This window comes from Quercus robur, chromosome 8 (genome assembly GCF_932294415.1).
Source record: "Quercus robur chromosome 8, dhQueRobu3.1, whole genome shotgun sequence".
Lineage (NCBI taxonomy): Eukaryota > Viridiplantae > Streptophyta > Magnoliopsida > Fagales > Fagaceae > Quercus > Quercus robur.
This window is the reverse complement of record NC_065541.1, coordinates 18571423-18715601: the sequence shown is the minus strand read 5'-3', so window position 1 is coordinate 18715601 and position 144179 is coordinate 18571423. Positions and strand designations below refer to the sequence as shown.

The following is a 144179-nucleotide window of genomic DNA, read 5'->3' as shown; positions in this document are numbered from 1 at the left end:
CGTTATCAAGTTTTGTGGGAGGTCATATATACATATTTCTATAATTGAGATGGATCACATGATCTAGTGCTAATTGTGTATGCCTTGGTTGAATTGATCATTGAAGCTTCACATTAGACTAAGGACTATCTCATTGTTGATATCCACACACAACACACAAGTCTATGTTCAATAAATGCCATATTCATTTGTGTGATTGTACTTGATGAAATGTGTTTTCACATGCTCAATCTTTGTTGATTCAAGCACAAAAAGATTTTTTAGTGTTTTAGGTGTTTTTGGAAAGTATTTTGATCTTTAAATCTGAAAATTTCAAAATTTCCTTTTTGCCCTGTTTTGGCGACTCAGTCGCGGGTAAATCAAGTCGCGGGCCTCAGTCGCATGTTCGCTGGTCTATTTTGGCGACTTGTTTGTGAGTGGAAGGTCTAATCGCGAGGGTTACTCAGAGATTTTCGCGGCTCAGCTCGCGACTCCCTCGCGGGTAGACCTTCCAGCCGCGAAAAACACTTAGCAAATTTTTCAAAATTTTGTCTTTGAGTGTTTTGGCAGCTTGGCCTGGCAACTTGTTGGCGACTCACTTCAGTTGCGAAAAACGCGTGTTCTGCAAAATGAGCCCATTTTCAACACCTTTCTCAAAAAGGGGTTCTCATTTGCCTGTCTTGAACTAAGGGTTTGTTCATTTTCTAATCTTACTTTCTCTTATGCATCATCACTGTGGTAATCTTCATATTCTTTCAACAACTTATTACCATTCAATCTATCTTCAAGGAAAGGTATGAGTTCTGTTCTCTACTCTTTGTTTTGCCTTTTCCTCATGTTTTTGTGTTCTCCTTGGTGTTCATATTTCTCTTACCTGTGTTTGATCACTTGTGTGTATGATGTTCTCATTTTTGTGTGGTTTTAATCTGACCCACTCTATTGTGTAGCTACATTTGGGTAATTTTTGTCCCACATTGCTAGTTTCTGGTCATTTCCATCTAGCTTTTAAGGTTTCTTCATTATCCCTTAATTGTCACTAACCCACTGCTAATAATGTCTGTTGGATTGTGTTCTTTCTTTTCCTCTATTCATGATTCAGACTGGAAATGTCACAATTCAAGAAAGCAGCTGTGAAAGGAGGCAGTTCCAAAGGGAAGGAACATGTCATTGATGTTGATGACTACTCACCTCAAACAAAAGGGACTCGTTCTTCATAAAAAAGATTCGATCCCAACAAGTTCAGATCCTTTGCTGCCTATCAGTCTCATGAGAATTATTTCCGAAATGCTACACCATTACTAGAAAGACCTGTTGATCAATCATCACTTCATGACACTGACATTCCGAAATGGTTTGCTCACAAGGATTGGAATTACCTTCTCTCTGATCTAGATGACGCGTATGAAGATTTGGTAAAGGAATTTTATGCCTACGCGATTGTGGAAGAAGATGAATTTAAGTGTTGGGCTAGGAAAAAGAGTTTTTCAGTTTCTCCTGCATATTTGGCAGAGATCCTTCACATCAACCGACCAATGCTTCGACACTCACCGGTTTATGATGATCTTTGTCCTGACGAAGAACTTCTCAAGGAGGGTCTTGGACAAGACTTGGAATTCTCATCCAATGGAAACTCTGTCAGTATTTCCTCTCTTCCTCCAAAACTGAGAGTGCTTACAATTGTGATGTTTCACAATTTGTACCCCTTATCAAGCACTGGGTATATGAACCTCGGACGTGCTTTGTTTCTTCATGATCTAATCTCTGATGTAGAAATTGACATCTGTGCTCATTTCTTTCATATTCTGCACAAAACGGTTCTACGAACTGAGTCCCGAATGTGCATTCCGTTCTGCTGTCTCATTTCAAGGATCTTGAAGCTTAAGGGAATTTATCCAATGGCAGATGATCTCCTCACCCAAAATCGAGTCCAATCAACATGCGTACATTAAACGCAAGCATTGGACATAGTCGGAAGAGAGCCAAATCGGAAACTTCCGCATCTCACAGTGGCTCTCATTTCAACACTCTCTCCCTTGATGAAAAACTTGATCACATTGTATCCTCTGTACACGAGTTGAATACAAAGATGTCTGGACTCACATCTACTCTACACCATCACAGCACTCGATGGGATATGAAGTTTACCTCACTTCAAACTTAATTGGATCAGATTCAGAGAAGGCTAGAAGAGAATGTGTGGCCTATTCCATGACAAAAAGGGGGAATGATAGGCTTGATCAGAGGGGGAGGATATTACCTAAGGGGGAGTGGTTCTGCATTCTTCTTCAGTTTAAGTTGTTATATTGTGTTTTGTGCCCATGTTGTTTATATAAGCTTTTAGGGTTATGTTTTATGCATAGTTTGTAGGCTTTATGATTTGTACCATGCTTTATGCAGCCTTTTATGCTTTTGTTAAAATCAGTACTTCTATCTAATGTCTTGCATTTTGTTTTATGTTATGTCACTCTTGTGCCCTTGTAGGATTGTTCCTAGATACATATACTTGATGTATTATACATTGGTTGAGTGTTAGGCATACAAGTAACTTGCTTTGTTCCTGTTAACTTGTATGTTCTAGTGTTCATTCCAAGTGTGAATGAACACTGTGATCACTACCTTGTGAATGAACACTGTGATCACTACCTTATGATGATTACTTGGTTGATGAAGCCATGATTTGAAACTTCACTTCATCCTTGCTTGATCTCTTTAAGCCTGTTTCATATGCATTTCATACTTTTCTGCATACAATGATCATGGTGTATTGTTGTGTTTTCAGGAATTTCATGTTCTTTTGATTCAAGTGCTTCACAGCTTCTAGAGTTAGGTGTGAGTGAGTTTTGTTCAATTGTTCCCAACTCACATGTTAAGTCTAGAGTTTGTTTTAGGGTTTTGTCACGGAATAGCCAAAGGGAGATTGTAAGGTTGAATTTAATCAACCATCTTATTGGCTTTTTTCCGTGCTAAATTTGCTTGTATTTCAGCATTTAGTAACCCTGTATTTAGGTGGGTTTATTGTAAGGGTAGTGAGTGAGATAGAGTGTTGATTGCTTAAGAATGTGCAAGAAAACAGAGACTCGCGGCTTGATCTCGCAGGTGGCTCGCGGCTGCAAGCCGCCAGACACAGCACACGTGCCAAGCATGCCAGAAGGTGAACAGTCATGCTAGCTGGAGCACTACAGGACAAAACAGGACAACTGGCCATACGATTATCTCGTGACTGGGTCTCGCGACTTAGTCAAGTCGCGAGGCCAAGCCGCGAGCCACCCATGTTTTGTAAAACCTGACATTTCACATTCCTCTCTCACTCTAGTATAAATACCCCTTATACCCACAAATGAAAGAGAGCTTCCAGAGAGAATTTTGAGAGAGAAACCCTAAAGAAAAACAAGATTGATTCACCTACAATCTATACATTAGAGTCTCTTCAAATTCCTCAACTCTCTTCCTCTCCATTGTCAAACCCTTGAGAGGCATTTTACCAAAACCTTGTTCTCACCATATTCATCACTGTGAGAGGGCTGTTTGGTGTTCTGGGAAGTAGTTAGGAAGGAACCAATCTACATTGGTTGATGCTATGGTCTAGTAGCGGAATCCGGGAAGCTAGAAAAGAAAAAGGTTCGGCGCAACCTCGTTGGAGCAAGAAGCTTGGAGGGCTTAGGTGCACTGGGTAGATTAGGCTTGGAGGGTCTATTGCTGTCCATGTATCCCAACTACATTTTCTAGTGGATTGTTCACCACTTAGAGGGTGGCGGAGAGGTTTTACGTCGAGGGCTTCGGTTTCCTCTTCGATAACACATCGCGTGTTGTCTTTGTGTTTGCATCTTCCTTCCCTTTATCTTTGCCTTTTATTATCCGCTATGGGTTGTGATTTTAATTTGGCTTAAATAGTTTTTCCAATTCTATATTATAGCTTATGTTCATTTTCTGCACACTAGTTGTTTGATATAAAGCTTGAATTGGTTAATTTGTAAATTGGGGGTCTAAACGTTCAAGGGTGTTTATACACATATTTGAACTTTCAGTTTGAAACTCTCTGAATTCACTAGTTCAATATTTTACTTGTTTCTTTACTTTCAGTGCTTAGTTCTTCTAGATCAAGTAGAAAATTTCTTCTTTTTCTCTTGATTCTTGATTCTTGCACTGTTTTTGTCTCTTCCTTATTTTGTTCTTGAATTTCATTTGCAATTTCTGGCAATTGAGTTCAAAGCCTAGGGATTGTGAGATTGGATTTGGGATTTTCTTCAAATCCTATTCTGTGATAAAATCTTAGGGTTTCTGCAGTTGAATTTTGTTTAGATATTGATTGATTAGTGGGATTCACTATTGATTCTTGAAGAAATCTTGGGATTACTACAATTGCTTGTTTTTTTGTTATCCTGGTTTAGTGTTTATGAATCTTGATTGTAGAATACTCAATCTTGATTGTTTAGTCAAAATCTGAGTTGGTGGATATGGGTGATAGCACATCAAGCACCTCTGTTCCAACTGTTCATCCATGGGAAAACTCTTCAAGTCCCTATTTCTTGTCTAATAGTGACAATCCAGGTGTTTCTCTTGTTGTTCAACACCTCACTGAAGAGAATTATAGTACCTAGAGTAGAGTTATTCTTATTGCCTTGGATGCTAAAACAAAACTGGGTTTCATTGATGGTTCCATACCAAAACCTGAGTCTATTAATCACCCTTGTTATTTTGCTTGGTGTAAGTGTAATAGTACTGTTCTTGCTTGGTTGTTTAATTGTGTTTTGAAGGATTTACAACCTAGTGTGGTTTATTTCAAGACAGCAAGGGAGGTTTGGTTGGATTTGCAACATAGGTTTGCACAAGGGAATGGTCCTCGTATTTTTGAGTTAAAGAGTGAGATTTGTTCTTTGACTCAAGAAGATTTGACTATCAATGTACACCAAGTTCAAGAGTCTATGGCAAGAATTTTCTGAATACAAGACTTGTTCATGTGGACATCAAGCAGAAGAATGTGTCATGTCCTTCCTAATGGGTCTTAATGACATTTATGCTTTAATGATAGGACAGATTCTACTCATGGATCCTGTTCCTTCTTTAAGTAAGGTTTTCTCTCTTTTACTTCAAGATGAGAAACAAAGGAAGTTTGGAAAGAAGATATCCAGTGAATCCTCAACCTTGGCAGTCAAAACCAATACTCCTTTCACTAAAGGATTCAACAAGGGAAGTTAGGCAGACCTCAGTGTACCCATTGTGGGCTTTTGGGCCGTGTGGTTGACAAGTGCTACAAATTACATGATTATCCACCTAGTTATAAGTCTAAAGAACAAAGGTAAACAAGGTGGAAATTCCTTTGCCAACACAATTGTTGTTACTGATGTTTCTGAGGAGAGTATTAGCCTTACTAGAGCAGAATATCAACAATTTCTCAGTTTGTTGAATACCCAAGCTCACTTTGGTACACAAACACCACAGGAGTCTACTTTTGCTACTCATCAGGTTGCTGCTACAATCATTACCCAACCATCCAAGGGTCTTCAAGGGCATGAGATGTTAGGTATTTGGTCTTCTCCTCAGTTTCCAAAGTTACCTTTCCATTCTTTACAGTATTCAATTTTTTCTTCTCATGTCAGTACTTCACACATTACATCCAATGACTGGATTTTAGACAGTGGAGCCACTGATCATATGCTTCACTCACCTCAATTTTTCACATCTATCACATCTGCAGTTCAGATTTCAGTTCAGTTACCTAATGAAGCTGTTAGGTTCTAAAGACTTAGAATTTATGTATTTAGAACTCTAATTTGTATTGTTGGCAAACCATGATCAAAACAATGTGTTTAGAAGTGTTTTAGTCTAGCTCAAAGTTGTGCATCTATGTAAAGTTGGAATCGAGTTAAAGCAGGAAAGGATTGTGCCTTTCGGCCTGGCTCGATCGATCGAAAGACAGGCTCGATCGATCGAAGCTCGGGCAGAATGTTTTTCTGCAGATTTTTCCAACTCAGCCCTAAGTGTTTTAAAACGTTTTTAGGGTTTTTTATTTGTCCTAAGTATAAAAGGCAAACCCTAGCCACGTTTTTAGTGTTGCTTATAATTGCAGTTTGTGTAAATCTCTTGTGAGATCTAGAGGAGTTTTCCTTTACACAAACTTAGGGTTTTCAAGGAGAAGATTTATCTACACCTTGATGATCAACTTAGTCGCTGCGATTGAAGCTTAAAGAAAACACAAGCGGGTGTGCTTGTATCCGGTGGTGAATCCAAGAAAGAAGGAGTCCGTGGATTCGGAGTTTGCACGTGGTCGTGTCAGTAAGTTCTATTGGTTGGTAGCAATAAGAAGTCGAGCATGGGGGCTTGTAAGTCTTATTGTATGAACTTCGATTCTTTCAAGATAGTGGATTCAAGTTTACCTTAAGGATAGCTAGGTCAAATCCTCCCTAGGTTTTTACCGGTTTGGTTTCCTGGGTGATCATATCTTGTGTTATTTTATTTTCCACTGCTTTGCATGATTTGATCTTTTATATTGTGATAACCTAGACTTTTTTAATTGGACTAAGTAACAACTTGGCTAATTACCTAGGTTAAATCAATTGTTTAAGGGGTCTAAAAACCATCAAGTGGTATTAGAGCGGGTAGCTCTTTTGTTGTTGATCTTTTGATCACTGAGTTGATCCTTGACCCCTGTTGTCATGGAACACGGACACTCTCTAGTTATTCCTCCTCACTTCGATGGAAATAATTATGCTTATTGGAAAGTAAGGATGAAAGCATTCCTGAAATCTATTAATGAGAGAGTGTGGAACTCCGTTGAATACGGATGGGAGAAGCCCACTACTCTTGTTAGTGAGTGGCAAACTTCTCAAAAAGAAGCAGCTTCGTTTAATAGCAAGGTTATGAATGCGATCTTTAACGCTGTTTCTATGGAGGAATTTAAGAGAATCTCTAATGTTGAGGTTGCTCATACTGCTTGGAATATCCTCCAGACTGTGCATGAAGGCACAAAAGCTGTCAAAATTAATAAATTGCAGTAATTGACTTCTAAATTTGAAAGCATTAAGATGTCTGATGATGAATCTTTTGATGAATTCTATGCTAAATTGAATGATATTGTTAATTCTGCTTTTAACTTGGGTGAAATCTATGATCAACCTAAAATTGTTAGGAAGATTCTTAGATCTTTAACTGAAGACTTTAGACCCAAGGTGACTGCCATTACTAAAAGCAAGGATGTGGACTCCATCCCTGTTGATAAACTTGTAGGATCTCTTCAATCTTATGAGTTGGATCTACCCAAAACTAACAAATTCAAATCAATGAATCTTAAGTCAGTTGATGATGTTGAAGGTGGTGGATTTGATGATGAGCTCTCTTTTACAGAGATTGCCTACCTTGCCAAGAACTTTAGAAACTTTCTCAGGAATAGTAATAGAAAGGCAAGAGGCACAAACACTGCTGAACCTAGAAATTTTAGGAAGCATGATCCCACTAAAGTTAACAACAATGATAAACCTAGAGAAAAAGAAGGTCAATCTTCCAATAATTCCTTAGGCTCTCAGTGTTTTGGATGTTAAGGGTATGGACACATGAAATCTGAATGTCCAACCTATTTGAAATTTAAGGGTAAGGCTATGGCTGTAACCCTTAGTGATGGTGAAGTTTCTGATAATGAGTCTGATTGTGATGAGGATGGAAACTTCATTGCTTTCACCACTACTGCTGTAGTTGATGAGAGCATATATGTTGAAGAGAACCCTTCTGATGGGGAACTCTCTGAAGATGCAGATCTTTAAAAGGCCTATAATAAACTTTGCAAAGTTGCTGCAAAGGATGCTATGAATGTTGAACTTGGCCTGAAGAAAATTGAATCTCTTGAGCTTGAAAAGAAGAATTTGCTTGTTAAACTGTTTGATGCTAATGAACTTTTGAACAATGTGAAAACTGAAAACATGCTTTTGCTTGATAAAGTTAAATCTTTGGAACTTGATTTATCTGTTGCTAGATCTGCTAGTTTTAAACATGATCAAATATTGAGTGTTCAAAAGTCTTCTTCTAACAAAACTAGATTAGGTTATGTTGAAAGCATCTTTGTGTTCGCTCCCCATTCCACAAAGTTTGTTCCTTCATCTTCTTCTTTTGAACCTTTCGTGAGTGAGATAGTGAGTGAAACTGTCAAACCCCCTGTGAGTGAGATTGTTAAACCCTTAGAAGGTTCATCATCTAGGAAGATTAGGGTTGATCTGAAAGAGTCTAAGTCTAAGAAGCCTACCCTATCTAAGGACAAGACACTGGATAAGCCTGTATGGGTTTGTCACTTTTGTGGTAAGTCAAGACACATTCGTCTAAATTGTTACAAGCTGCAAGCTGCAAAGAGAGCAAACAAACCAAAAGTACCTGTGCCTCAAGCACTTGATCCTATGATACTTATTGGTGATTTGGTAAAGGCTTTAAAGTTTTATTCCAATCCTGGAGTTGGAAATCATTCTCATGTGAATAAGAACTCCAATGCTCATGGTGCATCTAAAAGGTTTTGGATGCAAAAGACTTGAACTAACTGAGTCTTTCTGACATGGTCCTTGTGCTTCATTGCTCTACTCTTTGTGACCATTGTTCTTTGGTTTTGTTTTGTTTTGTTTTTGTTTTTTTGTTTTTGTTTTTTTGTTTTTTTTTTCTAGGATTTGCATTGCATAACATTCATGCATTTCATTCTAGGTGTTTTTTTTTTTTTTTTTTTTTTAATAATAATAATAAAATAAAAAGAAGAAGAAAAATGAAGCAAATTTTGTTTTGTACTATTCTTCTTGGTTTTTGAGAACAAGGTTGGTCAATTTATTTTCACATAACATGTCTTTTGTACCTTGTTTAGCTTTGATGAGCTTACTTATTACACTTTACTAGTTGAAGCTTTGTAGTGCATGTTGTGTGGGAAAAATGTTTATAGTTTTTGATTATTCTGTCTTAATCTTGAAGTCACATGTTTTTAAATGTTTGACTTGAACTTTTAGAGAAAGACATAAATAACCATCTCACCACTGTTCACTAGCCAATCATGAACACCTTAGTGCATATCATAAGATTTTGTGCTCAAGAAAGTGTTTCACATGCACAAAAAGAACATAAAGTGAAGCCTCGGTTTAAATTGCTTAATACTTAAAATCAAAATTGGTGTGTACTATTAGGCTTGATGCCAAACTCACATGACTTAAAATTGGTATGTATATTATGAGGCATAAATACAAGAAACTTACATGATTACAAGCTTATGATCTAGGAGATGTGGGAGTTATATGATGTAACTCTTTAGGTGATAGTCTCTTTTAAATTCTTTGTGATGAATTTTGTAGACTTTGTGATTGATTGCAATTCACATATCTCCTCACATGTATCTCAAATTTTTGCTAGTTGCACACATTACACAAGTTACTCTTTGCTAAACTTTGTACATGTTATTGTGTGTGTTTATGGTCTGACCAACCAAGTTTTGCAAATACTTTGAATTTTGTGCAAAATTAATTTATTGCTTGAAAATTTTTGGAGTATGCAAGAAATTTTGTTTTGAGGAATTTGGGCTTAAAATGATTGTTTTTGAAAATCATATCATCTCATTCTCATGCATTTTGTTCTTAAATTTTAATGCTTTGAGTTGATTCTAAATTTTTTTCAAAAAAACTATGTTTTTCCTCAAATTTGGTGAGCCTCTGCCCATTTCGATCGATCCATTCTGTTTTTCGATCGATCGAAAATTTTTAAATTTGATAGAGAGAGCCTCTGTCTGTTTCGATCGATCGAAACTGATTTTCGATTGATCGAACTTGTTTAAAATTGTTTAAATAGAGTCTCTGTCTATTTCGATCGATCGATGCTGTTTTTCGATCGATCAAAACTCGTGAAACATGTTTTTTAAAAGGTCAGATTGTCTTTTTCAAAAGGACTTTTTCAAAAAGTTTTTCAAATTTTCTCTCTCTCCGAGTTGGCTAAAGGCTCTACCATCAATTTTTTATCGTTTTCCTCCAAGTTTTTTGCAAGGTTTTTGTCCTTGAAGGCTGGTAAGTCTCTTTTGCCCTTCCTTTTGCATTTTATTTCATGTTTTCATGCATTTTTCATGCATTATTGTGGGTATTTTCGGCACTTTCTAAATATTGGGGTTTTTGATGATTCAAACATGTTTTGGTGAAATTGATCAATGGGTTTTTGTTCTATGATGCTATAATGATGATTCTTGTAGTTTAATTTGATCAATTTTGTGGTTTTTGAAAAATTGAAAATTCTAGGGTTTGAAATTGTTTCGAATTGGGGATTTTGTCTAATTGGGTTAAATTGATGAAATTGGCTTGTTACATTGATGAATTTGGTCATTAATTTGTGATTTCTATCATGTGTGATGATCAATTCGTCAATATTTTTCAAATTGATCAAGTGGTTTTTCAAAATTTTGGGGTTTTTGTGTTAATACCTCTATTTTCAAGCCAAATTTTGTGAATTTGAACTTGTTGGACTTAATTGCACTGCATTAGAACATGCATCATGTCATTTAACTTGTTCATGCATCATATAGAATTTTAATCTATATTCTGTTTTTGTGCTAACTTGCAGTCTGCCCTTGGTTTTGTTTTTCGTTTTTTTTTTTTTTTTGTGTTTTTGTTTTTTTTTCTCTGTGTGTTGGTCCTTATCCTAGCACTATTCCTAGGAAAACTAGAGCCCATAGGACCACTTCCACTTCCTCTGAGTCTCCCATTAGGGTTGAGTTGTTTAGGAATGATAAGTGTAGAGAAGCCTTTGAGACCCTGAACAGTAAGCGTAAGATATAGGCTGAGCAAGCTGTTGTGTTAGATGAGCTTGATCCCGCCATTAGGGCCAATTTTGAGTCTAGAGGTTGGTTTCCTCTTTTAGAGATAGATCATCCACCCCCGACCGCCCTGATTAGAGAGTTCTTCTCGAACCTCTCTTGTCACGTCTATGATTCCAACACCCTTGTTAGGAGTTGGATACGAGGTGTAGAGTTCACCATTACCTCTCGGGTAGTGGCTGAGGCTCTTGGGGTGCCGATTGTTCGGGAGCCTATCTATCCCTATGATAAGTCACCCTCTTTAGATGTAGTCATGTCATACATCACTGGGTCATCTATCCAGTGGGGTTCTGATCCTCGGATCACGTCCGCTGAGCTTACCGAGATTGCTTACCTTTTCTTTAAGATAGCGTGTCATTTGTTGTGGCCTATTTCTCACTTCCACACCATCCCTCTAGAGCGATGTGTGTTTTTGTATGCTTTTGCTTCTGATGCTTTGATCAATTTTCCTCATTTGTTCCTTCGTTCTTTGAACAAGTTTCATAGGAGTTCTGCCGTAGGGCATGCACTTATTCATCCTATTTTTATTCATAGGATTTTATTCTTTTTAGGTCTAGATGGTTTTCCGTCTGGTGAGCCTGTGCATGTGATTGCTCCCATAGGTGCCACTTTCCTTCGACAGAGGGCTGCTCACTTGCGAGTTGCTCCTTCTCGTCCTAGGGGTGCATCATCTAGTGCTGTTCCCCCTCCTCCCTCTTTTACAGGTACTGATACGGCTGAGACATCGGGTGCTGCTGCTGCTGCTGATGTTCCTCCATCGACTGCTTCGGATGATTCAGACATTTGTCGCATGTTGGATCATGTCTTAACCGTTCAGGCGGCTCATGGACAGATTTTGGTGGACGTACTCGATGAGATCCGTGCTTTGCGTGCAGAGTTGGCGCAGTTTAGACCACCTCCCTTTTGATGATGGATATCTTGTTTGCCCTTTAGCATTCCGTCACAAAAAGGAGGAGTACTTTGTAGAGTTTTTGCTTTGCTTTCAGGGGGAGTTTTTATTTATTTTGGTTGGAGCTTGTGGAGTTTAGATTGTATCTAGGTGCTTCACTTTGTACTTTACTTTTTTAGCTCTTGCCATGTTTTTGATGGGATATTCATGTTAGGGGGAGTTTTATGTTTTGTTGGTACTTTATATGTTTCTTGTTTCAAATTGCTTATTGATTTATATTTATGAGTTATGCATTGATATATGTCTTTATTTGTGTGTTGTTTGAAATCAAGAAGTTATTTTGTTTACTTGTATTGTTTCCACACATGCGGTTATGCATTTTGTTTAGTGTTTCAGGAAATATACAGGTTGATTCAATTGAGCTGCTGTCTACACTTGCAACTGATGGATAGTAGTTAGGATTGAATTTGTTTTATGAGCATTATTTTGTAAAGGGCTTTTTATTTTGTAAACTTTGAGCTTCTTGTTGTGTTTTGTCACGGATTGCCAAAGGGGGAGTTTGTTAAGTTCTAAAGACTTAGGATTTATGTATTTAGAACTCTAATTTGTATTGTTGGCAAACCATGATCAAAACAATGTGTTTAGAAGTGTTTTAGTCTAGCTTAAAGTTGTGCATCTATGTAAAGTTGGAATCGAGTTAAAGAAGGAAAGGATTGTGCCATTTGGCTTGACTCGATCGATCTAAAAACAGGCTCGATTGATCGAAGCTTGGGTAGAATGTTTTTCTGTAGATTTTTCCAACTCAGCCCTAAGTGTTTTAAAACGTTTTTAGGGTTTCTTATTTGTCCTAAGTATAAAAGGCAAACCCTAGCCATGTTTTTAGTGTTGCTTATAATTGCGGTTTGTGTAAATCTCTTGTGAGATCTAGAGGAGCTTTCCTTTACACAAACTTAGGGTTTTCAAGGAGAAGATTTATCTACACCTTGATGATCAACTCAGTTGTTGCGATTGAAGCTTAAAGAAAACACAAGCGGGTGTGCTTGTATCTGGTGGTGAATCCAAGAAAGAAGGAGTCCGTGGATTCGGAGTTTGCACGTGGCCGTGTCAGTAAGTTCTACTGGTTGGTAGCAATAAGAAGTCGAGCGTGGGGGCTTGTAAGTCTTATTGTATGAATTTCGATTCTTTCAAGATAGTGGATTCAAGTTTACCTTAAAGATAGCTAGGTCAAATCCTCCCTAGGTTTTTACCGGTTTGGTTTCCTGGGTGATCATATCTTGTGTTATTTATTTTCCGCTGCTTTGCATGATTTGATCTTTTATATTGTGATAACCTAGACTTGTTTAATTGGACTAAGTAACAACTTGGCTAATTACCTAGGTTAAATCAATTGTTTAAGGGGTCTAAAAATCATCAGAAGCTATTGCCAAAGTCACTCACATTGGCACAGTTCACTTGTCTTCTAGTCTAATTCTAGAAAATGTGCTTTGCATTCCTACATTTTCTTTTAACCTTTTCTCCATTAGTAAACTAACCCAGTCTCCATCTTGCTGTTGCATTTTCCTTTCACATTTCTGTTTAATTCAGGACTTGCAGCTTTGGAGGATGATTGGGTTGGGTAAAAAGCAAGGAGGTCTCTATACTCTACAACCTATATCTTTTGCCATTCTTCCACAATTTGTCCTAGACATCATTTTCAAGTTCTCTCCTCTTAGCTTAGGTGTTTCTGTACAAACTTGTAATGCTGCTTTTGTCATGAATGATTCTAGTCTTTGGCATTGTAGGTTAGGCCACCCTTCTGCACAAAGACTTGCTTTGTTGCATTCCTTTGTACCTGATGTAATTTCTTGCAGCAATAAAAGTACTTTTGATTGCAATATATGTCCTCTTGCAAAGCAAAGGAGATTACCTTTTCCTACTTCCATTCATACTTCTTCTTCTTGTTTTGAATTGGTACATGTTGATATCTGGGGTCCTTACTCTACTCCTTCTTTAAATGGCTCAAAGTACTTTCTTACCATTGTGGATGATTATAGTAGATGCACCTGGGTGTTTTTGTTATCACAGAAATCTGATGCATCATCTTTACTTCCATCTTTTTACAATTTTGTGTTTACTCAGTTTCATACTCAAATTAAATCAATCAGGTCTGATAATGATCCTGAGTTTGCTTTACAATCTTTTTATAGTTCCAAAGGAATTATACATCAATTGTCTTGTGTAGAAATACCTCAACAAAATTCTACTGTTGAAAGAAAACATCAGCACCTTCTTAATGTGGCTAGGGCTTTGAGGTTTCAAGCTAATTTTCCTTTAAAATTTTGGGGTGATTGTGTTCTTACTGCCACTTATCTCATTAATAGGATTCCAAGTCCCTTGTTAAATAATGTCACACCTTATGAGAAGCTCTTAGGTTATTCACCTACATATGCACATCTAAGGGTGTTTGGTTGTCTTTGTTATGCTTCTTCTTTATGTAGAAACAGATCTAAATTTGATCCTAGAGCAAGGGTTTGCATTTTTCTTGGTTATCCACATGGTATTAAAGGTTACAAGCTATATGATTTGGCCACCAAAACTTGTTTTGTTTCTAGAGATGTCATTTTCAAGGAAACTGTTTTTCCATTCAAATCATGGTTTTCCAAATCTGTCACACCTCCTTCACCAGTCAATGATTCTATGTTTCCTTCCATTCCTTGTGTTTCTGATCAGTCCTCATCATCTCATTCTATCTCATTTGTATGGTCTTAAACAAGCTAGTAGACAATGGTTTGATAAGCTTTCTTCCACCACCATCAACCATGGTTTTGTTCAGTCCAAGTCAGATTATTCAATGTTTACCAGAGTTGACAAGGGCTGTATCATCATCCTCTTGATCTATGTTGATGATATTTTGATAGCTAGTAATGATGTGGATGCTGTTAATGCCTTCAAGAAGTTTTTGGATAACAACTTTAAACTTAAAGACTTAGGTACTCTCAAGTATTTCTTAGGTCTTGAAGTTGCCAGAACGTCTAAGGGTTTTTCTTTATGTCAGAGGAAATTTGCTCTTGAGCTTTTATCAGATACAGACTTATTAACTTGTAAGCCTTCAAATGTTCCTATGGATCAATCTGTCAAACTAAGCAGTGGAGTTGGAGATGCAGTACCTGATCCTTCAATGTATAGAAGACTAATTGGGAAATTGTTATATTTGACTTTGACAAGGCCAAACATCAGTTACTCAGTTCACAAGTTGAGTTAGTTCATGAGTGCTCCTAAGATGCCACATCTACAAGCTGCTTACAAGATCCTTAAATATTTGAAAAAGACACCAGGACAAGGTCTCTTCCTATCTGCTAATTCAAAGCTACAATTGAAGTGTTACTGTGATGCTGATTGGGTAGCATGTGTGGATACCAAAAGGTCTATATCTAGTTTTTGTATATTTTTGGATGAATCCTTGATATCCTAGAAGAGTAAGAAGCAACAAGTGGTTTCCAGGTCTTTTGCTGAATCAAAGTACAGAGCAATGGCTATTGTTACAAGTGAAATTGTTTGGTTGCTTTCATTGCTTGCTACTTTTGTTGTTCAACATAAACAGCCTGCTACACTTTATTGTGACAGTAAAGCAGCCCTTTATATTGCTTCCAATCCAGTATACCATGAGAGGACCAAGCATATTGAAGTTGATTGTCATTTCGTTAGAGAAAAGATTCAAGATGGAGTGATTAAAACTTTTCATGTTCCTACAAGGCATCAGTTGGCAGACCTATTTACGAAGCCTCTAGCACAAAGACAGTTCCTATATCTTCTTTCCAGGATGAACTTCATTAATATATATAGTTCATCTTGAGGGGGAGTATTAAAGCATGACATTTGAGGCTTCAGGTTACAGAGTAGATTGCAGTAGCAGCAGAAAGAAAAGGAAAATAGAGAAACTACAAGTCGTTTTGTATAGATAGTTCTAGAGTTACAAGTAGTTTAACCTTGATATAATTAGTTAGATAGTAATGGACAAGTGTTGGCTTTGTATTGGTAGATTGTTAATTAGTTAGGTTGTGAATAGTTAGTTAGCTTCACCGGCCTATTCTCATTGTATATAAGGAATAGAGTTCACTTTATTTAATACACAGATTCATTCACATACAAACTTTTCCCTCTTTCTCTCATTTTTTTGGTTTCCATGAGTTCCACCATTGTTGAGGGTGTATGTGCTTGAATTCTAACATGAGGTATATTTCATATACCACACGATTAAAAATTCTGTAATCACAAGAGCAGTTGTGAACCAAACTTTGTGCTTGTACAAGCGCTAAATATGGATCAAAGTAGATAAATGAAAATAGAATCATAGAAGTTACTGAGGTTGAAGATGCCCAAAGCTAATGGCTAGTTTTTGTAACGGGTCTATTATTATTAAAGAGTCAAAACGGTAGCGTTTGAATTAATGTGACATGGCGTCGTATTGGATCTAAGTCTTATTCACACGTGTCACATTACACTTAAACTAGGTGACGTCGTTTTGATCTTCAATCATGCTTGAACGTTGGGCGTGCTTCCTCCTTCAATGTTCTGGTATAGCTTTAGGTTTAGATATTTATGAGTGGTGTACAGCTGTAATTTCAGTTAGTTTGTTAGAGTGGGAATCTTCCAGAGTGGTTACCAATCTTGTAATGTATAAATAGAAAGTGTAGGTGATGTATTCATTTTATGCAAGCTTAATAGAATTCTACTTTTGATCTTTCAATTTTTTCTCTCTCTCTCTCTATTTCCACAATCCGCCATTGTTAAAACCTTCGAGCTTGCTTTCTTACAATAAAAAATGGATCCTGTACATGATTCAACCACAAGACAAATGTGACAGTTATTATTTATGTGATGCTTATGGAAATTGTATCATTGGTAAGTCACCTATCGGCTAGAGTATAGAAGGATTTAAGCCTAGGTCAACTGAAATATGGAACCTAGACGACTGGGCTAAGGGATGTGTACGCACTACGGAATTGAGCTGCGAGGATAAAGATAAAATTGGGTTTGTTAAATTTGTTGGGCTTAAGTTGCCAAATACCACAAATTCTTGGGTGAACAAAAGTATGAATCTTAATGAATGCAGAGTCAAATGTTTAAACAACTGTTCTTGTATGGCTTATTCCAACACTGACATTAGAGATGGAGGAAGTGGCTGTGCCATCTGGTATGGAGATCTAATTAATATTAGACAGGTTGCAGCTAACGGGTAGGATTTATATATTCGAATGCCTGCTTCAAAGAAAGGTATTGGCCTATTGTCTTGGTTGCTCTTTAATTCGTATTTTGAAATGCCTTCTTTTCTTTTTTGTTAGATACAACAGAATTTTGACCACAAGAGATTTTACGAATTAAGCTAGTTGAAATCCACAAATCAATTTTTGTTGTACCATTTGTTCTAAAAAAAGAAAAGAAATTTTTGTACCATCATTTTTTCCATTGGTTTTATGGCATTAAAGTCTACTGCATCTAAAATATTTTCGCTTTGCTATTGCTAAGTCAACCAGGAAGACGTGAAAGACAAGCAAAAGATGAAGTAGATAGTTGTAGTTGCCATTGCCATTGCTATAGTTTTTGGGGTGCTCTTGATTGCCTATAGCATTTGCAAAAGAAAAAACTTCAGAGGTAATATTACTTTCTTTGACCAACTTTGGAAAAAATATCAGGGTAAAGTAGAAAAATTGTGTTGGCTCTTGATTGCTTTTGAGCAAGTCAAACATGTCACTAGTCCAAGATTCTGTTTGGTAGTCAAGGTTCAAAAAAAAAAAAAAAAAAAAAAAAAAAAAACAAGAAAATTTGGGATTCCTACAATTTTTTTCTATCTTAAAAATTAAGATATTAAGTTTTTTTTTTTTGTTTTTTTTTTTTTTTTTTTTTCAAATCAAATGTTGACGAGGCATTTTTTTAATGTCAATAATCACTAATGTCACTTTTTCACTTATCAATTACTATTCACCACATCATTAGTTTGTAAAAAGATTTGTAAGATATCTTATAACTTTAGCATTTTCATTTTTTATTATTCAGTAGCATTAACATGCCACCTATGCACTCTATGTGTCACATAGACAATTTCTATTACTAAAATAACGATAGGGACTAATTGAGCACGAGTTAAAAATGTAGGAATTAAAATAGGAGCTCCAAAAATGTAATAACCAAAATGTGTGTAGAAGTGTATAGTACTAATATTATATCAAACTAACACAAATTTTAAGAGTAAAAGATGATGTCCATTTAGGGGGCATAAAGTGTCAAGTCCTTAGCTGAAACACCCTGCTTGAGGTTTGAAACAAAAGATTTCAACTTCCCGATTTATTTAAAACTCCACTACGCTATAAAGGTTAAAATCATAAAATGTAATTTAAACTGTTTGTTGGTGCAAACACAATAATAATAAAAATAGCACGAAGAGAAATTGAATAATACTTCTGAATAATATTAATTTAAAGAGAAAAATTACACAACACTATTTGGACTGATGCGCGGCCTTCAGTCCCCCTTGCACATATATCTAGCCCAATATCTGAGTCAATTCATATTAGCCCATTAATTACCACAATTAAAAAGAATAAAATAGTCTTTCTTATTTTCAATGTGGGATTAAACAATTTCACTAATTTCTCATATTCCATATTCACTCCCACATCTTTACATTTATGTTGTAATATTTATTCATTTTAATTAATTAATATTAAAATGCTCCATCACTGTTTCTTGTCATTATGCAAGTAGCACAGTGAAGAGAACAAGGTTTCCATCTAGTGATGGTTAAAATGGCTTATGATCAATTTATAGTTTAGGTTGGACTAATGTGCATTCAATCCAAACGAATCAGTTGGAGTTGCCATATTCTAATTTCTTATGTATAATGTGAAACTCATCTTGCTCTTATCAGAGAAAATGAAGAAGAAAGGGATGATAGACCAGAGTATTGATGGCCAAAGAGAAGACCTGGAGCTCCCATTCTTTAGCCTAGCTATCATAGCTATTGCCACTAACAAATTTTCAAGCAATTACAAGCTTGGTGAAGGTGGCTTTGGACTCGTATATAAGGTAACTCTGATAGATCAATTCGCATCATATTCAACATCAATATAATCTATTTGCAAATGTGAGTTTTTAGGGTACACTAGTAGATGGACAAGAAATTGCTGTGAAAAGGCTTTTATGAAATTCTAAACAACGATTGAGTGAGTTTAAAAATGAAGTTAAGTTGATTGCCAAATTACAGCACTGAAATCTTGTTAGGCTTTTAGGCTATTGCATTGAAGGAGAGGAGAAAATGTTAATCTATGAATACATGCCCAACGGAAGCTTGGACTCCTTCATTTTTGGTTAGAACTTCTCAAAACTTAATAATTTTTGCCAAACTTCATGACAATTTTTTTTATTGTTATTTAAAGAAATTTCAATTTATTGTTTCATTGTTCAAGTTGGACTTAGCGTTAACATAAACATAAAACTTGACAGATCAAATGAGATCTAATATTTTAGGTTGGTCTATGCACTTCAACATTATTTGTGGGATTCCCCATGGAACTATCTTCCTAAAGACTCTAGATTGAGGATTATACATAGAGATCTAAAAGTAAGTAACATTTTACTTGATAGTAAGATGAACCCAAAAATTTCCGAATTTGGCATGGCAAGGACCTTTGGTGGAGATCAAATTGAAGGAAATACAAATAGAGTGGTTGGAACTTAGTAAGTATTCTTTAGGTGAAGTTATACTATTGATCTCTTAAGTTTGCCTTGTGAGCACAATTGTTACCTTCAATTACAAGCGAGCGTTATTGGTCCCTCAAGTTAAAAAAATGAGCGTTGTCAGTGCTATTGCCTATATGGCTAATTGAACAATGATGTGGCATCTTTAACTAAGTTGGCCCAATAAAAAGCAACCACTTCAATTAAAAAACTATAAAAGCTCCAACTCACCAAAAATAACAAAAAGCTATTTTTCTTTCTCTGTTCACTTCAAAGTTGGTGGAGTGTTGTGGGCTGTACTACCTCCTTTTTGACTTGTTGCCATGTTGATTTCTTCTTACGAAGGCAAGGTACGCAATAATCTATCTCCCTAAAGTGATTTGAACCCAAAGCCAGCGTGAGCTCGAGTGTACGCAAACATCTCTAAGAAAGAGATGGAGGAGTCATCACCTAGTTACAGGTCCAAGAACCAAATAATGACTTCATGAAGGTCTACCTACCAGACTAAGTCGAGAGTTAGGGTGCATTATAGGAAGAGGTGGAACACCCCAAGCTTGCACAACGTAGCTAGCCTTCATATATTGTTACTAAATCTAAGATTAAATAGAGCTCATATAATAAGCTATAATGAATGCACGCTTGTATCTAAGGGCTAGAGTTCAACAATGAGTCATGGGAGGAGCAAGCAAGCATGTGAACAAATAAATATTAAGACATGTAAAAGGCACCTAAGCATGCGATCAATCATGTGAGAATGAATACAAGATCATGATATCATCCAAATAAGTGAACACAAAGTGCAAAGAAGCACTCAAGTGTGTATGTGTATACCCAATCATGTGAATCCATAAATGTACAATAATGTAGATATCAAACAAGATTGGGTATACACAATGTGGTGAGGCCCAGGTGTTTTAAGTTCTTTATAATCTTTTAACATTTTTTAATGCTAAAGTTTCTTAATTATCATTTTCTATATTTTATCATGACTAAATTATAAATTACACTGTTTAATTTTGATTCGTTTTTAAGTTCTTTATAATCTTATAACATTTTTTTAGGAATAATTTGATAGTTGAGAGAGAGGGTATTTAAACCCTAGATGTTTTTATTGGAAACATTAGAAGGTGCAACTAGTTACAAGGTAAGACCATCAGTTTTAATTTCAGTCCTCTAACATTCATTCGTTTTCAATGTAGTCATTTTGTCTAATCAGCATCATTAAGTTCACCAAAACAACATCATTTTAGAATGTGCAAAAAAAAAAAAAAAAAAAAAAAAAAAAAAAAAAAAACCAAAACTAATTGTGAGGAATAAATTGATGTATCATCCCTCCCTGTTTTGTAAATGTCATTACCGTAACCAGTCCTTGTAATCTCTTTTTTTTTTTTTTTTTTTTTTTTTTTTTTATTATGAGTGTAATCTCTCTTCATTCCAATAAAAATTTCTCATTCATCTAAAAAAATATATATATATATATATAACATGATATACTTTCTCAATAAAAAGATCTTGAATGTTGTGTTTTGTGTCTGCTTTCTTTTTATTTGCCATCTGTTTCACTTGGATTCGGCTGACAGCACTTTACTTTGATAAAGTGTTTAACTACAAGGCCTGTTTCTTAGAGTTAGAGCCCAATACAAAAGCTTCACAAAGACTAGTATAGTGGGCTTAGCCTCACAAAATCAAACGCATACCTCTCTATCTCTCTGTATAGTCTCTATTAGCTCTGTTGAAGCGGTCACTGCCCAACCAAATTTAGAGGAGTTGGGTCTTGTTCGGTTCCAACTTCCATCGCCTTCTCCACTGAAATTAATGATGGTAATGACAAAACTTGGATAAAAAGGCTTTTGCAATAACACATTTTGGATAAACCTAAAATGCCAGGTTTTTTTTTTTTTTTTTTTTTTTTTTTTTTTTTGTGCGGATAATAAGTAATAACACATTTTAAGTATATTTTTTGATAAAATAATACTGTATTAAAATAAGGCCAAAATATATGTTTACTTAAAAGTTGATCAAAATTTTTTAAATTTTTATTTACGAATGCCTTAGAAACAATGATTAAGATGCACTTAATGATTTATTTAATCATGTAGTACATTTAAAAAATAAAATAAAGTCAAATTGTACACATATATCTAAAAAAGTACACACAATTATAATGATTTTGTGCGTGTAAACCAATGAATCATTAATGTGTATATTTTATTTTTGAAAAAAGTTTGCATTACAATTCATAATTGAGTGTTTATTAATTTTTAACATGTGCCCATAGGCACTTTTTAAAACGTAAAATGTTTTTTACTTTTAGGATCTGTTTAGTTGAGAGAATGGAAAAATGAGAGGATGGAAAAGTGGGAGAATATAAAAGATTTTAGTTTCTCTCATTTGTGTTTGGTTGGGAGGGTGGAAAAGTGGAAGGATAGAAAACTTTTTTGTTTGGTTGAAAATAAAGTTTATATAAATTTACCAGTATGTCCCTATTAAATAAAAACAAAAAAGCAACACATTATACTTTAAAAAAAATTGTGTATAGAGGGACATTTCATTAAAGTAAAAAAAAAAATAGCATAAAAAATTCAAAACTGTTTTTTTTTTTTTTTTAAGGAACAAAAACAAAAACCAACCAAAATTAATGAGAAAATAAACAAATGAGCAACAAAAAAAGAAAAGAAAAGAAAAATGAAGAAGATGAAGAAAGCAAGAGAAGAAAAAAAAAAAACAAAAAGGAAGCCAAGCACGTTAGTAAATAGAAAAAAAAAAAAAAAAAAAAAAAAAAGCCAAGCACGTTAGTAAACAGAGAAAGAAAAAAATCTAAGGAAAAAAAAAAAAAAAAAGCCAAGCACGTTAGTAAATAGAGAACTAAGTATGTTAGGGAATGGAAAGACCTATCCCAACGCTTTTGAAAGCCCTGGAATAGGGTCAACCTATTCCAGTGTTTCAAAAAGCGCTGGGATAGGTCTCTCTATTCCCTTATGTAGAGAGACCTGTCCTAGCACTTCAAAGGAATAAATGGACCCTATTACAGCGCTTTCAAAAGTGCTGGGACAGTTTCCTCTACATAAGGGAATAGAGAGACCTATCACACAAAAGTGATAGAAATGGAAAATTAGTCTTCACAAAAACATGATAAAGGGAGTTAAAAGTAAAAATTGTGACATTCTAATGATTAATGTTACATACACAAAAAATTACACAATATATGAATTGACAAATTTTTATTAGTTTCATCTAAACTCATCATTGATATTAATTTTTTTATTTTCCTTTAACAATCTATCAGACTAGCTGATGTTAAAATTTTTATGTTTGTACATAGGGGTGAAGGGGAGATGGGCTCCTTGACTTTTCAAAAATCCTCCCCTACTCTTGTATTTTTGGTAAAAAACATATAATTTTGTACATAAATTTAAATAATAGCCCTCTAGATTTTTACGAAAAACATAATGCATTTACAATTTTATATAGTTGACTAATGCATTTTTGTTCTTTTTTTTTTTTTTTTTTTTTTGGAGAGAGAAAGTTTTAACTTATGGCATCGCTCATGATGATAGCTCTTTATCATCAAACTAAGATACCGATTAGTTTTTGGTGTAGGCAGGGATTGAACTCCAGATCTCTTATATAACCATCAGAGACTTTACCAGTTAAGCTAACTGGAACCCAGTTTCTTTATTTTATTTTATTTTATTTTATACAAGATAGAATTCTACTCTAGCCTAATCTAAGTGTATATGTGTGTGAAGCTCTCTCCTGGAGACTTGAACCCCGGCTCTTGCCCTTCACACTCCACAAGTATAGGGAGTGCGGTGGTGGAACCCAGTTTCTCTCTAATTACTCTTATATCATACATAACTTATTAAATCAAAGTATATTTAATGTATACTATACGTAATTTAATTATATTTTAGGGTAAACTAAGTATTTGGTCCCTAACCTTTACACTATTTTTCAATTTGGTCACCAATCTTTCACATGCATCAATTTAGTCTCTAATATTTTGGTATTGTATCAAAATGGTCCCTACTATTAAGTGATGGATGGAGAAATGATGACTTGGCTAATGGTCAAAATAAAATATTTGTTTAATGTCACGTAAGATTGCCACATGAACTGCCATGTCAACGTTACCTAAACTTTTTCTTGAAAAAAATAAAAAGAAAAGAACCAGCCAGCTTAGTGAGTAGCTCACGTCCAAACACCTAAGCCTCAAATTAGGATCAAAATCCCTAACATAGTAGCATGAATCACTAGGAAGCAGCAACTTCAATATCAAAATCCCTAATATAATAGAAGAGATTGGTGATTTAGCTCTCACCGCAGCAATACCCGATGGTGAAGACTAGTGGCAAAACCCAACTTGACGCTGATCTACTGGTGGCGCAAACAACTTTTCAAAAATGATTGTGCATATGAATGACTTTTTGTAGCTGAGAACACAGATGAGATCCAATGGAAAAAATAGAGGACTCCTCTCTTGAGATCCATCTCGATAGGGTATGGTTCATTGGTTTGCATTTGCAGAAAATTTCCAACATTTTTCTTGTAATTAATCAAATTGATGAGGACAAAGAGAAAAAGAGAAAAGAACAAAAAGTGAATGACTGCATTGTCAAAATCTAAACCTGATTGGTGAGCCCTGAGATAATATTTCTAAATTCTAACACGGTAGGCCAAAGTGTGTATCTTTCACACACACAGCAAGAGAGAGTCTAAATTTGGGTGCCAAATTCCAGATTCATGCCATATGAGATTCGTTTTTTATTTAGTTTAATTTAGTCAAGGTGGCATGATAGTTGTATAAAAATTATTTTTTAATTTTAGCAGTTAATCACGTCAGTATTTTTCATCTATCACTTAACGATAGAGACCATTTTGACACACTACTAAAAAATTAGGGACCAAATTGACAAATTTAAAAGATTAGAGACCAAATTGAAATATAACATAAAGGTCTCCAAACATATAATTTACCCTATATTTTATTTTTATTAAATTAACTTGTATATTTTTAGACATATCAAGACTTACTTCTTTTTTTCCCTAAAGATGTAAATTAAGACTTACATTTTTTTTTTAGAGAAAAATTTAAGACTTAATTGATGTGAAAATTTTGTTTATATAATAAAATATCATATGTTAAATCAAAATTACAAACATTCTTTATGTATAAACAATAAATAAATAGGTAACATATATATGTATATGTGTCTGTGATTATTTGGATTTCATTCTTATTATACATTTAGCTTGGCCCTTGAAAAAAAATATCTGGCTGCGTTGCTGTCTATAGACTTTCTATACTCTTCTACTGTATGTTAGTCTTTCATGATATTCACTAAGTGAATTCAAACGCGTAAGTTCCTAACACATCCAAAACTGTGACGTGCTATCTAGAATCCAAACATGCATGCGCACCTTATTAAACAACCTAATTTAAAAAAAAAAAAAAAGCGGCACGGGTTGATGTTGAGACCAAAGGCATGGCAATATCAATACGGCATGCTTTTAGAATTGGACATTAATTACATTATCCTCAGCGTGGCCGAAAGTTTATTTTTATTTTTCGTTTCGCCTCATAAATTCGCCGCCAGGGCATGACTTTGATGTGGAAACAAAGCCGCACCGCACGCAATAACAAACAAAAGTAAAATTTTTTGGCCGGTGGACACCTGAGGTAAGCAAAACGTGTATGAGGATAATTTCTCCAACAAATAGAAAGAGAGAGAGAGAGAGATACATATTTCCTACTTGAAAAGATTTCCTTATTAAATGCAATAAATATATATATTCAAATTTGAATATTCAACAAATTAACGCGTATTCAAATATCTATCGCCGTTTCCAAATAGGAATTGAAAACAGAGAAACGAAAGAAGTTAAAAGGCGGCACGGGTGGGCGGTTCTTGAATCTTTATAAATAAAAGTTGCCTGCCAGTCAACACAAAGTTGTCTCTCTTAGCTAGTTTTTTTTCTAAAAGCGGCTATGGAGTCCCTTAGAATTAAATCCCTCTTTTCTTCTTTGGTTCTTTTTGTTCTTGTTTCTAGTCCTACTTTGAGTTCTGCAGCTTCCCTCGGAATCAACTATGGTCAACTTGGAAACAATCTTCCTCAGCCCACAGATGTTATTCCTCTCATCAACTCCATTGGTGCAACAAAGGCGAAGCTTTACGATGCAAATCCTCAAATTCTTAGTGCATTCGCCAACACCAGCATCGAATTCATGGTTGCAATTGGCAACAATTTATTATCATCGATGGGTGATCCACAGCAAGCCTTGACTTGGGTGAAATCGAATGTCCAAACATACTTGCCGGCTACGAAGATTACAGGCATCATGGTAGGTAACGAAGTGTTAACTTTGAACAATACTGAGTTGAGCAACAGTCTGGTTCCAGCCATGAAAAGCGTGTATGCTGCACTGGTTTCTTTAGGATTAGACAAGAGTATCAACGTAACTACCGCACACTCTCTCAACATCATGGGATCTACTTATCCTCCATCTGCTGGAGCCTTTGAACAAGACTATAAGGTATATATGCAAGCAATCTTGAGCTTTCACGTGCAGACAGGTTCACCTTTCTACATCAATATGTACCCCTTTTTTGCATACACGAGTAGCCCAAGTGAAATTGATCTTAATTATGTTCTTTTTGAGCCAAATAATGGGTTTGTGGATCCAACTACCAAGCTCTCATATGACAACATGTTATTTGCACAAATTGATGCGGTTTATTCTGCAATAACTTTGTTGGGGTATAAGGGGGTCTCAATTTGTGAGTCAGAGACTGGTTGGCCATCGAAGGGAGATGCTGATGAAGTTGGTGCTACACTTGATAATGCAGCCAAGTACAATAGCAATTTGATAAAGATGGTTGCTGAAAACGAAGTGACACCATTGGGGTCGAATTTAGACATATATATTTTTGCATTGTTTAACGAAAACATGAAGCCCGGACCAACATCTGAGAGGAATTTTGGATTGTTCCAACCCGATAAAATGCCAGTGTATTCCGTTCGACTCACTGATGGAGTTTCTGTTAGTTCTTCTGCTGTTAAAAGATATAATAGTCTTATAGTGTTATTCTTCTGCATAGCATCAATTGCAATTCTCTAGAGGCAATTGGATTGATAAAGAACGTAGAAGGTCAAAGTATATGTATACAAACTAAGAATGTAATTTGCCTAATTCATTCCACTAATCCGAAAGTCTTTGTCCTTTCTATACTAGCTTGAACCCTTTTCCATTATTTGACTTGGGCTCACCCGTTACTAACATTCAAATTGATACTATTGACTAATCCTACTTTAAAAAAAATAAACACAAGCGAAAAAGACTAATTCAAGTCTTTTAAAATAAAATCAGCATGCAATGAATATAAACTTCGGAAGTGTTGGAATATACACATGTGAATAGTGTGATTAGGAGATTTGTAGCATTGTAAAATCTCACCTTGGATACTAATGAGAAGAATTACTAGTTATATATAATAAAATTTGGTTCAAGTTCATTGGTTTAAGCCTTTTGATCAAATGATATATTTATATATCACACAGATGGGGTGTTAATCCTCATGTTATTGGCTCTCAACTGCGTTTTAAAAAATAATAATAATAAATTAAAAAAATTAAATAAGTATAAAAATAAATCTCATTCCACTCATCCAAAAGAAATTGTCCATTATAGACTAGTTTGAACCCTTTTCCATTATGTTAAGACTTGGGTTCCACCCGTGACTAACATAAGAATAAAAATAAATCTCATTCCACTCATCCAAAAGGCTTTGTCCTTTTTAGGCTAGTTTGAACCCTTTTTCATTATGTTTAGACTTGGGCTCACTGCGCTCACCCGTGATTAACAATTCAATTTGCCATTATTGACTATCCTACTTAAAAAAAAGACTATTCCAGGACTTTTAAAAGTTCTCAAAAAAAAAAAAAAAAAAAAAAAAAATCCCTTTAAAACAAAATCAACATGCAATGAACAAGAACACAAACTCCTCATCACTTTCTGCAATTCGTCCGCCGATATGACTCCATTTCCATCCATGTCGTAAGCCGAAAACGCGTCTTTCAGATTCTCCATGGCCTCGTCGGAATCCACACCCTTTGTGTTCAGTTCCACGAACTCGTTTAGGTCAATAAACCCATCCCCGTCAGCGTCCACCTCGACAATCATCTTTTCGAGCTCTTCCTCTGTGGCTGGGTGGCCTAAGCTTCCCATGATGGATCCTAATTCAGAGGGCGAGATCTTGCCGTCTCCATTGACATCGAATTTCTTGAAGACTTGTTCGAGTTCCGCCATCTGGGTTGGTGTGTCTAGCGATCCTGAGTTCGTGTTTGAATTTGTAGTTGTGGTTGTTGTCGTCGATGAATTGAGAGAAAGACTGTTGGAGGAATCGGTTTTCTTTTTACGGTGGAAAAGGGATTTGAAACCCATGATTTCTTTTTCTTGTTTTTGCTGTTCTTGTTCAGAGTGAGGGAAAAATATATTTAAAGAATGAGAAATATAGGGTGTTTTGGTTAAAATTGGGAGAGGGTGATCGGAGACAGAGATTTGGGGAAAATTGAAAAAAAAGAAAAACTAAAAGGAAAGAGAGTGAATGAGGGAGATTTCTAAAAGTTTTTGTAACAAACTCAATTTCTCAGTCCCGATGAGCTTTGCACCAAGATCTCGCTCTAATTAAAACCCAGGTCTTTCATCTTGTTAGTTCAATCTCTCTCTTGATGTCTAGTTCGTTCTCTCTCTCTTTTTTTTTTTTTTTTTTTAATCTTTGGATTTGTGTTCTTGGATTTAGGTTTGTGTTCTTGTTAATTTTGTTCAAAACACACTTAAATCTTAATTCATATGATTTTTAGTTTTTAATTCTGTTTTTAATTTTTTTTATTTAGTTAAAATTAATAAATTAATTTTTTTAATTTAAATATTGACGTGACATTTTTTAATGTCAAGAAATATTTTTTATTATTAATTTAGGTCACGTGGATATTAATTTAGTATTATTTATTCTTACGGTTTGCCACGTCAGTTTTTTTCGTTTTTGATGTAACGGTAGGGACCAAAATGGAAAGCGTTTTTCAAGATAGAGACTAAAAGAGGTAAAAATAAAATGTAGAAACTAAAATGGAAATAGCCTAAAAATGTAGGAATTAAAATGTGCTTTCCACCTATAATATATACATGTGAATAGTGTGATAATTATAAAGTCTCTCATCAGATACTAATGAGAAGAATTACTGGTTAAAATTTTGGATCAAGTGTCACTATATGAGTACATCTAACATCTTATAGTATCCTCTTAATTATCTATTGAAGAGAAGTTTAACCACAATTTTTTTTTTTTTTTTGAAAATATTGTTGTTGTTATTATTCTCTTGAAAGGATGATTGTATTGTTTAACACTAAATTTGTCTTTGGATTCAAGATGGTTTCATGAAATCATCTTTTTAAGAGTCAATTTGAGTAGGTTTTTGGCTTAAGTAGGGTGACATGCGCGGTAGGAGTTAAGAAACAATTTTATTTATTAAAGAAGAATCATCAGTTCAAAAAACACTTTGGCAGTCTTTGGTTTGATGGCAGTAAAATATTTTCAGGAGAATAATTTTTAGAAAAGAAATTATTTTCAAGTACATGGTAATGTTCTTGAAAATACTTTAGAATATATTTTTAAGTGTTTGGTTGTGTTCCTGAAAATGTTATGGAAAACATATTTTCTCATCTCCTAAGTCCCAAGCACAAATAAAATAAAAAGTGGAGAATTTTAGATTTAAAAAAAAAAATATATATATATATATATATATATATTCTTGATTAGAGACCTGCAGTGCCAAGCACCAGTGACCACTGGCCACCAGTGGTGGTGGTTGGCCATCAGATACCGAAGATGTTAGTGGTGGGGGAGGGGGGGAGGGGGGGGGGGGGGGGGGGGCGGTGGTGGTGGTAGACAATAGAGGATAGGGGATGGCAGTTCAATTGATAAGTTTTGGATGAGGTGGAAAATTGTTTACAGAAAATGAAATCGTAAACCAATTTTTGTCATAAGTGCTTTTATTTTACGGTCAATCGAAATACCAACATTTTATGTCGCCTCAAACACCTATAAATGTGGAAAATATTTTTCGTGATTTTCCGTCGACCCAAACACAGATTCAACGTGAACTATTTGCTAACTTAGCATTGTCAAGTCAGACACCACAAAATGAGAAATCATCACTTCAAAAGATGATTTTACAAAAGGAGTGTTTACTAAATAATTTGAAAAGAGCGCTGATTTTACCATCGTAGTCACTCATTTTCACGCTATTCGTGTTATCGAAGCACTAGAATGGGGGAGCGATTCTTTTCCTCATTTTTAAACATGATTTTCTGACAATTAAGAGGTTGGAAGAAAGAAAAACAAACAGCAGAATATATTGCCTATGCTCGACAGTTTCTACTTTATTTATATATTTCTGTTTCTTTCCTGCACATCAACCAGTACTCTACATTGCCATCGTGACTGGGAATAGCCTATCCAAAAAAGTATAAACACCCCCTCCTAACAGAAGTGCACCACTGAAAAAACAACCAATTCAAAAGCCATATCAGAAACAACTCGAAACAGCAAGAAATCTGATCAATGAGAAAACAGCTTGCGAAGGATGTGTGATAGTTGCACATCATTTTAATGTGCTGATTACGAAGTGGGTTGAGTGACATTTATGGAGAGATTAAGGGGGTTGTAACAGTGTCTACCACCAGTCTTGTGAACATGTGACTGATGACAGAGGTGAATGAGTATTACCCATTATGAGAAGTAAGACATATAAGATGAACCCAAGAACTACCTGATTGGGTTGATCCATGCTGAGAACTTGCGGAATGAAAGCAGGCTCTGCAAATATCGTAGCATTAATATTTGCTAAAAGAAATTTCGAACAGGACAGTGTCGTAGTATGATTTGAATAATTCAAAAGTGTAGTACAGATGCAACTAGTTACTATAGATATGGTTCAAGGCATTTGCCAGAATTATGACTTCATATGCTGGCATACACGTTTGTGCATGACATCAATGTCTTCTTCTATTATTTATTTATTATTATTTATAATTAAGATATCAATGTCGGAAAACTCAGAATGATGATGGAAGCTTTTGCTTGTCCTTCCACACAAGCACTAGAATTGAAATGACTTATCCAGTGAAGAAAGAATACTACCTGCAATGCTCCAGCGAAAGAAGCAGCAAGAAGCAGAGGAGCAACATAGCCAGTTGTGTATGTCAAAAGTAGGCTGCCTCCTACAACTGGATCCTGTTAATGTAAGTGTCCTGTTATTGAACAAATTTAAAGATAAAACTGGCTAACAGTATACAAATAATCAATGTGCAGTACATTTTGAGTAAAGTCTTTGTTCTTTTTTTTTTTTTTTTTTTTCTTTTTTCTTCTTTGACATATTTGCATGTTAAAGAGAGGGATAAGATTATTAATCTCAAATAGTAACATATTACTTATATCTTCTATTGCCTTGAGTAACATAAGAGGTTCTCGAGAGAATCAAAATGAACTTAAGAATCTCCACCAAATCAAGAGGTTCTTCCAAGGAGTAAAAAGACCTCCAGTAACCCATCCACTAGCATCAGCTTGAAAGTTGGTCTTCCTAAGCAATACCAAAGCAGCGCTTAGACTCATAACTCTTATCACTAGTCTATGAGCTAATGAATCTTAGTTCAGTTACGCTAAACACAGCAATATGGCAAATATGCAAAAAGGACACTTAAGGAATAATCACTAGCTTCCTCAATGTGTGTGTGTGTGTGTGAGAGAGAGAGAGAGAGAGAGAGAGAGAGAGAGAACAAATACTAACCATGCGAGACCACCATAGTATATCTACAGTCTGAAGGATCAAAGCTTTAAAGAAAATTATAGAATAATGAATTTCAAAGTACCTTGGATGTAGCCACATATCCTAGCAGAGTGGCCAACACTGGTGTATTGCAAGGGGAGGCAGCTAAGGCAAACGTAAGCCCAGCTAGATATGCTTGCACACCTAACATGTCAAATTTATTCAACTTTGAAACTTGTAAGAGTATTTAGACATTTAGCAATTACTTGAATAACTAGGGGAAAGTTAAAGGCCGATTACTTGTTGGGAAGTTGGCGGCTGCAGCACGGGGATCAAAATTGTTAAAAAGCGAGGGGAGCTGTAATTCAATTATCTGCAAAATTATACATAGGATGAGCACATAAAAAGAAAAAGGTAGTGTCAGGAAAGAGCTGAGTCAAACAAAGTCTTCTAAGAGGTTAAACTATCAAATTCTGTTATCACATCTCAAAAACATTGAAGCCGTTTTGAAGGATTATTTCCTAAACTTGATCACTTCACTAAAAATTTATATACACAACATAATAATACTATATCTACAAATGCCTTTTCAAAGACTAAAGTGGTTCGACAAGTATTCAAGCTAAGCTAGCAAATATTATGAGGCAGTAGGACCCAAAATACTATAAAAACATTAATCAATACCTCAAGGAGATTTAGACCCATAAGAAAAGCTAAACCAGAGGCTGCCAAAGGTAATCCCTGCCCTATCTGTCCATATGCCTTCCCAGCAAATGAGGCTGCTATGCCTAGGACTGCTAGAGTGGTTGCTAATCCCAATGCAAATGCAATGGAATCCCCAACGATCTGGTTAGGGAGTGGGGAAAAAACACATATTAATGATCAGATGAAATGCAATAGAGTTGCAATCACATAGGTAGGTAAAAAAGATCAATACTAATAAACGTAAATAAAAGAGAACAGCAAAATTTTAATATAAAGAAATTTTTTTTTTTTTTTTTTTTTTTTTGTTTCAATGGTGGTGGGGGGATTTGAACCCTAGATGTCTTCGTTGGAAATAAGGGTCATCAAATAGCCCATGACCCATGGGCTGGCCCAGTAGCCCGCTAGCCCATCAGGCTAATGGGCAGCCCAGCCCGGTAATATTGAAGCCCGTGGGCAGCCCAGTAGCCCAATAGGACAGGCTATGGGTTGGTTTCTTTACCCATGGGCACCCGGTGGGCCGGCCCGTTAGCCCAGCCCAGTAACCCGACCCGTTAGCCTGACTCATTGCCCAAAATTTATAACAAAATAATTTGGGGGTTGGGTGGGTGAGAGATTGAACTTTAGACATTATAAAAACTTTAAGACCACACACCTAACCACTAAATACTTGGAATGATTGTGATACAATATGCATAATAAATATATATTTTGGTATTAGTCTAGTAGCTTTGATTTTTAAAACAAAGTTACTAAGATGATTGTTACCCTATCTCTGTTCCTCTGGAAAGAAAGTCATTCTTTCCTTTGATAAAGTCCAATTCTTTCCTTACAAGTTACAATTATAGAAGAAATTCCTTAAAAAAAAAAAAAAAAAAAAAAAAAAAAAAAAAAGGCTGACCGTTGGTTGAAAGAAATTCTTTCCTTAATGAGTTGATATTTGATTCTTCATATATTTCCTTTAAGAATTGATATTTTATTCTTCAAATATTTCCTTTAAGAGTTGATATTTAATTCAATGTACTTATTTATTCTTATCAATAAAAGTTAATTAATCTTATTTTAGTACCTTTTTAAGAGGTATGTCTTAGTATTTTTTTTTATAGAATCTTTTTAGTAGATTTAATTGTTCAATTTGATAGTTTGTAATAATATATAATTATAATTTTTTTGGTTAAATTTTTATAACCCCATTGAAGACTTGTTAAAAATGCCCATGGGTAGCCCATTAAACCCACCTCACTAGCCTAGCCTGCTAAAGCCCAAATGGGCATTGCCCATGGGCAGGGCCATGGGCTAGGGTTTTTCCATCCAGCCCGGCCCGACCCAGCCCATTGACTAGTTAACAGCCCATTAAGCCCAGCCCATTAGACCCATGGGCCAAGTAAAAACGGGTCGGCCCGGCCCATTGACGAGGCCTATACACTATTTGCCATAGTTGAACCTGTGAGTTTAGTTATAGAGTCATCAACGAGACCAACCACATCCTTATTGAGATATGCTCTAACTTTGACCTCCTGACACAATCAACAAACTCAGTTCCTTCTACAACCCAAACAAGACCTTCTCACTTGGTCCCAAGAGCTCAATAGGTCTAGGAATGGTGAAGGGTCAAAGGTTGATGATGAAGAGAAGGTTGTGATTTATTCGAGATAGAGGAGGGAAAGATATGATGGATGAATGACATAGAGAAGAGATTGTTTCTTTTTTACTTATATGGACTTGACTTGAATTTTTAATTGATTTGCCTTATTTTGGTTGGTCCAAGTATGTAAAAAGATGTCATGTCATTGTTCCGTTACCTGCATAGGCAATAACACGAATAATAGTTAACTAAAGGACTAACAGTGCACATTGGAAACATGAGAGATCAGTAGTGCACATTTAAAACTTGAGGGACCAATTCTTATTAGAAAGTAAAATTTAAAGATCAATAGTGTAATTTAGCTAATTTTTAACATGTTCTATTATTGACAATTTTTCTAATCAAAGATTTCCATTCTTAATGGTGTTCTACAGTGGTTATATGGCACCCGAATATGCCATTAATGGCCTATTTTCAATAAAATCTGATGTCTTCAGCTTTGGAATATTATTGTTGGAGATAATATGTGGAAAGAAAAATCGAGCGTCTTTCCATCCAGAAGATAGTCTAAACCTTGTTGGAAGTTCTCAAAAGATTTGACTATTGTTTTTAATACATATTATGAAACAAACAATGACAAGAAATTTTCAATTTTTTTAGGCATGGAAATCATGGAAAGAAGTTAGGACTTTGGAACTAATTGATACTTGCTTAAAGGACTCTTGCATCCTATCGAAGATTGAACGTTGCCTCCATATTAGTTTCTTATGTTTGCAACAGCATCATGAGGATCGGCCTAACATGTCATTTGTGGTTATGATGTTACATAGTGAGAGTTCACTACTAGAACCAAAAGAGCCGGGTTTCTTTGTTGGAAAAAAATCACCTTCATTGAGGAAGAACCAATCATCCTCAACCAATGAAGTTACTATTACCTTGTTAGATGGTCGATAGTCAAGCATCATATCAATTGCATTATATTACATATTTTATGATTAATATTTTACATTTGTACATTTTACAAATTGTACACACTTGTATTCTCTAAGAATGCAACATGAGTCTTATTTGAATTTTAAAGGCTTAAAATGACTTCTTCAATATTTAAGAGGTTTGAGACTACTTATAATCCATTTAACCAACTTTTTTAAGAAGAAAGAAGTAATTTCATTGAGACTCCAAGTTGTCATTTAAAAATCTCTCTGTAAGCGACTAAATTTCTAGTTTGAAATTAATCAAACAAGTAAAATAGTTTCACAAATGCGAATTTTGTATTGATGATTGTGTGGTACAATTCTCTGGAATTACAAAAGAGTGATCCTCTGATTCGATCTCCTTGCAAAACTTATTGATTAGATTTATGGTAATGTGGATTTGACTTGAACACAAAATATCCTTCAATTTGGTTGAGGGATGGATTGAAGATTACTAAAACGGAATTACAATGGATCTCTGGCTATGAGCTTGTTTAGAAATCCTTTGTTCTTCGCGTTCTTCGTGTTCTTCGTGCGTTCTTTGTCTTTGAAAGTTTGTGGTGGAAGTTCTTCGGAGCTTTAGAGGCTTGAATCCGTTGAGCTTCAATGATTTATGATTTGTTGATGTTTTCGGACACTTTTGGCTTGATTCCCGTGAACTTTAGGATCTAGGCAGATGATCTGGATGATTCTGCTTCGAATGTTCTTCGATTTTTGGGGTTGAAGTTCTTGAAGTTCTTGAAGGCTTTGAGGCTTGATCTTCACAGAGCCTTTTTTACTTCTCAATTCTGGTCCTCCTAAATGTCTCAGGAAGGCTTTTATTTATAGGAGTTTTGGGGTGGGTGAGCGATACGTGGCGGAACTTGATTGGTGACACATGTCACAGCCTGATTGGTTCGCTTGTGTCATCGCTTACACGTGCTGGACTGCTTGAGTCATCGCTTACACGTGTGAGGCTACTTGAGTCATCGCTTACACGTGTGCTGATGCGTGATTGGTTCTTGCATGACACTTGGCAAATTTCTGTTGGCTTCTGAATAGTGATAGCAAAACCTAGCAGCAATACATGGTGCTCTGTAATTGGCTGTATTTTGTGGACTTGGTAATGTGACGTGTCAGCTTGCGATAGGTCGGGAATTTTCCCTCTCTACAAATGCCCCCTCGAGACTCGTTCACGCACACACTCTTGGAGTGTGGTGTGGAAATGAGTTTCGAAAAAAATGGATTTTTGGTACTTGACTCTTTAAGTGAGGTAGTCAAAGGTGGTGGAGCTGTTGAAGGTGGTGGAGCTTTCAGAAGGATGAGATAATTTCCGAAGAGTAGACTCATCCATACGAAAGGCTTTGATGAGACCGAAAAAGGGGTCTGCAAGTATTTGAACGTACTTGCGTGATGGAGCCTTCATTGCAGAGATTAAGTTGAAGTAATTTCAAAAGAATATTTTGGATCGTTGGCGGCGATCACAAGATGTTGAAGATGGGGAAGATGAGGGAATGGTTGCTGGATACAGCATGCAGGGTCATAGAGCTAGCCTCGTGTTCTTAAGAACTTCTGGTGAAGTTATTTCAGAAGATCATGCTTTGGATTACAACGAGGACAGGTGGGAAAGTGGTTGAATACACCTGCATATTTGTATCACTCAAGTTAAGTTGAAGTAATTTCAGAAGCTTATGTATTCTGGGTATGCTGGTAGTGGCAACGAAGAAGATGGAGATGAAGCAAAGCAAATGAGCAAAGCATACACCACCATGGTGCTGGCCCTGTATGCTGGGACCCTTCTGGTGTAGATGTTTATGGGAAGTACAACTTTGAATATGGGACTGACTGTGTGTTGCATGGGGTCCGACAGCAAGTAATCGAATGCACCTGTGTAATGGGACCATGCTGACGGACGTTATGTTGAAGTAATTTCAGAAGAGTACCTTCTGAAATTCTTCAAGCTGATTTTAAGTTGGAGTAATTTCAGAAAATTAGTTTTGAGGTACCAGCAACGATGACCTTTGGGTCCCATAGTAGTGGGGACATGGAATAAAGCTTTGATGACCATTTACCGGCACCAAAGGCTGAATTCTGATGAGCTGGCACCTTGAAGGTTGTTTTAAGTGTTGGATGGAAAACAATTTGTAGGATACCCCAACACTTTTTACCATCTTCATCTACTGCCACTTGTTGGAAAAGCACAGAAAAAATGAAAGATGGAACTAACTTGTGAACCTGGTTTGGAAACCGGACAAGTTGTTGTTTGTTCCGAACCACTGCTGCTGCTGGAAGACCAAGCAATTGGAAAGAGACCACAGGAGCCCTGAGGTTAGGAACAGGTGTGTCCGCTGGACTTGGATTTCCTGGCCAACCAAGTCCACGGAAGCATGGGAGGGCGATGCAGACCTTGTTATGAGTAATTTTATGGACAAAGGTGGTTGTTAAGTGGAGAAACAAAGTTTGTTTGGATCTCAAAACTGCAATGATGTTGTAAATAGGGTTTCGACCGACCCATGGGAGGGTTGATCTCAAACCGATTATGAAGCAAAATTGATTGCTAGGTATTGAGAATGATGAGGTCATAGTGAGAAATGGTTGTGAAAAGGAGGATTTGAAAATCTGAAAGAGGCAAATCTTCATTTCATGATTCAGTGTTTTTTTTTTTTTTTTTTTTTTGGATGAGTTTTTGATGAACCCGGCCCTCCTATTTATAGTAGAGAGATGAAGAATGGTAGGTAGGTAGTTAAGAATGGTAGTTGAGAATTTTTGGTGAGAATGGTAGATGGGAACAGTAGGTGGGAACGATAGGTGAGAATGGTAGGTGGGAACGGTAGGTGGGAATGGTAGGCACTGAATGGGAATAGTAAGTTGGAGACTGGTAGGCACCGAACGGGAATAGCAGATTGAACTAATGACCTAGTGTAATTTCAAGACACACTTGTGAGAGTTCATTTGTACTTTGAAAGGCAAGTCTTGATGAAATCTGGAGAATAACCCTGAGGAGATCCTAATTAAGTGGATGAATCTCAAATTTTGATCTCAGGAGTTTAAGTTTCAGACATCGTCAGTACTTCAAAGATTTGGGTTTGATTGGTGATCACCAAGTCCAAAACCAATAAGTGGATTTCAAAATCAGAATCTTCGTGAAAGTACGAATAGAACAAACGTTGCTCGAATGTCTTGATTCTTGGTCAGAGTTCACTTCAAAGCCAACAGTTGTAGAATCACATTATTTGGGAAATTTTGGGTTCTCAAATGAAGAAATAGACCCCAAATTTGGAATGTACACGAAAAATTGAGAAAGGCAAGTGTGACTTGAAAATTTTGACTTTAGGTTGATTTCAACATCAAAGTCAACTGTCTTGGAATTTGGGCCATTTGTGCAATTTTCGAGTCTCAAATGATGAAACGGACCCCAAAATCGGAATGTACACGAAAAATTGTGCAAGACAGGTCCATCTTAAAAATTTGACGTTTGGTCAACATTTGCACAAAAGTCAATTTTTTGGAAATTGGACGTTTGCACAATTTTCGAGCCTCGAATGAAGGAATGGGTCCCAAAATCGGAATGTACTCGAAAAATTGAGTGGGGCGGGTCCGTTTTGAAATTTCTGACTTTTTGGTCATGGTCAAAGGTCCGCTTGGTCCAAGCACTTTCTTTCTCATTTTTTTTTTTTTTAGGGGGTTCGGATCCGGGTCAAACCGGGTCGGTCCGGGTCTAATCTGGACCAACGGGTCAGCAGCATGGGGGATGACGTCATCCATGACGTCACATTGCTGAGGACGCATGTGGCACGTGCGACACGTGTGGCACGTGCGACACATGTGGCACGTGTGGCCCGTCTACACGCTTGAAGGATGTCCGGCGCGTGAGATCCGATGGAGGCGCGTGTTCGTTGAGGCGAACGATCTGGCGGCGCGTGTAGGCGCGTGAGTGACTTCTGGACCTAAAAATTTCAGGTTTTGTAGGTCTAAGGCCGTAAAAGACCATGGTGCAATCATTTTTCTAAAATAACCGGCAGATTTTCACAGATTTGAAAGACTATGCCGTGGGTCTTCGCGAATCCGGGGCGGCGCGTGGTGGCGCGTGCGGCCATTTCTGGGCTTGAGATTTCTGGGCTTTGTTAATCGTGGGCCGATGGATCTAGTGGTGACACCTGTTTTGTGAAGATTTTCTCAAATTTGTGCAGATTTGAACGAAAAACTTCGCGAAACGTTTGGGAGTTTGTGGCGGCTCGTGGTGGCTCCGCTGCTAAAGATTTTTCTGGGTTTTGTACACCAAAGTCCTTAGAAGATTTCTGTGGGTTGATTTCTTTGTGAAATCTTGTCAGAAACTTTAGAAATCCAAAATGGAGTCCGCACACATTGTTGGATTTGTTGCCACCTTGGTCTACTTTGGCGGGGGCCATTCTGACAACGCTTGACAACCCAGGCAGGGAGTGGTTCCAGAGTAACCACTAAGTATCTCTGTTGTCCTCAAGAAGTCGGTGACACAGTTGAACAAGAAGCTTTCCTTCGTCGGTCTAGGATGGGAGACTAAAAGCATTGCTGGACTTGTTGTCATCTTGGTCTACATTGATGGTGGCCGTTCTGACAACATTTGACAATCTAGGCAGGGAGTGATTCCAGAGTAATCACTGAGTGTCTCTGCTGTTTACAAAGGAGTTGGTGACACAGTAGAACAAGAAGATTCCCTTCGTCGGTCTAGGACTTCATTCACAGTCTAGTGTCATAGTTTCCGAGGTCTAGTGTAATTTTTTTCTTTCTGACAGCATGATACATTTATGGGCTTTGTCATTTCTGATTTTTCAAATGAGTACGTCACCCTTTGAAAATATGGCACTTTTAACTTTTTTACAGGTGTTTTTTTTTTGTTTTGTCTGCTAGCTTCTATGGATCTCTATATAAAGCCACTCAGGACATGCACTAACTCGTACAAACGTAATCTCTAATAACAGAATACTCTATAGTAACATAATACTCTGTATGGAGAAACCATGCCCACCCTTTTTTTATTTTATTTTATTTTATTTTTTAATTAATTTATTTTCTATTATTTGATTTTTTTTTTTTTTTTTTTTTTAGTTCACAGGTATCATGATGCTCTTTTTTAAGGATTCGAAAATTGGTGAAGAACCAGCCTTGTTTATTTATAAGAAGAAAGATGACAAGGATGCGAAGCCTACGACCTTGATTGTTCGTCCGCCCACAATTGGAAAATTTTCAGAGAAATGGGGTCGTAACTCTTATCCTTTCAATTTGCCGAAATGGTCACAGGTTGTTCCTTCTAATGGCGGCTCTAACTTGGAAACAACTATCCTTCTTGCCTCGCATCACAAAAATGTTGCTAAGTCAAAACCGTACAACACTTTGGGACGAGAGATAATTGCCAAACATGCGGATTGGGATTTTTCCTTTAACGTGAATGGAGGATCTTCTTACTTCTTCCTTTATTGGGATTGGCTAGAAGATGTGCTCAGCCGGTGTAAACAGCTCCTTGATGTGACCCACCTCTACAGTGCGGTCTTTGCTTCCTTATTCACATATGATTATGATGAAAACCTCATGAAAGCATTTTGTGAGTGTTGGAGTCCGTCCACTAATACCCTCCATACCTCCGTTGGGGAAATTTCCATCACACCATGGGATCTTTCCATTCTCGGTGGACTTCCTTGTACCGGTGCATTTTATGATGAAGTAGTACCCAATGCGCAAGAGCTAGATGGAATCAATGACCAAGGACGACCCTATCTGCCGTACAGCTGTCGCTACCTCTTCCTGGCGTATCATCATCTTCAAAATCGGTTGAAGAAACAAGGGAAAGTAAGTGTTCGTGACTGGATCACTTTTTGGTATAGAGGAAATAGCAAGTATTCGGCTCCTAGAAAACCAGCGAGACGGACAACCATTCCCAAGTATAGTCAGAATCCCTCGGGTGAGATAAAGGAGCATGGGCCATGGCTTGATAAAGAACACGGGGTCTTTGTGGATCTTCAAGTTGAAGGTGATTTAAAGGAGGAGACTTATTTATCGGCGCTTCTTTCCTGTTGGCTGTGCATATTTGTCTTCCCTATCAAGGATCAGAACAGCATCCGTCCTGGTACTTTCAAAATTGCTAGTTCCATAGCTAATGGTCGTTCATTTGGCCTTGCTTCCCCAGTATTGGCTAGCATTTATCGTGGGCTTAATACCATTTCTTCCTCTTCTACCCCGAGCAAGTCCGGAGCTAGCTTTGCCATCCATTATGTTTATGCCTGGGTAGGTCATTTCTTCCGAAGCAATCGCCTCACCCATGATAAACCATCTGATGCTTTGATGACTAAATATTCTGGTGTGGGCTATGTCTCTCCATTCAACAAATTCTCTGCACGCAAGCATATACGAAACGCCACCAACTTTCTTTGGCATTGAACTGCTTTCAAGAAAAACTATGACCAAACTTTTATTGACAATAATCATTTATCCATTCAGAAGTTCGACTACTTTATAAGCCTTCGCTCGGGGTACTTGTCACTTCGATGTGAAGACCAACATATTGTAGAAGCATACAGTCCTCACAGATTCAGTCGGCGCTTTGGATTTCATCAAGACATCCCAGGTGATTTGAAGGAAGAAATTCATACCGGTTCTTTAAAAGACCTCTACCAATTCTATCAATCCTTCACTTGCTGCAACACAGATTCTAAGATATTCATTCCAGCTTTTGCCACAGACTTTGGAAGTCGAGTCAGACATAGCTACAAACAATGGTGGGAAAGGGTTTGCGGAAATGATTTTACCAAAGGAACAGACCTCCTAGCTGACATCGCCTCCTTCCCTGTTAAGCCACTAACATCCAACAAGCCTCAAAAGGGAAAGAGGGAACTACAAGACCCATACATTCCACAGCCTTTGTCAGAGTTTGCACGACGTCGTCTTGAAGATGATAGTCATTCAAAAGCCTCATCTCGACATATCGAAGTCACCTGCAGTCAAGGCACCAAAGGTCTATTTGTTGTACCAGTTAAGGATGCCAGTAAGATTTCTGAGGAGGAGGTGGGTAACGACCTGGGCTATAATTGGAAACAATCGAAGAGTCCAATGGAGGGTGTTGATGTGGAGATTTCTATTAATCATGCACAGCTTCTTTCAAATAGCGAGTCTTCTATTTCAAAGCCATCTGCGAAGAGTTCGGATCTCGAGAGGTGTGAATTTGCTGATGTTGGTACGTCATCCCAATTTCCGATTGAGACAGAAAGGGCACCTCTACCATCCCTACAACCAGTTAAACCTCCGGAAGTCTCTGTGTTTCAAGCCAAGGCACATATTTCTTCTGTGCGTAGGAAAGGGGCTTCTATGCTAGGAGATGTTCTTCTAAACAGGCTTTCAAATCTTTCCGTAGACACCATCCTCCCAAAAGCTGAAGTACAAGAGATTTATAGTGGGGTTGAAAGTCTTGGAGTGGACCCTCAACACTTGCGCGAGAATGTTGACAAATATTGCGAGGGTATTGTAGACTATTTGAAGATGAAGGAATTTCTGAACCAACGACCAAGTTCTGTCATCTTGTCTCAACGCCAGGCTGAAGTTGAATCCCTCTTTTCTGAAGCATCACAGAAGAAAGCGTTTTTGAAGACTGAACTTGATGCTGTTAGATTGAGGATGGTTGACTTGAAAACTGAGCTTGTCCAGTTAGAGCAATTATTGTCTCAAATTAAAACTCATCAAGTTGAACAAGACGATGTTGTGCAAGACTTAGAAGAACAACTTGAAGAAGTCAAATCTACCCCCGCTCTTGAAGACCAGGATATGGAGGCTTTAGAGAAGATACGAGCCCTTCTGGAAGATAATCGTTCTAGCTTGAAAGATTTGAAATGGATGTCGTAATTTCTTTTGTTTTAATTTCCTTCATATATGTCAACATGCTTTCCTCTTGTACTATATTTCTTTCGTTAATCAATAAAGAAGACTTTATTTTCTGTTCCTTCATCAATTTTTTTTTTTTTTTGAGACTGAACTTAGCAAAGGATACTAAGTTGCCTACGTACCCTTGAGAGGGATCAAGTCATCACGTAGTTCAAAAGATTTTTGTTTTTTTTTTTTTTTAGTGTTTTTTTTTTTTGCAAAAAAAAAAGGTGCGCAGTGTGTAAAGTGGGTATCACCACTGATCGAACCCGAGACCTCGGCCTCAAGGGAGAAATGGGTGTCCAATTGCTACGCCACACTCGCAATTGTTGACATGGAGTGGGATTAATTTCTCCTTATTGGTACACTTTCAAGTATAGAAGCATTTGAGGAACTTCCCATTGATGGGGCCGATCCTTGCACCATCATTATCAATCAACTTGTGAGCTTGGTTAGTGTTTTCCCCCTGCTTGAGAGTCGGAAGTACATCATAAGCAACGGTCACATGGTTTGACCCGACAACTTCATTGAAGTCTAGATCAATCTTGTTTTCTTTGGCAAAAAAGGAGGGCTCACGTGTGTAATCCTCGCCCTACGCCCCACGATATTTCATGGGTACCAATTGCGCATAGTGGGTATCACCACTAATCGAACCTGAGACCTCGGCCTCAAGGGCGACATAGGCATCCAACCACTACGCCACACTCGCAAATGGTGCCATAAAGGGGGATTAATTTTTCTTTATTTGTACGCTTTCAAAGGTAATGGAAAAACATCATGTACCCTTGCAGCGTTATGGTGGGAAGTTTAAGCTCTTACCGAGGAGCAATCCTCGATTTTCAAGCATAGAAGCGTTTGAGGAACTTCCCATTGATGGGGCCGATCCTTACACCATCATTATCAATCAACTTGTAAGCTCCATTGGTGTAGACTTCTTGCACAACATAAGGTCCATCCCATTTTGAAGTGAACTTATTGCCTGTACGATGAGTTGTGATGATAGGTCTTCGAACGGCGAGGACTAAGTCACCAACTTGGAATGATCGTGGTTTGACTCTTTTATTGAATGCGCTTGAAAGACGAGCTTGATAGCATTCAAGGCGTTGTTGGGCCTCGAGCCTTTTTTCATCAAGTGCCTCTAATTCTTGCAACCTGAGCTTGGCATTTTCTTCTCCAGTCAATCCTTCTTGAATGGCAATCTGTAATGATGGGATTTGGCGTTCTAAAGGAAGGACGGCTTCAACTCCGTAGACAAGAGAATATGGCGTTGCTTGAGTAGGCGTTCGAAATGTTGTTCGATATGCCCATAATGCTTCTCCGATTCTTTCATGCCAGTCTCGCTTTGTCTTGGATACCACTTTTTTCAACAAACTGCCAAGTGTTTTGTTAAACGCTTCAGCTAGTCCATTTGCCGGGGCATTGTACATGGAGGAGTTGTATTGTTTAAATTCAAACTTCTCACATAGCTCTGTCATCAGCCTATTGTAGAATGGTTTGCCATTATCAGTTATGATATACCGAGGGACACCATACCGATAGATCAAGTGAGTTCGAATGAAATTGACCACCGTTTCTTTCTTCACTTCCCTAAGGGGTACAGCTTCCGCCCATTTCGAGAAGTAGTCAGTTGCGGCCAAGATGTACAAGTGGCCACCGGATGACTTTGGTAATGGCCCTATTGCATCAAGCCCCCATGCATCAAAAGGCCAAGAAGCTACGGTTGGGTGTAGAGGTTCTGGCGGTTGATGGATGAAGTTTGCGTGATACTGACAAGCTTCGCACTTCTTAGCGCATTCCATAGAATCTTGCACCATTGTAGGCCAATAGTAACCCATTCTTTTGATCCTATAATGTAACTTAGGACCTGACTGATGTGCGCCGCATATTCCAGAATGAGCCTCCTCTAAGGCTTGTTTAGCCTCCTCCTCTCCTAAGCAACGGAGAAACAATCCATCAAATGAACGGCGGAAGAGAGTGTCTTTATAGTAAATGAATCGAGCAGCCCTCCGCCGAATTTCAGTCTTGTGGCGTTTATCATCCGGGAGTCTTCCATGTTGAAGGTATTCAATGATCACTTGTCGCCAATCTTCTTTTTCGACAAGGCATACAGAAATGATGTTGGCTTGCTCTTCTTCTTCTTCTTCAACCACGAGAGGTACCACCCACCTTTGGGAAATAGCGACCTTGGTTGTCTCTTCTTGGGATAATGCTAAGGCAGTAGCCAAATTAGCTAAAGCATCGGCCTGTCTATTCTCCTTCCTCGGTATATGCTCCAATGTGATGGCTTCAAAATTTGCTAGCAATTTCTTCGCATGTTTGCAATAGGGGATGAGGTCTTCTTTCTTGACGTCATATTGCTCCAAGATTTGGTTGATAACTAATTTGGAGTCTCCCAATATCTCAAGTTGCGATATGCCCATCTCAATAGCCATCTCTAGACCAATGATCAATGCTTGATATTCGGCCACGTTGTTAGAGCAGAGTTCGCTTAATGAGAACGAGTAAAGAAGTATATGCCGTTGTGGAGAAACAAACACTACACCTGCCCCCGCTCCTTCTTGACGTGCAGCCCCATCGAAAAACATCACCCATGGTGGCATTACTTCAATGTAAAACACATCTTCATCTGGGAAATCATCAGAGAACTCCCAATCAGACGGAACTGGGTGATCAGCTAAGAAATCTGCCAATACTTGTCCTTTGACAGCTTTTTGTGGAACGTATGCAAGGTCATATTGCTGAAGCAAGACTACCCATCGAGCTATTCGACCCGAAATCACTGGCCTGGAGAGGACATATTTGATTGGGTCTGCCTTTGCTATCAAACGGACCATATATGCTTGCATGTAGTGCTCCAGTTTGTCTATGACAAAGAAAAGAGCGAGACACATCTTTTCAATAGGAGAATAATTTAATTCAGCCCCATTGAGAGTTCGACTTAGATAATAAAGGGCTCTTTCTTTCCCCTCTTTATTTTCTTGCGCCATAAGAGCACCTAGAGACCTTTCTTGGGTTGCAATATACAGCACCAAAGGCTTTCCTGGGATAGGAGCACCTAAAACTGGAGGATTAAGTAAGTATCTTTTGATGCATGCAAAAGCATTGCTGCAAGCCTCATCCCATTCAAAGTGCACATCCTTTTTCATCAATCTATTGAAAGGTTGACATCGACCAGCCAAATTCGAGATAAATCGTCGTATGTAGGCCAGTTTTCCCTGCAAGCCTCTAAGTTCTCGTAAATTCTTGGGCTCTGGCATTTTCTGGATTGCTTCAATTTTGGACTGGTCAATTTCAATACCGCGGTGCCTCACAATGAAACCAAGAAATTTTCCAGATGTTACGCCAAAAGCGCATTTGCGGGGGTTCATCTTAAACTGATACTTTCTTAAGCGGGTGAACACGGATCGTAGATCTGCCAGATGGTCTTCCCTCTTTTTTGTTTTAACCACCAAATCATCGACATAACACTCCACGTATTTATGAAGTACATTATCAAAGATTTTCTGCATGGCCCGTTGATAAGTAGCACCAGCATTCTTTAGTCCAAAAGGCATCACTTTGTAACAGTAAATTCCCTTAGGGGTACGGAAAGCTGTAAGCTGCTCATCCTTAGGATTCATCCGAATTTGGTTGTAACCCGAAGATCCATCCATGAAAGATAAAGCTTCATGACCGGTAGTGGCATCAACCATGACCTCAGTGATGGGTAATGGAAAATCATCTTTGGGACATGCATTGTTCAAATCACGGAAGTCAACGCACACTCGGATTTGTCCATTCTTCTTCTTGACAGGGACGATGTTAGCAATCCATTCCGGTACTGCACTTCACGAATGAAGCCTGCTTCAATGAGCTTATTGACCTCGGTTTCTATTTGAGGGATAAGCTCTGGCCGAAAGCGTCTTTGAGCTTGTTTGACTGGGCGCACGCCTTTCTTTACTGCCAAATGGTGTAGAGCAATACTTGGATTGAGCCCAGGCATTTCCTTGTAAGTCCAAGCGAACACATCTTTGTACTCTACTAGGAGTTTGAGGTATCCTTCTTCTTCTTTAGGGGTAAGAAGCACACTGATGAAAGTTGGCCGGGGTTCTTCAACAGTTCCTAAATTGATCTCTTTAAGTTCATCAACTGTAGCTTGTCCTCCATCTTCCAAGGCTGGAGGAGCTTCATCGACCTCTTCATTGGTTGCTTCAGCATCTGACAGTGTACCCTCTTCTATTGTAATATGAAACGAGGGTGATACCTCTTCAATTTCCTCATCATGGACGGGTGACTGACTTGTATGTACAATCGTTCGTCTTTTGACTTTGAGCGATCCTTCAATGTTGATCTCCAAGGTAAAGTTACGTTTCATGCGTGAAGGAATGCTACTGCGGATCTCATCATTGGCTTTCTTCTCCCCTTGAACGTCAAAGTTTATTGAACTCTGAGAATGACTATCAATAGGCCTTTTCGTTGCCCCCAGTCGATCAAAGACTGATTTACAAGCAAGAGTGTCCCGATTTGGTGTTAAACAAGTTGTATTTAACCTGTCGAACACTGTGATTCGTGATGACGAGGCCTCGATTCGATCAAACACTGAGACATGGGGTGAAGAATGGTCTTTTCTTTGATTTGAACTTTCGCCGACCTCCACCGTTATGTATTGAGAACTCGAAGGATCGCTTCTTTTCTTGATCCATATCTGAGCTGGTTGTTCGGGAGTATAACCTAGTCCGGTCTTTGGGATAGGAATTTTATGCCCTTCAAGCCGCATTTTCCTTTGTGTTCTGCTAAGGCCATGCATCTTTTCTCCGGTGGCTTCTGGAATTAGCTTCCTTAAGTCTTCTTGTTTTGAGAAATCGTAGCCTGCTTTGGCTAACATCCTATATGCCTTTGGGTCGAACCATTCTTTCGTCCGCTCACTTGGTAGAATACCATGCTCTATCGGACTTTGCGAAGACCTCACGAATCCATTTAACGGCTTCGAGGGCAAAGGATTTGTGGATGAAGTTAAAGGCATGACATGATTTTCTTTCAATATGGCTACATCCTTCATCGTGAGCTTTGCAGGTCTCGACATGTCTTTTGTAGGTTGAAGGCATTCCGCGAATGGTGATTGTCCATTCTTGCGATGTGATAATGGTATATACCGGAGGAATGGTTCTGGACCTTTCTTTGGGGAAGAGATGTCCTTTTTGGCGATGAATTTAACATGCTCCTTTTCATCTTGTTTACCTTTCATAGACGGGATCTCAACTGGAAGAACCTCATTAGAAATGTCTTCTTTTGCATAAAATTTTGCATCAGCAAAATGAGCTTCGGTTTCTGCAAAAGGCTTTAAATTGGCATCGACCTTTTTTATTCCATTTTGAAAGAACTTGAAGCATTGATGCAAGGTTGATGGCACTATTCCATTTTCATGGATCCAAGGACGTCCTAACAACATGTTGTAGGTCGTCTTAGTGTCAATGACGTGGAACAAGACGTTGCTTTTCAATTCTCCAATGGATAATTCTAGGTGGATTAGGCCGATTGCACGTTGTCCTCCTTGATTAAAACCTTGGATGACCAAACGACTGTGTGATAATTCTTCCATAGTAAAACCCAGTCGTTTCATGGTCATTTTTGGAAGTATGTTAACGGCTAAACCTCCATCAACAAGGATACGCTCGATCCTTTGTTTACGAGCATAACCAGAGACATAGAGTGGGCGATTGTGGGGCTTATAGCCTAACAATAGATCCTCATCAGTGAAAGTCAAATCTGGAGAGCATGCGTAACATCCCTGTGTTTGTTGAAGCGTATTGGTATGAGGGGCGTATATCTCTGGCTCCTCAAGAGCTCGGGTGAGCACTTCTTTTGGTGATGTGGAGGATTGCAAGGGTTCAACTTCATCGACCTGAGATTGGAGTTCCTCCAAAGATGATAAGGTCTCTTTTGGATCATCATGGTCAACGTCCTCCTTTTCGTCCTGGATTTCACAACGAGAAACTGTGTGGACAGCCTCGGCTGAGTTATTTTGAAAGAATTTTCTGGGGAAGAATTCTTCCAATGTGATGAGATTTCGAGATTTTTGGGTTTGTGCTGAATCTTCATATACTTTTGTTCCCAGTCTCCTTTGCCTCTTATCACTCATTCTTTTTGACCAAGGCTGAATCTGGTTTTGTGCTCTTTTGGACTCTTGGGTGATCAAATGAAGAGGGAATGCTCGTTTCTTCTTCCATCTCTTGCGAACAACCATTGTCCAACCCTCTTCCTCGTCCGTCGTTGACCTTTTATCATCGTTTGAATTATAATGAGGTGCTTTTTGTGAGAGCTGAACTTGAACCGGTTCTAGAGAACCAAAATGGATGAGCGTGGTATTTGCCCCTTGCTTAGTATTTGGAGACAGGGAACTAGGTAACTCACAAGAAAACGTGACCCGGTTTGACTGAGCAACATCATTAAAATCCAAGTCGATTTTCCTTTCCTTGGCTAGCTTCATGATGAGTTCTTTAAGAACAAAGCATTTTTGGATTGGATGACTTATGATGCGATGATACCTACAATAGTTCAGGTCATCAACTTTTCTCATCTCTTCCGGTCGTTTGCATTCTGGCAATTCAATTAATTTCAACTTGAGCAGTTGTTCTAGCATTTCAGGCATATCGGCATCTAGGAAAGGATAGACCTTTTGTTCCCATTCCTTAAGTGATGAGCGACGCGTCTCACGTTGTTGACCTCCTTCAGGCCTCTTTTCATTGGTCTTCACATTTTTTGTTGAAATTTTGATTGGGGCAGGATTGACATTCATTGAGTCTTTGATATTACTTTTTGCATTCCTGTCATTTTTCCTTATTTCCCGTCTTTCTTTCCTTTCTTCAGGTACGGGAGGTTTCGTATTTCCATGGCTAGAAATACTTAATTCCATGTCATGCGCACAAGTTGCCAACTCTTCAAATGTTCGAGGCTTTACTCCTTGAAGGATGTAAAGGAGTCCCCTATGCATGCCTTGGATGCACATCTCTATAGCAGATATTTTAGTAAGTCTATCTTTGCAGTCTAGACTCAAAGAACGCCACCAATTGATATAATCAACGACGGGCTCATCCTTCCACTGTTTAGTATTGGTAAGCTCCATCATGCTTACTATGCGTCGTGTGCTGTAGAATCGATTGAGAAACTCCCTTTCAAGTTGTTCCCAGCTATCGATTGATTCAGGCTCTAAGTCTGTATACCAATCAAAGGCATTCCCTTTTAGTGAACGGACAAACTGCTTTACAAAGAGGCCTCCTTGAGTCCCTGCATTCTCGCAAGTTTCCACAAAGTGAGCAATGTGTTGCTTAGGGTTTCCTTTGCCATCAAATTGCAAGAACTTAGGAGGTTGATACCCATTTGGCATTCTCATGTTATCAATGCGCTTTGTATAGGGTTTGGAATATATGAGAGAACTTGTGGAAGAACCTCCATATTGTGCTCGAATGGTATTTGTAATCATATCCTGCAGTTGTTGGACAGATATTGAGGCCATTGAGGTGGAATGTCCATGTTGAGAAGTGCCTTCACCTCCTTTTCCTTTATCACCCTTGGCGTTTTCTCCTTTGAAGGTAAAGCCAGGTGGCTGCTCAGGGCCAAGACTTGATTCACCCGAATCTTGTACCTCCAGCTTATTCATTAGGGTTGCAATTTTGACATCCTTTTCTTCAAGTGCCTTTGTGAGAAGGATGACCCTTTGTTCCATTTCAGCCATCTTTTCTTCCATCGTAGAGGTATTAGTCATCATTACTGGCATGACCTCTATAGATGACGGGGAAAATGATGAAACAGGATGAGTCAATGGTACTTCACTCCTTAAGTTTCTCATCACGGGTGAAGAGTTGATAGAAAAGGTCTTTGTTGGGGATGATTCATTACTGGTCTCCAAATCTTTCAAGGCAGATGAATCTTTAGTGGTAGCTTTCCTATTTGCAAGAAAGTCCAGAGAGGTGACAGCAGGAGATTGGCTTTCTTGGGTTGGTTGAGGTTGGAGTCGATCCAGAGCTTTGGACCGACTGCGAGTGATTGGGCCGACATACTCATCAGCACTGGGATCATCAACCACTGACTTTCGGACATTCTTGCTAGAGGCCATTGAAGCTAGTAGCAAAATGATGTCGGATTTCTTTTCTTTTGAAGGAGGAAGAGATGAGAGGCAGAGAGGTCCCACCGGGCGTGCCAGAATTTGTAAGCGACTAAATTTCTAGTTTGAAATTAATCAAACAAGTAAAATAGTTTCACAAATGCGAATTTTGTATTGATGATTGTGTGGTACAATTCTCTGGAATTACAAAAGAGTGATCCTCTGATTCGATCTCCTTGCAAAACTTATTGATTAGATTTATGGTAATGTGGATTTGACTTGAACACAAAATATCCTTCAATTTGGTTGAGGGATGGATTGAAGATTACTAAAACGGAATTACAATGGATCTCTGGCTATGAGCTTGTTTAGAAATCCTTTGTTCTTCGCGTTCTTCGTGTTCTTCGTGCGTTCTTTGTCTTTGAAAGTTTGTGGTGGAAGTTCTTCGGAGCTTTAGAGGCTTGAATCCGTTGAGCTTCAATGATTTATGATTTGTTGATGTTTTCGGACACTTTTGGCTTGATTCCCGTGAACTTTAGGATCTAGGCAGATGATCTGGATGATTCTGCTTCGAATGTTCTTCGATTTTTGGGGTTGAAGTTCTTGAAGTTCTTGAAGGCTTTGAGGCTTGATCTTCACAGAGCCTTTTTTACTTCTCAATTCTGGTCCTTCTAAATGTCTCAGGAAGGCTTCTATTTATAGGAGTTTTGGGGTGGTGAGCGATACGTGGCGGAACTTGATTGGTGACACATGTCACAGCCTGATTGGTCCGCTTGTGTCATCGCTTACACGTGCTGGACTGCTTGAGTCATCGCTTACACGTGCGAGGCTGCTTGAGTCATCGCTTACACGTGCGAGGCTGCTTGAGTCATCGCTTACACGTGTGCTGATGCGTGATTGGTTCTTGCATGACACTTGGCAAATTTCTGTTGGCTTCTGAATAGTGATAGCAAAACCTAGTAGCAATACATGGTGCTCTGTAATTGGCTGTATTTTGTGGACTTGGTAATGTGACGTGTCAGCTTGCGATAGGTCGGGAATTTTCCCTCTCTACACTCTCCTTGGCTAAAATCTAGTGGTGATTGAACTTAGTGAAAAGTGGTAAGGATTAAGAATCAACAGGGTACCTATTGGCACTAAAGCAAGCAAATTAAATTTGGTGTTTTCTTATTACCTTTTATTGTTTCTGAGTTGGGCCCTACTTATTGAAGGGTAATTTAGGCCCACATATGAGAGGGGGTGTTAGACCTATGGTTAAATGATTAAATTTAACATTTCTTAATAGTTTAAGCTTTTCGGAGTGGGTTTCAGTTAACTCAACTAGTAAAGTCTCTGATGGTTGAATAAGAGATCTGAGGTTCAATCTCCACTTAGCTCAATTGGTAAAGTCTCTGATGGTTGAATAAGAGATCTGAGGTTCAATCTCCACTTACGCCAAAAACGGTTTGGTGTCTTAGTCTAATGATAAAGAACTATCATCAGAAACGGACGACATAGGTTAAAACTCTCTAAAAAAAAAAAAAAAAAAGCTTTTCAGAGAATTGGTAATTTATCACAAACAAACACAGAAAATGGATACAAATGATAAATTAGTTTAAACTTTCCGCATTATAAATGAATCTTTCAAGTGGCAAACAATGATTATAAAAATGGGAAAATTTTTCTTTATGAAAACAAGAGAAAGAGAGGAAAAATAAAAAAGTACAAACTTATTACAAGGAAAAAAGTACTTATAATAGCAACATATGTCGCATAAAGCAAAGGGTAGAGGTCATTACCTATAAAAAAGCAGAAAGCCCCGACCCGACATTCATCAATTTTGAGTGAATAATGAAGAGTGCCCTGCCCAACAAGCACCTACTCTTATCAAAATGAAAAGTGTGACTTTACTAAACAAGCAAGAAAAGCCCTTTACTAAGAAAATAGATAGGACTTTTCTCGCTTGTTCGCATACTTTTGCGCATTAATAGAATAATTAATAGCATTTACAAGTGTCGCAGCTTGAAAGTTACTGTTTCAAACATTCTTTGACAAAACTAAACTATCATCATGATCATCCTCAGCTCTAGGAGGTCCCTTAAGCATCTTGATGGCCACTTTATATGTACCTTTACATTGAAATGTATAATTGAGAGGTTCATTTATGTTAGATTGTAAATTTTATATTGAAAGACAAAAACAAACAAACATTTTATTCACAAATACAAATAATATTGTTAGTCATTCATGCTATTCTTACTCTTTTTTGGAATTTTTTTTTTTAAGCTGAAATTCCTTTTAAAAAATCATTTTTTGAGGAAGCAAAACCCAAATCTTGAAAAGGAAGAAAATGAACAAATCCAAATCAAATATATATCTACCAATATATAAATAAATAAGTGACATTGGTTCTAAATTAAATTAAAAAAAAAAAAAAAAAAAAAAGCCAAATTATTGGCATTAGGGTATAGCAGAGCAGCAGAAAGTAAAACCTAGAAACTAAGGGCCTGTTTGGGTAACAAGTTTTCATCACTCAATTTTCGTCACTCAATTTCCATCACTCATCACTCATCACTCATAACTCATAACTCATCACTCATCACTCATCACTCATTTTTTCACACTCATTTGGCAACATCACTTTTATTTTCATCACTCAATTTTTCACACTATTCATGGGTCCCACACCTGTCAGCCAGTACAGTAGTTTTTTATTTATTTATTTATTTATTTTTTATTAATACCCAACTCACCGAAGCTTTAAAAAAAAAAAAAAAAAAAAACCCGAACAGCCAACCCAGGAAAAGAAAAAGAAAAAGAAAAAAAAAAAAAAAAAAAAGAACAACGCCAACCCAGAAAAGAAAAAAAAAAAGAACAACGCCAACCCAGAAGAAAAAAAAAAAAAAAAAAAAAAAACAGCCAACGCCAACCCAGAAAAAAAAAAAAAAAAAAAAAAAAAAAAAAAAAAAAAAAAAAAGAAGTCAAAAGGTGGTCAAAAGTTGCGGCTGTGGGTCCCTCATGTGTGTTTATTTACGAAAATACCATTGAGTTATGAGTTATGGAAACTGAAAACAGCCTTTTATTGTTTTCAGTTTCCATAACTCATAACTCAAAAATCAGAGAATTGAGTGATGGAAACAGAGTTATGGAAACAGAGTTATCGTTTGGCCAAACAACCTTTTTACTATGGGTCCCACCATTTTTGAGTTATGAGTTATGGAAACAGAGAATTGAGTTATCAAAAAACTCAATCCAAACGGCCCCTAAATCACCAACAGCGTACATCTCCCACTGCGTGAAATAGTTGTTGACCACGTGTATATTCCCGTTCATACACCGAACATACGCTGCACCAGCACCTCACTGAAGTGAATCAATGCAATGGTGACCTGCATTTCCGAATTTAATGTGTTATAGACCCAAGGTGACAAGGGCGTGCACAATATGAGGATAATGTAAATGATGATGACATGCAAGGAAAATCAGGATAATGATGGAAATGGAAGAATGGGGAATAGAAAATGGTGGACATAGAAAGGAAAAGGTGAAATGATTAAAAACTTTTTGTTTGAAAGAAAAGAAAATTAAACATAGAAAATAGTATTTGTATAAATTGATACACGCTCCTGTGGACCTGTTGCATAAAAAAAAACATTTTATAAAAAAAAATACCTAATGTTTAGACAAAAAGAAGAAGAAATTAACACGAAGGAAGGAGAGGGGCATATGATTCTTTCTTGGACTTGAAACAGAGGGAGCAAAAAGTCAAAGATGTGTAAAACTGGAAATCAATGAGCACCCTGTTCTTATATGTCTATTGTTGAATTAGATTCCCACCCGCCCTTGACAATATTGGCACTTTAGTTTATATTCATCTCTAGCTTAGTTACCATGAGCATTCTTATCAAATGTTTCAAATGCTAAATATGCTATTTTTTAACACCTGATTCTAAAAAAGCACACTACATTAAGGGTGCTATACTTAAAAGTGTTAACATCTTAGCTATAGTAGAATGTCATCTTTGACATCCTACTGTAGCTGAAATCTTTTAAAAAAAAAATTATTATCACTTCAATTAAAAAAAGAATCTCTCTAATGGGAATGCTCTAACCATGATGAATAAAAAATGAATAAAAAAATAATATTTAAATGAAGTGGTAAAAAAAATAGAAGCTTTGATGTTGAATGTATTGTAAAGTAATATATTAAATGTTATAAAGTGATTTTTTTAGTTGCTAAATGCTAAAATTTTTAAAACTCTCGATGGAAATGCTTATTTGTGAGAAATTTGGTAGTCATAAAGAATATGGTACAGCCAAAGTGAGAAAACTATAAAATAAATTTTCTTCTCAATTAACTATAGTATTCTCTTGAGAGCCTGGGAACAAATTCCTTCATAGAGCGTAGGATGGAATGTGGAGATGAGATTTTTTGCATAATGTACATTTCTCTCAGTTGTCTATAAGCCTGGATCAAGTCATCAAACTACAAAAATGTCAAAAATCTGGCTCCCATTTGAATTTGTGATAAGGTGTTGGATTGTGTGGTCAAATAGCCCACAATATGGATGTTGAACTGTGTAGATAAATAACCCACAATGTGTATGTGTGTAATTCTCAAAAGAAATTACCTTACACAATATTGTATATGAGATGATTATTATTAATAAAATTTGTTGAATAATGGAATTGCATGTTTGGGCCATGATTGGCTGTGTGGGGTTTGACATGGTCAAATATGTAGTTGAGATTTCTCAGGGATAATGAGTTGTGAATCGGGGCAATGAGCGGTAGATAAGAAATCGGATTTTAACGTTTAAATAAACGTTAGAGACTTTAACGTTCATATCCTAATTTGTAGGAACTGAAATAAACATTGGCAACTTTTGTGGGTCTTTAAATATCCCACTTGAGATCTCTAAATAAGATAACCACACAAAAATCCTGTAGAGTGAAAAACCCACTGCAACCCAAAATGGAATATACGTTTCAGATATTTACTCTCTTAGTGTTTTAGTTGAATAAGAGTTCTATTTCAATTTTGCTTCATTGGTATTAGAGCTTTTGAAGCAAGTCTACTTTCCTAGTAAAGTTGTGCAACTCTTTTTTTTTTATTGGGTGGGACTCTTGCTACATGGTGGAAGGCAATTCAAATTACTCCAACATACAAAGGATTTCTTCATTTTAACGTGAAAGCTTGGCTGAGCTAAAAAGGGAGTGTTGGAGCAAACATCAGTGCAGATTTGGTACACACAAATTTATTTTTTGGGTTTCTCCATCACGGTCAGTTTTCTAAACTAAAATCCTTTTAATTCTTATTGATTGATCATGACTAGTAAAGTTGTAAGTCAAGAATTAAGCAAAACTGAAAAATTAAATGGGGCTAATCATTCTATTTGGAAACGTCGTATCCGTCACATACTCTTTCAAGACAAGGTTGAGTCTGTTATTGATATCGGCATTCCAACTCCACCACTTGAAAATTCTAATGCTGCTACAAAAAGAATGTATGAAAAACATATAGAAGATGATAAAATTGCTAGAAATATTTTACTTACATTCATGGAACCTGACATTGAAATTCTTTTTGAATCACTATGGTGAATAACAAATCTATACCCCTTAGAATTTTCAGGATATCCAATAAATGTACCTTTGATAGTTTTACTATCTAACTTACTTCTTAAATGTGATGGGATTAATATATGAGCTGACGAACCCCAAACCTTTAAATTTTGTCTATTGGGTTTTCTTCCAGTCCATAATTCATGTGGTGTTCTATTATGAATTTTTGTAGGAACTAGATTAAGCAAGAACATAGCAGTTACAATAGGTTCTCCCCAAAAAATAGAACCTAATGAAGAAATAGATACAAGAGATCCCAATAAATTAGTAGAATTATTTGAAATTTCTAAGGAGAAGGAAGTGGTTAATAATGAATATGCTATTGTTACTAATAGTGAAAATCCTCATGATACACTTAGTAGGATTCAAAGAGAAAGAAATCCCCCTACTAAATTAAAAGATTATTTCACTTTTATAAGTGAAGGGGATGTTGAAGATCCTTTAACAATTGAAGAAGCTTTGTCTACCCCAAATTCATTGAAATGGAAAGAAGCTATTAAGGAAGAATTAGATTCAATAATTAAAAATGATGTGTGGGAATTAGTGGAATTGCCTAAAAATAGGAAAGCAATTGGTAATAAATGGATATTAAAGAGAAAGTTTAAGTGTGATGGTAGTATTGAAAAATATAAAACTAGATTAGTGGCAAAAGGATTCACACAAAAACCTAGTATAGACTATGAGGAAACATATTCTCCTGTTGCTAAATTCACTTCCATTAGAATTTTAATGTCCATTGTTGCTGCCTTAGATTTAGAATTATATCAAATGGATGTTAAAACTGCATTTCTAAATGGAGACCTAAAGGAAGAAACTTTTATGCAACAATCTGATGGTTATAAAGTTAAGGGTCAAGAAAATAAAGTGTATAAGCTTAAGAAATCATTGTATGGTTTGAAACAAGCATCAAGACAATGGTATTACACTTTTCATAATGCAATTGTCAAATTTGGTTTTAGAGCTAATGATTATGATCATTGTGTATATCATTGGAATAGTGGGAGTGATTTTATAATTTTATCTTTGTATGTTGATGATATTTTGATTGCTGGTAATTATGTTGAATCTATATCTATACTACTATTTAAGGAGCTTCTCCTGTTTGGATTCCTCATTTTTTATGCCTAAAATATCCTCATCATACCCACTTACAAGTTTACAACTAACGGTGATAAATATGTAAATTAAAACTCCTACACTTTAAGACTCACAAACTCACGTACGCTTTGCAATTTCTATCTCACTTTCTATCTCTCATTCTTCTTCAGATTGAAGACATTTAGTTTAGCTCTACATCCTCCTTTCTTTTTCTTAAGATTAAAGACATTTACTGTCAGAGGCTCCAACAAATTTTCAGGTTTTATCTTTTGCAAGTTCCTTTTTGTTTTCTTTTCGTTTTCTTTTCTTTTCTTTATGATTGACTTTCTTTGAGTTCTACTTTTTTTTTTTTTTTTTTTTTTTTATGTATCACGTTAACTCTCTTTCTTTTTTTTCTTTTTCTTTTATTTTTAAAATGAAATTCTTAAATTCTTTTTCTTCAAATTAAAGACATTTATTATCAGAGGCTCCAACAAATTTTCAGGTTCTATCTTTTGCAAGTTCCTCTTTGTTTTCTTTTCTTTTGTTTATGATTGACTTTCTTTGAGTTCTACTTTTTTATTTTTTATTTTAATATGTATCACGTTAACTCTCTCTCTCTCTCTTTTCTTTTTCTTTTTCTTTTTTTTTAAATGTAATTTTGAAATGAATGGTTTCTTCATATACTCTACCACTATACTTCTTAATGAATTGTCATTTCATGTTGTAGGCATTGTGATCCAAAGACAGGGTTGTCTTATGCTACAAAAGAAGCATTCAAAATCATTCGTGAACAGTTAAACAATATGGCTTCTCTACCTCCTTTAGTAGCCTTTGTTTACATTTTATTTAAAAAATTTGAATTGAAATAAAAATAGTTACCACAATACTCCCTGATTAATGATCAAAATATAAATGATCAATTACTATTTCCTTCTCCTTCCTCACTTTTTTTTTCCTTCTTTGTATTTTTTTTCTTTTTAAGAAAGTTTTTTTTACCATCATTGTATATGTTTTTGGCGTTAAATATATATTTTTTTTTTCTTTAGGTATGTAGCAACCTCACAAATGCCAACCTCTCAATTTTGATTTTCATTGACAATTCATTATGGATCCGAGAAAGTAGAGCCACCAATCACATGGTTAGATCTCCATTAGTTATTTATTTAAATAGTTGATGATGTGGTGATAAGATTTTAAAGAGTCCATGATAGAGTTAAATTCTAAAAAATCTTTATCTTTATTTTGAACAATTTTAATAGGATTTTCAGGAAAAATAATCTCATCAAAATTTAAATCAAATACAAACTCTAACAAACTTATGCTATTATATTTAATAACACGCACGCTAACTTTGGTTTGTTGATTAAAGTTTTTTTTTTTTTTTTTTTTTTTAACTTGGTTTAACCCTAATTCTTTTATCTCTCTCAGGTTCACGTACACACAAATTTTTTGGATTTCATTGAGAATTCATTGGAATGGAATATTAGAAAAGTTCAGGTGAGAGATTTTACAAGAATTATTATATGTATTAAACCACAAATAAAGTGGTTGTTATCTAAGAAATTACTGTAAAAAAATTTCTTTTGTAATAGAAACTATATTTATCATTTGTATAATTCTATGTCAAATTCAATTTAAATTTTTTTCCATATGTATTAATTTACAACTTCATAAAAAATGTTACGTACCTTTTTCTTAGTTTTAAAGGTTGTTGATGTTGTTGATATATTTGAAATTTAAACTATTTTTGACTTTTGTTATGGATGTGTAGTAAGTGGCTAACTTTTAGGACTAAAAAGCTAAATTTTTGGATTAAACCAAAATTGATAAATGTTATTAAATTTTTTTAAAAAATAAAAACAACACCAAAAGAAACGTGTATCTCCTGCCATAAAATTTGAAATTTAAGCTTCTATTTACTTATGTTATGGATGTGTAGTAAATGCTAAATTTTAGGATTAAAAAACTACATTTTAGGATTAGATAAAAGATGATAACTGCCATACATAAAATTTGAAAAAAAAGAACAACATCAACAACACCAAAAAAAAAGTGGATGTGTAGTTACTAAATTTTGGGATCTTTCTAGGAGCATTTCCTTTAACAAAAAAACTTATTAATTTACTTACGTACCTTATAAAAATGCAATATAAGTATTGATAATCATAGTTTGTCAATTTTAAACTCATTGGATACTCAGCTATTGTAAAAATTAGTAGAAGCATCCAAATCCCAATCCAAAAATGCAAGCCATGTATCAGGTGGTTGGGTAGTTTTTAAACATGGGATAGAAAGTGTGATTTTTTTTTTAAAATAGTACATGGATAGAACATGGGATTTTTTTAAACGTGTAATTTTTCTTTTTTAGATAAACTTTTAAATAAGGAGAGGTTCACACCAATTCCCCACCTTAATCTTTTTTTTGATACACCACCTTAATCTTTTAAATTTCCCTAAAATTTAACCTTTCATTTTCTTTCAAAATCAAATAGGTTAGTGCCTAAATATAAGGATATGGATGGAGAAGTTATAGTAGTGGTTTTATAGTAGGAGTCTTTTTTTTTTCCAAAATATGGAAGAGAATTAAAAGAAAAAAAAAAAAAAAAAAAAAAAAGAGGAAAATGTGAATTTGGGTTTAAAAAAAAAAAAGGGTGGTCGGGTAGTTTTTAAATGTGGGATAGAAAGTGGGATTTTTTTAAATAGTACATGGATAGAACATGGGATTTTTTTTTAAACGTGTAGTTTTTCTTTTTTTGATAAACTTTTAAATAAGGATAGGGTCACACCAATTCCCCACCTTAATCTTTTAAATTTCCCTAAAATTTAGCCTTTTATTTTTTTTTCAAAATTAGATATGTTAGTGCCTAAATATAAGGATGTGGATGGAGAAGTTATAGTAGTGGTTTTATAGTAAGAGTCTTCTTCTTTTTTCTTTTTCTTCTTTTTTTCAAAATATGGAAGAGATTTAAAAGAAGAAAAAAAGAAGAAAAGAAGAAGAAGAGGAAAACGTGAATTTGGATGCTGTTCCTACTGCTATGAACTTAAACTACATTTAGTGTACTTTTGTTCAATAAAAAATTTAGAAGAACAGCATTGACGAATTAAAATAAAAGTTCATTATTATTCCTATTGGGTTTTTGTTAAACCACCTTTAATAATACAAAAATATGGAAGAGATTTAAAAGAATACTAGCCTCTGAGCACGCGCGAGGCTCTTCTATTTTTTGGGTAAGGGTTAATTTAGAACATTTATTATAATTTTGGGATTACTATATTTTCCAATCACAAAAAAAAAAAAAAAAAAAAAAAAAAAAAAAAAAAACTAAGTGTGTGATGAGTATTATGTGTGGAGAAATAATTTTTCATCACAACCCTAGATTTTTTTGTGATTGGAAAATGTAGTAATCCCAAATTATAATAAATGCTCTAAATTAACCCTTACCCAAAAAATAGAAAATCCTCTGAGCGCGTGCTCAAAGGCTAGTGTGAAGTTAAAGATTTTCTAATATCCCAATTTGAAATGAAAGATTTGGGTGAAGCTTCCTATGTGTTAGGAATACAAATTATTAGAGAAAGAAAATCAAGAATACTTCAATTATCTCAAGAACAATACATTGATAAAATTTTAAAAAGATTTTATATGGATAGTTCAAATCCAATTGATACTCCTATCCATAAACAAGTCAAATTGTCTAAGAAAATGTGTCCTATAAATGATGAAGAGAAAAGAAAAATGGAGCATAGACCTTATGCTCAAGTTGTTGGTAGCATAATGTATGTTATGCTATGTACTAGACCTGACCTAAGCTTTGCTATAAGCCTTGTGAGTAGATTTCAAAGTAATCTAGGTGAGGCCCATTGGGTAGCTGTTAAAAGAATTTTAAGATATATTAAAGGTACAAAAAGTCAAAAAATGACTTATAGTGGGAAACATTTGAAAGTTATTGGATATTTAGATTCTAATTTCTCTGGTGACAAGATGAAATCACATCAGGTTATGTATTCCTCCTTGGAGGAGGAGCTATTTCCTGGTGTAGTAAAAAACGAAGTTATGTAGCTAAAAGCACTATGAAAGCAGAATATATAGCATGTAGTAGTGCTATATCAGAAGCTGTTTGGATAAAAGAATTTCTTAAAAGCTTAAATATAAAAGAAATGTCAGATGAGCCTATAGAAGTTATGTGTGATAACCAAGCTGCAATATGCACCATTAAAAGTGGTGAGCTTGGTACAAGAGGTAAACATATTGAACGTCATTATTATTATATTTTTGATGTGGTACTGAAAAATGAAATTCTTGTAGAATATGCATCATCAAAGGAGATGGTGGCGGATCCGTTGACAAAGGAAGCTGCTGCAGAGAGTTTCAAGGGACATATCCGTACTATGGGAGTTATTAAATAATTATTGTACATCTCAAATTATTTGGCCAAGTGGGAGATGTTGAATTGTGTGGCCAAATAGCCCACAATATGGATGTTGAACTGTATAGTTAAATAACCCACAATGTGTATGTGTGTAATTCTCAAAAGAAATTACTTTACACAATATTGTATATGAGATGATTATTATTAATAAAATTGTTTAAATAATTGAATTGCATGTTTTGGTCATGATTGGCTGTGTGGGGTTTGACATAGTCAAATACAGTTGAGATTTCTCAGGGATAATGAGTTGTGAATCGGGGCAATGAGATGGATAAGAGATCGGATTTTAACGTTTAAATAAACGCTAGAGACTTTAACGTTCATATCCTAATTTGTAGGAACTGAAATAAACGTTGGCAACTTTTGTGGGTCTTTAAATATCCCACTTGAGATCTTAACAACACAAAAGTCTTGTAGAGTGAAAAACCCACTGCAACCCAAGCACTATTTCACTCTTATATCTCCATTTGAATATATGTTTCAGACATTTACTCTCTTAGTGTTTTAGTTGAATAAGAGTTCTATTTCAATTTGAGTTCTATTTCAATTCTGCTTCATAAGGCACATTTCCTGATCCGTCTCAATCAAAGAATATTCATGAATTTTGCTCTATAATTTCAAATCTTAGGTGCTCGGTGCTCACCATTCCATTCCTTTGTTGACCTTTCTTCCACAACCTAGTGTAAAAATAAGGATCAGGACAAAGTGACCAACTACAAAAAAAGCGACTTCTGCGGCAGGGAGTAACGTGGAAATTTTTGTTCACAACAAATTGTAGAAATTTTGAAAATTCAAAGAACAGCCACTTGCTTGAGTCAATGAATGACCTTTCTATGCTATAGACTTATAGTCTTCGCTCATCATATTGGGTTTAACTTTAATACGCTGGCTAAGAGCTCTAAGAACAGAAAGCAATGGATATCTTTGCTTTTGTGTTTTTGAGTTCCAGTTTATTTCTTTTCTACTTTGTATTTTCGGATGCTGCTGACAGAATTACCCAATCCCAATCCCTCAGTGACGGCACAAACTTGGTCTCCAAAAATGGAGGCTTTGTCCTGGGGTTCTTCAGTACAGGAAATTCCACTAACCGTTACTTGGGAATTTGGTACAACAATATCCCAGTTAGAACGGTTGTTTGGGTAGCAAACCGGCGCAATCCAATCACAGACTCGTCTGGCGTGTTGAAGTTAAACAGTTCAGGTAGTCTTCTTCTTCTCAGCCAGAATAAGACTATTATTTGGTTGGCGAATTCCACAAAAGAGGCAGGGAGTCCAGTTGTTGAGCTTTTAGATTCAGGAAATCTAGTATTAAGAGAAGAGAATGAAGAAAACCCAGAAAGTTATTTGTGGCAAAGCTTTGACTATCCTTCTGATACATGGCTACCGGGGATGAAGCTTGGATGGGACTTAAGGACTGGTCTAGAAAGGCGCCTAACTGCATGGAAGAGTCCAGATGATCCATCGCCTGCAGAACTGAGTTGTGGGATTGAACTTCATAATTACCCTGAGATAGTCATGAAAAACGGCTCCAAGAAGTACGGCCGGACTGGCCCGTGGAATGGCATTGGCTTTAGTGGTGCACTATCGTTAAAGGCCAACCCAGTCTATAACTTCACTTTTGTCTCCAACAAGGATGAGGTATACTTCATATACCAAACGACTAGAGATTCTGTAATCACAAGAGCAGTTTTGAACCAAACTTTGTACTTGTTCGAGCGCAACATGTGGGTCGAAGCAGATAAAAAATGGATCACGTACATTTCTACACCAGAAGACAAATGTGACAGTTATAATTTATGTGGAGCTTATGGTAACTGTATCATTGGTGAGTCACCTATCTGCCAGTGTATAGAAGGATTTAAGCCTAAGTCAACAGAAAGATGGAACCCAGACAACTGGGCTAAGGGATGTGTACGCACTACAGAATTGAGCTGCGAGGATAAAGATAAAATTGGGTTTGTTAAATTTGTTGGGCTCAAGTTGCCAGATACCACGTATTCTTGGGTGAACAGAAGTATGAATCTTAACGAATGCAGAGTCAAATGTTTGAACAACTGTTCTTGTATGGCTTATTCCAACTCTGACATTAGAGATGGAGGACATGGCTGCGTCATCTGGTATGGAGATCTAATTGATATTAGACAGGTTGCAGCTGGCGGGCAGGATGTATATATTCGAATGCCTGCTTCGAAGAAAGGTATTGGCCTATTGTCTTCGTTGCTCTGTAATTCGTATTTTGAAATGCCTTCGTTTTTTTTTTTTTTTTTTCAGTTACAATTGAATTTCGAAAGTAAGAGATTTTACGAATTAAATTAGTTGGAACCCACCAATCAATTTTTGTTGTACCATCTGCTCTAAAAAAAAAAAAAAATTGTTGTACCATCAAATTTTCCATTGGTTTTATGGCATTAAAGTCTGCTGCATCTAAAATATTTTAGCTTTTCTATTGCTAAGTCAGCCAGGAAAACGTGAAAGACAAGCAAAAGATGAAGGTGATAGTTGTAGTTGCCATTGCCATTGCCGTAGTTTTTGGGGTGCTCTTGATTGCCTACTGCATTTGCAAAAGAAAAAACTTGAGAGGTAATATTACTTTCTTTGACCCACTTTGGAAAAAAATATCATGGTAAAGTAGAAAAATTGCGTTGGCTCTTGATTGCTTTTGAGCAAATCAAACATGTCACTAGTCCAGGATTGTGTTTGGTTGTCAAGTTAAAAAAAATACAAGAAAATTTGGGATTCCTACAATTTTTTTCTATCTTAAAAATTGAGATATTAAAAATTTTTTTTGTGTTTTTTTTTTTTTCAAATCAAATGTTGACGAGACAATTTTTTAATGTCAATAACCACTAACGCCATTTTTTGACTTATCAATTACCACTCACCACATTATTAGTTTGTAAAAAAAAATTTGTAAGATTGCTTATAATTTTTTTTTTTTATTATTCAGCAGCATTAACGTGCAACCTATTCACTCTATGTGCCACGTAGACAATTTTTATTACTAAGATAACGGTAGGGACTAATTGAGCACAAGTTAAAAATGTAGGAATTAAAATAGGAGCTCCAAAAATGTAGTAACCAAAATGTGTGTAAAAGTGTGTAGCACACTAGTACTAACATTATATCAAAATAACACAAATTTTAAGAGTTGAAGATGATGTCCTTTTGGGGGCATAAGGTGTCAAGTCCTTAGTTGAAATACTCCGCTTGAGGTTTGAAATGAAAGATTTCAACTTACCGATTGATTTAAAACTACCACTACGCTATAAAGGTTAAAATCATAAAATGTAATTTAAACTGTTTCTTGTCATTATTCGAGTAGCATAGTGAAGAGACCATCCATCTGGTGATGGTTAAAATGGCTTATGATCAATTTATAGTTTAGGCTGGACTAACGTGCAATCAATCCAAACTAATCAGTTGGAGTTGCCATATTCTAGTTTCTTATGTATAATGTGAAACACATCTTGCTTTTATCAGAGAAAATGAAGAATAAATGGATAATAGACCAGAATATTGATGGCCAAAATGAAGACCTAGAGCTCCCACTCTTCAGCCTAGCTGCCATAGCTATTGCCACTAACAAATTTTCAAGCAATAACAAGCTTGGTGAAGGTGGCTTTGGACTTGTATATAAGGTAACTCTAATAGACCAATTTATACCATATTCAACATCAATATAATCTATTTACAAATGTGAGTTTTCAGGGTATAGTAGCAGGTGGACAAGAAATTGCTGTGAAAAGGCTTTCACGAAATTCTAGACAAGGATTGAGTGAGTTTAAAAATGAAGTTATGTCAATCGCCAAATTACAACATCGAAATCTTGTTAGACTTTTGGGCTATTGCATTGAAGGAGAGGAGAAAATGTTAATTTATGAATACATGCCCAATGGAAGCTTGGACTCCTTCATTTTTGGTGAGAACTTCTCAGAACTTTATAATTTTTTCCAAACTTCATGAAGATTCTTTTATTTTTGTTTAAAGAAATTTCAATTTCTTGTTTCATTATTCAAGTTTAGTATTAACATGAACAATAAACTTGACAGATCAAATGAGATCTAATATTTTAGGTTGGTCTATGCGCTTCAACATTATTTGTGGGATCGCTCGCGGGCTTCTCTATCTTCATGAAGACTCTAGATTGAGGATTATACATAGAGATCTAAAAGCAAGTAACATTTTACTTGATAGTAAGATGAACCCAAAAATTTCTGACTTTGGCATGGCTAGGTCCTTTGGTGGAGATCAAACTGAAGGAAATACAAACAGAGTGGTGGGAACTTAGTAAGTATTCTTTAGGCAAAGTTACACTATTAGTCTCTTAAGTTTATCCTGTGAATACAATTGGCATCTTAAGTTTCAAGTGAGCACTATTGGTCCCCCAAGTTTAAAAAATGAGTGTTGTTAGTCAATTTTGTTAATCGTAGTTAGTACTATTGCCTATGTGGCTAACTGAAAAATAATGTGACATCCTTAACTAAGTTGCTCCAATAAAAAGCAACCACTTCAATTAAAAAACTATAAAACTCCAACACCAGAAATAATAGAGCAATATTTTTCTTTCTCTATTCACTTTAGAGTCTCTGGAGTGCCATGGGTTGTACCTTCCTTTTGACTTGTGTCCATGTCGATTCCTTCTTGCGAAGGCGAGGTATGCAATACTCTATCTCCCTAAAGTGATTTGAACCCAAATCCAACGCTAGCTCGAGAGTATGCAAACGTCTTTAAGAAATAGATGGAGGAGTTGCCGCCTAATTGTAGGTTAAGGAACCAAAGAATGACTTCATGAAGGTCTACCTACTAGACTAAGTCGTGAATTAGGGTACATGATGGAAGAGGTGGAACACCTCAAGCCTTCCAAGTCATAGTTGGCCGTCATAAATTGTTACTAAATCTGAGATTAAATAGAATTCATATAAGAGCACTAGCATCAAGTGTGCCCAAATATTTGGCATTTGGCACACCAACACCAGAAAACCTATTACATGAGGTGTTCTAAATGCCAAATAATTTGGTATGGGTGAACAGCAGTACGGTCATAAATGCTATAATGGAATTTTTTTTTAATTTTTTTCTCTCCTCTCCTTTCTTTCTTCTTTCATTTTTCTTCTCTAGACTGGTCTCTCTCTTCTCTATCACTCTTTCTTTTCTTTCTCTCTCTCCTCTCACATATCTCTCTCTCTCTCTCTCTCTCTCTCTCTCTCTCTCTCTCTCTCTCTCTCAGCCTCATCACCCAGCTACTTCATCTGGCCACACCGGCGGCATCGCCTCGCCAAGCCAACGGCCTTGCTGGTCTCAAATCGCCACACCAATGACCTTGCCTCACCCACCTCGTCACGCCATGCCGCCAAATGTCTCCTTGATCTACGAGTTAGGATTTTTTTGGGATTTGTTTGTGTTTTTGGGATGGGTTTTGAGAAGTGAATTTCTTAAGTTGTTGGTTGTTTGTGGTGGTGGTTTTTTTCGGTTGTTGCTGTGGGTTTTTTTTGGTGGTTGCATTGATTTTAATTTGGTGTGGTGGTTGGCAGTGGGTTTGGATTAATGGGTTCCAATTATTCAAGTGATTTTGCTAGAGAAATTTTTAGGCTCTAAGGTTTCAATGGGACATCTAACCAACCAGTTGATTAGGCTGGTTAACCCGAAATCTCACCAAAATGGAAAAATAGTAAAACGGGGCTTACTGTCCCATATTGGCGTACGTTGGTAAATTGGTGCATACGCCACCAATTCTTGGCATACGCCACTCTAAGCAGATTTTCAAATTGGGATAGAAAAAGAGTTTTGGGTTAGGACCTGCGTATTTTATAGTCACAAATTAGGCTTGTATGTTGTTGGGCTTCATATATGATGTTGATCATTTTCGTAGTGGTTAAGTTCTTCGTCATTGGGGTTGGGGTTCTTGGGTAAAGGCCGAAATGAAATGTGGTGTCTACAGAGTCTCCCAATCATCTCCACTATCATCCTCCACTGCACCCAAACCCACACATCCTAACCTTCGTCGATCATGGCCATCAAAATTCATGATGGATATCCACCTCTTTCACCCTTTGCCATAGTTGAACCTATGGGTTTAGTTATAGAGTCATCAAGGAGACCAACCACATCCTCACTGAGATATGCTCCGACTTTAACCTCCTGACGCAATCAACAAACTCAATTCCTTCTTCAACCCAAACAAGACCTTCTCACTTGGTCCAAAGAGCTCCATAGGTCTAGGAATGGTGAAGGGTCAAAGGTTGATGATGGAGAGAAGGTTGTGATTTATTTGGGATAGAGGAGGGAAAGATATGGGGATGAATGACATAGAAAAGAGATTGTTTCATTTTTTTTTTTTTTTTTTTTTTTTTTTACAGATATGGATTTGACTTGAATTTTTAATTGATTTGCCTTATTTTGGTTGGTCCAAGTCTGTAAAAAGATGTCACGTCACTATTGCGTTACTTGCATAGGCGATAACACTAATAGTAGTTGACTAAAAGACTAACACTGCTCATTTTGAAACATGAGAGACCAGTAATGTACATTTAAAACATGAGGGACCAATTCCTATTACAAGGTAAAATTCAAGGTCCAATAGTGTAATTTTGCCTATTTCTAACATGTTTTGTTATTGAAAAATTTTCTAATCAAAGATTTCCATTCTTACAGTGGTTATATGGCACCCGAATACGCCATTGATGGCCTATTTTCAGTAAAATCTGATGTCTTTAGTTTTGGAATATTATTGTTGGAGATAATATGTGGAAAGAAAAATCGAGGGTCTTTCCATCCAGAATATAGTCTAAACCTTGTTGGACATGTGAGTTCTTAAAAGATTTGACACTTTTTTCTTTTCTTTTTCTTTATTTATTTTTTATACATATTATGATACAATCAATGAAAAGAAAATTTCAAATGTTTTAGGCATGGAAATCATGGAAAGAAGGAAGGACTTTGGAGCTAATTGATACTTGTTTAAAGGACTCTTGCATCCTATCGGAGCTTGAACGTTGCCTCCATATTAGTTTCTTATGTTTGCAACAACATCATGAGGATAGGCCTAACATGTCATTTGTGGTTATGATGTTGCATAGTGAGAGTTCACTACAAGAACCCAAAGAGCCAGGTTTCTATGTGGGAAAAAAATCACCTTCGTCAAGCAAGAACCAATCATCCTCAACCAATGAAATTACTATTACCTTGTTAGATGGTCGATAGTCAAGCGTCATATCAATTTGATTATATTACATATTTTGTGATTAATATTTTTCATTTGTACATTTTGCAAATTGTACACACTTATATTCTCCAAGAATGTGACATGAGTCTTATTTGAACCTTAAAGACCTAAAATGGCTTCTTCAATATTTAAGAGGTTTGAGACTACTGATAATCCATTTAACCAACTTTTTTAAAGAAGAAAGAAGTAATTTGATTGAGACTTCAAGTTGTCATTTAAAAATCTCTCCCCCTTAAAGTGGCTGGCTAAATCTAGTGGTAAAGGAGCTTTGTGAAAAATGATAAGGATTAAGAAATCAACAGGTTACCTATTGGCACTTAAGCAAGCAAATTAAATTTGGTGTTTTCCTAGTACCTTTTATTGTTTCTGAGCTCCATTTATTGAAGGGGGAATTTAGGCCCACATATGAGAGAGAGTGTTAGACCTATAGTTAAATGATTAAATTCACCATTTCTTAATAGTTTAAGCTTTTCAGAGAATTGGTAATTTATCACAAACAAACACAGAGAAGAGATACAAATGATAAATTAGTTTAAACTTTCCACATTATAAATGAATCTTTCAAGTGACAAGCAATGATTATAGAAATGGGTAAATTTTTCTTTATGAAAACAAGAGAAAGAGTGGGTAAATAAAAAGATTACAAACTTATTACAGGGAAAAAAGTACTTATAATAGCAACATATTTCGCATAAAGCAAAGGCTAGAGGGCATTACCTGCAATAGCATTTACAAGTGTCGCACTTGAAAGTTACTGTTTCCAACATTCTTTAACAAAACTAAACTATCTTCGTGATCATCCTCAGCTCTAGGAGGTCTCTTAAGCATCTTGATGGGAACTATATATCTACCTTTACATTGAAAATTTGAAATGTATAATTGAAAGGTTCATTTGTGTTAGATTGTAAATTTTATTTTGAAAGACAAAAACAAACAAACATTTTATTCACAAATACAAATAATATTGTTAGTCATTCATGCTATTCTTACTCTTTTTTGGATTTTTTTTTTTTTTAAGCTGAAATTCCATAAGAAAATAAATCATTTTTTGAGGAAGAAAAACCCAAATCTTGAAAAGGAAGAAAATGAACAGATCCAAATCAAATATATATCTACCAATATATAAATAAATAAGTGACATTGATTCTAAAATTTTTTTTAAAAAATGGAAATACACTGAAAACCAAAAAAAAATTATTTGCGTTAGGTTATAGCAGAGCAGTAGAAAGTAAAACCCACAAACTAAATCACCAACAACTTACATCTCCCACTGCACGAAATAGTTGTTGACCACGTGTATATTCTCGTTCACGCACCGAACATACGTTACACCAGCACCTCACCGAAGTGAATCAATGCAATGGTGACCTGCATTCCCGAATTTAACGTATTATAGACCCAAGGTGACAAGGGCATGCACAATATGAGAATAATGTAAATGATGATGACATGCAAGGAAAATCAATATAAGGATGGGAATGGAAGAATGGGGGAATAGAAAATGTTGGACATAGAAAGGATTTTATTTTTCTTTATGTGAATTTGGTTGGACGTGAAAAAGGTGAAATGATAGAAAAACTTTTTGTTTGATAGAAAAGAAAATTAAACATAGAAAATGGTATTTGTATGAATTGATATACACTCCTGTTACATAAAAATAAAATAAAATATTATTTTATATAGAAGATACCTAATGTTTAGACAAAAAGAAAGAAGAAATTAACGCGAAGGGAGGAGAGGGGCATATGGTTCTTTCTTAAACTTGAAACAGAGGGAGCAAAAAGTCAGAGATGTGTAAAACTGGAAATCAATGAGCACCCTTTTCTTATATGTCTATTGTTGAATAAGATTCCCACCCGCCCTTGACAATATTGGCACTTTAGTTTATATTCATCTCTAGCTTAGTTACCATTACTTGTGGGAAATTTGGTAGTCATAAAGAGTATGGTACAGCCAAGGGAGTTTAGTTTCTTATTACTTTTATTGTTTCTGAGTTGGGCCCCACTTATTGAGGTGGGAGTTTAGGCCCACATACTAGGAGTGTTAGACCCATAGTTAAATGATTAAATTCACTATTTTTTAATAGTTTAAATTTTTTGGAAAATTGGTAATTTAACAGAAATAAACACAGAATAAGGATACAAATGATAAATTAGTTTAAACTTTCCACATTATAAATGAATCTTTCAAGTGACAAGGAATGATTATAGAAATGGGAAATTTTCTGTTCATGAAAACAAGAGAGAGAGGGAAAATAAAAAGATTACAAACTTATTTAAGGGAAAAAAAGTACTTATAATAGCAACATATTTTACATAAAGCAAAGTGTAGAGGCCATTACCTGCAATAGCATTTACAAGTGTCGCAACTTGGAAGCTACTGTTTCCAACATTCTTCGACAAAACTAAACCATCTTCGTGATCATCCTCAGCTCTAGTAGGTCCCTTAAGCATCTTGATGGGCATTATATATCTACCTTTACATTGAAATGTATAATTGAGAGGTTCATTTGAGTTAGATTGTAAGTTTTATTTTGAAAGACAAAAACAAACAAACATTTTATTTACAAATACAACTGATATTGTTAGTCATTCATGTTATTCACTAATTCAAACACGCAAGTTCCTACTGTGAAATCACAATAACGTTAACATTTTATTCACACAAAAAAAGCTATCTTGACTCCTAAAATGACTTTTTTCTATATGAAAAGAAAAGGTTACATAAACCCACTTAAGATATTAAGTTTGGTGAATTTTGGCATTAGAAAGTTAGCTTAGCACTAGTATTAGGTGTGTAAAATGCCAAATATTTGGTATTTGGCACACCAAATACCAAAAAACCTCTCACATGAAGTGTTTTAAATGCCAAACAATTTGGCATAGATGAACAGTATCCTTACAAATTTGGAATGATACAAACACAAATGCTATAAAAAAAATTTTAATTTTTTTCTCTCTCCTCTCTCTAATTTTCTTTCTTCTCTCTCTTTCTTTTTTCTTTCTCTCAAATCGCCTCTCTCTCTCTCTCTCTCTCCTCTCTTTCTTCCCTCCTGTCACTCTCACTCTCTCTTTCTTCTTGTCTTCTTTTTCTTCCCTTTCTCTCTTTGGGTGTCCCTCCCACGACAGAGAAGGCGACCCCCAACCCACAACAAAGACCCACCACAATAGCAACCGCAACCTCATCTCTCTCTTTTAATTTCTATTTTGTTGGAGGATTTGGGTTTTTTTTTTTTTTTTTTCAATTTTTGGATTTGAAATTGGTTGGAGAATTCCCGTGATTGTGGCTATCGGTTTGTGGTGGTTGACTTGTTGTTGGTAACCATGGGTTTGTTGTGGGTATTTGGTTGAATTTGGTTGTGTTTGTTTTAGTTGTAGAGGATTTGGTGGTTGTGGCGGTGGTTGTTGGTTCTTGGTTGGTGGCCACTGCCATTGGATTGTGTTTTGTATATTAGATGAGTTTTGTGTTAATACATTATTAATGTATTATATATATATATATATATATATATAATTTTAATATATCGAATTGAAAAATAGAATATACGACATAGGGTATATTGTAAAATAATGTGTTAAAATAATAAAATATGTTTTTTGATGTATTAATGACCAACTTTTTGCAACAGCTGATGTTGACAGTCACCACTACCAAATTCCAAAGGTATTATAAAGAAAGATTTTTTTTTATTTTTGAGTTTTTCCCATGTGGGCTCCACTGCAAGTAGAAAGTTTCTTTGAAGTGTGAAAGCCTCCAATACAGTAATTTGAAGAACCCAATAGTAGAGAGAGAGAGAGAGAGAGAATGAAAAGTAAAAGAAAAATAAGACCCAATTGGCGCACCGTGAGTGTTGCTTGAATCCGCTTTTCCGGGCTTGTTTGCAGCTTGAAATTCTGCAAGAACTAATACCATAACTGCCGCAGTAATTTATAACCAAGCTCATCTGCAATAAGAAAACCGACTAAATTTAAAGCTATGTTTGACTTTTAGCTCAGGTATGGTTAATGAGAAAAAGTTAAAACAAGACCCAAAAGAGAGAAAATATAAAGGAATTTGCGAGTGAGATAATCTTCTTAAACACTTTTTATAACGGAATTTTCATTTCATTGATACTCGGTTTTCTGGGCAATCAAACAAAGTACAAAGGAATTGGCAGAGAGAGAGAGAGAGAGAGAGAGAGAGAGAACTTTTAGTTTGGGAGGGTTTTGTTAAGAGCGAAAATGAGCCGTAAAATTTTATTTAAGAGCTCCTTCCGCTATCATCCCGTGTTCTCAAACTAACTTCGATAATCTGTTCACTGTTTATTGTCAGGAGTTATATAAAAATCACCTGCATTTGTATGCTTGGCACTCCAAAATTATCTCTTAAAGTTAGGCAGATTCCAAAAGACTTGAAACGCCTGTCGACATTTCTTTTTAATCTCTGCGCACAATTCTTACAAGTCATCTTGACGGAAAAATGTACCCTGCACCGGGTATATATTTCCTCTCTCCCACAACTGGTGGGTTCCACTAAGGAGTGGGACCCACCAAAAGTGAGAGAGGAGAAGCATATACCTGCATAGTGGGACCCACCAAAAGTGAGAGAGTGGGACCCACCAAAAGTGAGAGAGGAGAAGCATATACCCAATGCAGGGTATAACTTCTCCATCTCGATGGTTGGAGAGTTGCGATACTTGAACGCTTTAATAATGGTCCCCACTACACAATATTTTTATTTTTTGGTTTCTTTTGTTGTAAATAGAGGATTTTTTTTTTTTTTCCCTAATAAAAGCCAACTAATTTAAAGGAATCTCCTGTCGAAGGGAGATCTTCCCCTTTTTGCAAAAATTGTGTTTATCACACTTTTAAAAAGAAAAAAAAAATAGTGTTTATTATACACACCCTGTTGCACATCTTTACACACGTGAAAACAAGTGATGATTTTAGTTATTCTAGGATGACAAATTTTACCCAGGGCTGGCCCTAGGCCTAGGCCATTTAGGCCATGGCCTAAGGCCCCCTAACATAAGAAGGCCCCCAAATATGGGGGGTAATTTTTTTTTTAATAAAATAAAACATGTGAATTAAGTGTATATTTTATCCCAATCTTAAGAAGGCCTAAAATATTAGAGTTATGCTAGTATATTACAAATTCTATTATATAGGTCTTACAAATTGACATGTCACCAACGAAGTAATTCAATACTCATTTATTCTTTTGTTGAAGTGCTACCTCATTGACACATCAATTTGTAAGCTTTTTGTAGTAAAATTTGTAATAAATTTAGCATTTTCTCCACAAAAAAAAAAAAAAAAATAATAATAATAATAATAATAAAAATACAACACAGTCACCATTAAGTGTATGAAAATTGCTAAAGCTAATACAAATTTTAGGAAAACAAATTTGTAAACTGATGTGACAAGAATATAATCGGTGTTACTTAAATAATATAATAAAATGAATGTTTAAATAACTTTTCTTTTATTGGTGATATGCCAATTTGTAAAATCTATGTAGTAATTATCATTAGCTCACTTTGAGTGAATTAGTCATATTAATAAGTAAGAATTAATAATGGATTTGAAATTAAATAAAAATAAATAAATATTATTTAAGTGATATTTAAATGTAAAAAGGCTCCTATAAAATTCTCGCCTTAGGCCTCAAACAATCTTGGGCCAGCCCTGATTTTACCATACTCTTTTCCACAACTCTTATGTATGTGATTGTGGGAAAGAGTGTGAAAGAGTCTAGTCCTAGAATTATTGAAGGTTGTCACATTGGTTGACCTCATGGTACATGAGTTAAGGCACCATCTATGGTCGGTCCACAACTCCTTGGAATCCAAAACTAACGATGCCAAAATAAGAAGAAAAACACTATTAGAATTGATAAAATTTTAGTACAAAATCAACTTCCAATATGACACTCTTGTAACCTAATTGTCAACTTATGTGAAGAGACCAAGTCTGAAGACTGATGATCCATAACTCTGTTTGTGTATTTTTTTGATGCTCAAATGATAAGGGTGAATCCCGTGATCCAATATGCCACCAATGCTTTCCCAAGATTATCACCCACACTACCATCCGTATTTAGCTTGACAAAGAGAGGACCCAAAGGGTTCCGTCCAAAAAAAGAAGATAAATTAAACCAACCTTCCTTGAGGTTTTTCCGAAATGACAGTCCACCCAAACAAACCGTGTCATGATATAATACTGTCCGCTCAAGATTTGTTTAAATGCAACAATTAAATCCTCAACAATTTTTAAGAAATAAAAATTACTAACATAATACAATTTTTTTTTTTAAATCTTATTTATTATAAATACCTCAAGGAAGAGAATGTTAATACTCATGTATAAATCTTAAAATTAAAAGAGGAGAGTGTCATTTCATCCACAGTTTGGGTAAGAATCTTTTTTTAATGAAATATTTCTTTACTGAAATGTAATTTAACTTATTTAATGAGTCTAGTGAATTGTTTAAACAAGGGTTTAGCTTACTTCTTGTACTTTTTTTTAAAGGATTTTCCTTTTATTTTAAATATACAATGGCAAGTGATAGTGGACTTAATCTCCACCTTTTATTTAGTTAGTGGATGATGTGACAGTCTCTCATTAAAACAAAAGAAGATTCCTTTTAAAAAAAGGCTGGAAGTAAGCCAAACCCTTTAAACAATACACTATGATAGTTTTATCAATCCCCACATAATTAGTTAGATAAGATTCCTCCAAGATAATTTAGAGGAATGTTCCAAAAAAAAAAATTAGAGGAAAACTTTATACTTCTAAAAAATATTTTCCAATAAATGCAAACTGTTCGAATGGCAAGTAAATCTAATCTAACCTTAACCCCTCTCCCCAACTTCTCACAAGGGTACTAAAAATGGCACACCCTAGCTACATGGCCTACCACATCGATTTTTTTTTTTTTTTTTTAGAATTTCAACATATGGTATCCACTCCTAATGATAGTTATTTATCATTAGACTAAGACACCAATAAGTTTTTGGCGTATGCAGAGATTGAACACCAGATCTCTTATACAACCATCAAAAACTTTACTAGTTAAGCTAACTGGAACCCACCCTACCACATCAATCTTGATTGTGTATATATAATTTAAATATGTTTAGTTAAATTACTAATATAGTTGTTCGGCTATTGAGTATTGAGTAAAGTCAATTCGGTGCCTTTTACTATTAACTATGTTAATTTATTAAATTAAGCCAATTTCATCTTTGGATTTTTGCTCTATTTAAATATTAACAAAACTAAAAGTTCAAATTGACTTAGTTTTTGCAGTAACACTTCACGTAGCATATGTTCTTTTTAATTTTATTAAAATTTAATTGAAGACAAATTGCAAAGATGAAATTGACTTGATTTTGAAAGTTAAGGGACGAAATTGATATATTTAGTGTGTGTTTGGCTCCAGTTTAAAAAGTCAACTTATTTTACTATTCAACTTATTTTTTCTACTATTTATGAGCCCCACTGCACTTTTTGGTATTATTCATGAGTTCCATTGTACTATTTTAACTAACTTTTACCTTTATTTACAGTATTTTTAGCAAAAAGTTTTCAATTTCAGCAAAGTAAACAGATCACAAACAGACCCTTAATACTTGGAATGATTAAATTAACTAATAGTTGATGGACCAAAATAAGCTTTACCCTATAATTGGAAGACCATATTAACATTTTAGTTTAATTATTTTTTACAAATTCCTATTTATAACTTAATTGTTTTCAATACATATTCTATTACAATCCCCTAAACATTTATCTCTCTTTTTCTCTCAACACTTTTATCATTATCCCTCTCCTCTTTGATTCCATCTCATCAATGACAAAATCGACAAAATCACCTCCATAAAGATGGTAAAATATACCTCAATTTACTCATGTCACAAGCTACACTACCTATAACTAAACCCTACCCCATTGTCATCCCTATTCTCACTTTAATTCTCTTTAACCACCAATAGCTACACTCACAGTTATCTTAGGATAACCTCTCTTCTAAAAAGAATTGTGCAACTAACACCTAAAATTATTGTCAGCATAGTAATCAAAATATTTGTATCATGTATTCTAAGATAAATAAATACTTCATAAAATTTATAAAAAAATAAAAGATATACATATATAAATTGGAATTTATCATAAACTTATATAATGTTTAATTAATAACTAATTGGAAAAATATATCATTTATGTAACGACCCCACCCCAACTATGTAGATATTGTCCACTTTAGGACCCATATCCCTCACGGTTTTGTTCTTCCCCCCAAAAGTACCCAACAGTGGAGGAAAAAGCCTCTTACAAAAGAGCTCAACAAAATGCTGCCAAGTTATAACTTCTCCAGAGCACTAATCGAATTGGTGGCTCCTACTTGATGTTACACTATATTGGTTAAGCCACCAATGGCTTCAATAATAGCTTGAAGATTACTAGTTGCCTCAGCATTCGATCGACAATTCCAATGTTCCTCCTTGGTGGAGCCATCTTTCTAAGAAATACAACAAGGTATCATAAGTACAAATTTTAAATATCCTTGAAGGACAAAACCAAACACACAAATAGTACAACAATCATACCTACACGCTCCAGAAAAGCACTATGAAAGGTCAAATAATTCTAACACTAAAATTTCCTTATGATCACACTCTTGTTCCAAAATAATAATCTCAAGATTTAACCTCTAAGTCTTGCAAAAGGGGAGTCTTACAAAAGGGGGGTCTTGCAATCCATGGAATCTCACATCACCTATGGAAGCACATGACGATGTGCTTATAAGAAGTGATCTCCCTTAAATGTGTAGAAGCCTTTTCCCCATTGCTATGTGCTTTAGGGGGAAAACAAAACCGTGAGGGGTATGAGCCTCAAAGCGAATAATATCTACATAGTTGGAGTGGGGTCATTACAACTTACACAATAAAATTTAAAAAAAGTAACTAAATATTATATCTATATTCAAATCGCTCAAACTCAAAACTCAAAAATGATAAATACATGACATATGAGCTAAAATAAAATTTTAGCTCTCATCATATTCATCATCATACCTAATCAACTTCATCTCCATAGTTTGAGTCAATATCATCATCATCTTGCTAAATCATATCATCATCGACTTCTTCTTCTTCATAATCATCTCCAGCATTTACTATCTCCTCATATTATTCTATTTCAATAACTTTTTCTTTAATTTTTTTATCTTGGCATTCAATTTTCTTGGACCAATAAAAAAATTAAAAATAAATAAAATAAAAGTTACAGTTTTATTTATTTAATACTTTATTTATAGCATAGAAAAGAAATTTGCAAACATTTGTAAGAAATAAATCATGAATAAAGAGGGGGGGGGGGGGGGGGGGGGGGCCTTGGGGTAGTGGAGAGACTAAGGGGGGAAAAAGTGAAGTGTCAAATAGATGGTTCAAATTTCGTAGGGATAAAAAGTAGGGGAAAAAATTTATAGACATGTTTTTATCCCTGGACTCAACCAAATAGCCTAAGGAGACATTTGGTTTGCTATGATGTGTCATTAATGTGATGCATATTACGGAGATGAGACATTAAGGTGTTTGTTTAATTTTACCATAATCTAAAATTACAAAATATGTCACGACATCTTAATCTCATTACCTTCCTAAACAATGTAATACTGTATTCTTGACTTGAGATTACATTAATATAATATTACAATAATGTAACATTATGGTGTATTGTAACATCAAGCAAATCAAACTCTCCATAAGGATTTTGTGTTAAAAACAAGTTCAACAACCTGTTGGCCAGAAGTTAAAGCAATTTTTTTAGCAAAAACTCAATTTAAACCCAATGCCTATGTATTGTTTGATACATACAATTCACATGATACAATATGATTCATACAATATGTAATTTTTTGTACTATTCATGAGCATGGCCAATACATTGGAGGGAAAGAAAAACTTGGTCACCTCCAAACTCTTACTCTTTTTTCTTCTTAGCAGATATTATTAAGAGACCTTCCACAAACACAACAAAATTTCACAACACCTTTCAATTTTCCTATCACCTCAAACATGGATCATTATTATAAATAAATTGCATGTTGTGGTTGACCCAGGTATGAGGTAGCGTGCAAATTAGGAGATGTGAAATTGTTGTGACTCTTTTATTATCAAAGCACAAGACTGAGGTCACAAAACAAGAAACACCAACACCAAACAAATCTAAATTACAAAGAAATCATACTGGGGGAGACCCATAGATGACAATCTGCTTGCTGGGAACACCCTTTCAGCCACAAAACTAAAAGTGAATCCAATTGCCCTTAAAAACCCACCACCCAGTTTTCAGAACTATTCCTAATGACACTACCGCACCAGCTTGTCTGGGTTTACTCAAGGAGGAGCCATCCATATCAAGGTTATGCTACTCTTCATAGGATTTCTCACATTTAACAAGCTTTTCAGATTGGGGGAAAATCAGAGGGCTCTTGGTGGCCACAGACAAAAAATTCTACTGCTTTATAAAAACAGAACTCAAGAACTCTTACACCTTTTGCGGCCAAGTGAAGGTATAGGAAGCATGCCCCTACCACAATTGTCATCCAATGGGGCAGCTAGTTCTCATAAGCAAACAGACTTCAAAAAAAATTTTAATGCATAGTGTAGTATAACGGAAAATAAAATTTTCCCAAATCCAAATGAAGATAAAGAAGTAGAGGCATCAGCTTTTGTGCCTATAATTGACACCCCAAAAACCAGAATTTTTTTTTCCAAATAACCTTAAATATCAAAAAATTTAGTTAGTTGTCACATTTCAAAACAATGCGGCAAACTAGCATCTCAAGTGTCTAAAACTCGAGTTCCAAGATAAAATTCAAGTTACTAATTCTCGATTTGTAAGTGGCCGCATCTGATGTGGAAAAATATCCACGTGGAACTCGAGTTTCACCATTTTATTTTCCTTCTTCTTCCTCGCGTTCTTCAAACCTAGCGTTCTGCATTCCTTCTTCTTCCTCGCATTCTTCAGACCTAGCATTCTTCTTCGTGCAGATCTGAAGGTCCAATCGTCCAATCGGAGCTCCAGCGTTCTTCGTTCTTCCTCTATTCATCGTTCCTCTTTAGATCTGTTCTTCGTCTCTGCTCTTCATCAGATCGTTCTTCATGTTCTTCTTCAGGTCTGCATTCAATCGTCCAATCGGAGCTCCAATGTTCTTCATTCTTCGTTCTTCGTTCTTCCTCTGTTCATCGTTCTTCATCATTGTTCTTGTTCTTTGTCAAATTCAAGTACCAAAATCGAGTCTCAAAGACTCGGTTTTGCTTTTTAGAACTCAAGTCTATAAGACTCGAGATCTATCTGGCATCATATTTCCAACTCATCAAATGGGAATCGAGTCTTTAACCCTCGAGTTTTAGACTGAAATTGAGTCTATGAAACTCGAGATGCTAGTTTGCAATTTTCTTCCAACCGCATGTTAACTTATAATATACTTTCTCCTCACTATGCTAGTCTGCAAATTCCCTCTAAGTTCAATGCCTCACACCTTTGCTCTTAGAAAAGCCGTTGTCCTCAAAATTCCTCCATCTAAAGGTGAAAACAATTTCTTCCATCTACAAGGGGCCTTCATTACAAACTACACAGTCCTACAGCAATATATGAATCACAAATAAATGTGATCTCTGAAGGAAGACGCTGGTTCAATTCATCCAGCTGTTCATGACATTCTCAACATACAAAGCTTTTTAGGAATAGTATAATCATTTTGCTCCTAGGGAGCTGATTTTTTCATGAACCTCTTTCAACATCCAAAAAATGGCTCCAATTAGATATAGATGCTGACCTGAAGAACTTGAGTAATAGATCATATCCTAAATCCACAAAATTCTGAATCTTGATGGCAATTGCAAAATGAAATGCAATTCTATTAAATGTGTGTTAACATATTAACCAGTCCATGTTCTCTAATTTTTAGGGAGCTACATACAAGTAAACAGAAAATAAGTTACAAGGCGTTGCCAGTTCCAGTTTTAGCTGAAAAACAGACAAATTGGCATTGGGATAGGAGAGATGAAACAGAAACTAATTTCAATCTCACTTACTGATCATCTCCACAATCAATTATCACCTTAACCACACTCATTGACCACTGCCATCAATACTAAAGAATGCTCTGTTTATACAACATATAAAGTTCCACAAAGTACATTTTGTTAACAGACCTCATAATAGTTTTCTATGCTGACTGGAAATCAATTCAATCAAATTCAATCATGTCAAATTAAAATCTCATAGTAAGTGGAATGGAAAAGTAGAGAAGGAGAAACTTTGGCATACCTGACCTTGATACAAAAGAACTGAAAGAGAATGTAGTACCAATTACTTAATGCAATGTTAGTAATGAGTAGCCTGAAACCCATTGCACATAACAAGCCAGTGATTTTGTGTTTGTCGACAATAACATGCCACTAACAGACTGAAATAAATTGTAAGGAAAAAGATATATAAATGAGTACTGATGCTAAAATGAGGATAGTACCATAAAGATAAATCTTATTATTATTTTCCTGTTAGGATGAATTATTTCTTGATAAGGCTTGTTCAAGTATGATACCAACCAGAGGAAGGAATTACGAAACTCCCAAACAATGGCTTAGGCAACCAAGTTTATAAATGACATGTTTGTAAACCTGTGGCTTACCTTCCAGCATAATGTTTATGGCCACCATGGTGAGAAGTCCTTATTTATCGATCACAGCAGAATTCAACAAGATCCTCTGTTTAATGCCATTTCTAGCTTTTGCTGAGTCCATGCCCTGTAACATGAATATCACCACAATTCATAGGAGGATTCATAGCTGACCCAAAAATTAGTCGAGGATCCACAGCCGATCCCAAAATTTTGGGACTAAGGTGTTGTTGTTGTTGTTCATAGGAGAATCATCTATCCGGTTCCCTTTGAGTCTTACAAGACTAGATATAAGCAGCCAAAGAGCAGAAGTCAAAATATAATATATTATGAGTACAATACCTATAAAGAAAAAAGTAATACTATGATGACAATAATTCTTCAAATTACTATCTAAAAGACAAAAAAAGTTAAAATATAATAATATTATGAGGACAATAATTCTTCAAATTACTATCAGAAAGATAAAGAAAGGCATAGAAGAAAAAGAAAAAGAGAGAGAAACTATCACCAAAAGAAATGTTGGTTATATATATAGCAAATATTATGTCTACACATTAAAATTGGAAGATAAATGTTACTTTCAAATGCTTTAGAAAGAAAATAACACATGTTTGCTCAAGTTATAACACATGTTTGCTCAAGTCTAGCTTGTAATTTTGAAATTAACAATTTAAGGCTTCAAAGAAAGTAAAGACCAAAGGTAAAAAATTACAAATAAATTGCATATACCACCACAAATCAAGATTTGGAGTGAAAAGTCTCTTCTTTATATTATCTTCAGATATTTCATTGAGCCAAACACAGGCTATAAGCACATTTTTCCAAAATGCTAAAAGGGAATCATACTTTTCATCAAGGATGTGGACATCTGATTTTAGTAATGAAAATGAGACTGTTCTAAGAAAAATAGTCTGAGGTCTGAACAGTTCAAAAACTTTGATATATTTTGCAGTCAAAAGAATATCAATATGTTAAGGTGGTAGAAATTGTACTTAGTCTTGAAGTCAATGTTTACCCAGTTGTGTCTACAAACAAAATAAGCTAATTTCTTCACAGATTAATAAAATTACACAAAACTCCAAAAAATTATAGATGTGCTGTGTAATTCGCTAAAAGAATTCATATCAACTTGTGGAAAAATTCCAATCTATTTTAGCATAAAAACCTACTTTTTCTATTCTACATACTCAATTTTCAAAACAACTTACATCAAATTTTCTATTTTACCCTAAATTTCATTAAAATATCAATTTTCTTGATTTTTAAAAATTGTTTCTCTTTCTTCACACAAAAATATCATCATCCAGTCTCTTCCTTTCCTCAAGATACATAAAGAAAGAATAAAAAAACTAAATGCAAAATAAATAGTGCTAGTATAAATTACATGGCAATTGTAGCAACTATGTATTTTTACACAACTTTGCATGGCCTAATGTGGGTAAATTTTGGGTTTAATTGGCTAAAATGAGGTACTTTTTCTATTATACAAGCACTAATACGAGTACTCTTAAGTGGTAAGGTAGAGGAGGGCAAGAAATGAGCCTTCCAAGTAACAAGAACATAATTACAGCTTCACAGACTATATCTATATTACAAATAAGGTCCAATTACAATTGGAAGAGGCTACTCCCGACACAGCCCCTTGGAGAGAAGGGGGGGGGGGGGGGGGGGGGGGGGGTGGTGTGGGGGAAGCTGGGAGGGTTAGAGCCTATCAAGAGGAAATGTCTTTGTTGGTACATATTCATGAAAAGAAATTTTGAAACCAAATAATACTTTTTAAGTTTTAACTAAACCAGAGCCTTGACTTTTTCTTTACTTAGCCTTTTCTTTATGATGGAGTTGACCAACCAGAAGGAGCACAAGGGATATGGCTTTTGCACCAATGTAACTCAAACAGCAGGATTTTTTTTTTCTTTAATAAGTAACTCAAAGAGCAGGAATACCTGACCAATTGGCACAAAATCAGGTGTTAGCTCACCCTTGAAACGAAATACTTCTTTTTAGAAAATAATAATAATAATAATCACATACCAAACCATTTAACTGTCAACTATTAGGGCAAGTCTTGAAATTCTCAGTTTCCTGGCAAAGCCTTCAAGACAACAGCAGCTAATTTAGCTGTTAAGAAGAGACAAATTCAAGTTATTATAATATGCAGGGAAGACAACCAATAAATATGGTAACAGACCACTAGGAATTTTTGTGTAACATACCACTATGGATTTTTACTGCACTACATGTTTATACTTTTTCCATATAATTATGTGCAAGACTATGGGTTTAGATATGTATTGATTTTGTTTGTTCATTTTTTCTTTAATTCTTAACCTTTTGATAATATCCAAATGATACTAGAGGACCACAATTATTAAAATGAGTTCTTGTAAAACTGAAGCAAGGAGAAGCATCGAGCGATTCGAGCCAGAGGAAAAAAAAGAAGAAGAAGGAGCATGGAGGGCAGCAAGCACAGTGCTAAAGGGTAGGTGCAAGGACTGGGCAGTCAAAAAGTTGGAACATGGAAGGGAGAGCAGTTTGGGACTGCTCTTTAACTTTTAGACTAATTAAAAGATGAAACAAGGGGGAAATACTTCTGCAAAATCTCACCATTTAAAAATCCAAAAGATCTGTTACTATATTTAAAATTTTTAAAAATATATATAATATAAATGTGCATTACAAATTAGATATATCTTAGTCAAGAATAAAAGACTTAATTGGATGTTGTAGCTCTTCTTGCATTTGATTCTCAACCCAAAAAGAAAAAAAAAAAAAGCTCATGCATTTGAAAAACTATCCAGAATAATGACAAATATAGCAGAGTCTCTAGTCATCTAGAGTACAACTTTTTCAGAAGAAATTTTATTCTATCCTCCAAGTTAATCTTTTTTCTTTTTTCTTTTTTCTTTTTCCTTTTTTGGCATAACTTGAAAATTTTACAACAAAAAAAAAAAAGGAAAAAATGATAGACATAATTGACATATTGAGAAAACAACAAATTGTGTTTTCAACAAGGTCTAAAGAATCGAAGACCAGATCTAACATCATTCCAGCTTTTTCTTTCCAATAAATATCCAATTATTTACTTTGTCTTTTTGTGCATTTGTCTTTTTTATGAGAGAGAGAGAGAGAGAGAGAGAGAGAGTTTCAATTTAGAGTTAGTACTACAAATTCTTTATTACAAACATGGCAACTTGGCAGTGTCATGCTGTGTACTTCACCCACCAATTCCACCAGGATAGGGTAGAGGAAAGGGAGGGGAGACTAATGATGATTTATATAACTCATTGGTAAAAAAAGAGATATATTATGAAAACACCAACATATTTTCAAAAAAGTAAAAAAATATCCATTGACTCATCTGTTTATGTCTAGTCATTCATTCCTTCTATTTCTTTTCAATAAATGTTTGATGCTTTACCAAGTCTTTAATGCTTTTGTCTTTTATAGAGAGAGAGAGAGAGAGAAATGTTACAGTACCAAGTTTTTTACAAAATTTTGGTCACAAAGTGCTTGGCAACTTATGTGGCAATTCATGTTAATCATTTTTAATGTGGTATCCCACTTAGTAATTCCTAAGGCCTCTTAATATCCTTGAGATCCTGGATTCAAAACCTCTAACCAACATCTTAGGGCTAACTCCAAGGAATCCCTTCCTGTAATAACCTACTGTATGTGGGACGGGGGACTACAAACACTCGAGAGAATAGCCATATGCTCGAAGAGCTCTGAATACCCTAATTCTCCGAAAAAATGTGGTAACCCACTTGCACTACTTTCTACAAGCCAAATGCATGGCAATAGGATAGCCTATAACATGCGATGCAACTACTTAGTAAACAAGATTTTGTAAAATGTTTAGGAAAATAGCATTCTCCTTCAATTTATTAAGGAAAGCTATAGTTAGAAGTAACAATATATCTTTCTTTCTTTCTTTTTTTCTTTTTCTTATTTGATTGGTATATCTTTCTTTTAGGGAAATGGCTTTGGAGATTCGGGCTAGAAAGGGATGCTCTCTGGCGTCAAGTGATAGAGGTAAAATATGGTTGTGATCGGGGTGGTTGGTGTTCTAGCTCTTCCTCTAGTCCTTATGGTGTCAGCTTGTGGAAAAATATTAGCAGGGGGTGGCACTCTTTATCTCGGTTTTTTATGTTTGAGATTGGTGATGGTTCAAAAGTGCAGTTTTGGCTTGATCGTTGGTGTGGGTCTTCCTCTCTCGCTGTCCGCTTTCCCGATTTATATAGGATAAGCAGTAGCAAAGAGGCAAGTGTGGCGGATCTTATGAGATTCTCCAATGGAGTCCTCCATTGGGAGATTCAGTTTTGTAGGGAGGTGCATAATCGTGAATTGGAAGCTTTCAGGAGCTTCATCAACTCCATTTATAGCACTCCTGTAAGGGGAATTGAGGAGGATAAGAGACTTTGGCTGCCTTGTAAGAGTAAGGGGTTCACGGTTAGTTCCTACTATCATCTTCTTGTTGGTCATAGTGAGCATTTTTTCCCTTGGAAAAATATTTGGAAGCAGAAGATCCCCTCTAGAGTGGCTTTTTTTGTCTGGACCGCAGCCTTGGGGAAATGTTTGACTATTGACAATCTTAGGAAAAGAAAGATTTGCATTCTGGATTGGTGTTATATGTGCAAGCGTAGTAGTGAAAGCGTTGACCATCTTTTCCTTCATTGCCCGGTTGCCTCGGAGTTATGGAATATGGTTTTTGGTTTATTTGGAGTGTGTTGGATCATGCCCTCGTCTGTTGTTGGTCTCTTTGCTTGTTGGCAAGGTCACTTTGGTCGCCTCCGCAATGGAGCCATTTGGAAGATCATTCCTCTTTGCTTGATGTGGTGTATTTGGAAGGAGAGGAATAGTAGATGTTTTGAAGACTCTGAGCGTGCTTTGCCTGACCTCAAGCTTCTTTTCTTCCGAACCTTACTTGAATGGTTCTCTGTGTGGAGAAACCATCCTCTTTCTATTTTGGATTTACTTGACCTTTGTAATTTTCATTCTTGACTTGCTCCCCCTTGTATACTTCCTGTGTGCTTGGGTGTATCTTTTTTTCTATCAATGAATTCTTATTACTTATCAAAAAAAAAAAAAAGTAACAATCTTAATCATAGAAAAATTCTAAATACTAAAACGCAAGACTTCTCAACATTGATAATGTATATATATTGGCACCAAAAAGCTTCTCGGGTCTTCAGATAGGACATTGTACTAAAACCATAAGCACATCAGAGTGCTACCTGCACATGTTACTTGGAAGAAAAGGTAGCAAGCCGTAGTAGAGTTAACGGATTGTATGAGTTACCTTAGCCCCAAGCCATACCTTTTAATGATATTGGAAAATAGAAATTTAATTAAATAAGTCTCAAACTAATAATTAATACACGCAATCAACTTGCTTTCTTGGTTTAAAGAAGTTATCTGAGTATGCATTTATATGCATATAAATAAATATTCCAACAACCCAACAGCGCCTTAAACTGTGTAAGTGCTTTTTCTTTGCCTTCAAGAGTCATGTCCATAAGGTTTGAATTTAAACATTAGGCTGACTATTTACCTAAATATAACTAACATCCTTTTACCCAACTATGTAAAAGATAATACAACAAACAGTCAAACACAACTTAGGTGTTGCTACATACATTTATATGTCATTGTAAGTTCTTGTTTATTCCATTGGAAGGATAAAATGAAGCGGTTGACAAAATTTCTGAGAAACTCTACGTGCTGGGAACTAGAATTTTGGGAGAATTGAGTTGATTACTCCATTGAGCTTTTCGCTAAGGTGTCAAGAATACAATAAGAAGCGGGGATAGTAATTTAAGCACTGGGTGATTTCATCCATCTGCTTATGGCTAATCATGGCAATGAAACCTTCCTGCTTTGCCTCTTTCATACATCATTGATCTCTTCAAGACTTTCATTTGGGACACGTAATAACATAAAATATCTTTGCAATGAAGAACTTCAAATGGACAAACACTTTATTAGGCACATAAGGGTAAGATTGTTGACCACTTCACTTCCATCTTTTGGGCTAGAATAGTCAACTGGCTTTGAATTGATCTGGTTATATGCCTTTCTCATTTATGAGCTACTGTATAAAATATCATATGAAAAATAGAAAGGAAACAATTAAATTGAAATTAGGGCTTCTTACTATATTGACATAAAATTATTTATTTTTGGATTTTTGATAATATGGTAATCAACTAATTATTATATTGACATAAAATTATTATTTTTGGATTTTTGATAATATAGTAATCAACTAATTATTCAGAGAACAAATATGTTTTAAGATCTACTGCAGATTTCTTTTTTCCACACAGACACACACACACACACATATATATATAAGTGACACTACTAGATGATTTTGTACCAAGTACTTAGTAACAATGTTCCAAAATCTGTGTCAAAAAATAATAATAATAATAATTAAAAAAAAAAAAAAAAAAAAACAATGTTCCAAAATCTGAAAATTTTCTGAGAACTTTACTCTCTTCAATTTTCATACTTCCTCACGTTTTTGCTTCTTTAGCCATGATGTCAATAATTTCATAAACCTATACACAATACAACACTAAGAAAAATAGATTGGATTTAATGGCAGTTTGAGATTAAGAACACAAATGAATAAAGAGGGAGTGGTTATTTTGAAGTAAAGTCTTTTTATTCAATCTTATCTGACAAAGGTAATCACCGCTTCCCTTGAAAAGAATTTGGAAGGTGAAAGCTCCTACTAAGGTAGTTTTTCACTTGGATAGCGACAAAGGGGAGGATTCTAACTTTGGATAATTTGAGGAAGAGAAAAAATCGTGGTGTTAACAGGTGTTGTATTTGTAAAAATGATTGGGAATTGGTGGACCACCTGCTCATTCATTGTCCTTTTGCCTCTGATTTATGGTCCTTTGTATTTAGTTTGTATGGTATCTGCTGGGTTATGCCTAAGCAAGTGGTTGAGTTGCTTGCTTGTTGGCTTAGACGTGTTGGGCGACATAGACCGGTATACATTTGGGGTGTTATTCTGCAGTTTATTATGCAGAAAATATAGAGAGAATGGAACAGCAGAATCTTTGATGGGGAGGAGTGTTCTATCATCGAGTTGAAGCAAATTTTCTTCTGTCTTTATTTGAATGGAGGACTGCTTTGAGTGGTCTTGGCATACCCTCTGTTTTAGATTTCTTAGATTTATGTAATTTTGGGTAGACTTTTGCTTTCCTTGTACACTTCCTATGTACCAAGGAATTTGCTATTTCCTTTTTCTTTTCTTTTTTTCCATATTTTCAATAAAGTATTTATTTACCGATCAAAATAAATAAAAAATAACGATCACCAAGAGGGAAGTAGTAATGGCCAGATGTATAGTGAGAGCAGAGATAAAATACCGGTAGTCCAAAAAAGCTTAAGCTAATACGAAATAGTGAATCTAATCACCTTACAACATTTTTGGGTTAGGGGATCATTTCAATTTATCGGTTCTAGTTTTCGATGACCCAATTTTTCAATTGGCATCCCTAGTCCAAGGTTTTTACAAATCAACTTAAGGTTCCATGACAAAAGAACCCCTAAATTTCAAAATCTCCCAAACAGTAATCACAGCATTGTGAGGAGCATTATATAGCATATCAGTAACCTGAACATAATACGTAAACAACTTTGCTAGGATTTTGAGATCATGCTATAAGATTATGCTTTTCAATGCAAGAATGAAGTATCCAGTTGAGTTGCAACTATTGTAGATTATATTTTACTTCACCACATCTATTCAAATTACTACCATTTCAAAAAGAAATATATAAATGCAACTTTATATATGGAAACAATTTGGGGAACTACATATAAGTTTATGTTACTTTGTAAGTTTTGCAAGCATGACAAATAAAATTATAGTAAATAGGGCCTAAGAGAGACAGAAGGCATCAGAGACACACTGACACTCTTGGTTGACTGAGTACAGAATCTGCACAAATAGCTTCAAGAGCATCCAAAGAAAGCACAAAGTTCACACCAGTCTTGGATGATAATATCTTGCTTTGGAATATTGGCTTGAAATCTGGAAAGGAGCAAAAACAATTTGGATGACGTAATAATTTTTAATAGAAAATTTTAAATCAATGGAATTAAATTATAGATAGACATAATATTAAATATATCTGTACAAAATGTTGAATACTCAGAGAAGCCATTTACCCAGTGTGTTCTGAGACTCAAAACTCTATCCAGTTGTTGATGGTTGTTCCTGCAGATGAAAAGATATCACATATCCCCACTCCACTATAGCTCACTCATTAGATAAGAACTAAGAAGCAAAATGAATATGACAGTGTCAAGCACATATAAAGGCAATTGATTAAAAGACTAAAAACAGAGTAACAGGCAGTAAAATTCATGAACCTATTACTTAATTTCTACTTCCCCAGAGGTTGGAGTGACACCCAAAGTGCGGACTGAGCAATACAGCTTGTTGCGTTTTCTATATGCCAAAGAAATTATTGCTGCATATAATCCCTGAAAGAACAATATGAAGACCCCCCGGAATTTGAGTTTTGTCAAGTCCAGTGCAAGCTTAAAGAGTGCCCATTAGAGAAATAGAGAGATGATAACCCTTGTGTTGTATGGGTGGTACTCGTCTAAAAGGGTCTAGAGGATTCTAGTGATGATGTGTCTCTACCAATTGTCCTACCAGTTGTCCTACCAGTTGTCTTCAAGAATATGCCCTGTCCTATTGTAAGAGGGCTGTGAACTAAGATTTTTCCAGCTCCTCATTCTTGTAAACATTATTCCTTCAACATGGTATCAAAGCATCTTTTAAATAACGCAAGACACGGCAAATAGCTTCGTAGTGAGTTTGATGAGGAGCATCCGTATACTGACTAACCCCACCAACTGTACAAGTAATATCAGGATGAGTAACAGTAAGGTAAATCAACTTCCTAACCAACCATCACCAACATTGGGAAAAAGATCACTTTTCCTGCCATCAAGTTCAACAATAGAGTTCACAAGAGTATCAACAGGTCGAGCAACCAAGAGACCAGTCTCAGATAGGAGATCAAGCATGTATTTCCTTTGAGACAAAGAGATGACTTGAGAAGAAAGAGCAATTTCAATCCCCAAAAAAATAACAAAAAAGTATCAAGGTCCTTTGTAAGAATTGTTGACCCAAATAACTTTTTCAATTAGCAGTACCGTTGGGGTCACTGCCTGAGATAATAATATCATCTACAATTCTACATAAAAAATCAAGACAATAATGACAATGGTGGAGTGATGAATAAAGGAAAAATGATCAAGAGTATAACGTTTACCCAAGTACAACAACATTGAACCGATCAAACAATGCAGGATGAGATTGCTTTAGGCTGTACAAGGCCTCTTGCAAGCAACACATAAGGTGTTCACTACAGGCAATAATATATCCCAAGGCTGAACCATATACACTTCCTCCTTAAGTCTTCCTATTATGAAGACATTCTTTATACCAAGGCATTATGTAGGAGCCATTTAGAGTCTATATGTTCCAAGCTAGATTTGTGTGACATATATGCTCCACCTTGAAGGGGAGTGTTAAAGACTTAGAGAGATGATATTATGGGCTGTACTCTTGTGTTGTATGGGTGGTACTCTTCTAGAAGGGTCTATAAGAATCTAGTGATGATTTTTCCCTACCAGATGTGTCCTTCAAGCATACTCGCTATCCTAATGAAACCACCTTTTAATATTTAAGCAATGAATGGTAAGAGGGCTGTGAACTAACATTTTCCCCGAATCCTCATTCTTAAAAATATTATTCCTTTAACAGTGCCCAAAGCAAGCTAGGCATGTTGCTATTTTTACAGCCTTGGGGATTTTGAACAAGATTTCACATCATTGTGAGAGCTATCAATGCAATATTGTCTGATATAAAAATTTTCAGAGAGAAACTGAATCACTCTCATTCTTCCCTTTGCCTTTCTCTCTCTACTTCTTAATTCTCTTATTTTGTTTTAAAAAACAGAAACTAAATTATACCATGAAGCTTCTCCAGTTTTACTAGTTTACTGCCACAAATGGCAGGGAGTCAAATAACCAACAGTAACCAAAATCCTTTTTTTTCCTTTTAATTTTCTTTCATTTTTACTTTTTTTTTTTTTTTATAAGTAAGAATGATATATATATATATATATATATATATATATATATATATATATATATATACACGAAAGCCTGCTCTATGCATGAAGAACATAGAGCAAGCCTAGAAAGCACAAGAAAAAGAGGACAGAGAGCAAACACAATAGAGAACCAAACAATACAAAAATTACAGCAGAGAAAGGGAGCAAAGAAAAGAAGGGAGGGAATCACTAGACGTGAGTCCCCAAGCCCGAGACCAATCAAAAAGAGTCCCACTAAAAGAAGCAAGCATCTGATCACCGGAACTATCCAAATCCTCAAAAGTCCTCCGATTCCGTTCGTTCCAAATACACCAAAGGATGCACAACGGGACTAAGTTCCAAATTTGAGACGAATGCTTCCCCAGCCAATTCCACCAACCAAAAAGCAAGTCTGGAATTGATCTAGATATAACCCAAGACAAGCCAAAAGTTATAAACGCAAAGTTCCATAATCGATTTGCCATCTCGCAGTGAAGAAGTAAGTGATCTACCGTCTCTCCACAATGACGGCACATAATGCACCAATCCACAAACTCCAATCTCCTCATTCTCAATCTCAAGTTATCTCCCGTAAGAATCTTATTCCAAGCTACACACCAAACAAAAAAAGAAACTTGCCTAGGGGCCTTAACTCTCCAAATAGCTTTCCAGGGAAAGACAGTTGAGGGAGAATCCCTTAATTTGTTATAATACGATCGGGTGTCAAAAACCCTATTAGACTTCAATTTCTATCTCATCCGGTCTCCAGCCTCCATAGGAGGAGTATTGGCTCCCAAAATACGAAGAAAAAGCAGCCCTTCATCCATCTCCCAATCATTAAAATCTCTAATAAAACGAACATTCCAACTTCTCCTCTCCTCCACCCCCTGCCTTAGCAGAGAAGCTTCAACAGAAACCTCCTTATCAAAGGCGATACCATACAACCTTGGAAAGGCCAATTGAAAAGGATGATCCCCATACCACCCATTCTGCCAAAACCTCACTCTATTCCCCAACCCAACAACAAACTGACAATTTTTGCTGAAATCCTCCCAACCCATGCGAATACCTCTCCATCCCAAACATATCGGAGTCTAACAAAATCATGCAATTTACGTAATTGCAGACAATCTACTAAATGCATAGCCAAAAATACATTTCATCTTTACAAAGATCAATTTTACTTTACCTAGCCCTAAGGAAAATCGTGAGGGTTCCTTCTAATTTGATAGAATTTGAACATTATTTTAATTTTTGGAGAACTAATGTGACAACAATATGTTGTACCCAGAAAAGGGAATGAACCAGAGGCAAGGAAAGAATTCAAACTCCTGCTCTGTTACCAAATTAGTGAGTAGAGAAATAAAGAAAAAATATGAAATGGAGGAGCCAAATTTCTGATACAATCCCTAGTCCCTATATTCCACATATGTTGGAGAGTTTGTTACAAGGAATGGAGAATAATCTTTACAATCCAGCTGGTGTACAGACCTCATCAGTGACACCTCACAACTTGGGATATTCTAGACTCTTTTAGAAGAGTACCATACACTGTACTAGAACAACACATTATTACTACTCATAGCATATTAGTTCTCTATCACTAATTGCCAATGTGCTCTAGCTCTATACTACATCCCTCATGCATACTTACCACATAAGAATGAACAGGAAACTGTTGGGGAGAAAGTTTTCAAAGGAGGAGATCATTCTGGTATTGAAGGAGATCGAGGGTAATAAAGCACTAGGCCTAGATGGTTTCATAATGGCATTTTTTCAGAAGTGTTGAAGGGTGGTGGAAGGGGACGTTTTGGCTTTCTTTTCTGACTTCCACAGACACAGTGTTTTTAAAAAATCACTTAATGCCTCTTTCCCTGCCTTAATCCCAAAGAAGCACAATGCTATGAATATGAGGGACTTCCGGCTTATTAGCCTATTAGGTAGTTTGTAGAAGCTGTTGGCCAAAGTTTTGGCTAATAGATTGCAGGAGGTCTTGGAAAATCTCATTTCTGAATCTCAAAATTCTTTTGTTTGGTGAACGGCAAATTTTGGATTCAATTCTTATTGCTAATGAGTGCTTAGATAGCAAATTGAAGAGAACTATAGTAAACTGGATATAGAAAAGGCTTATGATCATGTGAGTTGGGACACTTTTTATTTGTTGGAAAGGATGGGTTTCTAGGAGAGATGGAGGAGCGGGATGAAGTTGTGTATCCACTGCTCGATTTTCTGTTCTGGATAATGGTTCTCTTGCTGGATTTTTTGGTAGCTCTCATGATTTGAGACAAGGAGATCCTTTGTCGCATCTCTTATTTCTGTTGGTCATGGAAGTGTTGAGTAGACTATTGAAGAAAACTAAGGAGGGAGGTTTCATTCCTGGCTTTCATGTGGGGGGTGAGTATTTCACATCTTTTGTTTGCAGATGATTTCATCCTATTTTGTGATGCTTCTAGAGAGCAGTTGGTATAAAACAGGCTGGTTTTAATCTGTTTTGAAGCTCTTACTAGCTTGAAAGGTAACAAGGGAAAACATGAATTAGTACCTGTTGGGGATGCAAGTAATTTGGCTGCACTGGCTAATATTCTCTGCTGCAACATTTGGCAGTTTTCCAATGACATATTTGGGAATGCCTTTAGGTGCACACTATAAGGAAATCTCGGTTTGGAATCCTATTTTGGAGAAGGTGGAACGGAAATTGTTGGGCTGGAAGAGACTTTATCTGTCTAAGGGGGGTAGACTTACAGTATTAAAGTCCAATCACTCAAGCCCTCCGCCTACTTTCTATCATTATGCACCATTCTTAAGTCTGCGGCTGATAGATTAGAAAGGATTCAAAGAAATTTCTTATGGGGATCTTCGGAGGAGGAGTTTAGATATTCCTTGGTGGCTTGGGATAAGGTTTGCTCAATCATTGAGACAGGGTTTAGGGATTAGGAGGTTTGTGAATTTGAACAAAGCTTTGCTTGGTATGTGGTTATGGCGGTTTGGGCATGAAGTTTCCCATTTGTGGCAGCAAATGATCATCTCTAAATATGGGGAGGATGGGGGGGTTGGTGTATGAAAGTTGGTAGAGGAACTCATGGGTGTAGCTTATGGCAGAATATACAGGCAGGTTGGGATAGATTCTCTTTGCAAGTGGCTTTCCTTGTTGAAGAGGGCAACCGTATACGGTTTTGGCATGACTGTTGAGCTAGGGACCTCTTTCTAAAATTACTATTCCCTGATCTCTTAGCGTTCAATGGAGAAGGATGTTTTTATTTTGATGTATTGTTCTCTCAACCAAATGGAGAGGCAAGGAGTTGGAACCGGAGGTTTTACAGCAGGAGCCTAGGTGGGGAGGAGGGGGTGGATAAGATGAGATGGTATCTATTAAGATTTATGAAGTAATGGGAATTTTAAGTAGGTCACTTCAAGGGGACCTAGGCCTCCATTGACAGAGAATGAGAAGAAAGACCAAGAATTAGAGAGAGAGAGAGAGATAGTCAATCCAAATGTTATTTCTTAATGAATGAACAATAGCCATCTACAATCATCTTATACATCCAGTAAATGTAACTACCTCTAACTAACTAACCAACTCCATCTAACTGACACTAACTAACTTGTGTTATGCACTACCTCACCATAACACTCTGCACACACACACACACCCACTTGCACACTCACATGCATACCCTTGCACAAATACACGCATTCCCCTGCACAAATACACGCATTCCCCTGACACTTGTACCAATAGATGCCTAACATTACCCCCTCCCATTTAAAACACCTTGACCACAAGGTGAGGAAATGAAATCTGAAGTTGGTGCAAAGACTCCCAAGTGGCATCATCTGAGGAACAGCCAGACCATTGAACCAAAACTTCAGTTATGTCTCAAGATCTCAATGTTCTGGACCTGGTTTGCAGCACTCTAATAGGTTCAATGAACATCTGACCTTCTGCATCCACAAGTGGCAGAGTAGGAAGAGGGTGAACCTGCTGACCAAGCTTCAATTTCAAGCATGACACACGAAAAACAGGATGGAGTTTGGCTTCAAGAGGCAAATCCAGCTTGTATGATACTATCCCAACCTTCTGCAGCACTTGAAAAGGGCCAAAATACCTAGGTGACAGCTTCCACTTCCACTTCCCCTTATAGGCTAAAGTTCTCTATCTAGAGGGCTGCAACCTCAAATAGACCCAATCACCAACCTTAAAGGACCTGTCCTGTTTGTGCTTATCAGCCTGGACCTTCATCCTTTCCTGAGCAACAGCCAAATTACTTCTAAGAGCAGCTAGGACAGCTTCCCTTTGACACAACAGAGAATCAAGAGCATCCACCTTAGTAGTACCAAGCACATAGGATTGTAATTTAGGAGGTGGAAATCCATACAAAGCTTCAAAGGGGGTTAACTTCAAGCTAGTGTGGAAATTAGAGTTAAACCAAAACTCGGCTAAAGGCAACCACTCAGCCCATTTGTGAGGCCTGTCACTAGTAAAAGCCCTCAAATATTGCTTCAAACTTTTGTTAAAAATTTCTGTTTGACCATCAGTTTGAGGATGGTAAGCTATTAACATAGCCAAATTAGTACCCTGCAACCTAAATAACTCAAACCAAAACAAAGAAGTGAATGTGGCATCCCTATCACTCACAATAAAGGCTGGCATATCATGCAATTTGAAGATATATTGCATATACAAGGAGACAACCTTAGCAGTAGAGTAAGGATGAGAAATAGGCACAAAATGGACATATTTTGTTAATCTATCTACCACAACCAAAATTACCTCAAATCCTTGGGACTTAGGTAGACCTTCAATAAAATCCAAGCTAACATCTATCCAAGGAGTAGTAAGAATCTCCAAAGGTTAAAGCAGACCAGCTGGAGTAGAAGTCTCAGATTTGATTCTCTGGCATACATCACACTCCCTTACAAAAGCTTTGATATCTGCCTTCATCCCTTGCCAAAAAAATTTTCTCTTAGCCCTCTGATAAGACTTAAGCAAGCCTAAGTGGCCAGCCACAGGGCTACTGTGAACTAGCAGCAAAACCTGAGACTTAAAAGGCACTGAGAACCCAAAAAGAACCTGCCCTTGTAGAAAACTAAGTTATTTTGCCAAGTGAAACCAATAGGAGAGGTACCAGCTTGAATGGACTAAATGAGTTGCTGCATAGATTGGTCTTGAGAATAGCTATCTCTAAGAATTTTCAACCAAGTGGGATCAGGAACTGAAAGTAGCAGTAGATAGCTAGCTTTGGAAGACTCATTTTGCTGACATAACTCAGGAACATAAACAGATCTCCTTGAAAGAGCATCTACAACTTTGTTTTCAACACCCTTCTTATATTCAACCACAAAGGCATATCCCAGCAACTTGGCAAGCCATTTCTGTTGAGCTAGAGTGGCAATTCTTTGCTCCAACAAGAACTTCAAACTCTGGTGGTCTGTTCTCACAATGAAATGCCTGCCCAACAAATAAGGTCTCCATTTCTTGACAGCAGTAGCGAAGGCAAGCAGCTCAGTTTCATAAGTAGACAAATGAAGATGTTTTCCCTTCAAAGCTTGACTGTGGTAGGCAATGGGCCCCTGGTCTTGCATCAAAACAGCCCCTAACCCAAACCCTGACGCATCACACTCAATGATAAAAGGTTTTGAGAAATCAGGAAGAGCTAAGACTGGAGGTTGAGCTACTGCAGCTTTAAGTTTATTGAAAGCAATAAGAGCAGTGTCAGACCAATGAAACCCATCTTTCTTGAGGAGGTTAGTTAAGGGCTGAGCAATAGCCCCATAAACTTGAATAAAATTTCTATAGTACCCCGTGAGACCCAAAAATCCTCTTAGAGCTTTAGCATTTTGGGAAACTGGCCATTGCTGCATAGCCAAAGTTTTCTTAGGATCAACCTTTACCCCTTCCCCAAATATAATATGACCTAAATATTCAACTTCAGCACAACCAAACACACATTTAGACTTCTTAGCATATAATTGATGAGACTGCAGAACCTCCAACACAGTTTTCAAGTGAGAAAGATGATCAGAAAAATTGGAATTGAATACCAAAATATCATCAAAGAAAACCAATACAAATTTCCTCAAGTAATGTATAAAAATTGCATTCATAAGAACTTGAAATGTAGAGGGAGCATTGATCAAGCCAAATGGCATCACAAGGAACTCATAGTGACCCTCATGAGTCCTAAAGGTAGTTTTAGAAATATCTTCAGGTTTCATACAAATTTGATGATATCCTGACCTTAAATCCAACTTAGAAAAAATGGTGGAACCTGCAAGTTCATCTAGTAACTCATCCACCACAGGAATTAGAAATTTATCCTTGATGGTGGCCTTATTAAGTGCTCTATAGTCAATGCACATCCTCCAACTTCCATCAGCTTTTCTAACCAATAAAACAGGTGAGGAAAAATGGTTTTGGTTAGGCTGAATAAAACCAAGGTCTAGTAACTCATGGACAATTTTTTCAATCTCTGACTTTTGGAAATAGGGGTACCTGTAGGGTCTTTCACAGACTAGTGGTGTGCCATCCTTAAGTACAATTTGATGCTCATGCCCTCGGATTGGAGGTAATCCTATAGGAACTTCAAACACTTTGGAAAACTGATCTAGCAAGTCAGACAAGGCAACAAGTAACAGGGGCTAATCATCAGAACCAACATTGTTGACAGCTGCAATTTGGAGAACCAAACCCTTCTTTTCAGAACTAGAAAACAACTTGTCAATCTCTAAAAAGGTTGAAGGTGACATGTGCAAGCGTTACAAGAACACTTCTTTACCCAAGTAACAAAACCTCATGGTCAATAGCTTGAAATCACAGATAATTTCACCCAATGTACACAGCCACTGAGTGCCAAGGACCACTGCACACCCCCCAAATGCAACACATTGAAATCCTCTACAAACTTATACCCTTGGATAAGGACTATAACTCCATGACAAACCCCCAATGTTTTGATAATGCTTCCATCAGCCACCTTAACTTCTAAAACTTGAGAAGTATCAAGTGGTAATTTTAGAGTAGGCAGCTCAACAGCATCCAAAAAATTATGTGTGCTCCTAGAGTCAATGAGAGACACCATCTCATGATTCCTTATCATCCCCTTCACCCTCATAGTCTGAGCAGATGGATTGCCCACCAAAGCATACAAGGAAATTTCAGCAGATGAACCTATACTTTCAAATAATTGCACACCCTCTTAAGATCCCAACACCACCTTATCTTCCTCTAACTCCACCAATTGGACACCAGACTTAGGCTCAGCTTCCCCATCCCAACTCTCCAGTAAAAACAGTTTTGCCCCTTTACATTTATGACCTAAATGCCATTTCTCATCACAGTTATAACACAGTCCTTGTTTTCTTCTCTCCTCCATTTGAGCATTAGTTTGCTTATGCAATTGAAGCATAAACTTTGAATCAGTTTTGCCCTCTAACTTAGGTAATCCCAAGATAGAAGGTTTACTAACATCTAATACAGGTTGGAATGTCTTCTTACAACTCATTAAGATTTCTTCTTGAATCTTAGCTAACCCAAAAGCATCATTAAGGGACTTAGGAACTAACATCCTTACTGGCAATCTAATTTCATCCTTTAAACCACTCAAAAAGCAACTCAATTTCTGGGATTCAAATAACCCCTTAATTCTATTAGAGAGAATTTCGAAGTTACCTTTGTATGATACCACAGTAGTAGTTTGTTTAAGCCTAGTGAGTGCTTCCATCGGATCATCATAGGCCATGGTACCAAAACAAGTTTGTATAGCTCTGATGAAGACCTCCCAGCTAGCAAAGCCACCTGCTTGTTCAGCATCTTGAACCAAATCAGAGCCTCCCCATCATGGTGATATGAAGCCATGATCACCTTTTGATGCTCAGGGGTGTTATGGTATGAAAAGAATTGATTGGTTTTATAAACCCAGCAAGTTGGATCTTCACCTTGGAACCGAGGGAATTCTAATTTCAGATTCTTGATGGAACTCACTGATGAAGATTCTAAATTGTTAGCATTTCCAATTTGAAGAGCTCATGACCCATTGATGGGGGAATGGAGACGCTTCTCCTCATTTCTGCTATTCTCTGCATAAATGAGTTGATGGTTTGTAATTGTTTCTAAATTTATTGTAATGTTTGTTCATGGCAGTTGAGGACCTTAGACATAGTTGCAATCTTCTCAAAATTCTGCGAATTAGAACGTGTTTCAGTCATGGTGGTGAATTGGGATCAATCTAGCTCTGATACCAATGTTAAGATTTATGCAGTAATGGGAATTTTGAGTAAGTCACTTCAAGGGGACCTAGGCCTCTATTGATAGAGAATGAGAAGAAAGACCAAGAATTAGAGAGAGAGAGAGAGATAGTCAATCCAAATGTTATTTCTTAATGAATGAACAATAGCCATCTGCAATCATCTTATACATCCAGTAAATGTAACTGCCTCTAACTAACTAATCAGCTCTATCTAACTGACACTAACTAACTTTTGTTATGCACTACCTCACCATAACACTCTATGCACACACACGCACACACACACGCACCCACTTGCACACTCACACGCATACCCTTGCACAAATACACACATACCCCTGCACAAACACACACATTCCCCTGCACAGATACATACATACACTTGTACCAATAGATGCCTAACAGTATCTCAAGGGGAATGGAATTTTTGTAACCCGGTTTTTTTACAGGGAGATTTAGGGTGCTACTACTGTCCCTTTTCCTTGAAAAGGCATTTGGTCTATGAAGGTTCCCAAGAAGGTGTTCTTTTTGTGGACAACAACATTGGGAAAGATTCTTACTTTGGATAACCTCACAAAGAGAGGTTTTTCATTGGTTAATTGGTGTTGTATGTGCCGAAGTAATGCGGAAATGGTGGATCACCTTTTAATCCATTGTGACACTGTGCATATGCTTTGTGGGGAGATGTTTTTTAGATGTTTGGAATTCAGTGGGTTATGCCAGGGAATGTTGCTTCTTCTGATAAGTAAATAATTTCATTGAGAGTACAAATAAAAAACAAGGCACACAGGCAATGTGCTAAAGAATCAGCAGAAAATATAAACTAACTAGCAGAGAAGTACAAAAATCAATTAAATCATGCAAAGAATCCAAAGTAAAAACACCTGAAGCATTTTCCCGCTTAAACAGAGTCTAAAAGAAAGAAAGCATCAAATCATGAATTGATCTTTCATTCCCTTCAAAGGTACACACGTTCCTTTCTCTCCAAATACCCCACATGAGGCAATGAGGGATCATACTCCAAATCACCGTACTCCTGTTTCTATTGAACTTACCAGACTAGCTAGCTAGAAGCTCCATAACACCACGTGCATGACCCAATGAACCCCAAATAGTGAACATGCCATATTCCACAACTCTCGAGCTATAGGGTAGTGTATGAGTAAGTGATCAATAGTCTCCCCATTCAGCTTACACATACAGCACCAATGTACCACAACCACTTGCCGCCTCCTCAAATTATCAACAGTCAAAATTTTCCCCAACGACACAGTCCAAAATGAAGAAACTAACCTAGAGAAATTGATTTGGTAAACATGACTCAGATATTTGGAACATGGTACTGGCTTGTTTGATGTGACTTATCTGGAAGGAGCATAATAAATGTACTTTTGAAGACATGTAGATCTCCTTGGATCAATTGAAAACTTTGCTTGCTTGTACTCTTTTTGATTGGTCACAGATTTGGGGTTTCACACATTGTTCTTCTATTTTAACGTTTCAAGTTTCTCTTAGATTTTCCTTTAAAGCTTCTGTACTTTTTTGACATTCTGTGCTCATCATCGCAAACATAAAGTATATTTTATTTTTAATAAAATTGCATTACTTATCAAAAAAATATATAAATAAATAAACTGGCCACCAAAACGTAAATTTGATTTTCAATAAAATTGCATTACATACTTCATCCAGCACTATATTCTATTTCATTAACTACAATATGCATGAATGGGGCAATCTAGCAATACGTTTGATCTCATATATTAATTAACAAAATTAGGTCATTTAGCATGTAGTACCTTCAGAGGCGGTTTAACAGTCTTTTTCGTTGCAATGAGAAACTTTCCTTCTGGTTCTATCCGATGAAATGTTACTGAAAAGGAAAAACAAAAACAAAAACAAAAAAGCACCAATTCTAGTTATATTTGACTTTGAGTATAGCTCATTTGCTACATGCATAGGAAGTAAATAAATAAACCCCACACTGCTTAGCACAATGATAAACAAATAACTACACCTCTCACAAACATTGCAGGCAACATGCCCAGCTTAGAGATAGAAAAATATCCAGGAAAATAAATAGAGGTAAAAATATAAGTTTAGCCATGAACTGTGTTAGATTCCAATTTGGTCCTTGAACTATCAATTGGTTCAGCTAGACCTTGAAATTTCAAAAACACCTCAAAGTTACCATTACACTACCTTATTGTTAATATTCAAATGACAATTGCTAATGTGGTAAAAGTTTTTTCTACGCATCCTTATAATGCTTATATGGCACATCAAGCCACATGCCGGTCTTAGTGTCGTACACAATCAGAACATATGGAGATAAATTAAGGTTTATGGAAAAGGAACTTGAAACTGAAATCATAGAGAAAATAATTTATGTAATTTTAAAGGATTAAAAGCAATAGAAAAGTCAAGGTGTTTAAATAGGCATACAAGTTACTACTTGATGGTGATTATTAAGTAGCCTACACCAAAGTTAATAAGAAAGTGACAAAAGAATCAATCAACCAATTGTTCCAAAAGTAAAAAAGAAAAAGAAAATAGGCCCTCACTCAATGCATACTTATCATAATTCAGAAATAAAAATGAAAAACAAAAAAAGATTGGCCAAATTATCTCCGATTTAATTCCTTTACCTTTGTCACCTGCTTGCCACTGCATTAAGGTCATGTATTCTTTAAGCCCTTCTAGAACGTACATCTTGCTGTTACAATTTACCCAAAAACGAAGGTTAAATTCCCATTCCTTTCTCTGTGTATCTTGGAATACAATGGGGAATCCATGTGCCTCTGTAACCTTTGGAAAATAAGCCTGTTTCATTGTGAGTGTCAATAAACACAAAAAAAATAAAAATAAAAATAAAAAAATAATCCAAAGACAGATATGTAAATATAGTCAAGCCCTTTTCTGATGAGATCTTAAAGCCCCCAACTGATCATTGACCTAGCAGCTTCATTTCAAAGCAACACTTAAAGGGATTCTCCCACCCACCACTGTGAGAAGGGTTTTGATTTACAAAAAAGAAACTTTATCTTCTTAGTATTTGCAATTATCATCATCATCATCATAATAATAATAATAATAATAATATATGCGATTGCAGCAGCAAAGAAAGTGTAAACAATGATGCAATAATAGTTCTCAATGCATTATATCATGCATAATTTTTAGAATGAATCCCAAGGAAATTCACAAAGTCCTTAAGCTTTGTTGGACAGCACCTTTTATAAGGCAGTTGGAGCCATGCACATTATAAAATTTTAGCACATTGCCAGACTAACGAGAGTTATTATTAAATTTAAATCTTAAATTGGGAAGGATATGGACTTACCTCTGCACTTTTCTTTGGTATCACCAGGCGAGCCATTTTGGGATCAGCATCACTAGGAGTCAAAAATTTCTCAAATAAAGGAACGACAGCGGAGTTTAAGCTTAGATATGGTCAAGGACTGACACATAATAACTATGGCCATCTTATTGACATCTGAAAGTAGTGCCACTTCTACAACTATGAATTACAATATATCTGATAATTTCTTCCACTGAACATCTAAGAAACCAAGATGAAAAATTATAGGATACGGTCTGAAGATTTCCTGAACCTCATCATCACTTTCTTCAGACAAGTTTTGAGAATATGAACAGGTTTTTCCAGAGGAATCCCCTTCAGATGTTTCACTGTCTATTAGAGTTTCACAAGATGTATCTCCTTCATTTGATGAATCTGTGCTGAACTGTTCTGTAAAGTGAGCTGGAGAATCTTGTTTTTGTGATGGAGAGATACGTACAAGCGGTTTAACATTTGTCTCCTGAGGTAATTCATGACACACTGGAGAACCAAGTGATGCAGTTGGATCTTCCCCACAGTCAATTCCTGCAACAGACGTAGCCAGGCTATGCTAAACACAGTAATCACTCCTCCCATTCCACATGATCAATCATTTTACTTACAACAGCAGACAAGTCATCACTTTGTTTAGTTAAGAAGAAAATAAAGGAGGAAGATTTATAAATTATCCATTGTCTAGTTCAGTAAGGAAAGTTTTAATTGTTTTAATTCGGGCCCATCACGTCTGGTTGAATTTGAAGTACTGAAAATAATAAAGTAGATTCTAACTGGTATCTTGCCTTTTTTTTTCCCGATAAAATTTTCCTCTTCTTTCCTTGCATAAGGAGGAAAACAAATTTTCTATTTTTTCCTACACGATGTTTTAATTCAAGAACTATAGGAGCAATATTATTTAATATATCTCGTAAAACAAAAGTTTAATGATGACTGACATTGAACATGTGAATCTTATATCCCATAGTTAGGGAAGATGGATAATCACCAGTCACGACTTTGTCAGAGGGATCCCCCAATTTCTGCTTCTGCAAAATCTCAGGAGTAGCATTAAAGGATGGCTCTTGATTTGGGGCCTGAGATGGTTCTTGACTTGAGGCCTGAGTTGGGTCTTGATTTGGGGCCTGAAAAAGAATAGGTTTGATGTAAAATTGTAGATCACTAACTTTTGAGACTGAGGAAAAGAGTAAGCAAACTGCTGGACAGAATACATCCAAGAATAACCTACTAGAACTTCAAAGGTAGTGGTTACAGCAATGGTGGAATCATAGATAACAGTCCATGGAAATCATAATTGCAAACTGTTAAATTACCAATTCTCCTAAAAGCTCCTGCTCTAATACCATGTCAAATTACCAATTATCCCAAAAGCTTAAGCTTTTAAGAGAAAAAAAATTTAATCATTTAACCACATATTTCTAACACCAACATTTTCCATTCATACTTAAATGAACACCAGTCACTTAGGTTTTCTGTGCATCCTTGCTGCTCCACTCCCCTTGCTGAAAGTACTCATTAACAGGGCTTTAGAGAGTCTATTATATTATGCACTTTCGCTTTTATCTAAAACCAAAAGGAAAAACAATATATAATTGAAGAAGGAAGGAATAAAAGAGAAGCTCCTGGGGAAAAAGGGACGAAGTATAAGGTATAGCATCTAAATGTAATGGATTTCAGGTGAATCCACAGAACTTACCTCAGCAAAGAAAATGCATTAAGATATAGTATCTGAATTACCGACCCAATCTAAACAAAATGTACAGAAGACTAAGCAAGGACTTTTTCAAACTGAAACATTGAGCACTTAACAGATGCTTCCAATAGAGGGCTAAAACCTAGCTTGAAAGTATGTGAACCAGACATGGTTAACAATTCACAAAAACTTGATGTTTAAGTAGCCCATACTGAATTTGTTCTTAGAATTCATGTAGCATGTAAAATCTCTTACTTTTATATCCAGGATGTGAAAGAACAGATAATTAATTTGACTGATATTTGAATTTTGTGAATATGTCTGCAATGCTAAAACAACTCTCAGTGTATCATTGGTATCCTTTGTCAGCGTACACACAATGTTATGCCTACCGAATACAATGCATAGCATATGGAACGACAACTTTTAACAAACACTTGATCATCTGAAGCGGAGCACTATAAGGAAGCCTAAGCATCCATAGTTTGATTATGTGAACTTTTATCAAACACTTTATCATCCATAGTTGATATATCTGCAGTTTTGTGCATTGAACTTGAGTATTTTCTTATATTAAGTCTTTTAATTTTTATGTCATAAGTCATGTGACATAGGACACATGTTCTTGTGGTGGGTTTAGGATTAGGAGAAGATGTGGATCTAGTATTTTGAATTGTTGAAGAAGATAGGGATTTTGACATTTGTTTGTTTTATAATGAATTGAGAGGCTCCTTCTCCGTCATTTTCCCTTGGGAAGGTATTTGGAAAGTTAAGGCTCCTCGGCGAGTTTCTTTTCTTATTTGAACTGCAGTTTGGGATAAGATTCTTACAGGTGATAATTTGAGGCGTAGTGTTTTTGATTTTGTTGACTGGTATGTTATGTGTCGTTGTTATGGGGAGACAGTGGATCATCTACTACTTCATTGAGAGAAGGCCCATCAGTTGTGGAGCTTTGCTTTTAAATCTTTTGGGGTTTCGTGGTTTTTACCAAGAATGGTGTCAGATATTCTCTTCGATTGGTGGAATTGATTGGGGAAGCACTCGTCAAGTATTTGGAATTTAGTTCCATTGTACTTAATGTGGTGTATGTGGAAGGAGCGTAATCAGCAGACTTTGAGGACATGGATGGATCGAGTGACCAGCTGCTTGCTTTTTTAAGTGGTTCTTTGCTTGACCGGTCTCAAGCTTAGGGACTGGCATCTAGTTATTCTTATCCCCTTGTTCCTTAGTTCTCTCTCTGTTTGTAATTAATTTCTTCTTTGTTCTTTTTTCTTTTCATTGTACTTTTTTGGATTGCATTGTGCTCTTTGCATAAGGTAGCTTGTTATATATACATATTTCTTACTTATCAAAAACAAAATTGTTAAAGAAAGGGTCATGGGTTGTGATAGGACTAAAAAGGTAATTTGATGACTATTTGGTAGAATAAAGTATGAAGGTTTTAGGATTTTGATAGGAAAAAAAGGGGCTTGCTTTAGGGTTCTAAGGAAAAAGAAAAAGAAAGAATTTTATTGTGTTTAAACGGTACCAAAAGAAAGAGAAGAAGAGAATGAGAGATAACATCGCATGAAGGCCAACAAACCACAATTCTCAAAACACTCGATATTTTCATTAACCAACTTCATCTCGTCTTTGAGTACTAAGCACAAATATATATATATATATATATATATATATATATAAAAGCACTCTTTTCTTGTACTACTAGTGTAACACCCCAAGTTATAAAATAAAAAAATAAAAAAATGATGTGGTCAGATTTGTAGAGACCCATGTGACCCCCACCTACCCCTTATTTCCCCACCACACATTCACAAATATCTCCTTCCCTCTGTAACCTGCCATCTCTCCCTTTCACCTTATTCTCTTTTCTTTTTCATTTTCACACAAATAAAAACACTTCTCTCTTACACTCCCTCACTTTCCCACCAACACCCCACTCCTCACCACCTCCACCATCTTTTCCGGAAGTTTACCGGAAAACCCCATAGTAATAAGCCAAGGTTCACACATCTATATTATTTGAGGTAAAAATTCCTAATATTTTTGGTGGGTTTTACACTTTTTCTTGAGGTTCTTTTTATCTAAGCTTTGATAATGATATTCATGTGATTTATGAGCTTTGGAAATGATATTCATGTGTTTAAATATATGGGTTTTGTATTGGTGGAATTATTTGATGAGTGGCTTTATGGTTTTTACAATGGTTGCTATCTAAGGCTTATTTATGGTGGAAATTTAGGGGTTTTGAGTTATATCATGTGATAGTAAATCTAATTTTTCCATTGCGATTGGGTTTATTTGGAGCTAGTTAAAGATTTAAATTGTGTCTTTTGGAGGATATTAAGATTTCGGTGTCATGGGTATCTTGACGATGTTATATAAATCTTGTGGAAACTACTTATAAAGTGTTGAGATTTTGATGTTAGAGATAATGCCTTGAATGATTTAAGTCTATAAATTGGAGTCTATGCCTTGTAAATTAAATTGTTGAGAAACTTTGGAAGTGGAATACATTATTTGTGAGGTTAAATACTAGGCTTGCCTAAATAATTGCTTATTTGGAAATTCCTAATTTGTAACTAGATACAATTTCAAGTTTTATGCTTATTGTGATAGGTTTGCTTGATATTATTTAGGTTCTAGCCAATCTCCTTTGGAGCTTGGAAAAGTAGGTTTTTTGCGGGTTGCAAGGTAAGCAGCTTGTTAATGGGATTTTTGGAAAATAACCATATAACATAAATGTTGTTTTTGGGTTAAACACATTTTGGAAAATAATTCTTGAAACTATGTTTCCTAAAAAGAGTTGTGTTGTGACCCTACTATATATGATTATATATGAAAAGCACATCATGTTTAGTATTTGCATATGGGGAAATGCATGAATATTTGGCATAGAAAAAGAAAGTATCTTTGAATTCATTTGATAGTGGATTTCATGGATTTATGGTATTATTTGGAAATACTAAAGATGTTTTGTCTTAAATTGTATTATTTGGGAAATTGATACAAAATATTTTTGACAAGAAATGGTTTTAAGGACTTTGAGAATATTGTGAATATTTGGTTATTGAAATATCTTATGAAACTACTTGGAAGTAAATTATATATTTTGAATACATTTAACTTGTGAGCTTTTGATTTAGTTTTGTCCTTGTGCTATGATATTGGTGATTACCCCCTTTTTGTGATGACGTCTTTGTGATGTGTGATTAACCCCGTCTTTGTGACATGTGATTACCCCGTCTTCGTGACAACAAGCCAAGTTGGAGGCTCCCACTTTGCATGAAACGGGTTAATCCTTGAGTGTGTGGATGAGGCTACTACCCATTGGGCCAAAAGACCACATGCAAAAGAGGTACTGTGTGACACGTCATTCCCTGCTACCCATGGGGAGAAAAGGTAAATCCTTGAGTGTGTGGGTAAGGCTAGGCAGGACCAAGAGACCATATGCAAAAGAGGTACTACATGGCGCGTTATCCCCTGCTACCCATGGGGGGATAGGTAAATCCTTGAAAGTGTGGGTGAGGCTAGGTAGGACCAATAGACCACATGCAAAAAGAGGTACATATCATGCTAGTGTGTTTGGGTTCCGACCTATTTGTGGCGGTATGATGTCTTTGTGACATTTCCATCTTTATGGCACCTTGGGTGAGGTTTTTGGTTTTGAAATAATATTGGATATTTTCTAGCTCACAACAAATAATATGTAGTTTTATAGTTATTTTGGGAAGCTTGATACTAAATTATTTCTATCATTCTTGACATGTTGTTAATGAAATTTATTTTGCATAATTTAAATAGAGATTCCCAAATTATAGCATGTTTTGTAAAATGATTATTATCATGAAACTTGCATTTCCCTAATTATGCTACTTACTAGGCTTTAACTCATCCCACCCTCTAACAGTTTTTCAGATTAATTAGTTATACCTTCGATATGGAGCTTACTTCATTGGTGATGATTGGAGTGCTACGTTAAATTTGGAGACTTCTGCTATAAATTGTTGGTGACTTGATCTTGCTATGTTCAACGAGGCCTTAATTAATTTTATTAGAGGTTGGTCGCTTGAGGTTTGTTAGCCTTAGGCATGGTAGGCCTAGAATCGATGTTAAGGTTCCTTATTCTTGGTAAGATTGTGAGTTTGTGTAATCCAATTAGAGTTTTGCAATATATTCATGTATTATGCGGAGGCACATGATTTTTTATTATTGTCCATAAATGTGTTATAGAGCTCTAACTTGTAATGTGGAGATTTTAGTATGGTTATATATTCTTATCCTATGGAAAAGGAAAGAAAAATCTCCTAATTCAAAGAAAATTAAACCCACAATATTCAGGATCTCATTGAAAATTTCAGACTCAACTAAACTACCAAAATACCCATAATATGCAAAAATTGCTGAAATTATAGATTTTTCACTAAATATAAAATTAATCATAACTTATTAAACAAAAAGCAAAATAAAAAAATTGTTTTTAACACTAAGACACATATAACTAGAATTTTAAAAGCCACGTGACTTTTACTTCATTTGGAATTCACATGTGAGCCCCCATAAAATAAGTCTTGAATTGGTAAATTTACATAGTAACAAATTAATCTTCTATGGTTGCATCATTCACCCCAATTGGGAAAAGAGTTGCCCTTAAGTTTTAGGTTATTTTAGGTGATCGTTTTTGTTTTCTATTTTCAAAAACTAGTTTCTGGGAATATAAAGAAAAAACAATTTTCTTGTTTTTGAAATCAAAAACATGATTGATTAGTTGAAATTAAAAAGATAGTTTTTGAAAAAAAAAATAGAAAATACTAAAATATATTGTCACTAGAATTTAAACTCTAATGCTAACTCATTAAATGAGACAATTCATTAAATTAAATGCATGTTTTCATTGACTTTTGAAAATTAAAAACTGAAAACAGCATTTTGCATGTTTTCAATTTCCTTCACAAATTGAGTTTTGAGAACAGTTTTTGTTTTCTGTCCATTTTGGGTTGCCAAATAAGTTTTTTAGTCTCAAAAATAGAATTTTTTTTTTTTTTGAAAATAGAAAATAAAGGGAAAAACAGTTACCAAACATACCCTCAAAGTTTTCAAGTATAAGAACCTTTGAACTTGAAACTTTTTTGTTTTGATAAGTAATATTATTTATTCAAAAGAAGATTACTTCATGTTCATGATGATGAACAAAGTATCTTAAAAAATTCTAAATAATCATACACGAAAATGAAGTGAGTCTTGGAACTCAAAAATGGAACTACAAGGAGTAAAACCCCATGCACGAGACAAATCAAACAAGGTACAAATCAACAAGGACTTCAATTGATCAAGGGGTTGCTCAATATAACAACTTTTTTTCCTTCCACACTATCCACATCAAACATAATGGAATAAGATTCCAAATATTTGAATAGTGCTTCGGTGCTTCCCAAACCAATTCCTACATCCAAATAATAGATCTAATACTACCAATGGCATCATCCACTGAGCCCCAAATAGCTTAAATACTTCACCCCACAAAACATAAGCAATATCACAATGGAGCAATAAATGATCCACCGTTTTCCCATTACACTAACACATACAAAACCAACCAACTAAGAAGAAACCCCCGTTTAGAAGATTGTCATTAATAAGAATCTTACCCCAAGCTGCTATCGACACAAAGAACACCCTCTTGGGGGCTTGACACCAAATAATCTTCCAAGGGAATGAATTAACATTGATACCACAAGTAGCCTTGTAATAAGAGAACATCAAACTTACCACTCCCATTCACCCCCACCCCCCTAGCCTTGTAAATAAGTTATAGAAAGGAATTCACTGACCCCAACTCCAATCATGAAACTCAATGAAAACACACATTCCAAAGTAAGATGGAAAGTGTGATCTTTATCAAAGTCTCCTACCCTTGGACAGGTCTAATCTCTTCCAACCATATAATTTCCTTTCCATCTTTTCTAAAATAGGCTTCCTCACTGAGATTGACTTAAAGTGTGACCCCAAAGGCATTCCTAAATAATTCATCAACAAGCTTCCTAATCTAAAACATAATATATCCAACAATGAAGCAATGGTATCCACCTCACCTATTGGGACCACTTGACTTTTACCCAAGTTAACTTTCAAACTTGTAATAGCTTCAAAGCAAATCAACACCATCCTAATATACAAAACTTGCTCCCTAGTTTCATCAAAAAATAGAATGGTATAATCAGCAAATAATAGATGTGAGATACTTAACCCCTTAGTTGTATTAGCCCCCTCTCAAAATCTGCAAATGAAACTTCCCTCCTCAGTATTCTTTAACATCCTACTCAACACCTCCATGACCAGGATAAATATAAATGGTTATAGAGGATACGTGTCAAAAGCGGGTTAACTCGTGTAACCCGCAATAGACACGTTTAACACGCCAATTTATTTGTGTTAACCTGAAATGACCCACTTAACACAACCGGTTTAACTCGTATAACAAATAAATATTTATTTTATTTTAGACTTGTCAAATACCTTTTATATCCAACATATATAAGGATTTCATTGAGGCCGACACTGTTGAGGCATTCATTTGCACTAGAGATTGGCAGTATGGAGAGAAAGGTAATCTTATTTGTTTCATTAGTCATTATTACTCTTATATTATTATTATTATTTAGTTCTTGTAAAACTGTTGAGGCATGATCATATTTTGTAACTAATAATACTTTCTTTCTTTTTCTTTTTTTGGGCATAAAACTTGCACAAATAAAATTGGATGAGCTTGTGGAAGATATTATGAATTTGGACATCAACAAAGAATTTATGGATGATAATTGTAGTCACAGTCAGATTAGTCCACTGTTTACTCCAATTCTTTCAATATTGGTACTTAGCATTTGGCAAGTTCCAAGGATATTATATTTTTGTTGAACTATGTTATTTTATTTTTGTTAAATTATGTTATTTTGAATTTGGGTTGAAGTGTATGCACTTCTTTTGGAGTGTAAAGAACTTAATTCTAGATGAATGTTATATTTTTGGTGAACTATATTATTTTAAATGTGGATTGAAGACTTGAAGTGTATGCATTGTTTTTGAGATATAAAAAAAATTATTTCTAAATGAATGTTATATTTAATATTATATAGTTTGAATGGGTTGTGTTACATTCATGTTAACCTAACACGACTCGTTTATTAAGCATGTCAAATGGGTTGGGTCAGGTCAACCCGCCTTATTAACAGATAGAGTTAGGGTTGAAGGATAATGACACAATTATTAAATGAGTCGGGTTAGGGTTGACCCATTTAGTCGAATACCCCTACCTTGACAATACACAAACCCGACACGCTAACCCGAATTGACTCCCCTACTTCCTAGTCACATTAATACTATTCATGTTTTCAATGTAATCCACTTAACTCCATACCATTGAGAATCTACAAGCTAGGGTGTCACTAACTCTAGGGTGAGTTCTCCTTGACCTGGAGGGACTAATGCAAAGCATATGGAAGAGGACTTTCTACAAACACTTGGTCATCCAAAGATGAACAATAAAAGAAAGTCTAGACGTCCAGAAGTTTGATTATGATCAATCTTGGTTGATTTTTTGTTACTATTTTGTGTCTTGAACTTAAGTATTTTCTTATGTTAAGTCTTTTAATTTTAAATAATAACTAATAAGTCATATGACCACTAATAGGCAAGGTTTTTAAGATGATCCACACAAAAAAGGAAACTCTATAAGGAGCCTTAGCCTTTCATATTGCTTTCCAAGGAAAAGATAGAAGATGAACCCCGTAAGATCTCACAATGGAATGCACATTACTCAGTTTCCATCTCAACCGATCTTCCCCCTAATGGGAACATGAAATTCTAGCAAATGGAGGAATGAAGCCACCACATGAATATCCTAATCATTAAAATTTCTCATGAATCACACACTCCAACTCTTCCTCCCACCCTCCTCCAGTATCTCCTACAAAGATTCCACAGAAGCATCCTTATCCATGGCAGTTTCAAAATCAGCCACTCACCCACAAATGTACTTTGAGGTGTAAAGATAAGTTTATCTAGGATCCATTTCAATCTATTGGCCAGAAGCCCAGAACCTCTACCAAAATTTTATAAACACTTCCAATCAAGCTGGGTCTAAAATCACGTATATTAATAGCATTTGTCTTTTTAGGGATTAACCTTATAAATGAAGCATTAAGGGCTTTTCAAATTCAACCACCCTCCAACAATGCTGAAAAAAAAAAACCAAGGTGAACGCATCAGTGCAGGAGATTTGTCACCCTAAAAATTTCTTCACTACCTGTGTAATCTCCTCCTCAAATGTCCTCTCAAGCATATTGCATTCATCTTCCCCAATATTGGCAAAATTAAGCCCATCAACCTTCGGCCTCTATCCTTCTGTTTCTTGGCATAAAGACTCATAAAACTGAACCACCTAATTCCTCACCTCCTCATCCTCTTCATAAACTAATCCATCTACCTCCATCACCCCCATTGATTATATCTTCTACGTGAATTAGCTATTTTGTGAACATATTTAGTATTCTTATCTCCCTCTTTCAACCAGGTAGCTCTTGATTTGTGTCTCCAAGTTATCTCTCCTAAGGCAATAAGACAATCCAATTCAGCTTTTACCTCCTCTCTTTTTTGTCTCTCCTCCGAGACAATCCAATTGAGTACATCACCCAAATCCAGGTATCCATGATTCCTAGCTGGCTCTCTAATTTCAATTCTTACTCTCTTTTTCTCACATTCATATTCAGAATAGCATCACTAAAACATCAAGATATATATTAATATCATCAAGCAATAACTCTCATTTGGAGTTCCATCAAGGGAATGATACTACTATAAGAATAAAGTTACACTTAAGAGGCATTTACTTCAATAAATACCCTCTCTTTTCTTTTTCTTTTTCTTTTTCTTTTTCTTTTTCTTTTGGATGAGTGTAATAGTAATCTCTCTCTCTCTCTTTTCTTTTCTTTCTTTAATGAATTCTATCATTTATCAAACCCAAAAAAAAGAAAAAAAAAAGAAAGGTGTTCAAGCTATAAGATATGACGAGAGCCACATAATTGATTCTTACCACATTGGAATTCTTAAAGCATTTTATGCAGCAAACTCCACCAAGATCCAACACCGTATAGACATGGAACGACATGATACATCCACAGTGAACCATCTAAGCAAGAAAGGCGTTATAATAGTGTATTAGTTAATAATAATAACAAGAGAGAAATTAATAGATACATTAAGAAATAAGTACCCTATGTGAGATTTTCCTCAAAAAAAAATTTTATTTTTAAAGAAGGTAGTATAGTTCCACCACTACATAGCCAAGCAAATCTGCAAATTTTCAGCTCACCTTTCCACAAGTAGCACAATCCCTCCATCCATCAGCATCTAAATGAAAAATGTCACAGAATTTTCCCTCCTCATAAGCAGAACTAGATTTGCAAAGGATTAAATCAGTATTTAAATAAACTATGGAGAAGAATCAGATGATTAATCATAATTGTAATCCGCTTGAAGTTTTAACATAACCTAAGAGGCACAGCTAAAAATAAATTAAGGAGTGATTTATAATCAAATAACAACTATTTTTACTTGTAGATGTTTTGTAAACTTATTCATGTCCATTCTGGACTTTTAGCCACTCATTCCACTGTAAGGACTTCACGTGAATACAAAGACCTGAATTCAAACTTAAATTCCATTTCTGGAACATTTTTATTCTAGACAGTAAATATTTAGGAAATTTTTTTTAAATAAGTAATAAACTTCATTAATAGAGAAGAGACTAATACATAGAGACAAAGCACACAGGACATGCACTGAGGTAAGAATGAAAACAAACAGAACTAAGAAATATAGGAATCAAATTCATCAAGCAAGTCAGCAAGTCAGACAAAGAAGTAAAATAGAAAAGACCAGATGCATTTGTTCTCCCTAAGCAAATTCTGAAATAAAGATAGCTTCAAGTCTTGAATTGATCTTTAGTTCCTCCAAAAATCAGCATTCCTCTCCCACCAAATACCCCACATAAAACAATAAAGGGACCATATTCCAAATCACCCCATTTCTATGCTTGCTAAATTTGTCAGGCCAGCTAGCTAGAAGCTCCACAACATCCTTAGGCATAACCCAAAGAACCCCAGAAAATGTTGTTAAATTACAAATTCTCCCAAAAGCTTAAAAATTTGGTAAATTTAATCATTTAATCACATACTTCTAACATTCCCCCTCACATGTGGGCTCAAACTCCCTTTTAATAGGTGAGACCTAACATGTGGGATTTTAAATGGAAGGTAAAGTGGAGGAGTCAAGAATCGAACTTAAGACCTTCTGCTCTAATACCATGTTAAATTACTGATTCTCCCAAAAGTTTAAACTATTGAGATATGGTAAATTTAATCATTTAACCACATACTTCTAACAAGTGCAAACACCATGTTCCACAACTCTCTAGCTATAAGGCAATGCAAGAGTAAATGCTTAGTAGTCTCCCCACCCCTCCTACACATACAACACCAATTAATAACAACAAGTTGACGCTTCCTTTCACATACAACACCAATTAATAACAACAAGTTGACGCTTCTCAAATTCTCGTTAGTAAAAATTCTATCCAACACGGCCAACCATATGAAGAAATTAATCTTTGAAGGAAATTTTGAATTTTACACCGTCCTCCAAGGGAAAGACATTTGAGAAGGGGATTGTAGCACTTTATACTAAGAGTGAACATCAAAAATCCCCCAAGAAGGTTTTCGGCACAACTCATCAATCCCTTCCCCTTTCTAGACTCCATAATACAGTAAATCCATAAAGGAGGCAACAGACTCTAACTCCCAGTCTTGACCTGAACGAATAAAATTGACATTACAATGGTAGGTCTCCCCTGAGAAAGAAATTAGCTCTGCCACTGATACATCTCTTTCTCAAGCAATGCCATACATCTCTGGGAAATTCTCCTTTAAATATTTACAAACACTTTTTAGACAATGATTCAAATGTAATGACTTGAATCATAATACTATGGGATAATATAGAAAGGGATAGGTTTATTATGCACTGTTTCCATAAAAATATATTAGATTACTTAGAATCTCCTTTAATTATTGTTCTTTTTTACGGATAAATTTCAGATTCATCATTGCAATCCCTTAACCACATTTTATTCTAAGTTCCATTCTTTGTAAAAACACTTTATTTAATTATATACTACATAGTGCAAGACCAAGAGAGTTTAACAGTTTCTATGTCCAAGAACTTGGATGTCAAATCCTTGAGAGACAGAGAGTAATTAGAATGAGAACTTCAATAAATACACAGACCTGCATCTAACCCACATAAAAGAGCATACGATAAACATACTCAACATAGCGTCAACTACATCAATCAAGCAACATATTTTCTTGTTGATAAATAATATTAAAAAATCTTAGAAAAGAAAGGAACAAGTACAAAAGGGGAGAACACTAAATCCCCTTAATAAAATGCATCAATTAAGTATATTTTTCAATAAGTTTCCAGCTCTTCTAAGTTTTTTAAATATTTCATGATGATTAAATATGCTTTAATGTCTATACATTTGTCACAACAATCAAGAACATTCAAACTATTAGTATCTACTCTATGCCAACATAGTAAATTTGATACTGTACCATAATTGTCAATATGAAAGCAGTAAAAACTCAATCTAATTATAGATGTATATTATTAATTCATGATGTAAGGACTATAATAATCAATAACGATGCATACTAACATTTCAACAAAATCCAATAATTCACCATTACTTTCAATCTGAAAGCAATAAACACTTCGATTAATACATGAATAATGATGAAACCATAATATGAGAACTTTGATTGTTTTAAAAAATAATAGAAACATATTAAAATTTCAAAATAGTTCAATACATTACCACAAATGCATTTCAAAAGCAGTAATCAATTAATTCAATAATTGATGCATTAATTAGGAAATGATGCAAGAACTTCGATTCTACAACAAGACTAACTAAACATGCCTGTATAGCAATCTAACTGTGAAGCCAGGACTTCAATCCAAATGGCAACAAACTATATTGAGAGAACTATTGGTCCAAAGAAACTGCTGTTAAAATTTATGGTGATGTCTTAAAAAGGAAGTTCTTTTAAATTAAATGCATGCCAACATGAGAAACCTAGGCATCATAATAAATTGAATGTCAATAATGTGGGCATGAAGCTACATCACACTTTTGTTGAAGAAATACTATGCCAGGTCTTCCCCACAGAGATTTCAAAATTGAGGACACATCTATGAAGAGACAACTAATTTTTAATTATAACATTCAACTTTCTTTTAATTATTGTTATTGCACAAGCATACCCTGATATCAATTTTAGGTATATATTCTAGACATATCACTCAAAAAACTGGCATCTAGCACTGAGCTGACACCACCCTTAAGTAATATTTGGCTGGCACATTATTTTTGGCCACCTTTGATGCCAGATTGAATTTGAAAGACAGTGACCATCATAAAATTGGAGTACAATAATTGAATTTAAATAAATCTATGATGTCTTATCAAAAAAATACATCTATGATGTTCAACATATAATTAGGATTACTAACCTTTAATTATCTAGCAATATGTCGATTTTTGAACTACGAATTATGATTTTTTTTTCCTTACAAGAATTAAAAATAAAAATAAAAAATGAAATCTTTCCCTCTCTGACTCCTGTTCTAAATTTAAGCATAAAGTATATCATCTGGACATTAGAAAGAAACGACAACATACCAAAAGCCTAAGAAATGGAGACATTGTCATGCCTACTAAGCTCAGCTTCCCCTTGACCCCAAACACCCCTCCCACATGTGCGGAAGGAAAAAGAAAAAAAAAAAAAAAAATCTTACATTCCTATATTATTCCTTGGGGAAAAATCAAAAGAATATTGGATAATGATCAAACAACATGTATTATTTGTAATTTTGCAAAGCTCTGTTGACATGACAGATCAACCAATTCATTATTATTGTTAATTGATTAATTTCATTTAGTTAGATTTTATCTATGAGAACATTAAAATGGGATACCATCAACTTTTTCAAACCTAGGATGACAAGCTTAAATGTCAATCCTACTTCAACATCAAGAAATTTAAAAGATAAAGATAATAAAATACCTCCTCGTTGAAGTTAAAATAAGTTGCTTTTTTAGGGGTGAAGGTCAAAGTGAAGCCATGTAAATCCAATATACATTTCCAAAAGAAGTAGCACTGCTTAAAAAGGGAAACTAGTTGCAGTTTTCAATATGACTACCTTGTGATGACTTCACATAATTCTACCTTCATGTCATTAGCGACTTTGGCTAAAGTTCTGGCCATGGAATGGCCATTGGCCCTTGTAGACTTTGTAAACCATAACAATGTCATAATAAGGGCTAGGAAAAAACATATGGCCAATCCCATAGAATAATTGGCATCGCATAATTGGCAACGTGTACAAGACTCAATAATGAATCCATAGTTGCATGGAGGAATGGTGAGAACTAGTTATTCTAGCTTCGTGAAAGCAAGTTTGCAACATAGAATTTAAATGAATATATTTTTCTACAATTAGCTCCTCCTCGGAAAATAATACTCTCTCCAAACTATTACAGCAGATGTAAGTTACCCAAGGAATAAGGACCATATTGACTTTACATCATTCTCAATTTGGCTGGTTGTTGCATTGATTAATAATGGCAATTTTAACAAACGTGCCTCAAAATTTTTAATTTTTGTACTAGCCTTGCTATTTACCTGAATCCTATAATTATTTTATAAGATTCTAATAGATTCTTGTTTCTGTATATCATTCCTCTTTTGTTGTAGATAAATATAATTTATATATGATTAATAATATTTCTTTGATTACCTATCAAAAAAAATAATTTATATATGTTCAAAAATATCATAAAAGCATTCCAAATCAAAAAAATTGTTTCTTTAAGTATTAATATCACCAAAAAAAAAAAAAAAAAAAAAAAAAAAAACAATGCAAAAATTAGGGCCAAAGATGTTGGTGACAAGATCAGAAGCTATTTTAGGTAAAATAGTGAAAATTTTTAAATGCCTTTTTTTAAGGAAGATAAATTCTAGTTTCAATTTGGTTGCATATAAATTTTTTAATCCAATTTGCAATCAAGTGCCCTCCGCCAAAGCAATGTGATCTGGGCTTAAGTCCAAGAATCAGCCTCTCCAAAAATAAAAGATAAGGTTGTAAACCAACCACCTCTCCAAGACCACGCAAAAGCAAGAGTATTGTGCACTAATATCAAAAGTACTTACATTCATGCTCATCAGGGTTTCCTTTTTTGTTTGTTAGAGTGGATGAGTGAGGGGGCATGGATTGTCACATGTACTTCCTCAATTAGATTTTTTGTTCTATTCAATTGTTGTTCAACTAGTCTTTTTTTGGTGGTTCAAAAGGTCACAAACAAGGAGATCATTTATCACTTTTCTTCATTCGGGTCATGGATGCATTATGTAGAATAATTTCAAGAGCGTCAAAGGATCAACTGCTTTATGATTTTTAAATGGAGATTCAAGCTCATGGTGCATAGATTTTCACATGCTTTTCATAGATGATTCCTAATTCTTTATGATACTGATATGGAATAACTATCTCCCTCGCAATTCTTCTTTGACTAGAGTAATTAAGTTTGAAGATTAATGTGCGTTATGAAAAGGTCTTATAGTTGAGAGGTTTGAGGGATACCCCAGTGGTTCCAACACCTCTTATGGTGATTAGGCACAAGGGTTTGAAATCTTTGAACCCCACCAACCTCCCCCCCCCCCCCCCCCTCTCCCGTTTGCCTATCAAAAATAGTCAAATAACCACAAAAAAGGTCCTAGTTGAGTTGAGAAATTTTGGCAACTAGCAGCAATGTAAGATGTAGAGTGGATTCTCTCCCATGTCCAATATCGTATCACCATTAAAATTGTTGTTGGGGCTAGCACTAGCTCAAGATTTTTTACTATAAGTAATAATAAATGTCATTAACCACACTAATTTATTGCTCTAAATGTGGAATCTGGTATTTTTCTTGTTTGGGGTTCAATGGGTGGTGTCAAGATCAAAGTTTGCACCCTTGGCATGTTGGAAAAGACAATTTGGCAAACAAGAGATACCGAAGTTTGGAAGGCAATTCCTCTATGCTTGATGTGGTGCATCTAGAGAGAAAGGAATGCTCCATGTTGGAGGGATTAGAGTATTCTGTAAAGAAGTTGAAGCATTTGGTCCCAAGGACTCTATATGAATGGATGAAGGCTCTGAATCCACGATCTTCTTGAGTACCAAAAATGGCTCAAGATTCTTTTTAGAAAAAGATGTGGACAATGTCTAGGTAGCCAAAAGTAGCTAACCCAGTGTTTGGATGAAGGTTACAACCATCATCCCCTCACCTCTCCTTCCATATCCCTCTATCCAAAACAAACCCTTAATCAGTCCAAAGGAGGGAATTAACCTTGTAAAAAGGTACACATTTTAGACTTTTGACTTTGTCTATTAAAACAAAAACCATTATTATTTCTTAATATTCTCAAAGCTATTACTTCAACTTGAGTACATTTATTGTTCATTAGCTATATGAAATATGTGTCTAAAAGAGAATGTTCCAATAAATCCTTCATGAAAACAATATGTACGTGTTGCACTCGTGTTGTGCCTTTCACATAATTCAAAGAATTATGTTAACTTTTCCTTCTAATAAAGACATATGATGTTATTATGAGCTGAAGCTCTAAAACCACCCACAAATTAGCCTCCAAATAATCTTTAGATGAGTCACTACCATTGAAGTCTTTTGAGAACTTTAAAGCCTTTATTCATAAGCAACTCTATTGCTTAACAAGATGTTGCTTCCATACCATTGAAGTCTTCTGAGAACTTTAAAGCCTTCATTCATAAGCAACTCTATTCCTTAAAATGATGTTGCTTCCAGGAGCTAGCAATTTGATTAAATAATCTTAATCTTCAAATGGTTAATTAATTAGGATTGAAGTTTAGTTAAGTTGAGATGCATCATAATCTCTGTACGCCAATTACAGGCGAAAGTGTTGAGGAATATAATGAGCAATGACATGTATTATTTAAAGTATTTTCTTAAGTAGTATTATTTGTAGGATTGATTGTAATTGAAGCATATAATAAGCACAGTTGATAATGATCGAATGACATTACTTCTTCGGCTTAGATACAATGCAAAATGGATCATGTTCTATTGTTGATCAATCTCTCTCTGAGACAGTGCCTAGATCATTACGCCTTTTGTGCAGGTAAGAACTTACCTAACAAGGAATTTCGCTAATGTAGCACAATTATAGTTACGGTCGTTGTTCACCAAGACTTCAATCATCAACTCCTCTATCATCAAGTCACCAACTTGAAGATTTATTGCAATGATTTAATTAGCCCTATTAATTGAAGTCATTAGTAGAGCTAATTGAAGATTAATTGCTTGATCCATGGGATGGATTTCATAATAAACTCTTTGAACCAAATTCTATGCTCAATATTCCTATTGTATTTTCATTACCCTATAAATACTACTAAAGCAATCTAAGTTAAATCAATAGAGAAGATGACCCTCAGGTCATGTTGTGGAAAAATAGCATTGCCCAAACCAAATTGGATGGAGTTCTTCTCTTCAACTAAACTTATCTTACATTTCTTGAAGTCTATAGTTGATTCTTACATCCAAGAAGATCCATTTAGCCTTTATTATCCAAAAAACAAAATATAAGCTCCTATTGTCTCTTGTCTCTTTCAGTCATACATAATCCCTTCTCTATTTGAAGCATTAAGATATAACATAATTGAAAATTTGGAATAGAGAAGATGAAGAAATATGATGAAAGTTTTCAACAACCCCACTAATAATTGAAATGAAAAAATTGGAATTAAGTGTTGCCAGCAACAAATATGACAACAAAGCTTTACTCCCCTTCCTTTCTATTCTTCTTTGAAATGATAATAGACTTATATCACCCTTGCTTCTATTGTTTCATTTCATCTTCTTTCAAACTTCTTGAAAGCTCCAAATCCATTTTGTTGTCACTATGACAACTAGAAAAGACAAGTAGAAAAGGCGCTACATCTTCTTTCAAACTTCTTGAAAGCTCCAAATCCTTTTCTTTTTGCCACCATGACAACAAGAAAAGACAAGTAGAAAAGGCGCTACAACAAAAGCAGTAGCAAAGACTTCTTGCCCCTTTCTTCTTCATCTTATTCTAATAATGAAAAAAAGATGACATCAACAAATGTAGAGCATAATCTAAATTTCCCCAAACCAAGACCCTATCATTAGCTCCATGAGGATGATTAATCTATTGAGCAATAAACTAAAGACAACATAGATTACAATACAAAGAAAGAGATGAAACTCAAGAAAACCACAACATTTGTCAAGCAATATGCCATTTGGTAGAAGGAACAAAAGAATGGAATATGTACATATCTTAAAAGACTGAATACAAAATGAAATTGAGATCAATGAAAACATAAAATAATATAACATTATCAAAATGTCAAACTAGATCAAATTAATTATAAATTATAAGATACAGACATAACTGGAAACAAATTAATGAGATAAATCTTTTTGTTTTTTTGGTATATCAACAAGAAAAGATTCAATAAATATCACTCATTCTATTTCATATTCTCCTTTTTTGTAAAAAGAGTAATTTTATTCGGGAGAGGAGAGACTTCAAATACACAATGTGTGCTTTTAAAACACTCCTAAAATATTACAATCTAAGGATCTGTTTGGGATCCGCTTATTTTGTTGAAACTGAAATTTTTTTTGTTAAAAGTACTGTAAATAAAGGTAAAAATTAACTAAAATAGTATAGTGAGACACATAAATAATACAAAAAAGTGCAGTGGGGTTCATAAATAGTAGCAAAAATAAACTGAATAGTAAAATAAGCTAGCTTTTTAATCTGAAGCCAAACGCACACTAAGTTTCAAGAAATTCTAGAAAAGAGGATGAAGGATTGCTTGCTACCCCTAGATAGTCATTCAATCGTACAAAGACCTTAACAAAGTTTGTTTAAATACATTATCAGGAACTTGACACCATCAAAAGCAAACCCTCATAGATCGATACTCAACTCCTCCAATCCTATTGCATGTTAGAAAGACAACATTGCCTAATAAATCAAATAAAATACCTAATAGCAAGATATGTTGTTGAGGCTATGACCAATGATTGCATTCTGTTCAAATAATTTGAATAAAAAGGATTTTATGTGTCTCATGTCACCCATGTCACCAATCAGAACTAATGTTGTTGAGATATACCGACCACAGCCATCGCCATGCTCGATGGCGGTCATCAGTGACATTTCACCATAAACCGACGTTAGTTGGTGCATTAGTCAACAAGGGGTTTTAAAACTGCCACACCCCCCCCCCCCCCCCCCGCCCCTCTCTCACCCCCAAATTTTTCCCCTTCTTGCTCCATCTCACCTGCAAAAGGCCAAAGCCCCCACATCCTCGCCACCTATCCATCTCGTATCCTTTGACTCCTCCCCCAATTGACGCTTTACGAAGTGCATAATTTGCTCGTATCTAAATGACTTCTTCTCTGACAACGACCAAGAAGAACAAGTCATTTGCCTTCACCGATGACCTCAATGGCTGTCTCTCATAGGCCTCCCCTTGCCCCTCCATTTTGGCTCCTTCGCTGATGAGTGATGACCTCCCAATCCCACAGTGAGTTTCTTTGCTGCTTAAGTTTGATTGATTTGCTGTGTCTGACATGCTTGTGAATGAGGTCCGACAAAAACAACTTTGCCAACCCAGCTCAGCTTCCCCCTCTCCCTCCCACCAGTGCAGTTCGGTCCCATTATTGTGAAGCCAACAAGGACAGTCAAGCGCAAAAATCCCCCCAAAACCCGGCCCCACGTCTAATTAACCGCCTTACAAGGGCCAGAAGACAATAATGTATAGTCTCTGCTCCCTATTATAGCGCCAGAGACACTCACTCACTCACACAAGTGAGTGAGTGACTGAGCCGGTTAATGCCATCACATCACATGGTGGCATATAACAAAAAACAGTTCAAACATCCAATAAACAATTACAAAATCATCAAAACTAGTAAAATCAAAGCACCACAAATGAATTATATGTATAAAAGGCAAAATAGCGTAACATAGAAAGAAATATCCATCCAAACAAAATTACCATACAAACACTAAACATTCAAAATGAGAAACATGCATTTATGGAAACAATAGAGAGTAATGAAAATACGAGAATAGTGCTCACCCGCAACGAATGCATAGGCCAGCGTAGCCACCAGCGCGAAGCTTCCAGCCTTTCTTGAACTCGGAGGTCTCCTGCCTGCAATGGAAGCAGAGTAATGGCGAAGAAGACGAGGACGCAGACGGAGGAGAAGCAGGAGCAGCCATTGCACAAAGGAAGCTCATCTACAATGCCACAGAGAGAACGAAAACGAAAGTGAAAGCGAAAGCGAAAGCGATAGTGAAAGAGACAGTGAAAGTGAAGGCAGAGAGAGATATATATACATATATATGACACTGACAACGAAGGGGATTCGGAGTGGTACTCTACTGTGTGATTGCCCGGACCAATGTGTGAATTCCATTTGGGGGATTAGGGTTTTGGGACCGTTGGATTTGGAGAAATTTGGAAATATGGTTTGGTAGGTTTTGAACCTTTTTGAGAAGCAAAAAAGGAAGGACTGACGTTTAGTCCTCTTCCTCGTTCAAACAGGTGGAGTCTTTCAGTTTCATTTCTCAACGGCCCTCAAATTCTGCTCTCACTCTCCTATCGTCGCGTTCACTGCACGCTCCATTAAGAAACAGTCCCCAAATAATAATATTCTTTTAAAAATTTTAAGTAAAATTCAAAATTTGAAACTGCATATGTAATATCTAAACACACTCAAATTTTAAGTGAGTAATTTGCAATTTAGCCTAAAATATAATAGAAACCTTATATTTGCTTTAGTGAAAATGCAATAAACAAGTTACTAGAATTTTGAAAGGAAAATGCTAGAACAACAAACTATTTTGCAAAAAAATTTACGAACTATTAATGTGGTGAGTGATTTTTGGTAAGGAAAAAAAGTTATTTAAGTGGTGAGCAGTGATGAGAACTAGAAAAAATTTACCACAAGTTTTTGTAATTTTTAAGTTGAATTATTGTATGGCATGTGGTTTAATTTTAGAAAAGTGTTATGTACATAACATCTTCACACCACTTTCATAACAAATCTTAATTAGTAAGTTATTACAAGTTCTTAATTTGAATCTATCACTGAAATTACTTTCTTGTCCACTAGTAACAGTAAATAACAACTTACCACATAAGATTTATTGTAAAAGTGTTGTAAAAATGTCCCTGTGAAAATGTTGTACAGACAGTATTCCTCTTAATATTATGTTCAATTACAACTATAATAAATGATGTCATAATGTTGTGACATTATTATTAAAAACTATTGTGATTCTCTTACCTGTCCATGTTTGGAAAGGTAATAATGTTTTGTTTTTCAATTTAATGTTCCTTAATGAGAGAGTAAATGCATTCAAATGTCTTAAATCTAGTCAAATTGTGTTTGAATTGGCACCCAAATTTGGCATGTGAGTCACTTGTTTGTCCTTACATGCATGAAGAACAAGTCACTAGCATGGCTGCCAACTCATGATAACAGATGAATTTGTAGCAAGTGGTCATTATTCAAATTCCTAAATGCATACAGAGCAAATTAATTGAAATGCATATTTAAATGGACTGTAGAGAACTAACAATCCTCTCCTAAGAAGCATAGACACTTCATTTGAGGTGCTATACTCATGTTGAACATGTGTAAGACACTTGACACTTTTCAGACACTTTTGCAAGAATGTCCTAGTTGTCATTTTTTTTTTTAAATGCAGGACACAACCAGAACATGAGAATAAGAGAAATACCTTTTCACAAAACAAAGATGACATTCATGCTTGAATTATAATATTGCATTTGAAAATTAATAAATATCTTTATCCTTGATTTGTATTCTAATTTTTGAGCATCCTTTAATAGTAATGAATTTACTTTATTATCAATTATTACTCTTAATTTGATAAAAATGATTAATAATATATAGAAATAAAATATTTATTATTTTTCTTAAATTAATATATGTTTAATATTATATGAAACTAAATGCTTAACCATATATAAAAAAATATTTAATAACTAATTAATATACATATTTTCATCTTACATGTATCCTACTTTTTCAAAAATTGTCATGTCGTCATACCATATCCGTACTCATACCCGTATCGTATTTGTTTAGGTACTTCCTAGATTATCTCATTATCAAATATATGCATCCTCTCCTTCATAGTGTGTGGACCCCATAATTATATGAGACCTACACTCTATAAGAGAAAGGCGATACATATATCCAATATATGAAATATCACAACAGCTAGTGTGGAGAGTTAAGGACAAAACAAATATGTAACTTCAAGTTGTGAGTGCTTGAATAAAAATAAAAATAAATAAGCATGCTAACAAATTTTAGTGAACTTTAGGGTCATTCATTTTTTACCAACCGGGAAAAATATTGAGTCATCAAACATGGATTGGACATTGACCAAGTGTGTAAATTGGATCTATGGTTTAACTAGTGGGTCAATGGCTTAACTAGTGGATCACTACTTAAATCGTAATATCAAATAAAAAAAACCATTTTTATAAAACTAAAAAGTAATTAAGTAAAGATAAAAATAAGTTTGAGAAATTATAAAATAAATATATAGTTTTAAAGAAAAGAAATGACTGCTTATATTACTAAATAAGATCATGTCTCAGAAACTAACCACAATGGTTTCACAAATAATAGCACAATAGAAACATAAAAGGATAAGCTACAGAATGCAGCTAAATCTTCACTAAACAAAATCTTATTATATGGTATGCATGGATCGAAATATGTTACGTTTGGGATTTTTTTAACCCCACCTAACCTTCTTGGGGAGAAAAAAATTCAACCAAACTATAAAAAAATAAAATAAAATAAAATTGTAGCTTTAAAAAAAAACAACCTAACCTAACTTGTAGAGGTAGGTTCCAGTTAGCTCAACTGGTAAAATCTCTGATGGTTGAATAAAAGATCTAGGGTTCAATCACCACTTATATCAAAAACCGATTGGTATCTTGGTCTTATGATAAAGAGTCATCATTAGGAGCATACTTCATAAGTTGAAACTCTATTTTTTTTAAAAATAAAAAATAAAAAATAAATAAATAAATAAAAACCTAACTTGTAGAGATTGAGATGAGTCATAAGGTTTAGGCAATTTGTCATGCCTAATTTTTTTTCAAATGGTTTTCAATCAACCATTTGAGCACATTATTCAATAAAATTAATAAAATTTACACAATTAGGTCTAATATTCCAATTTTATCAAAATCAAGTTTCTAAATATTAAAATAAATGAAACTAACAAATTTAAAATACATATTTTTTAAACTATTAAGACTATGTGTTAGGTCAGGTTACTCAAGCTAACAATTTAGCCAACCCAAACCCTAATTGAAGCCATAAAAATAAAAATAAAAAACCAACACCGCAAGAAAAACCTACTCGAGACATCAAGTTCGATTGGGTCTAATTGGAATTATAAAATAAAATAAAATAAGCCACTGTTATATTGGTTATCTTGGATAGTACATGATGAGTTAAAAATTTATGATCGTCATAAATCTAAGATCGTCATTAACCAAGAGAAGACATTACACATTTATTACACTCATTGATGACAAAGAGTAACGGACAAAGCAACAGTCACAGAGTGAGCTGTGAATTTCAGACAAAGATTTTGTAATGTACTAGCCGTTGAGCATAAATACAACAATTTATTGCCCATTAATGAGGCACGCAACTATAAAAAGAAAAGGTAACAGAAGTTAAAGATACACACAAATACTCTACGAAAATCACTCTCCAGAGAAAAGCTAACGTCACATTGGCGTGTTACTCTTCCACCTAGTTCATTTTTGCAGGTTCTCCTCCAACAAAGATGACCCCAATCACAGCTTCATCCATCCACTACGATGAGGAGCTCAACTGCTGATTTTTTGCATCATTAGTTTGGTGTCATTTGTGGTAAACGCTAATCATTCAAGCCATTTTTCCCAGTGACAAAAGAGTTCCTCAAAGTACGAGATGGAATCAGAAATCGCACAACAGCAACAAATCCAAGCCCTCCTGGCTAATGTGGAAGAGTTTACTCGCCAGAATGAAGAGCTGCGAAAGACAATGGAATCCCAAAACGCAGAACGTTGGCAAACAAGTAAAGACCAGAATGAAGAAGAGTCAAATTCTCAAGCCAACAAGCGAAACAGGATCTTAAGAGAAGATTCCTCCAGGATGGAGAATGAGCTTCGCAACATGAGGAAGGAGATGGACGAGTTAAAAAGTGCCATGAAGGACAAAAGCGGAGAGAATTTGGATGGGATGATTTGAAGGACGAACTCACCATTCACTACTAAAGTATTGAACCATCCCCTCCCACCGAAATTCTATCTCCCACAATTGGAGTCGTATGACAATTCCAAGGATCCCTTGGATCACATTGAATCATTCAAGACATTGATGCTGTTGTAGATGACCCCAGACGAGGTGATGTGCAGGGCATTCCCAACAACACTGAAAGGAGCAGCCAGAGTATGGTTCAGCAAGATACCCCTAGGAACTATTGCAGATTTTGAATAACTCAGCAAGGGTTTTGTTCGTCATTTCATTGGGGGACAAAGACACAAGAAGCCAACCAGTCATCTTCTCAACATTCAACAAGCAGAAGGAGAATCACTAAGACAGTACGTGACCCGATTCATTAAGGAGCTACTACAAGTAGACGAAACTGAAGATCAAGTCATCCTAACAACTTTCCAAGCAGGGTTGCTACTTGGGGATTTTTTTCTTCTCAATCACCAAAAGCCCACCAAAAACGGTTGCGAAATTGCTCCAAAAAGCTCAGAAGTACACAAATGCAAAAGACGTGATGCTTGCAAAAGAAATGAAAGGAAAAAGGAAGAGAGACAAAGGAACAAGCAGCAATCACAATAAGAAGAAAGAGACACAAAGTATTGGGCAAACCATAGGGAAAAAGAAGGAACTTCCAGATAGGAAGCCAAAGTTCGCTAACTTTACTCCTCTAATAATGCCAATTAAGCAAGTCCTAATGCAGATAAGGGTCGATCCCTCCCTGCAATGACCAAAACTAATCAGTACTTTGATAGAAAAAAGAGACAAGAACAAGTATTGTAGGTTCCATCAGAACCATGGGCATCGTACCAATGAGTGTAGACATTTGAAAGATCAAGTGGAGACTTTAATCTAGCAAGGAAAGTTACAGAAGTATGTCAGGAAAACGGAGCCCTACAGATACCAACGGAAGAATGATAAAGACAGAAATCAAGAGGCAAAAGATAGTAAACCTCCTGTAGGAGAGATAAAGACGATTTCAGGAGGATTAACGGCAGGAAGAATGTTGAAGTCCCTGAAAAAAACCCATGAAAGAGAAATAAATAGTGTCTATTCACGGCTCCCTCCAATGAAGATGCCAAGGAATGATGAACCTGACATCGTTTTCTCAGGGAGAAACGGCCACGGCATTAGGCAACCCTATGACGATCCGCTAGTAATCATGCTCAGAGTAGAAGAATTCAACATCCACCGAGTACTCATTAACAACGGGAGCTCAGCAAATATCATCTACTTACCTGCATTTTAGCAAATGAAATTGGACAAGGGAAGGATCAAGCCTTTCAGTTCTCCTCTGGTGAGCTTCACTGGGAATAGAATCGTCCTTAGAGGCATCATCACTCTAATTGTAATTGCAAGCACTTACCCAACGTAGGTTACCAAGGAAATTGATTTCCTCATAATTGACTGCCTTTCAACATATAACATCATCTTGGGAGGACCTACACTCAACAGGCTAAGAGCAACGTCGTCAACATATTACTTAAAGGTGAAATTTCCAACAGCCTATGAAGTGAGAGAAATTAGAGGAGATCAAGTTCTGGCAAGAAAGTGCTACCAAGCTACCTTAGCATCTAGAGAGAACCACATATAGGTGATCAATGAACTAGAGACCATCTCGAACCATCAGAAACACCACAAGAAGTTAAGATCGTTCTAGGAGATTTGACAAAGGTATTGAAAATAGGATTAGCACTCCCAACTCTGGAGAAAGAGAAGATGGTTTCCTTCTTAAGGGCAAACCAAGATGTTTTCGTCTGGAAACATGAGGATATGCCTAGAATTGATAGGAAGATCATACAGCATTGTCTCAACATCAACTCAGAATACAAACCTGTGCAGCAGAAGCAGAGAATATTTGCACCAATGCACAACAAAGTAGTAACTGAAGAAGTAGAGAAGCTACTAGAAGCTGGTTTCATCAGGGAAGTCTTCTACCCAGATTGGCTAATAAACGTAGTAATAGTAAAAAAAAGGAATGGCAAATAGAGGATATGTGTTGATTTCACAGACCTAGACAAAGCCTACCCAAAGGATAGCTTCCCATTGCCAAGGATTAATCAATTGGTAGACCCAACTACTGGACACAAGCTTTCAAGTTTCATGGATGCATTTTCTGGATACAACCAGATCCTTATGAACGAAGAAGATCAAAAGAAGACCTCGTTCGTCACCAGCCAGGGGTTGTACTGCTACAAAGTTATGCCTTTTGGATTGAAGAACGCGGGAGCCACATACCAAAGATTGGTGACCTGCATGTTCTCTCACCAAATTGGAAGAAATGTGAAAGTATACGTAGACGTAAACGATATGCTGGTGAAAAGTAAGGACGAAGCCAACCACTTGGACGATCTGAAAGAAAATTTCAGCACACTACGTAAGTACAATATGAAATTAAACCCTGCAAAGTGTATTTTTGTTGTTGCTTTAGAGAAATTCTTGGGATTCATGGTGTCCCATCGAGGCATAGAGGCAAATCCAAACAAAATGAAGGCAATAATCAAGGTCAAATCACCAAAAATAGTGAAGGAGGTTTAGAGCCTGATAGGAAAGGTCAGCTCTAAACAGATTCATCTCAAGGGCAACGGATAAGTGCATGCCATTCTTCAAGGTATTGAAAAAGGTCTTTCAATGGACTGATGAATGTGAAGAAGCCCTTACAAACTTAAAAGAGTACTTGACGAAGCCACCATTACTAAGTCCTTCGGTGATTGGAGAGAAGTTGTACCTCTACTTAGCAGTGTCTAACACCGCAATGAGTTCAACACTGATCAGAGAAGAAGAAAATGTCCAGAAGCCAGTCTACTATACCAGCCAGGCATTTCAAGAAGCAGAGGCAAATTACCCAAAGATGGAAAAGATAGCTTTCGCATTGATGGTTGCTTCCAAAAAACTCCCTCCTTACTTCCAAGCACACTTTATCGTCATCATGATAGACTGGCCAATAAGAAAGACAATGAACAAGATAGATGCAACAGGACGACTCATTCCATGGGCAATTGAACTAAGCCAATTCGACATCGAATATCGGCCTCGAGCAACAATCAAAGCCCAAGTACTAGCAGACTTCATCGTAGAATTCACTTACCCTTACAAGGAAGAAGAACTCCCCCTGGAAATATGGATGGTCCAAATAGATGGGTCTACCACGAAAAAAGTAGGAGGGGCAGGAGTAGTGCTCATATCTCCAAAAGGAGAAATATTGAAGTATGTAGTTAGACTACAATTCTCAGTAACAAATAACGAGGTAGAGTATGAAGCATTACTAATAGGACTAAGCCTAGCAAAAGCTTTCGAAGCAAAGAATCTCATCATCTAAGCTGATTCGCAGCTGATAATTGGACAGGTGAAGGGAGATTATGAAGCCAAAGAAGAGAGGATGCAGAAGTACCTAAGGATCCTTCAACAACTCTCGCAGCACTTTGACAGACTAGACTTTGTGCAAATCCCTCAGGCCAAAAATGCAAAAGCTGACTTCCTAGCAAGATTGGCCTCGTCAAACGACTACAACGCGACCGTCGAACTATGTGTAGAGATAAAGGGGCAACCAAGCATAGAATGTAAGTAGGTTCTGAAGATAAAAGAACAAGACAGGTGGATGACTCCCATCATCCGTTATTTGAAGGAAGGATGGCTCCCAAAGGATAAAACAGAAGCAAGGAAGACACAGATCTGATCAGCTCGCTTCGTCATTATTGACGATGTACTGTACAGACGAGGTTATTCACTCCCATACTTAAGATGTGCCAGCTCAGAAGAAGTAGATTATGTGTTTCGCGAGATACACGAGGGAATTTGTGGAAATCATGCTAGGGCAAGGTCTTTAGCAGGAAAAGCACTCAGAGCAGGATATTACTGGCTGACTTTGCGAAAGGATGCCCATTACCTCGTCAAAGCATGCGATAAGTGCCAACGCTTCACAACTGTCCAGATAAGCCTAGGAGAGACGATGACACCCATATTCTCACCATAGCCCTTCGCCCAATGGGGGATTGACATTATGGGCCCATTCCCTTTAAGGAAGAAGCAACTCTGATTTTTGATCGTTGCGATTGATTACTTTACAAAATAAGTAGAAGCAGAACCAGTGACAACGATAGTAGGGGCTAAAGTCACAAGCTTTGTATGGAAAAATATCATCTATAGGTTTGGAGTCCCACATGTCATAAAATCTGATAATGGAAAGTAATTCAACAATCCCAAGTTTTGAAAATTTTGCCAAGACTTAGGAGTCAAGAACCAAGAATCTTCTCCAAGACCCCTCAGGCCAACGGTCAGATAGAAGTGACAAACAGAAGCTTGCTCAAAATTATTAAAACTCGGCTTGAGGGAGTAAAGAAGGCATGGCCTGAAGAACTACCAAACGTCCTTTGGGCATATAGGACGACCACAAGAGTTCCAACAGGAGAAACGCCATTCAGACTGACAATTGGCACTGAGGCCATCATACCAGTGGAAATGGGACAGACGAGCCTCCAAGTCAAAACTTAAGAATGTCAGAAGAACTAGCAGGAGCTTAACAGCAACTTAGATCTGATTGATGAAGTCAAAGAGGAGGCCATGAAGTGAATGGCCAAACACAAGGAAGCAATGGCCAAATTCTACAACAGAAAGGTCAAGCTAAGAAGGTTCAACACAGGAGACCTTGTCCTCAGGAAGATATCACAAGCAACAAAGGACCCATCCCAAGGAAAACTAGGACCAGCCTAAGAAGGCCCTTACGAATTAATTCGTCACTCTAGAAAAGGCTCTTACTACCTAAAGTCTTTAAACGGCCAAGAATTGCCTCGACCATGGAACATAGAACATTTGAAGAAATACTACCAATGAGGAATCATTTATGTTTCAAGTTCCGTAATCTTCATATCAGTATGTATAACGGTTATTACTTTCGTCATTCATAGATCAATAATACATGAAAGCATTATCCATGTGTATTTATCAATGATTATCCATGAGTTATTTATCAACAAAAACATGTGCAACACTCAGGAGTTATTCTTGGGAGACTTCCCAAGGATCTTCGTCGTTAAAATTTCAAATCAAAAGCTGTTCATACACAGACAACGACGTCATAGCCATCAAAGTTGTTAATACACAACTACCAAAGTCGACTAAATCAAAAGTTGTTCAAACACAACTAATATCGTCATTAAAACATGACTTAACAAAAAAGCTGTTCAAACACAGCTAAACATAAAAAGTTGTTCAAGCAAAACTAACATCGTCATTCAAACATGGCTTAATAAAAAAGCTGTACAAACACAGCTAAACATAAAATAAATAAATAAATTAAATTAAACACAATTAAAATCATCATTCAAACATGACTCAATAAAAAAGCTGTTCAAACACAGCTAAACATAAAAAGTTGTTCAAACAGGGGCAGTGCCACCTTATGACTAGGGTGGACCAGGGTGGACCAGGACCACTTTGACCTAGAAAAAAAAATTATACATAATAATTTAAAATTTTATATTTATCTACCTTTAAAAAAAAATTTGGGAACACCCTAAATTTTTTTTATGCCAATAAAATTAAATTTTGGTCCATAATTTGAGCAACTTAACAATATATTAGGGTCTTTCAAGTAAAAGAAACCACATGCTTTTATATTCTTTTAAGCTTATACTATGGCTTTACTTTTAGTTTTTTTTTTTTTTTTTTTTTTTGAGAAACCGGAAAGAAACTTATCATTAAACATGCATGAAAATCCTGTCCGCAGATACAAGCTCTGTTACATTACAGTGAATTTCCTCTAACCATACTTGTGGTTCATACAAATTTTTCGCTAGCTTAGCGAGTTTGTCTGCAACTTTGTTCCCCTGGCGCTTGGTGTGAGTGAAGGTGGCTGACCTGAATGTTGATGCTAGGGAGCATGAATCTTCAATAATGTGTCCAAATGCTGTCGTACAAGGTTGATCTGCTGTGAGAAGTTTAAAGACAACCTCTGAATCGCCTTCGAAAACCACATCCTGCAGCCCAAGTTCATTTGCGAAGACGATGGATTTTCTGCAAGCCAATGCTTCCAAAGCTGCTACAGTTGGAGGCAGATGGATTCGTTCCGATAACGCCGCAATGACTAAACCCTCTGAATCACGTACAACCACGCCCAGACCAGCAGCCGCGATGTCCTGAAAAGTGGCGCCATCAAAATTAACCTTATACACAGAGGGCGACGGTGGCAGCCAGTGAGTTGGGTGATGCACCGTTAACTGTGTTCTGGGATCTTCTTGGACGGAATGAAACTCGTTTAAGCGCTCCACAGCGCCTCTGTAAATTTTCTCAATTGGCAGAGAAGGTGAGCCCAGCCTCCTTGCATTTCGATCATGCCAAATGCTCCACCCAATAAAGGCAAATAACTCAGCGAAGTGTGGATTTTTCTGGGCAAGGATTCCTTGCAGCAGGTCATGGAAGCTAGCAAAATGGACGTTCAAGAACTCTCTGCATTTTTCCAGCTCCCACCAAACTTGTTTGATCATTTGGCAGCCCCATATTGCGTGGATTCCATCTTCAGTATCACCTCTACAACGATCACAAATTGTGTCTTGAATGATATTTCTCTTCTGCAAATTCTTTTTTGTTGGAAGGGAGTCGTTTGCCGCGCGCCACAAGAAGTGACGGATTTTATTAGGCACGTTCAGCGACCAAAGCTCCTGCCAGAATGGCTTCTGGGCCGCTGAGTATGATATGCCAGGGACCGCTGCCTCTGCTGCCTGTAACAGTAGTCGGTATGCTGACTTAGTGGTGTAAAAACCATTCGCTGTTTCAGCCCATATCAACCTGTCCTCTTTGCCATTGAAACTCAACGGTAGACTAAGGATTGCTTCAGCTTCATGTGGCAGAAATTCCTCACGTATCCGATCCTCCATCCAGCATCTATTTTCCTCATCAATAAGGGCACAGACTCGAGTGTTGTTTGGGAAATTTTTCTGTGGAGACACCACCCGGCTAGAGAACAAATCAGGTAGCCATTTGTCCCCACGGATCCTGACTGATTGTCCATCTCCAATTCTCCATTTTGACCCCATCCTCACCACCCCTCGTGCTTTTAGAATGCTTTGCCAAGCATATGACCCATTCTCCTTTACCCCCTCATCTAGAATTGAACAATTGGGGAAATATTTGGCTTTAAACACCTTGTAGAAGAGAGAGTCTTTGTTATGGATCAATCTCCAAACTTGCTTGCCTAGCATAGCAATATTGAAGAGTTCAATATCCTTGAATCCCAACCCTCCGTGACTCTTTGACTTGCATAATTTTTTCCATCCCACCCAATGAATTTTTCGTGCTTCCCCCTTATAACCCCACCAAAATTTCCGAATTAGGGATTCAATATCCTTACAAAGACTTTTTGGGATTTTGAAGCATCCCATGGTGAAAGTGGGCATAGCTTGAAGGACCGCTTTTATTAACACTTCTCTCCCGCCTTGTGATAGTAATCTTTCTTTCCACCCTTGCATCTTATGCCAAATCCTCTCCCTAATGTAGCCAAAACTTTGTTTTTTTCCTCTCCCCACAAAAGAGGGTAAACCGAGATATTTTTCGTAATTAGTAGTAGCTGCCACTCCTAGCAAAGTCTTTATTTCCTCTTGCACATGTGGATCCGTATTGGGACTAAAGAAGAGTTGAGTTTTTTCTCGGTTTATTTGTTGCCCTGATGCTTCTTCATACTGTTTCAGAATCTCCATGATAGAACTCGCCTCTTGTGAGTTTGCCCTACAAAAGAGCAAACTATCATCGGCAAAGAACAAGTGTGAAACTTTTGGACCCGTACTACAAAGGGAGACTCCTTTGATTGTGCCTGAAATTTCAGCTTGTTGAATAAGTGAATGTAACCCTTCTGCACACAAGAGAAACAAATAAGGTGACAGTGGATCTCCTTGACGGAGTCCCCTATTAGGAGTGAAATTACCATGGGGTTCACCATTTACCAACACAGAGAAGGAGACAGATCGAATGCAAGAACTAACAAGTGTGATCCACCTATTATCAAAGCCCAATTTTTCCATTACTTTTTCTAAGAATGCCCATTCCACTCTGTCATATGCTTTGCTCATATCGAGCTTAATGGCCATGAATCCAGATTTCCCTTTTGTTTTTGTCTTAAGGTGATGAAGGGTTTCAAAGGCTACAAGGATGTTGTCTGATATAAGTCTATCTGACATGAATGCACTTTGGGATTCTGACACCAATTTGGGGAGAAGTTTTTTTAAGCGATTGGCTATGGTTTTAGAGACAATTTTATATAATACATTGCAAAGACTTATTGGCCTAAAATCAGTGGCTTTTTCTGGAGATTTTATTTTTGGAATGAGTGATATGTAAGTATGGTTGAGACTAGCAGGCATGTTACCCGAATTTAGTATTGCTAGAGAAGCATCAATGACATCATGACCAATAAAATTCCAACAAGACTTGTAGAAAATGGGGGACATACCATCCGGACCTGGGGCAGTTAGGGGCTTCATTTGCTTCAAAGCAAATTCAACTTCATTTGCGGTAAATTCTCTTGTAAGGTCTGCATTCATGGCTGGAGTGACCTTTGAATCAATACCTTGGAGAATTTGATCAAAGTTCGAGGGCATAGTGGAAGCAAAAATCTGCTTGAAATATTCAACCATAGCCTCACCAATTTGTTTTTCATCTGTCACCACCGATCCATCGTTCATGTTCAATTTGGAAATAAAGTTCCTCTTGTTCCTTTGAGTTGCTCGGCTATGAAAATAACTTGTGTTCATGTCCCCACTTTTCAACCAATCAACCCTTGATCTCTGGTGCCACAGGCATTCTTCTTTCACCATGAGTTCATACACTTCACTTCTAAGATCACGAATCTGATCATGATGATCCCCGGCCATAGACATAGCCTCAGCTTGTGCTAGTTGTTTCTTTTTTTGGTTTAGCAATCGACGGATATTGCCAAAAGAAGTTCTACTCCATGTTTGCAGACTTGATCTGCAGGCATCTACCTTTCGGATTAGTTTGTCAACTGGTTCCCCCATGGTTCTGTCACTCCACGCTTTTTTGATAACACCTTCACATCTTTCATCCTTTAACCACACCGCCTCAAAACGAAAAGGCCTGGATTTCTTGTAAAATCTAACATTTTCATCGTCAGAACATAACCATAAGGGACAATGGTCAGATAAAGTACCTGGAATGTGATGAACACGAACTGTGGGAAACAATTGTGACCATGACGGTGTTGCCACCCCTCTATCCAAACGAATCCAAGTTACTTCTCCATCAAATTGGTTATTGCACCAAGTGAATGGTAAACCAACGAACCCCAAATCACGGAATCCACAAAAATCCAAAGCATCTCTAAATGCTTTCATCTGAGTTTCTGGTCTGTGAGCACCACCCTTCTTTTCTTCTGCTTTGGTGATCTCATTGAAATCCCCTACACATATCCATGGTAGATCCATTTTTAGACAAAGGTGTTTAAGTAGTGCCCAAGAATGTTCCCGGTTGGCTGTTATTGGATTCCCATAGAAACCCGTGAACCGCCAGGCGTCATCCATTCCTGGGTTAACTACTGCATCAATGTAGGTTGGTGTTGAGTCTAGAACTTTAAGATCAATCCCCGCTTTCCAGTAAAGTGCCAATCCTCCTCCTGTGTTTATCCGAGACTGAATAAAAACATTCTCCAAGTGAAGCTTTGAACAGAGATTTTTAAGATAGTGGTCTTTAGATCTTGTTTCCATCAGAAAGAGAATGGATGGAGCATATTTTTTCACCAAATCGGTGAGTTCAAGAACTGCCCGTGATTGCCCCAAACCACGGCAGTTCCAACTGAGGCAATTCATTGTGCTTGGCGGGGCTGTTCAACAGCCTCCACCACTTCAAGATTATCATCCATGACATTGTGAATACCCCGATGACGTTTGCTATGGAAATCTGAGGAAAACTCCTTCTCTGAAAGTTCACGTTTTCTACCAGAGAGATGCTCATTGTCCACACCTTGGCTGCCTGTTGCTGCACGTTTTTTCCTTGTCCAGGTTGGTAGAACCCGAAGCGTGGTAGTGGAAAGAGTTGCCCTGCTTGTGTCACGTGCTTCACTAGATTTTGGTTGCACTAGGACAGAATTCGTGGCACGTGCAGTTACCTTATTAGCATTTAATTCAGACACATTCCCGTTTTCAAACTGATCTATAGCCGAGTCAATCTCCTTTAATTTTGCATTGAAATCCTGGAATTTAGTGTGGCCAACGGGCTGAGAGGTAATTGGGGCATTAATTGTATTTGAATGATATTCAAACAGTTTTGGATCAAGTTCAGCAACGGCGTGAACACTCATTCCTTGTAGGTCTGATCCCATAATATTAGCCGCTCCAAATAAATGTGCCCAATGATTCCTGTCATTATTAGCTTCCCTATTTGGTTCGGATTCACTGATTTCTTCAATTCTTTTCCCGTTATGGCTCCCTTTGTCTGCCGTTTCTGCCCTATTGATTTCCTCATCTTTATTTGGACTTAATGAAGAATAATTGTCCACATTAATAGCCCCTTCATTGCAAACCGTTACATTATTTGATAGCTCCGGTGATGTTCCTCTGCCAGAAACAGAATTCCGGCCTGCATCTCCGCCCTCTGATACACCTGAACTCCCTTTCTTCTTTGCGGCATAGAACCCAGGAACTACCAGTGAGCTTTTCCTTGCAGCGACAAACGGTGGGGCTCTCAAATGAGGTCCAAACTCACGTTGCTCAGGTGTAAGTGTGCCCTCACTATCAATCCATAAGTCACAATCTCTGTCGTCGTGTGTCAGTCGCCCGCACCAGTAGCATAGATTTGGCAACCTCTCGTACTTGAAGGCGACCCACACCTGCTTTCCTCCTCCTCCAATGGATATCAACCTTCCTCGGCACAGAGGCATGGAGAGATCAATAAGAGCTTGCATACGAATGAAGTGACCGCCATCATAAAATTTTGGTTCCGTTGGTACAAGAACCTCTCCCAACACACTACCAATTTTTTTCGCTGCTTCAATTGTCATATATTTAATTGGGAGCCCGTGAATCTGAACCCACAGTTTTGTCTTCTCAAACTTTATATCATGCATTGGGACCTCTTTCTCATATCGGCTCATTATCACCAAGTGTTTATCAAAACTCCATGGTTCTCCTTCCAGAATCCTATCAACATCTTCCTTTTTCTCAAAAGTGAAAAGAATCTTGTGATCTCCGAAACTCTGCATCTTAAAACCATCTCTAGTTCTCCACAGTGGAGTAAAAGTCTTCGCAATTACCTCCATGCTAATTGCTCGCTTAGTGAGAAACTTTGCAGCAATGGAAAAGGTCTCACAACTGTCACCGTCAAGTAAGCAGCAACCCGGTCCCTCTTTATCTGAAAGAGTGAGCTTATTCCATGATTGAGTCAAGTCATCCATCCTCACAACCACTAAGAGTGTTTCCCAAAATCCCCGGAAAAAAAACCCCACAAGCCTAGAAATAACAGTGTTATTCCAGGAACCTAACTCACCTTCGTTGAAGGGACACACTAATTCTACTGTGTAAAGAAGTTAGATATGAAACCCACTAAGCTCAAAGTGTTATTGTACGACTACTTTTCCTTAAAAACATTATAATATATATTATACAACTAATTGCTCAAAGTCATGTAAATTTATCTCTTTTTCATTGTACAACTACTTTTCTTTTTTCTTTTTCTGATAATTTTGATTAGAAAAAAAATAGTAGTTTTAGTTAATTAAGTTAATAAACTTAAAAAGTTACTTAATTTTTATATAAAATCAATTAATTCATTATATATATAAAATAAACCTTTTATTTTTGTGATTATAATTAAACATGTGATTGTCCATTCTAAGGAAATTTGATTAAATTTACACGAAAAGTGTTACTAAATATTATGTTTTTACAGTTTGCTATCATATTATTAGTAATAAACTTATTATATTTTTATTTATATAATTTAAAATTTTATTAATTATATTATTTATGACGTCACTGGTTCGACCAACGATCGGATCTCAGTCCGACTAAAAAACCAGTAACTAATCCCTTTTCTGGTTCTTTCACCATACTGGTTTCTAAAACCATGGAAAACCCCCCCCCAAAAAAATTTTGAATGAAAATCTGGAAAAAAAGAATTATAATAAAACCACTAACGAGGCCTAAACCAAATGCCAATAAAAAAGCCCAGTACAAGATCAATCTCATCTCAAACTAAGACTATCACTACTCCAACACCAACACAATTACATTTTTAATTCAACAAATATTAAAAAAAAAAAATCCTCACTTCCTCAGTGCCTCGCGGATTCACAAGTCATTAAAAAATTTAAACTAAAACTAAATCAAACCTAAATGCTAAAAGGAAATAAGAAACTTACTTACTCTCTCCAGCCATCGCCGTCCATCCCTGTTCAGCAACACTAACAACAACCACAACTGAACTCCACAAGCTTTATGTTGTAAAACTTTATGTATTTGCGTGTTTTTTTATTGTTGTTGTTATTGCCAATATATAAACTTTTCTTTTTATTAGATTATGTAATTTATGCTTCTTGAGGAACACCCTAGAAAAAATTCCTGGAGCCGCCACTGTGTTCAAACCCAACTAACATCGTCATTAAAACATGACTCAACAAAAAAACTGTTCAAACACAGCTAAACATAAAAATTAAGTTGTTCAAACACAACTAACATCGTCATTCAAACATGACTCAATAAAAAAGTTGTACAAACACAGCTAAACATAAAAAGTTGTTTAAACACAACTAACATCTTCATTCAAACATGACTCAATAAAAAAACTGTTTAAACACAGCTAAAAATAATAAGTTGTTTAAACACAACTAACACCGTCATTCAAATATGACTCAATAAGAAAAGCTGTTCAAACACAAGCTAAATGTAAAAATTTGTTTAAACACAACTAAAAATCGTCATAATTCAATTGTCCAAACGCAGCCAAGTCATTACCATCGTCATTTAAACATGATTCAATGAAAGGTTGTCCAAACACAACCACGCATGAAAAGTTGTTTAACATAACTAAAGCATGAAGGTACCCAAAAACCTTCATCATCTGAACACAGCAAAGATCTACTTATAAAAAAATTTTCATGTTAGCAATTCATAAATTTACTTATCATTATCAAAAGGAAAATGCATGCCTAAAACACACGAGCCCAAAGAAATTGTTTAGATAAGCTGCTCAAAACAATGAGCCCATAAAAGACATTGTTTTCGTCTTACACAAAAAAAAATAAATAAATAGAAAAAAAAAAAGTAAATTACTGTTCATCAAGAGTGGGATCTGCAGGAGTTATTAGCGCGACCTTACCTCAGCTACGGTTGTGGCTTCTTCCATCACATTCTCAGATGTAGATTCGGAAGGACGATCGAAGAAGAGCTTCTTCTCAACGTCACCCATAACAAGACTAGAAAGGTCTAAATTTGGGTGATGCTTCGTTATCCATTTCCTGAAAAGCTCGAAGCCCTCCACATAATACTCACATAATTCGTCTGAGTAAGCATCGGAGTCCTTGAACTCTTGCACCACCATCGCCCTAGCTTTTTGCAACTTAAGCTGCAGATCTCCCATTCGTTTATCCTTCAACTTACAAAAATCTTTCTCCACTTGAAGACTCTTCTCCAAGGCCGCCATGTATTCATTGTCATTCTCATCCTCGACAGCAAGGATGGAAACCTTGTTCTTTAGCGTCTCATTCTCAGCAGAAAAGGATTTGATCATAGGCTCAACTGTGGACACCTTCTTCTCCAAGTCTAGAAGCTTCCCATAAATGAACAAGGATTCCCCCAAAGCCTACACATAATCTCTCTTAGCAAAAAAAAAAAAAAGAGAGAGAAAAAGCAATCTACGTTACCAACGTATACCTGCATAAGCTTCTAACGGTGAAACGACATCACTTCACTAGACGACTTCGCCATTAAAGAACTTAGGTCATCCACAAAGAGCGCCTCATGAGCCTTTAGGGCCGCAACATCAGCATCGTCCCAGAAAGAGGGGAGAAAAGACTTGCCAGCAACCTTCTTCTTCTTCTTAGTCTCATCCCCAGCAGAAGTAATAACCTCTAGAGACAAGGTAGGGGAGGCAGGACGCTTAGCAAGTGAATGGGCAGAGGGAGGAGTCACTATAGGATCTTCCTTGGAAATGTTGCCTTCCTTCGAACGCTTCCTTGAAAAGAGGCCACCGATTAGGCCACCTTTTGCCTTCTTCTCTTGAGCTTCGGCCAACTTTTGTTTACTAAATTTGGTCGTCATTCCTGAAAGGAAGGAGAAAGTAAAGTAAAAAAAAAAAAGGAACAACGATTGGGGAGAGAAGATGGAACACTCACTATTTTTCACAACTTCAAGATTTCTCTGGACCTTACTTGACAGTTCTGAACCCAAAAAATGAAGGAATAGACATTGGGGAGAGACGAGCTCGTCAAAATCATTAACAGTCTCCAAATATTCCTTTACCTTTTCAACACGACAATGATATCTCTTCTTCAGACGAGGGCGTTGAGGAACTGCAAAAAACAAGTATGTCACATACCACCGTCATTCACAAAGAATAAAACAAAAAGACGAGAAAGACGCACCAAACACAGGGGTCCCCAACTACGAAAAAATTTGCGGGCTTCGTCCAGGCCCTCACTAGGGATGAACTCCCAACCATTGCCAAAGACAAAAATGAAATTTGATTTCCAATTTCGGAGAGACGACAGATAGTCAAATATTAACCTGGAAGCCCTATCCCACGACTTAAACTCATAGTAGCCGGGGTCCTTAGACTTTCTCATATGATAAAAATGAAGGAATTCGTCAAGAGTTGGGCACTAACTGTGCTGGAGCAAGATGCAAGTATGCACAAAGTTCCCTAACAAAAGGGTGAACGGGAAGATGAAGACCACTAGTAAAGTCTGCCTCGTAGAAACAGACTTCATTAGCATAAGAGTGACAGGCCCTATCCTCATCACTCGGAATCCTAATCCGAATTAGGAAAATGAAACCTAACCCTAATCTACTTCTCATATTTTTCTAAGAGGGCGCATGGGATGTTCCAAGCTTTATAAGGAATGGAAGGGGAAGTAACCTCGGGAATCACGCGATTATCAGACGAGGATAACCCCGTCTCCAACTCACTAGACCTAACCTCCCCAAACATTTTCAATAACATGGCTACCCTAGCAAAATGAGAAACCAAAGGAAATAAAGTAGAAAGGACAAACCTATACAGATAGTCCTCCCCCACAAAGAAACTAACCCACTTAAGGCACTCTCCCTCGACAACCACAAGTAAACAACCTAAGCGAGCAAAAAGAAAAGCTACTAAGGGACAATCGACCCTGACAAAAGAATAACCTACCATGGAAGAATAGGAAAAGAGAAGGGAGCACGAAGAACTTACCAGGAAATGCAAAACTGAAAAAGAAAGCTTGAAGGAGAGACAAACCCTAAAATGCCAATTGAACAAGGAAGGAGTACTAAGAAAAAGGAACAGGAGGAAAAAATGCGAGATAAATGGCCAAAACGTGCGCGGGAAAACCGAAAAAAATTTGCACGTCAAACGCATCCTAACCGTACACATGGCACTCAACGAGTTAAACATCAACTTGTCATAAATGCACCATACACGGAATACGAAGTGTCAGACGGATATGTTTTCATCTCATCTAATAGATGAAAATTCAAACAAGGGGGTAATTGATGAGTCAGAAATTTATGATCGTCATTAATCTGAGATTGTCATTAACCAAGAGAAGACGTTACGCATTTATTACG

At 36.1% G+C, this 144179-nt stretch overlaps 6 protein-coding genes and 2 long non-coding RNA genes across 12 annotated transcripts; 4 read left to right on the top strand and 4 right to left on the bottom strand.

The window, feature by feature from the left end:
• The first annotated feature begins 25289 nt into the window (after positions 1–25289).
• On the top strand, positions 25290–26621 carry LOC126694891 (glucan endo-1,3-beta-glucosidase 11-like). The gene has a single exon (XM_050391425.1). It carries the CDS (start codon positions 25378–25380, stop codon positions 26506–26508), a length of 1131 nt encoding a protein of 376 aa, XP_050247382.1. The 5' UTR covers positions 25290–25377; the 3' UTR covers positions 26509–26621.
• Positions 26622–27099: 478 nt separating this feature from the next.
• LOC126695983 (probable calcium-binding protein CML25) lies at positions 27100–28129 on the bottom strand. The gene is made up of 2 exons (XM_050392773.1): positions 27378–28129; positions 27100–27128 (listed from the first exon to the last, which is right to left on the bottom strand). The coding sequence occupies exons 1-2, from the start codon at positions 27829–27831 to the stop codon at positions 27100–27102; spliced, it is 483 nt and encodes a 160-aa protein (XP_050248730.1). The 5' UTR covers positions 27832–28129.
• Positions 28130–29706: 1577 nt separating this feature from the next.
• On the bottom strand, positions 29707–32484 carry LOC126695982 (cytochrome c-type biogenesis ccda-like chloroplastic protein). Its single transcript, XM_050392772.1, has 7 exons — positions 32419–32484; positions 31899–32060; positions 31515–31587; positions 31318–31418; positions 30590–30682; positions 30219–30265; positions 29707–29946 (listed from the first exon to the last, which is right to left on the bottom strand). The coding sequence occupies exons 1-7, from the start codon at positions 32482–32484 to the stop codon at positions 29874–29876; spliced, it is 615 nt and encodes a 204-aa protein (XP_050248729.1). The 3' UTR covers positions 29707–29873.
• A 10693-nt stretch (positions 32485–43177) lies between these two features.
• Positions 43178–46030, bottom strand: LOC126695981 (uncharacterized). Its single transcript, XM_050392771.1, has one exon. The coding sequence runs from the start codon at positions 46028–46030 to the stop codon at positions 43178–43180; it is 2853 nt and encodes a 950-aa protein (XP_050248728.1).
• A 9476-nt stretch (positions 46031–55506) lies between these two features.
• On the top strand, positions 55507–61571 carry LOC126694893 (uncharacterized). Its single transcript, XR_007645921.1, has 3 exons — positions 55507–55680; positions 58531–58599; positions 61406–61571. It is a non-coding gene; the product is annotated as an uncharacterized LOC126694893 (long non-coding RNA).
• A 761-nt stretch (positions 61572–62332) lies between these two features.
• On the top strand, positions 62333–68896 carry LOC126694890 (G-type lectin S-receptor-like serine/threonine-protein kinase At4g27290). Its single transcript, XM_050391424.1, has 7 exons — positions 62333–63725; positions 63983–64108; positions 65009–65166; positions 65237–65447; positions 65578–65815; positions 68180–68330; positions 68435–68896. The coding sequence occupies exons 1-7, from the start codon at positions 62444–62446 to the stop codon at positions 68726–68728; spliced, it is 2460 nt and encodes an 819-aa protein (XP_050247381.1). The 5' UTR covers positions 62333–62443; the 3' UTR covers positions 68729–68896.
• A 14199-nt stretch (positions 68897–83095) lies between these two features.
• LOC126694887 (B3 domain-containing protein Os07g0563300-like) lies at positions 83096–124683 on the bottom strand. 5 transcript variants are annotated; one of them, XR_007645918.1, is made up of 12 exons: positions 124176–124683; positions 114223–114304; positions 113944–114039; positions 104151–104286; positions 103402–103693; positions 103151–103250; positions 102456–102630; positions 101607–101680; positions 89619–89667; positions 89360–89481; positions 83460–83546; positions 83096–83371 (listed from the first exon to the last, which is right to left on the bottom strand). XR_007645918.1 is itself a non-coding variant. In XM_050391419.1 (10 exons), exons 1-9 carry the CDS (start codon positions 124334–124336, stop codon positions 89644–89646), a joined length of 1092 nt encoding a protein of 363 aa, XP_050247376.1. In that variant the 5' UTR covers positions 124337–124683; the 3' UTR covers positions 89219–89481; positions 89619–89643. The 5 variants fall into 5 exon arrangements, 3 of the variants coding, with proteins under 3 accessions (XP_050247376.1, XP_050247375.1, XP_050247377.1); XR_007645919.1 differs by having other exon boundaries at positions 89364–89481; XM_050391419.1 differs by lacking the exons at positions 83096–83371; positions 83460–83546 and having other exon boundaries at positions 89219–89481; positions 103151–103202.
• Positions 106719–109102, top strand: LOC126694888 (uncharacterized). The gene is made up of 3 exons (XR_007645920.1): positions 106719–106882; positions 107495–107549; positions 108117–109102. It is a non-coding gene; the product is annotated as an uncharacterized LOC126694888 (long non-coding RNA).
• Positions 124684–144179: the final 19496 nt, after the last annotated feature.

Excerpts from the sequence above, each read along its gene's own strand:
- LOC126694890 (XM_050391424.1), top strand. The coding sequence starts at position 62,444 with ATGGATATCTTTGCTTTTGTGTTTTTGAGTTCCAGTTTATTTCTTTTC. Across the intron at positions 65,448-65,577 it reads CTTGGACTCCTTCATTTTTG|ATCAAATGAGATCTAATATT; the intron begins GTGAGAACTTCT and ends TAAACTTGACAG. Across the intron at positions 65,816-68,179 it reads AACAGAGTGGTGGGAACTTA|TGGTTATATGGCACCCGAAT; the intron begins GTAAGTATTCTT and ends CCATTCTTACAG.
- LOC126695981 (XM_050392771.1), bottom strand. The coding sequence starts at position 46,030 with ATGGTTGATGCCACTACCGGTCATGAAGCTTTATCTTTCATGGATGGA.
- LOC126695982 (XM_050392772.1), bottom strand. The coding sequence starts at position 32,484 with ATGAGTCAGGCTAACGGGTCGGGTTACTGGGCTGGGCTAACGGGCCGG. Across the intron at positions 31,588-31,898 it reads TGGGTCTAAATCTCCTTGAG|ATAATTGAATTACAGCTCCC; the intron begins GTATTGATTAAT and ends ATAATTTTGCAG. Across the intron at positions 31,419-31,514 it reads AGCCGCCAACTTCCCAACAA|GTGTGCAAGCATATCTAGCT; the intron begins GTAATCGGCCTT and ends TTGACATGTTAG.
- LOC126695983 (XM_050392773.1), bottom strand. The coding sequence starts at position 27,831 with ATGGGTTTCAAATCCCTTTTCCACCGTAAAAAGAAAACCGATTCCTCC. Across the intron at positions 27,129-27,377 it reads GATGAGGAGTTTGTGTTCTT|TCACGGGTGGAACCCAAGTC; the intron begins GTTCATTGCATG and ends TTCTTATGTTAG.
- LOC126694887 (XM_050391418.1), bottom strand. The coding sequence starts at position 124,336 with ATGAGCTTCCTTTGTGCAATGGCTGCTCCTGCTTCTCCTCCGTCTGCG. Across the intron at positions 104,287-113,943 it reads GCTTTAAGAATTCCAATGTG|GCCCCAAATCAAGACCCAAC; the intron begins GTAAGAATCAAT and ends ATTCTTTTTCAG. Across the intron at positions 103,251-103,401 it reads GTTCAGGAAATCTTCAGACC|CTTAAACTCCGCTGTCGTTC; the intron begins GTATCCTATAAT and ends ACCATATCTAAG.
- LOC126694891 (XM_050391425.1), top strand. The coding sequence starts at position 25,378 with ATGGAGTCCCTTAGAATTAAATCCCTCTTTTCTTCTTTGGTTCTTTTT.